The sequence below is a fragment of the Vitis riparia genome, chromosome 17 (assembly GCF_004353265.1).
Source record: "Vitis riparia cultivar Riparia Gloire de Montpellier isolate 1030 chromosome 17, EGFV_Vit.rip_1.0, whole genome shotgun sequence".
Taxonomy (NCBI): Eukaryota; Viridiplantae; Streptophyta; class Magnoliopsida; order Vitales; family Vitaceae; genus Vitis; species Vitis riparia.
In genome coordinates this window covers 17,851,669-17,995,108 of record NC_048447.1, presented here as the reverse complement: position 1 = coordinate 17,995,108, position 143,440 = coordinate 17,851,669, and the positions used below count along the sequence as shown (strand labels likewise).

At 35.6% G+C, this 143,440-nt stretch overlaps 10 protein-coding genes and 1 long non-coding RNA gene across 20 annotated transcripts; 9 read left to right on the top strand and 2 right to left on the bottom strand.

The window, feature by feature from the left end:
- Positions 1–2,091: 2,091 nt before the first annotated feature.
- Positions 2,092–4,146, bottom strand: LOC117904402 (WAT1-related protein At3g18200). The gene is made up of 7 exons (XM_034816989.1): positions 3,968–4,146; positions 3,823–3,885; positions 3,624–3,740; positions 3,288–3,531; positions 3,022–3,180; positions 2,740–2,891; positions 2,092–2,620 (listed from the first exon to the last, which is right to left on the bottom strand). Exons 1-7 carry the CDS (start codon positions 4,144–4,146, stop codon positions 2,455–2,457), a joined length of 1,080 nt encoding a protein of 359 aa, XP_034672880.1. The 3' UTR covers positions 2,092–2,454.
- A 3,682-nt stretch (positions 4,147–7,828) lies between these two features.
- On the bottom strand, positions 7,829–14,015 carry LOC117903934 (pentatricopeptide repeat-containing protein At5g40400-like). 3 transcript variants are annotated; one of them, XM_034816446.1, is made up of 3 exons: positions 11,507–14,015; positions 9,798–9,894; positions 7,829–8,089 (listed from the first exon to the last, which is right to left on the bottom strand). In XM_034816446.1, the coding sequence occupies exon 1, from the start codon at positions 13,927–13,929 to the stop codon at positions 12,034–12,036; it is 1,896 nt and encodes a 631-aa protein (XP_034672337.1). In that variant the 5' UTR covers positions 13,930–14,015; the 3' UTR covers positions 7,829–8,089; positions 9,798–9,894; positions 11,507–12,033. The 3 variants fall into 3 exon arrangements, with proteins under 3 accessions (XP_034672337.1, XP_034672335.1, XP_034672336.1); XM_034816444.1 differs by having other exon boundaries at positions 9,798–9,867; XM_034816445.1 differs by lacking the exons at positions 7,829–8,089; positions 9,798–9,894 and adding an exon at positions 9,901–10,747.
- A 2,879-nt stretch (positions 14,016–16,894) lies between these two features.
- Positions 16,895–18,608, top strand: LOC117904188 (disease resistance protein RGA2-like). The gene is made up of 2 exons (XM_034816700.1): positions 16,895–17,196; positions 17,333–18,608. Exons 1-2 carry the CDS (start codon positions 16,895–16,897, stop codon positions 18,606–18,608), a joined length of 1,578 nt encoding a protein of 525 aa, XP_034672591.1.
- A 3,577-nt stretch (positions 18,609–22,185) lies between these two features.
- On the top strand, positions 22,186–23,873 carry LOC117904187 (disease resistance protein RGA2-like). The gene has a single exon (XM_034816699.1). The coding sequence runs from the start codon at positions 22,260–22,262 to the stop codon at positions 23,871–23,873; it is 1,614 nt and encodes a 537-aa protein (XP_034672590.1). The 5' UTR covers positions 22,186–22,259.
- Positions 23,874–23,878: 5 nt separating this feature from the next.
- LOC117904584 lies at positions 23,879–25,903 on the top strand. The gene is made up of 2 exons (XR_004649603.1): positions 23,879–24,799; positions 25,546–25,903. It is a non-coding gene; the product is annotated as an uncharacterized LOC117904584 (long non-coding RNA).
- A 2,422-nt stretch (positions 25,904–28,325) lies between these two features.
- On the top strand, positions 28,326–32,094 carry LOC117904583 (putative disease resistance protein RGA4). 2 transcript variants are annotated; one of them, XM_034817267.1, is made up of 2 exons: positions 28,326–28,755; positions 31,747–32,094. In XM_034817267.1, exons 1-2 carry the CDS (start codon positions 28,454–28,456, stop codon positions 31,757–31,759), a joined length of 315 nt encoding a protein of 104 aa, XP_034673158.1. In that variant the 5' UTR covers positions 28,326–28,453; the 3' UTR covers positions 31,760–32,094. The 2 variants fall into 2 exon arrangements, with proteins under 2 accessions (XP_034673158.1, XP_034673157.1); XM_034817266.1 differs by lacking the exon at positions 28,326–28,755 and adding an exon at positions 29,794–31,015.
- A 1,722-nt stretch (positions 32,095–33,816) lies between these two features.
- LOC117904582 (putative disease resistance protein RGA3) lies at positions 33,817–37,574 on the top strand. Of its 4 annotated transcripts, none has more exons than XM_034817263.1 (2): positions 33,817–34,185; positions 37,215–37,574. In XM_034817263.1, exons 1-2 carry the CDS (start codon positions 33,884–33,886, stop codon positions 37,225–37,227), a joined length of 315 nt encoding a protein of 104 aa, XP_034673154.1. In that variant the 5' UTR covers positions 33,817–33,883; the 3' UTR covers positions 37,228–37,574. The 4 variants fall into 4 exon arrangements, with proteins under 4 accessions (XP_034673154.1, XP_034673151.1, XP_034673152.1 ...); XM_034817260.1 differs by having other exon boundaries at positions 33,817–36,433; XM_034817261.1 differs by having other exon boundaries at positions 33,817–36,433; positions 37,212–37,574.
- Positions 37,575–40,390: 2,816 nt separating this feature from the next.
- On the top strand, positions 40,391–75,187 carry LOC117904452 (probable protein phosphatase 2C 8). Its single transcript, XM_034817052.1, has 11 exons — positions 40,391–40,486; positions 40,950–41,364; positions 41,778–41,886; positions 46,129–46,165; positions 46,298–46,342; positions 47,136–47,188; positions 58,028–58,189; positions 68,056–68,139; positions 74,213–74,302; positions 74,391–74,438; positions 74,757–75,187. Exons 2-11 carry the CDS (start codon positions 40,967–40,969, stop codon positions 74,865–74,867), a joined length of 1,137 nt encoding a protein of 378 aa, XP_034672943.1. The 5' UTR covers positions 40,391–40,486; positions 40,950–40,966; the 3' UTR covers positions 74,868–75,187.
- A 1,679-nt stretch (positions 75,188–76,866) lies between these two features.
- On the top strand, positions 76,867–110,687 carry LOC117904683 (2-oxoglutarate and iron-dependent oxygenase domain-containing protein CP2). 3 transcript variants are annotated; one of them, XM_034817417.1, is made up of 9 exons: positions 76,868–77,339; positions 86,389–86,436; positions 89,006–89,182; positions 89,281–89,431; positions 89,843–89,933; positions 95,285–95,423; positions 103,503–103,621; positions 108,225–108,336; positions 110,322–110,687. In XM_034817417.1, exons 1-9 carry the CDS (start codon positions 77,010–77,012, stop codon positions 110,355–110,357), a joined length of 1,203 nt encoding a protein of 400 aa, XP_034673308.1. In that variant the 5' UTR covers positions 76,868–77,009; the 3' UTR covers positions 110,358–110,687. The 3 variants fall into 3 exon arrangements, with proteins under 3 accessions (XP_034673310.1, XP_034673308.1, XP_034673309.1); XM_034817418.1 differs by having other exon boundaries at positions 76,870–77,339; positions 89,843–89,929; positions 95,299–95,423; XM_034817419.1 differs by lacking the exon at positions 89,006–89,182 and having other exon boundaries at positions 76,867–77,339.
- Positions 110,688–115,707: 5,020 nt separating this feature from the next.
- On the top strand, positions 115,708–128,682 carry LOC117904538 (nuclear poly(A) polymerase 1-like). Its single transcript, XM_034817199.1, has 12 exons — positions 115,708–116,469; positions 116,549–116,626; positions 116,994–117,101; positions 122,443–122,505; positions 122,607–122,768; positions 124,644–124,757; positions 124,859–124,921; positions 125,017–125,346; positions 126,305–126,469; positions 126,567–127,517; positions 128,108–128,181; positions 128,314–128,682. The coding sequence occupies exons 1-12, from the start codon at positions 116,350–116,352 to the stop codon at positions 128,357–128,359; spliced, it is 2,274 nt and encodes a 757-aa protein (XP_034673090.1). The 5' UTR covers positions 115,708–116,349; the 3' UTR covers positions 128,360–128,682.
- Positions 128,683–130,200: 1,518 nt separating this feature from the next.
- LOC117934402 lies at positions 130,201–143,210 on the top strand. Of its 2 annotated transcripts, none has more exons than XM_034856060.1 (3): positions 130,201–130,480; positions 141,467–142,041; positions 142,788–143,210. In XM_034856060.1, exons 1-3 carry the CDS (start codon positions 130,319–130,321, stop codon positions 142,858–142,860), a joined length of 810 nt encoding a protein of 269 aa, XP_034711951.1. In that variant the 5' UTR covers positions 130,201–130,318; the 3' UTR covers positions 142,861–143,210. The 2 variants fall into 2 exon arrangements, with proteins under 2 accessions (XP_034711951.1, XP_034711952.1); XM_034856061.1 differs by lacking the exon at positions 142,788–143,210 and adding an exon at positions 142,503–142,689 and having other exon boundaries at positions 130,202–130,480.
- The last annotated feature ends 230 nt before the right edge of the window (positions 143,211–143,440 follow it).

Below are 143,440 nucleotides of genomic sequence, written 5' to 3'. Positions count from 1 at the left end.
CCTTTTTGTCTCCATTTTTACCCCCGGGAAATAAATTCCTATATCTTAACCCTTTTCAACTTGATGCTTTTGCTAGGCCCACTTAGTATACTGATTTTGTCTATTAGAAAGCTTCCTTTTGGATTACCATGGCCCAAAGTTGGATTCTTCCCTCCATTGGTAGAATAATAACTTCGATAGGTGCTCATTGGAAGCCCTGATTGGGTATCTGAATGAAAATTCAGTGTCCATTGTGGAAACAGTACTGATGTATTTTCTATGCTGCATGGTTTGGTTGGGGATGGGTGGGGTGATCAAGGCTGTTAGTTTCAGTTAGTGCCCTTTAGTTGCTCTTAGATGTGCAAGAGAACTAGGTTTTCCTATTTTCATTGAATGGCTGTGCTGTGTTTTTTTTTGGACTAAAAATAATAATCAAATGCAATCAGATCTGCTGGCATAGTAAGACATTGATTTTTCGGCTTAGCTATTCTTATTGGGAATTTAGGCCATAACCTCAGTAACAAAGCCTCCAATATGATAAGCACATGATGTTTAGCAACCTTATGGCTGCTTGAAGATCAATCATGAAATGAACTCATTGGTTTCTTTATTTGTCAGACAGTACATGGAAACATGCCAAGCGGAGAATATTTGAGCAGTGTTCCAAATCTCTAATCCCTTTCAAGAAAAAGGAACACTGCTAGTTCATCTTTGTAAGTGGGATGGCCTTTTCAGAGGAATTGCTTGTTCTATGCTAGTGCATGCTCTGTATGTTGTTTACTTTTCCTAGTGGTTGTCTGGGCTCGGTTTGACTTCTGGACTGTTAGCAGGCTATTCTGCTCTAAATTATCTCAAGTTAATTTCTGCAGTTCAATTGCAGATGATTAGAATTAAATAATGGTTAGGGTTAATACACTGAAAGTAAATTGAAGCAGAGATTAGCTGGTGAGAATCTTAAAGCATCATGTGGAGGTCTGCAACTTTCTTCCCCTTCTTTGGTTGGTTTTGAGTTTGTGATGATAACTTGTATTGAGAGTTTCAGTTTTAAACGTCTTTCATGATGTCTTGAAAAGAAACTTTTAATTCTGGTTGCTTGTATTTTCGCCTTTCATGATGATTTTCGAGTGAGACAAGGTCTTAGGGAGTCATATCGGGTCCCATATTTGGTTGCCAATGCCTAATAATGGCGAAGAGGTCTGCATCGTTAGAACTGTCCACTGCTTTTCGAGTTTACATTGAATTTGGGATAAATTACTTGCTTTTTTAAAAAAAAAAAAAAAAAAAAAAACAGAAACTCCTACATAAAATGCTTTGAGACTAATTTTTTTTTTAAATAAGGATTTTTAAAAACTATTTTAAAAGAATTGAAACATACTTATGCATTTCCTTTATATATACATAGAAATTAGTGGTACAATTTATATGATAATTCTTGTATAAAGAGTATGGAATTTTCTTGTATATTTAAAAATTGTTTTTAAAACTTTTCAAACCCGAGGTATTAAAATTTATTTAATATCTTAATTTGTTAAATACTTTTTAAAAAATACCATCTCTAGAAAGTAAGTTTTGAAGAGGTTTATTATCATTTTTTTGTTTTTAAAAATAAAAAATAAGAAATATATTATAGTGGCATTTTCGTTTTTCAAATTTTGTTTTTATTTTTAAAAATTGAAACATATTTAATATTTATAAAAATTATATATATAATTAAAAAATTATTCAGGCTTTCTATTTCTAGAAATAGGTAGAAAAGTGTGAAGCAGTACTAGTTGTTTTGGCATTTCATGAGGCACTTGCATTTGGAAAGAGAGTTGAGAGTGTTCCGAATGGGTGGTAAGTTTTTTAGAATGGGAGGGTTGAGAGATGACTCTTTCCCAGTTTCCCATGTCAAAGCCTCTTTTAGATGATTCAGTAAAAAATTTCCATGTAAATTTGTTCCCATATTGGGACTTGTATCTCTCTAGGGAGAGGTGAATTCCTGAAGTGGCAGATGCATATGATTAGCCACGGCTGCAACTCAGCAACAATCATCTCTATTAATCAATTTTCAGAGTCATCTTGGAATTGAGTGTCTCCAATTATTAGTCTTGAGAGGGAGGTTTAGTTGTCTTGTTCCAATATTCAAATACATAAATCTTGCTGCTTCTATATAATATTTAGATCCAAATCAGTACTAGTGTACAATCATTCAGCCTCACTTCCAATGACTCCAGCCTCAGTTTGTCTCATGGGTGATGATGACTTGCCATAACTCACCATACCAGACCTTCAAATCTATACTCCATTGAAATGGGCTTCTCTCTTTGATTCACTTGCAAGCCACTCCCAGCTTAGTTTGACAATAGAACTAAGAAAAAAAAATGAAAAAAGAAAAGACCCCTTAGATTTACATGTTGAAGGGCTAGGATTATCAAGCTCGATGAGCTTCTTCTTATCTGGAGATAAGCTATCTTGATATGTGAGGAGTAGTAGTCATGGAATGTCTGATGCAGGAGCATCATCTTTATCTCTATTTTCAGTATCAAGAAGATGCTTTGTCAATGTCTGTTCCTGATCTTGGCTTCCCACTCTCTTTTCTTCTGTTTTACCCCATAGAACCGAGTAAAGACCAAGCATAATGAGAGCTGCACCGATAATCCTGCAGGTGACCAGGATTTCCAAAAATGTCAGTAGGATGAACTTTATAAGCTTGATGAATCTTGAAATTTCTATCACTTGTAGATTTCTTTTAGTAATTTTATTTGAATTTCTACATACCCTCCAAGGTATAACTGATCGCCAAGAATTAGAGATGCCATGACAGCGACTAAAAGCGTCTGCATAGGCTGGAAGACAGCAACAAAAACAGGACCTCCTTTTTGAATACACCATGTTTGAAGGGAGAAGACAATCCCAGCTGCCACAACTCCCTGCAAAGAAGTGGTAAGTAGACTAAATAAATAACATTTTATGAGGAGAAGCTAATCTGAATCCCCGATATAATATACAGAGCATGTGATATCATCATAAGATTCAAATAATTGAGTTCGAATGTATTACAGCATATAGAATTGTGAAAAGCTCTTCTCCTGATTGAATTTTCCAGAGCTCAGGGTTGGTTTCTACAAAGGCTGCTATGATCAAGAACTGGATCAATCCAAAGAAGCATGTAAATGAAGTGAGACTGAGTTTAGCTGGATAGTTCCTCAACACAGGTGCCTGCAAATCGAAATTCAAAAGTTCAGTAAATGCAGGAGGTAAGCTAGTGGTCTTAGAAGTAGTTTTAGTATTAATAATTTATGGGGTTAAGATGAACAAAAGCTGACCTGAAGGACCATCCAACCAGCCCATGATAGGCAGTGTCCAACCAGGTATACACAGCCCCATGTCCAGTTCTGCATTTTCCTGGAATACATGTCTTCCTCCAAGGAATTTCCCAGTTGGGGATGTGTCTGGTGCAGAAGAGGAGGGCCCTTGTAGATAGTGATGATTGTGGCACCTCCTATACTTGCAATGGTTCCCAGCACCTTTGCCAGTCCATATCTCCTTGAGATATCAACCTTCTCAAGCCTGCAAAATCAAGGCGGAAAGAAACAGATCAGAGGAAAAGCTAATCCACAATAGAACTGATTCTGAAGAGCAAGGAGCTAGCCCTCAGTCACCTCAGAGCAGAAGCCATGACAAAATTGATTGCTGGAACTGAGTTCTGCATTGCAGATGCAAAAGTTGGAGAGGCATAATACAACCCCAAGAGATAAAAGCCTTGGTTTGCAGTGATTCTGAGTTTAGAAACACAAGATTGTGACAAACAGAAGAGAAAACAAAATCTTCATCAAAATCCAAGCTCATGTTTCTGCTTACCCCAGTGATGCTAGAAGGAAGAACTGAACCAGCAAAGAGAAAGTAAGAGGTGGTCTCTCCTTCCTGAAAATGCACAATACAACATTAAACCAAATACAATGAAGAAAACAAGCAATTAGCAAAGAAACTGAAAAAAGGGACTCACTTCTCTAAGAAATAAGCAAAAGGGCCCAACAGAAGCAGGGCAATGAGGTTCCTATAAACTGGGTATACAACCTTGCTGACACCAATGTTTAGTGCAACCCTGGAGACAATGTGAGTCCCTGCATAACAGAGCTGCAGAACAAGCAATGTTACAAGAAGTTTTGTTTTCACAGAGACCATACTCTCACTTCCCGTATTGGGTAATCTCCTTCTACTACCTTTGGCTCCTTGGCTTTGGATGAAGTATGATTCAGCAAAGAGAAAGTGCTTATATAGACATAAAAGGAGAAAAGTTTAAAAGTGGTGCTGAATTATTTGTTGCATGAGGGCAGCAAACTGCCTCACAAGCATATGGTAAGGTAATCATATGAGTTGATTATGAACTATTCATGTGTAGTATCATTTTTTGAAGTTTTGCCTTTGTAATTGCATGTAGTCTCTCCAATGAGTGAAGGGGTTATCTCAATGGGAATTGATTAATTGAATTTTGTTGGAGGAGACAAGGAGGAAGTAGACCATGTTGGACAGGTAGTTAGAGAGAGGCCAACCTTACACTTGAATTTTAGTAATTAAAATGTTTGGTATGACCATTGTCTCCACCATTATCTTTGGCAGTTGGAAATAATTGGCCAACATATCCATAAATTGTTGGATCTTTAGTTCTTCACTGAAAAATCTTGGAAAATCAAGGGATATTTGAAGGAGGTATTATCTATCTTTACTATTAGCAAATCAAATGTTCCATTCTTGATGTACAGAGTAAGAAAGAGAAATAGATTTGAATAATTATGTAAAGAAAATTTATCAAATTTAAATTTATATTTATTTTTCATTATTTTTAATCCTTTTTCCTTATTATCTTTTTCATTTTAGTTTCCATTATCCAAATATAGTCTTGATATCTTTTTTATGATATAGAATGAAGTTATATTCCAAAGAGATACTTACACTAAAACACCCTGTTAAAAAGTTGATTTGAAAGCCATCCAAAACTAAAACTAAGATTGTTGGATGCAAATTTTTAACTATATAGAACTTCTTTTGAACTTCCAAAATGACTTACTTTATGTGATTATATAATTGAGTACTTTAAAACAAAAGAGGTTTAAATTGTGAATTTTTTTATTTTTTATTTTTGAAGGGGAATATGTTTTTGTAAGAAGATTTGTAAGATGTGTTTTAAAGGGTTAATTTCATTGACCTCCTCCAAGTTCAAGGTTTTGGCTAAATACACCTAGTCCCTGTCAATTTGAAATTTCATTACATGATTCCCCTATCATTCTCATATGATATTTTTATTTACCTCCCATCTGATTCAAAATAAGGGAGATATTTGATGAATTAGTTGTATTTAACTAAAACATTAAGGGACGTGAGTGAAATTAACCCTTATTTTAAATTTAAAAGAGACTTGAGTCATAATCATGTTAATTGCAAATTCAAAGCTTTGACATTAAATAATAAATATAAGATTTTAATTTTTCAATGATAGACCAATAATATATATGAAAATAATTAAGGCTCTTTTTAATTTTTTTACTTGAATTTTTAATACATTTAAGATGTTGTAATACTATTTGTTTTTTTTAATTATTATTTTAAGATATTTCATTTGAATAACAAAATTAAGAAAAATTTAAAATTTTACATGATGTACAAAGTCTTTTGCATGAATTTCTATTCAATTTTTATATTTTTATCAAATGTGAAAAGACATGCTAATTCAAATTAACATGTACGACTATGATGCATGATTCATTTCAAGATTCTCGAATTTTGTTTGTTTGTTCTTCTAATCAAGAAGAAGACTAGAAGACCATTATTATTTTCTTATTATTTTTACTATTATTGAATAGATTAAGGATTTTTTGAGGAGATACCAAGAAAAATGTCTTCATTAGCACAATAGTTTTTAGATTACTATCCAAAATCAATCAAACTTAAGAAATTGTTTTCATTTGAAAATGTTGAGGTTCATGCATATAGTAACAAAAATTTCAAGATGCTTGTATGTGAGTTTTTCATAGTATACTCTATTGTCTTCTTCAAGACATTCCATCTACTCTTTTCCTTTTTAAAAATCATCTACTACTAAAAAAATGATGATTGAACCACTAACCCTATTATCTCTCTCTCCACAATCATTCACTAACCAATCATCAATTGAGGCCATGAGAGAAAGCCCCATAAAATATAACTTTGTATAAGCTTGTGTCTCTCACAAAATATAGTGATTCTCAAAGATAATCTTCATTGTATGCATGCCTTTTGAGGACAAACATCTCAATTCAATACAAGTTTTACACTGAGAATTAGATTTAGGAGAGCTGGAGAGGAACAAACATCTCACTAGATATCATTTTTAACATAGAAAAACTGATTAATTAACCACAATGAAATCAGAGATCAGCAACTTAACAAGAAATGAATGGAGATTTTTCTTTATGGGAACCTCCTCATTCATGAACCTCCTTCAATCAACTTGGTGCATGAAGGTTTCAACAAAGGGGCAATTTGGAAACAGTAAGAATATTCCATCTTGGGTCTTATGTATTGTGCCATAAAAAAAGAGGGGAAGGCTTGTTTAATTGGAATATAGATTTCAATCATTTTGGACAACATGGGGTTGTCTCAAATCTCATTATTTGCTTTGGCAGAACCCTAATTAATTTTTTTGAAGCTTTCAAAGACTTCATTTCAAATCATTATTTATGTCAAAAGAATCCCAACAGAGTCAATACTAACATGCAGTCATGGTGACATATGAAAATCACATGTTTGTGTAAAGCAGCCACCTCTGCTCCAAGTCTATAACACCTTTGCATCACTTGAATTGCATATAGGTACAATAATAGAGAGATTTTCATGAGAAAGAGTTATGCTATTCTGAATTACTTTTTCACACATAATGCAGAAAATGCTTTATCATAGGACTTCCTCTCATTCTCACCGAAAAGTTTTTCAGGTCCAAACTAAGGGTTTATTCAAGATTTTAACAAGTAGATGCACCCTGACAAATATTCTGTTGCAGTAGCTAAAAGGTACAAGGAAAAATATGCTTCATCCTAAAAAATTATAGGAAAAATGGGAAAGGAAGGATAAAGAGAAAGAAAGGGAAAACAAAGAAAAGGGTTTGGGACAAAAGGTTTTTCCTTCATTCTGTATTCAACATGATTTATCTTTTAAACAGAGAAAGAAGAATGAAATAGTAGTGAATTTTAAGGATTGTTTATTTTATTTATTTCCTTGTTTTCTATTCTCGTACAAGTTTGGTGTTGGGAGAAGAATCAAAATAAAGGGTAGAGAAAGTATGGACCACAAATGGGGATGATGATGGTGAAGGAGTGCTGAATTCAAATTCTCTGTTTCTATAGCAAGGTTAAACCAGAGCATAAAAAGGGCAAGAGCATCCATATAATAGAACTTCTAGGCTATGTTTGGTTCTCAGAAAATGCAAGGGAAAATGCAAGGAAAAGAAAATACAAAGGAAAAATAAAAGGAAAGAAAAAGTGAAGAAAAATAAAAAATGGATTAAAAGTTGATAAGATATTTTTATTTTTTACTTCAAACTCGTTTTATTTATTTTAACTCATTAATATAAAGATTAAATAATTTTAAAATACATAAGTTTTTAATTAGTTTTAATTATATTTGATTTTCTTTTATATTTTTCATAGGACAACCAAACATGAAAAAATCATTTTTCTTTGCATTTTTTTTCTTTCCTTAGTATTTTCTGGGAACCAAACATAACCCTAAGAAAATCATTTTTCCATTCAACATTTTCAAATTTCACCAAACAGATACTAACTACTACTCTACATGCTTTGATTGCTTTGATAGAGGATGGTCAAAGCACACATACAAATGCAAAATACAGGCTTTGATTGCTGAAATAGAAGAGGTTGGTCCAAGAACATCAACAAGGGCAATGTATGCCTCCATGCACTGACCCAACAAGACAATGATATCAGCAAAGAAGGATACAACTCCATCTCACATCAAGTTCGTAAAAAATAACACTAGGGACTCTTCTATCATGGGAATTTGTTTTGGCTTGTTGCATGTCAACACCATGGTCAAGTTGATAATGGAGAAGTCTTGAGGATCAAGGCATATGTTCCTACAAATTAAAAGAAAAAAAAAAAGGATTACTTGTGAATCAGTTAAAGCCATAAACTTGAACATATGATCCTAAGAAAAGCATAAAAAATTTACAGCAATCAAATACAGCCACTATTTCACTGATTAGTAATAAAGAACCATGTAGCTGTAAGAGTAAATATGAATCAAATTTGGAATTCCGTTACATCTCAATAGAGCTTAAATAAAACTGTTTTATGTGGAAGGTGAAGAGTGCTAACAAAAGGAAGCATAATCGAATAACTAATCATCAAGGGAAAAGGAGAAAAATAAAGGACTAAATCATTGCAGTCAAAATGAAATCAGTTATGTTAAAATACAATATACCCAAATTCCCTCACAGGTTGAACAGCATCTTGCTCAGCACCCTTTTTCTAAATTATTACACATTTCAATTATTTATTAGAGTAAAACAGCAAATAAGAGCAGTCACAGATTGACTGCTAGCCTAGCACCCAAATGCATGCAGCTGTTGCACTTATCATGCCAAACCCCTGACGAGAATTCACAAAAGACAAACAGGGAAAGTGATATCTTAAGCAACACTTGAGAAAACTCCAAGCAATTTTACAAGTTCTCTAGGACTTTTAATCAAGTCAAATGAGAAAGGACAGAGCAAGCTTCTACAAGTACAACCAAGCTAATCATGATATACACACAATCTAAAAAAAAAAAAATCACCTTTCGGAGACTTCAAATAACAATAAAAGCAAAACAACGTACAAAATGAGTGCATTCAAAATGGATCGGTAAGAAAATGAAACGGATTTAAGTTTACTTAGGGCCTACTTGGCACAGGGTTAATTTCTAGTGAAGAGCTTTGCTAAAAAGATATGTGTAAAGAAGAGCTTTTATTTAACCTGAAGAAATTTTAAATTTTAAAATCTCTTCCTATATAAGCTCTTTTATAAAAGCATATCCCCCATAACTTTTGAAAAGAGCTTTTAGACCTCAATATTCTTCTACTGAATGTGCTTCATTGCATAATCACAAATCCAGTAAAGCTCTTTAGCAATTATGAAGAGCTTTTAGGGACTTAAAAAGTTAGTACTAAATGGGGGCTTTATATTGGTCTTCAAGCATTATGTCATTGCATTTGTCTCAATTATTGAAATTACTCAAGGTTCCAGTGTTCTCATTTGGAAAGAAGAAGACCTTAATATTGGTCTTAAAGACCTTCCACTTCTTTCCAAAATGAGAACACTGGAACCTTGAGTAAGAACACTGGAATCTTGCATGATTTCAATAATTGAGCCAAACGCAATGTCATAGTGCTTTAAAACCAATATTAATCCTTTTCCTCTTTCCAGATGAGAACGCTGGAATTGCAGGACCAAATTACTCTAATTCAAGGAGCTCTACAGGCAATCCCATATTTTATTAATTCCAGAACCGAAATGGAACCAATGGCATATCAAAAACACCACACATGCCCCTTAACCCTTCAATTAATCATTCAACACTTGAGTATATAGTTGTTAGGATAAGTAGCTGTGGTTTCTGATCTACAACAGTTTAAGTATTTAAACAATTTAATCTCACATGAAGATCTTTTCATATTCCATCCTTAATTATCCAGAACGAAAAGATTTAGGAATTAAACTACAGAAGCAAAAATTTATTGCTTTAATGGATTAAACATTTGCACAATGTTGAAATGATTTAAAAAAGGCATTTAAGAAAAGTACCTGGAACTAAAGTTTTCCCAGCAGTACCTGAAGGGCATTTTCCTCAAGAGACTCATAATCCCCCAAAGACCTAAATTAGAAAAATTCAAATGAAAACCTTCACAAGAGAACAATGTCAAACAAAGTAACAAAATTTTAGTTAGCAGTGAATATGAATTGGAGTCAAAAGAATTACTAGATGTATTCATGCCATCAAATATGGCCATGTTGGCAGCTTTAACATCTACGTGCAGTTGTCATAAAACAAAACAAATGAGGCATGAATCAGGGGAAATCAAGTCCAAACAGGAAAAAATGTACTGCAGCAAGTAATACCAAAAAGAAGTAATATTGTCACGAAACTTAGTGTATGAAAAGTATGAGAGATTGTAGAAAATAATATGCAACGGTTAGTTCCCTGAGAACCCATGGAAGCAAAAGTTAACAAATAGGAAAGCAAGTATGTGAGTGTGTGTCTATATATACATATGTCCACAAATGAAGTAAATAGAATAATGGAATAGATCTCACTCTGCAGGTAAGGATGGCAAAGGGGCTGTCTAATCAGTTAACCTTCAACAGGTCACCTTATTGGTACACGTTGGCCCATACACAAGCTAGGGGCAGAGATGAAATGGTAAGTTCCAACTTCAATTGAGACAGGCAAGGGTTCTAGCAGGCCAGCCAAATATCAATTTCCTTTACTCACATTTTTTTTGATACTGTTAAGGCATCGTATTAATAAGTAACTTTGGGCAAATTTCTAAACCATGTAGGAGGATGGATATCAAACAAACATACTTCTGATGTCAGGAAGCAAAAAGCAAAGGGACTTTCAGCTCTAAATTACAGCTGCAAGCATGTAAAACATCATATGTTACTGAAGAAAACTAAATAATTTATTTTTGATGGAGAATTTGAGCCTTGTTTAGGATAGGAGATCCCATCCCAAACCCACCATAATACCATCCCTACATATGAAAAAGAAGTGTTTATCTATGTCAATGTTTGAAAGTTGATGTGTGCAAACTCTTGAGGAAAAAGAAATTAAAACTTGAAAGAGATTAAACAACAATGGAGGCAATGAATGCAGTATAATTTTTCAATCTTGTAAAAATAAAAGCCATTGTTTTAGCATGACAGAGCTCCATGCCCACAACACCATCTTATTAGAAAAAAAAGCCACTAGTCAAGAAAATACAAAATCAGACATTTGAACTACCAAATCCACACTCTCAATACTTTTGCAAAGCTCAAAAACAAACCAGTGGCGTTTAATCCAAAGAAGGGAACATTGTCCACACAGGGGAACCTGATCTCCCCAGCTGGCAGCACACAGAAGCAGATAAACTGAAGAATTCTCCTAGAAATACTGAAAAGAAGGTGCAGTTGCCACACATCCCACTGATTTAAGATCCCCAACTTTAAATGAAAACATGATTTTGACATGCAAGAATAACTGAGGAACATCAGTCTTAGAAGTACAACTGAGTCTTGGCAACTCAACACGATATCAGACAAGATGCCATAAACAGGTAAACGGTGCATACAGGTAGATAAATCATTGGAAAGTGAAAAATAAAACAAAAATTCAAGCACTAAAATGATTAAAACAAATAGCCTTGTCCAAGTGATTAAATTATCTTTTATACAATTATCAAACTAGGAGGAGTATTCATGCTAAATTGGAAGATGGAGATAGGCCATCCCAAGTGGAATTTGAAAATTACCTTTGTAGATTTCCAGTTTCTGCCTTGTCTGAATGCCACATTTTTCATTGAAATCTTGAGGGACAACCATGTTGGTGAGCCTAACCTGCTTTTCAAGAGGCAAGAAGTCTTTCCAAGAGACACAGAGATGATGCGTTGGCATGCCAGAGATGCAGCCATGTTGTTCTTGCTTTTGTCAATAGACAGCAGGTAAGATGGATAATCACCATATCCTACTCATGTAGCCCAATTGTAAATGTGATCATCATGCCCACAGATACAAAACTACATATTGTGGGTAAGGCTAACTTCTAGGTTACTTAACACAGTAAATTAATGTTGAAGACAGATTAGGACACCAGCCTTTTAACATCATGTTTGAATTGTTCTAGCATTTAAATTTATAATTTGCAGTCACCACCCTGAAGCTATACCACATCCATGCAGTTAGTCACATGGCATCCTGGATTAAGAGCACTTTGCAAAACCTCCCAACTATCTAGAAGAAGGGCGGACACTGTTTCTCCTTAAACACCTCCTATCATATTTCATTTTATCAAGCTTGCAGAGTCCACCCTCCTGGCTTTCCATAATCCATCAATCACATACTTGCATGTCAGTGGATTTGGCAAAAGCCCCACTTTCAGCATCATATCCTGGATCTCCAATGACCTAGCGATGTCACCCTTTGCACTGGTAATTCTGATAAGTGCATTAAAACTTTCTGTGTCATGAATTTGGAATTCCTTGGCAAAGAAGCTCAATAGTGATTCTGCTTTATCAATATCATTTTCCCTGCAGTACCCATAAAATAAAGCCCTGCAAATTTCCAAATCAGGTAGCATGCCAGATGCAACCATTTCACCCACTAATGATTCACCCTCCATACTTCTACTTAATCTACTCAAGCAGCCTATAACAGCTCTATAAGTAGCTAAATTGGGCTTTATTTCCTTATCAACCATCTCCATTTTCAGTAGTAAAGCCTCTGCTATACAATCACATTGGCAGAATGATTTGATTAACTCATTATAAATCTCCAACTCAGGCTTGTGACCATCTTGAGACATTCTCTCCACAAGGTTCTTGGCTGCAAAAGGCCGATTCTCCCGACACAAAGCCACTATCAGGTAAGAATAAATATCCTGTGATATTGAAACTCCAAATCTCTGAAGCTCCACAACCAAATTCAAAGCTGAAAGAAATTTACCCTCTTTCCCATATCCTTCCACAAGTACCCAACAAGTGAAACTGTCCGGAGAGATCCCATTCCATATCATGTCATGCAACAATGACCTTGATTCTTGCATCTTTCCCTCCTTGCAATAACCATGAATAAGGGTGTTGTATGTTACAATATCTGGACTCAGCCCTCTATGAACCATCCTATGGAAGAGCTGATGAGCTTCTCTCACCCTCCCTTCTTTACAAAGACCATTCATCAAGGCAGTGTATGAAACCAAATCTGGCACCACACCCCTCCTATACATGATCTTATACAGATAAAATGCATCATCCAGCCTTCCTTTCCTACAATAGCTATTTATCAGTGTATTATAAGTCACAATATCAGGGTCGAACCCTTCTTCTTCCATCTTCTCTAAGAACTTGTTCACCTTACCTGTATCCCCATCCTTGCATAGAACGTGAGTCAAAATATTAAATGTATACAAATTTGGAGCTATCCCAAATCTTTCCATTTCTTCATAAACTTCCCAACACCGATCAGTATAATTCAGCTTCAACAATCCATTCAAAAGATAATTTGAGGTAATCACAGTGGGAACAAAACCAACCCTTAACATCCTCCTAAAACTTCTTAAACCCTCTCGAACCCGCCCCATTCTCAGATAGGCCTTAACAAGCATATCGAAGACAACAGGGTCCCAATTACAATCTTCAGTACACAAAATCAAATTTTTGAAAACGTCTTCACTGGGCAAATCATCCTTAACCAACTCCACCAATTCACATAAAAATTTCATTGCTTGGGAAAAATTCCTAGACCATGCCAACGTATGAACGACAATACAATAGTTCTGGGTACTGGGTCTCAGACCCAGATCATTTTTTACCCAATTGAAGAAAGAGAGAGCCGTGAAGGAATCAGATTGGCATCTCAACAGAACCCTAGAAATTTCCTGGGTGCCCAGATGAGGGAGAAGCGCATTCACTTCTGTGTGAAGAAGGGCAAGATTGGAATTGTGTTGCTTGAGATTAGAGCAGATGAGATTGACAATGTTGTTGGGGTTTTGGGTTTGGGGGAGAAGGTGATAGAGTGAGTTTGAGATTGAATTGGTTTGAGATTGGTTAAGGGTTTGCAGAGATGAAGAAGAAGAAGAAGAATAGGGAAATTTTGGTATAAAGATGAAGCCCAAAATGGGTAATGAGAGTGGGTATTTGTAGAGATTAAGCTTAATAGCATAGATTGAAGTAGGATTCATAATGGAACTAGCGTACCTAGGCTCCAGATACGGGGGACAAAGCTGTGGAATCCGCAGTTCAGGGGTTTGGAACCGACTCTGTATGAAATAACTGTCAAAACAAATCATTCAGAATCCCCCCCAACACTAACCCTAAACATAGAAACGGGTCAAGCCAGCTTGCGACCGGGGATGGGCCGGATGACAATCAGATGAAGTTTTTTGGAAGGGAAAATTATTAATCCCTAAAAGGAATTTTCAAAAATTGATCATCATAAAATTTCAATCATCTATGATTTGATTAAGTTTAATTATTTTTTTATTATTATTGAAATATTTAAAATAGGGAATGTTTTGTTATAAAATTATGATATAGTACATAAAAATGCTATTCAACTTAAAGTTATTGTTTTTTATTTTCTTAATTTTATAATTTCATGAATGATAAAATGTTCTAAAAATTAGATTAATTAAATGTAAACAAAAAAAATCAATTAAATGACTTTTGATTTAATATTAAAATAAACTTTGAATAGATGTAACATTTGGTTTTCAAATATATAACTTTGAAATTATTATTAATATAATATAAAAAATCTTATGCAACTTATAAGAAAAAAAAAATATAGGGATAATTCTCTATCTCCTAATACTCTTTTTCTTTTTTTTTCTTTTTTTTTTTTAAGTATTAAAAAAATGAAAGAGCAATCATATTATAGAAAGTGTTAGAAAAAGTGAGAATGTTGTTTTCCAAAAAAAAAAAAAAACACAAATTTAAGGTTATTAAATTTTTTAACATTATACATTCTTACCAGAAATTTTCAACTTTTTTGGAGGGTACTTAAAAAAAGAAAGAGCAACCATTTTATAATAAGTGTTGAAAAGAGAATGTTGTGAAATTAGTTTGATTAAAGTATGTTACACCTTTTTTTTTTTTTTTCTTTTTTTAAGACAAAAAAAGAAAGATAATTTAAGGTTATTTAATATTTTGCTTTACACATTCTTATTAAGAATTTTCAAAATTTATTTCCCTTAGGGTCTTCATATATTTAAAAAACCCAAGACATAACTAAGGTATTGGTACATAATCAACAGTGTTCTTCTCCGGCTAACTTCTTCCAAGCAAGCAGCAAATGTTTCTGCAATAAGGTGTGTTCGGATGGTTTTTTCAAATACGCCCCTCTGAAGCTTAAGTCAGTTTTCTGGAAGAAGCGGGCAATTGCCTAGAAAGCTTTTTTCATCCCTGAATTCCAATGTATGATGGTTTTTTATATTAACAAAGTTGAAACATTTCATGTGCTTCTTTACTATTTTAAATGTTAATAATTAGTCTTATAAACAACGATTTTCAAGCTTAAAATCAGACATTTATACTTGTAATTTACTATTTGTATAATGATTCGAAACATTTATTACTTATGCAATGAGTATGGATATTGCGTGGATAACCCTTTGCATGACTAACACCTAGACAGACAAGGAACTTATGCCTTGGTGGTTGCAGGGTCCCACATAAGGAGTAAAATTTTTCTACAATTTAGGCATAATGTGCAACACAAGACACATGCTTGAATGAAGTGAAGTGTGACCTGATTTGCATGTTAATTTTATGCTAATTCAATTAATTAAAAATTTAAAACTTTAAACATTTACAAGAAGCATTTAATAAAAAAGTGTTAGAAAAATTAAGTTAATCAAACTTAAGGTAATCACCTTAGAGGGAGGGAGGTGAATAAGGTAATGATTTTTTTTGTAAATTTAAATTATGTGAATGCAAAAGAAATTTATATACAAATATATAATAAAACAATATAAAAACAATTACATATACAATAAAAGAGTAAGGAAGAAATAATGCAAACACAAGTTTTTTATAATGGTTCGACGCAACCCGACCTACGTTCACTCTCCTCTAACTTCAATCTTAAGCTTGAGGTTCCACTAATAAAAAATGATTACAAGTTGTAATATTTAGTAACTATTTTGTCATTTTAGATTAACCAATTGTTTCTCTTCGATGATGCCGAGGAGGTGTGACAGTGAACGACAAGAAATAGAAATACATTATTAATAATAAAAGATTTATACAATAAAAATGTGTTTGATAGTAATTTTAGAAAGTATTTTTAGTCTTTTTAACACTTGAAAATTTTTATCTTTCAAGTATTAAATAGGTTAGAAACACTTCTTAAAATCACTGTCAAATGCACACTAAGAGTGTGTTTGACAATGATTCTAGAAAATGTTTTTAGTCTTTTTAACACTTGAATGATAAAAATTTTCAAATATTAAAAATGTTAGAAATGTTACCTAGAATTACTATCAAACATATTCTAAATCAAATTTATAAGAATATTTAAGTAAATGATAACCTGATTTTAAGATAATAAAATTCTTATTTGATGGAACTTATTTTTTGAAGTGATTATTTGGGAGTGTTTTTAAGGGAGTGAAAAGTGTTTTTTAATATTTAAAAGTATTTTTATTATATAAAAAAAAACATGTATTTATTAAGTTTTAAAAATTAAAGAATTATTTGAAATGATTTTTGGACTAATATTTTATAAGACATCACTAAAATATTATTAAAATTATATTTTTATTGTAAATTCAAACATTAACAACCTTTATTGTCTCCTCCGTGTAGGTTGAACGGAAATGGACACATATAGAAAGCTGGTATCTGTGAAATCAAGGGCCTTCTTTTTGGGCAAGTTAACAAATATTTTTAAAATGAATTCTTACTTTTTATTTTAAGTTGGAAGCCGGCAGCTCTGTCGTTTGCTGAATACAACCGGCGGGATGATTCATGATCATATATTTATATTAAAACTCATTAATTTAATTAGATTGCCAAAGCTGAGCACCTCCGCTTATCAATGGTTCCGCCTGGATCATTCTTCGCTAGATTCAACACATAAACACCTTTCCGCACAGCAATTTCTGATCTTGTGGTTTCAATTATTATTCCCTGCTTCTCTGCAACATGGCTGAATCGTTTGCTTTTGCCATAGCTGACGGAGTTTTGGGGAAGTTGGGCTCTGCTCTCATCCAAGGAGTCGGCCTTGCTTGGGGTGTTCAAACCGAGCTGGAAGAGCTCAGAGATACTTTATCCACCATCCACGCCCTGCTCTTAGACGCTGAGGAGAAGCAAGCAACCAATCGTCAGATTAACGATTGGCTTGGAAAGCTCAAACTCGTCCTTTATGATGCAGAGGATGTGCTCGATGAATTTGACTATGAAGCTTTGCAGCAGCAGGTGGTGGCCAGCGGAAGCATTACAAAAAGGTACGCAGTGTCATTTCCAGTCCAAAATCGCTTGCGTTCCGTCTTAAGATGGGCCGTAGAGTGAAGAACATTAGAGAGAGATTAGACAAAATTGCAGCTGATAAGTCTAAATTCAATCTCAACGAGGGTGTTGCAGACAGGCGTGTAGTGCCAAGCAAACGGGAGATGACCCACTCCTTTGTTCGTTCTTCCGATGTTATCGGAGAGACCATGATAAGGAAAATATTGTTGGACTTTTAAAGCAATCTAGTGATACTGAGAATGTTTCTATTATTCCCATAGTTGGGATTGGGGGGCTAGGCAAGACAACTCTGGCTAAACTTGTGTATAACGATGAGAGGGTGGCGGGCCATTTCCCAATTAAGATGTGGGTTTGTGTGTCAGATGAGTTTGATATTGAAAATCTGGTAAAGAAAATCCTTAAGGAGATGAAAGGTGATGAAAAGTACAGTGACTTCTCCATGGAGCAGTTGCAGAGTCGTCTTAGAAATGCATTAGATGGTGAAAAGTTCTTGCTGGTTTTGGATGATGTGTGGAATACAGATCGTGAGAAGTGGCTTAAGCTGAAGGACTTGCTCATGGACGGTGCCAATGGAAGCAAAATTCTTGTAACTACACGCAAGAAATCAGTTGCTTCAATCATGGGCACTTTTCCCATGCAAGAATTAAAGGATCTTTCCCATGAGGATTGTTTGTCTTTATTTGTGAAATGTGCATTTAAGGACGGAGAAGATAATCAATATCCAAACCTTCTAAAAATTGGGGACCAGATTGTTGAGAAATGTGCAAGGGTTCCTCTTGCTGTGAGAAGTTTAGGGCGTATACTTTATTTGAAAAGGGATGAACATGATTGGGTATCCATTAGAGATAGCGAAATTTGGAAATTAGAACAAGGTGAAAATGGTATTATGGCTGCATTAAGGCTGAGCTATTATGATTTGCCTCATCACTTGAAACAATGTTTTGCCCTTTGTTCGATATTTCCCAAAGATTTCAAATTTTCTAATAAGTTCTTTATCCCATTTTGGATGGCGCAAGGCCTCATTCAATTATCCGGACAAAATGCAAGAATGGAGGACATTGGCGAGAGATATATTAATGAACTATTATCGAGATCTTTCTTTCAAGATGTTGAGCAGCTGGTACCAGGAGTACTATATGTATTCAAAATGCATGATCTTGTACATGATCTTGCCATGTTTGTTGCACAACCTGAGTACTTCACACTAAGTTTTCATAATAAAGATATCCCCAAAAGGATTCAACATGTTGCATTTTCTGATACCGATTGGCCAAAAGAAGAGTATGAAGCTTTAAGATTTTTGGAGAAGCTAAACAATGTCCGTACTCTTTATTTCCAAATGAAAAATGCAACACCTAGAAGCAAATCATTTGTTAGTGTTGCATCTTGAGATTCAAATGTATACGGGTGTTACAGTTAACTAACTCTAGTTTTGAAAAGCTGCCTAATTCGATCCGTAGTTTAAAGCATCTAAGATACTTGAGCCTAGATGGGAATAAGAGCATCAAGAAACTCCCTAATTCCATTTGCAAGTTGTACCATTTGCAAACTTTGATGCTAGGTGAATGTTCAAAACTTGAAGAATTCCCAAGAGGCATATGGAGTATGATCAGTTTGAGGATGTTGACGATAACAATGAAAGAAAAGGATTTATCGAGAAAGGAAAAAAGGTTAAGATGCTTGAATTCTCTTCAAATTTTACAATTTGTTGATTGTCTCAATTTGGAATTTTTGTTTGAAGGAATGAAAAGCCTTATTGCACTTCGAATATTAAGTATTAGCAATTGTCCAAGTTTGGTTTCTTTGTCACATAGTATAAAACTCCTAACTGCATTAGAGGTTTCGGCAATTAGAGATTGTGAAAAAATTGAATTCATGAATGGAGAAGCAGAAGGGCAAGAAGAAGACATTCAAAGCTTTGGAAGCCTAAAACTTTTGAGGTTTATAAATTTGCCAAAGTTTGAGGCTTTACCCAAGTGGCTTCTTCATGGACCAACTTCGAACACTCTATACCATTTGCAAATTTGGAACTGCTCAAACTTTAAAGGATTGCCAAACAATGGTCTGCAAAAGCTCACATGCCTGAAATATATCTTGAAAAATTGGAGATTAAAGATTGTCTTGAATTAATTGGAAGATGGAAACTTGAAATAGGGGAGGATTGGCAAAAAATGGCTCATATGCCTGAAATATATCTTGATGGACAAAAAATTGTATCATCAACCAATAATTAGGTAAGAGAGAATTTTCATTTCAGTCTATTTTCTTATTTATTCATTTGACATTTTATGAGCCTCATTTATCTAGTTCTTGCTCTTACTTTTATTCTTGTGAGTTCAATGCTTGTGTCAAGTTATTTAATTATTTTTTCAAATTGAGTTTCTCTTATAATTCTTTTATGATATGTATAAATCAAAGTTCATACTTTCTTTGGAATATATAACCTTAATGTTCTGTTGGTTCCAAGAAAGTATTAAATAAATAAAAATATATTTTTTTTTCATATTTGGTTTCATCATGAAAAATATGAAAAAAAAAAAAATCGAACCTAATTAAAGTTAGTTAGAAACTTATATAGTTTTAAATTATTTAATCTTTATATAAAAGATGTAAAATGAGTTAAATAAGTTAGAAGCAATATATAAAAATAATTTATTAACTTTAAATCCATTTTTTTTATTCACTTTTTCCCCGATTTGAATCAATTTTTATATTGAGATATCAACTTCAAATGAAGGCTAGTAAATGTCAAAGATAATTATTTATGCTAAAGATGACCTTACACTGGATACCAAACAACTCTCTCTGTGGATTCTTATCAGTGATAGTAGACATTCTCTTTCTCTAATTTTTATTTTTTAATTTATTTTCATAATTTTTAATGATATTAATCTTTCTATTTTGTTCTTGGAAAAATAAAATAAAAAATAAAAAAACAGGTGGTGTAGGTGAGAAATGTGGTTCTACTGAGATTGGATGAGAGTTGAGCTAGACCTGGAAAACTGATCAAAGCTACTATTTTTCTCTTCGTTGCTTGGGCCCTGCTTGCTTGCTTGCTTTTTTCTTCTTAATCAAACTCCTTGATTTGTTTTCATCAGTGGATGCTGGCTTCTTGATTCCCATTTGTGTTCAGTTTGGAATAGTATGAATACTTATTGGCGGAGGAGATATCATCTTTCTTATCTCCTTTCACCTTGACTTGGGGGATATTTCTTTCTTGCCTTTTTCTTGACTAATTTGGTGTCATCTACTTGATTCTTCATCTTTTGAATTCAAGACTTTTATTTGTCTTATTTTCCATGATATTATATTTGAACCCGTTGTTATTGAGATATTGATGATTAATCATAAATGTCTATGCTCTGAAATAATCTTTTAGTGTGTACCAAAATGTTTATTGGGATAATTGTTTTTAAAAATAATTTTCTACTATTTGAAACCATATTGGGAATTTTATTATAAAAAAAAATTATTAATGTTACATTTCTTTAAACTTATTTCACTTATTTTTCCTCCTTTGTATAACGATTAAATAATTTTAAAATATATAAATTTCTAATTAATTTTAATTATATTTTATTTTTTTTTATATTTTTCACGGTGAAACCAAACATAAGAAATTCATTTTACATACCATTTCTTTTTTCATTTTCTTAATAATTTTTGAAAATCAAACATAACTCATAGATTTAGAGTCTAGCCTAAAACTTTTTTTGAATGGGTCATATCATTTTAATTAAATAGTTAAATACTCTAGCTATATTTCTTCTTGTTTTTCAACCTTTCCTAGACAATTTCTTATTCATATTGAAAGTAAAAAAAAAAAAATATTTTATAAAAAAATGTATAGGGTTGAGGAGAAGTATTATTAATATATACTTTTTTTTTAACATAACACTTTCGAATAAGACTTTTTTTTTCAATATAAAATATTAAATCCATTGAAAAAACAAAATTTTGATGATCCTCAATCTTTTCAAGAGGAGGCCTTTGGCAATTGCAGTAGTAGCTTGAGATTTTGGGTTGCCCTTTCCGTAACCAAATGATAAGCCACAGACAAGATTGCTAGTAGTTTGGGATTGATTATGACCTAATTGTATAAATTAATAAAATTTACAATTTTACCCATAACTTTCTTGTCCTACAAAATTTAAAAATATACTTGCATGGATCCAATTACATTCTTAACCTTGCATTTATACAAAAATCAATAAAACTCAATCTTTAGCATCAAAAGCTTAGCCCTCAACTACACTTGTTGGTGCAAGTATCATATATTTCCTAGGGACTTCAAATATTCAAACATTTGACTAAAGGAACCAAACCCCTCTTCTACTCAAAATGTGCCATGTTCAAGAAAAGAATGTGGGAATATTTTGGTTGCTCACTTGTCAAGCATTGAATCCAATTCTAACCATGGCCATGGGTTTCTCACTTGTGAAGTATGGAATCCCATCAAAAGAATGTGACCATAGACTTCTCACTTGGGAGGTATTGAATCTTTGGAGGAGAGCTGTCCAAATTAAGCTAAGATCGATCTAGAAAAATAATATTAATGAAGAAGCCTTGGTTTAAAGCTTTGGATCTTTTATTTCTAATATTGTCTACATTGATTGAAAACATAAAATTTGTTGAAGATTAATTACAAGCATTAATTTACCATGTTCTAAGTTTTGGATCACATGCTAATTGTGTTAATTTTATATAGTCTAAAAGATTGTGATTAATAATAATGAAATCCAAGAGAGCCAAGTTGACTGCCCTGCATATTTTTCTCGACAAACAATCGAAATTAACCTCTTCTTGATTTTCTTTTAAAAAGAAAATTTCTACCACTCAACACACGTACATTTAATATTGGGTAAAGGGTGGGCAACCAAATTGCTTTTCCAAGTGCCTTTGGATAAAGGATATCGTCCAGAACCAAACAAGACTTTGTGATCTAACTCTCAAAATTTTACAAAAATCATTCGTCGTCCTAATCGTTTTTCCGCACACCCATTTCTCTTGTGGTTTCAATTATTCCTTGTGTCTCTGCAACATGGCTGAATCATTTGCCTTTGCCATAGCTGACAGAGTTTTGGGGAAGTTGGGCTCTGCCCTCATCCAAGAAGTTGGCCTTGCCTGGGGTGTTAAAACCGAGCTGGAAGAGCTCAACGATACTTTATCCACCATCCGAGCGGTGCTCTTAGATGCTGAGGAGAAGCAAGCCACCAGCCATCAGCTGAGAGATTGGCTGGGAAAGCTCAAAGTTGGCTTTTATGATGCTGAAGATATTGTCGATGAATTTGAATATGAGGCCTTACGCCAGAAAGTGGTGGCTAGTGGGAGCTTTAAAACCAAGGTATGCAGTTTCTTTTCAAGTCCAAAGTCACTTGCATTCAATCTTAAGATGGGTCATAGGGTGAAGAAGATAAGAGGGAGATTAGATAAAATTGCAGCTGATAAGTCAAAATTTAATCTCATCGAGGCTGTTGCAAACACGCCTGTTGTGCTAAGCAAGAAGGAGATGACCCACTCCTTTGTCCGAGCTTCCGATGTTATCGGGAGAGACGATGATAAAGAAAATATTGTTGGGCTTTTGATGCAACCTAGCGATACTGAGAATGTTTCTGTAATTCCCATAGTCGGGATTGGGGGGCTAGGCAAGACAACTCTGGCTAAACTTGTGTATAATGATGAGAGAGTAGTGGGGCAATTCTCCACTAAAATGTGGGTTTGTGTGTCAGATGAGTTTGATATTGAAAAGCTTATAAAGAAAATCCTTAAGGAGATCAGGAATGGTGATGAAAGTTACAGTGACTCCTCCATGGAGCAGTTGCAGAGTCATCTTAGAAATGCATTAGATGGTGAAAAATTCTTGCTGGTTTTGGATGATGTGTGGAATACGGATCGTGAGAAGTGGCTTAAGCTGAAAGACTTGCTCGTGGACGGTGCCAATGGAAGCAAAATTCTTGTAACTACACGCAAGAAGTCAACTGCTTCAATCATGGGCACTTTTCCCATGCAAGAAATAAAGGGTCTTTGTCATGACGATTGTTTGTCTTTATTTGTGAAATGCGCATTTAGGGACGGAGAAGATGAGTATCCAAACCTTTTAAAAATTGGGGATCAGATTGTTGAGAAATGTGCAGGGGTTCCCCTTGCTGTGAGAAGTTTAGGGAGTTTACTGTATTCGAAAAGGGATGAATGGGATTGGGTATCCATTAGAGATAGCGAAATATGGGCATTAGAACAAAATGAAGATGGTATTATGGCTGCATTAAGACTGAGCTATTATGATTTGCCTTATCACTTGAAGCAATGCTTTGCTCTTTGTTCCTTATTTCCCAAAGATTATGAATTTAGTAATGTTGTTTTGATCTCAATTTGGATGGCAGAAGGCCTCATTCATTCATCGGGACAAAATGCCAAAATGGAGGATATTGGTGAGAGATATATTAATGAGCTATTATCGAGATCTTTCTTTCAAGATGTTGAGCAGTTGATACTAGGAGTACTATATAAATTTGAAATGCATGATCTTGTACATGATCTTGCGATGTTTTTTGCACAACCTGAATGTTTAACACTAAATTTTCACAGTAAATATATTCCTAAAAGGGTTCAACATGTCGCATTTTCTGATACCGATTGGCCGAAAGAAGAGCTTTAAGATTCTTGGAAAAGCTTAATAATGTTCATACCATTTATTTTCAAATGGAAAATGTGGCCCCTAGAAGCGAATCATTTGTTAAGGCATGCATCTTGAGATTCAAATGTATACACATATTGGATTTACAAGACTCTAACTTTGAAGCATTGCCTAATTCTATTGGAAGTCTGAAGCATTTAAGATTTTTGAACTTAACTGGAAATAAGAGAATCAAGAAACTCCCTAATTCCATTTGTAAGTTATACCATTTGCAAACTTTGTCACTCTCACAATGTTTAGAACTTGAAGAATTTCCAAAAGGCATAGGAAGTATGATAAGTTTGAGGGTGTTAACTATAACAATGAAACAAAAGGATTTATTTGACAAGGAAAAATGGTTGAGATGCTTGAATTCTCTTCAAATCTTACAAATTATTGATTGTCTCAATTTGGAATTTTTGTCTAAAGGAATGGAAAGCCTTATTAATCTTCGGAAATTAGTTATTGGCAATTGTCCAAGTTTGGTTTCTTTGTCACATAGTATAAAACTCCTGAGTGCATTAGAGGTTTTGGCAATTGGCAATTGTCAAAAACTTGAATCCGTGGATGGGGAAGCAGAAGGGCAAGAAGACATTCAAAGCTTCGGGAGTCTACAAATTTTGTTCTTTGATGATTTACCACAATTGGAGGCTTTACCGAGGTGGCTTCTTCATGGGCCAACTTCTAACACTTTACATCAATTACATATTTCAAATTGCCCAAGCTTGAGAGCATTGCCAGAAAGTGGGTTGCAAAAGCTCGTATACCTTCAAAAACTTGAGATTGAAGATTGTCCTGAATTGATTGGAAGATGCAAACCTGAAACGGGGGAAGATTGGCAAAAAATCGCTCATATACCTAAAATATATCTTGATGGAGAAAAGATTGCATCGTTAACCAATAATTAGGTAAGGGAGAACTCTTAAATTCTAGTTCATTTTATTATTAATTTCACACGGCACTTTGTTACCCTCATATATCTAGTTCTGATTTTTAATTTTATTCTTTTAGTATAAAGTGTAATCCTCAATGCGTCATTTGGTTTAATTGGTTTTTTAGACTAAATTTGTATTATGATTTTTTATAACATTTATAAATCAAAGTTTATTATTTCTTTAGTATATATAATCTTAAGAAAGAAGGGAAAAAAAAAATGAAGCACAGGCAACCAAATAAACTTTGATGGGTATTTCCATATAGAGAGAGAGATATATAAATGTTGGAAATATTGTTACCAGAGTTTGTCATTTCTTGTATCTAATCTAATGAAATGTGGCTCTTCTGCTTTGATTGGATGATGCGGTTGGAAGTTGGAAGTTGGAAATATTGTTACTAGAGTCAGACTAGTCATTTCTTTTTAAGTATCTATTCATCTCCTTGCCTTTTCTATTGAGAATGTTTAATTTGTCGATTTTCCATGATATTATGTTTGAATCTGTTGTTGATATTGAGATATTGGCAATTAATGAAAGGTAGCATATGGTAAGGAATAAGGATAATAATTTATGCTCTGAAGATGACCTCTCCCGGTTGCCCATTCTTTAATAGTAACAGAGGGCATGCATTCTCTTCTTCTAGTTGTCAATTTCTTTCCATAAAATTTTAATGATATTGGTCTTTCTATCTTGTTGTTGGAAAATAAAAATACAAACAGGCGGACTGGGTGAGAAATGGAGAGTTGACCTGGAAATGGAGGACTGATCAAATATGGTTCTTCTGCTATGATTGGATGATGCGGTTGGAAGTTGGAAGTTGGAAGTTGGAAGAGAGTTGATGGAGCTGGAAATGGATGACTGATCAAAGCTAGTGTTTGGGTCCTTGCTTGCTTACCCGTCTTTTTCTTGATTCTTGACTTGTTGCCTCAGTGCTGAATTCTGGAGTGGTGTGCTTGTTTATTATTTGTCTTATTTTCACATAGACTCATGTGTAAGGTTGTTTTGGTTGTTTGGAGTTTGGAGTGTGAACTTTGATTTAGTTTGCAATAAAAGGCTGATGGATTCATTTATCAATCATCAAATATATGAATGATAATACACAATTCTAATTTAGTTTACACGTTATTGGCAAAATATAAATGACAATACATGATTTTGATTTGCCCATATTCATAATTTCCTCCTCCAACATTCTCTATATATATCATGCATGGACGCACCTATATATGAATACGAGATTCTCCGCATGTATTCCGTGTCCTAAAATCAAGGACTTTTTTGGCCAACATAGGAGAGAATTGAACTGGAACTGGAGTGACTAATCAAGGCTACCGTTTGGAATCAAAGCCACGACCTTGGTTTGGGAACACAGAGACTGAATTATCTATCCTACTATACTTTGATGCCCTGCTTGGTTGCAAAAATTTGCCTCTTTGACCTGGAGGATGTTTCTTACATACATTTGATTTTTTTTCCTTTTTCTTTTTCTCTGCTCTAACCAATAAATTGGAACTTAGGAAAAAAAATATATCTTCCTTCAATCCAAGTCTCGATTTCTGGCCATGTTAAGATTTTTTTGTCGAGCAACATCCAATCTTTGAAAGCATGGTCTTCTTTTGATTCTAAGCCCCTCATAATATAATTTTTTTTTTCTAATTAATGTGTTTAAAAATGTTAAAGAGAATGATTTGTAAGATAATCTTATTCATTTTGGTAGCTATTTTGAAAAACATGTAAAATATTTTTTTCAAAAATAATTTTATAAAATTAGAGATCAATAAAATAAATTAAATTAAAAAAATAAATATTTTTTTAAATAATTGGTTAAAAAAGATGAAATACTCTTCATATTTGTGAATTTATCATTTTCTATGTTTTTATTTGAAGAGTAACTTATTTTTTACATAAATGTCCATTGTTATTTCAAGTATTTATAATATATTTTAAAAGAAATAATTATTTTTACACGAAAATAATAAAGGTATTTTTATCAAAATTAGGCCAAAAAATTATTAAGGGTTATTGTAGACCCCCATTTTGGGGAGACATCTCTACAGGCCGATTATGACAAGTGTCATCATCTGAGATGGCCACATGTCACTCCAGGACTGGTTGATAAGGTATCAAGCTAATGGCTTTGTTAACCAATGAAAGCTGGACACGTGGAGATTTCTTTCAGCAGAAAAAAGCTGAAAACCGTTGAGGATGGCAGCTGCAAGGTAGTGGAGTGAGGCAGCTGTGCGAGGCTGGTCTGGGAGCAGGCCGTTGGAGATATTTTTTTGGGGGGGACATTTTTTGAGGTGAGAGGCTGCAGTGAGAGAGGGAGAGGATATTTAGAGAACAGAGGATATTTTTTAGAGGAGGCTACTAAAGGGCAGCAGAGAGCTTTGAGAGGTGAGAGAAAAGGAAAGGAGCAGAGAGCTTTAAGGGAGAGTCTCCGAGGGAATGAGAGAGAGGGCTTGAGAGATAGCTGTTTTAGAGAGAGAGTTTGAGAGAGAACCAGAGAGAGCAGGGTTTTTGAGAGCAGCATTGGGAGCAAGGGAAAAAGGGAATAGAGGCAAGAAAGGAGACAGCGCGTTGCCGTTTGCTGATCAGGTATGCATCCACTTCCACTTCAGTTATCCTCTATTGCATATTCGGATACTCATATGTGCATGATTTGATTTGGGTATTCATTGATTTTCTCATTGATTGTCATGTTAGTTTCATTTTATTAGTAGAGACCCGACTTTAAGGACTTAGAGGGGTGCTACGGTCTTTACCGTACCTTCTCGATAAGTAACCTGACCCCCGAATCCGATCTGGTTTTTCGTGGACCACCTTTTCCAAAATAAGGAGTCACACTTAGGGTTTTTCTTTCTTATTTTGTTTACCCTTTAAAAATAAAACAAAAATAAGTGGCGACTCTAAGTCATTTTTCAAACAATGAATAAAAATCAATTTTTCAAATAAAAATCGAGCTCGCCATCGAGTGGAAAACGCATGAGCCGAAATGCGAGGTCCACAATATCAAAAAAGTATATTTCTATAGTATAACCGAACCCATATGAGAAACAATCTATAAAAAAAAATTGTTATGTGTTACAAACTAATTATTATAGATGAACATAGAATCATATGATAGGCAAATGAAAACTAATTCCTTAATTTAATTTCATTTCGTGGTAAACAAACAAACTAATCAATTCTAAAAAAGGCCTAACTCAATAAGTCAAATAAAATCTCAATAAAACTAAATCAAATAATGTTTTTTTTTAGTTTATATACCTTTTTGGGAAAATTGCATCTATGAGAATTTTTTTTTGGTTTGTTTAAGGGTTAATTTAAGAGCATCAATGAAAATTTAAGAGCACCGCTCACTGATGCTCATAAGATAATCAATGAGCGGTCCACAAGTGACTTCCTTGGACAATAAAAAAGTTTCCAATCCTTTACACACGTCCCTTTATAGGATGAATTGATTATAGGGACAGAAGCGTCATTACAATGTGTTAACATTGACCCGAGCATCGACTTTGCCAAGAATCATTTCAGATCTCGGATCTCTGATTCTCAATTGACCTTTCCCATTCCCAAACAACCACCATCGCCCATCGCTAGCTCTTCAATTCCCTGCTTCTCTGCAACATGGCTGAATCATTTGCCTTTGCCATAGCTGACAGAGTTTTGGGGAAGTTGGGCTCTGCCCTCATCCAAGAAGTTGGCCTTGCCTGGGGTGTTAAAACCGAGCTGGAAGAGCTCAACGATACTTTATCCACCATCCGAGCGGTGCTCTTAGATGCTGAGGAGAAGCAAGCCACCAGCCATCAGCTGAGAGATTGGCTGGGAAAGCTCAAAGATGCTTTTATGATGCTGAAGATATTGTCGATGAATTTGAATATGAGGCCTTACGCCAGAAAGTGGTGGCTAGTGGGAGCTTTAAAACCAAGGTATGCAGTTTCTTTTCAAGTCCAAAGTCACGTGCATTCAATCTTAAGATGGGTCATAGGGTGAAGAATATAAGTGGGAGATTAGATAAAATTGCAGCTGATAAGTCAAAATTTAATCTCATCGAGGCTGTTGCAAACACGCCTGTCGTGCTAAGCAAGAGGGAGATGACCCACTCCTTTGTCCGAGCTTCCGATGTTATCGGGAGAAACGATGATAAAGAAAATATTGTTGGGCTTTTGATGCAACCTAGCGATACTGAAAGTTTCTGTAATTCCCATAGTCGGGATTGGGGGGCTAGGCAAGACAACTCTGGCTAAACTTGTGTATAATGATGAGAGAGTAGTGGGGGCAATTCTCCACTAAAATGTGGGTTTGTGTGTCAGATGAGTTTGATATTGAAAAGCTTATAAAGAAAATCCTTAAGGAGACCAGGAAAGGTGATGAAAGTTACAGTGACTCCTCCATGGAGCAGTTGCAGAGTCATCTTAGAAATGCATTAGATGGTGAAAAATTCTTGCTGGTTTTGGATGATGTGTGGAATGCGGATCGTGAGAAGTGGCTTAAGCTGAAAGACTTGCTCGTGGACGGTGCCAATGGAAGCAAAATTCTTGTAACTACACGCAAGAAGTCAACTGCTTCAATCATGCGCACTTTTCCCATGCAAGAAATAAAGGGTCTTTGTCATGACGATTGTTTGTCTTTATTTGTGAAATGCGCATTTATGGAAGGCGAAGATAAACAATATCCAACCCTTTTAAAAATTGGGGACCAAATTGTTCAGAAATGTGCAGGGGTTCCTCTTGCTGTGAGAAGTTTAGGGAGTTTACTGTATCTGAAAAGGGGTGAACGGGATTGGGTATCCATTAGAGATAGCGAAATATGGGAATTAGAACGAAATGAAGATGGTATTATGGCTGAAGATGGTATTATGGCTGCGTTAAAACTGAGCTATTATGATTTGCCTTATCACTTGAAACAATGCTTTGCTCTTTGTTCCCTATTTCCCAAAGATCGTGAAATGTGTAATTTTGATTGATCTCAATTTGGATGGCGAAGGCCTCATTCATCATCGGACAAAATGCAAGAATGGAGGCTATTGGTGAGAGATATTTTAATGAGCTATTATCGAGATCTTTCTTTCAAGATGTTGAGTCGCTGATACCAGGAGTATTTTATGCCTTCAAAATGCATGATCTTGTACATGATCTTGCAATATTTTTTGCACAACCTGAGTGTTTAACACTAAATTTTCACACAAGAGATATTCCTAAAAGGGTTCAACACGCCATATTTTCTGATACCGAGTGGCCCAAAGAAGAGTCTGAAGCTTTAAGATTCTTGGAGAAGCTGAATAATGTTCATACCATTTATTTTCAAATGGAAAATGTGGCCCTTAGAAGCGAATCATTTGTTAAGGCATGCATCTTGAGATTCAAATGTATATGGATGTTGAATTTACAAGACTCCAACTTTGAAGCATTGCCTAATTCTATTGGTAGTCTGAAGCATCTAAGATACTTGAACCTAAGTGGGAATAAGAGAATCAAGAAACTCCCTAATTCCATTTGCAATCTATACCATTTGCAAACTTTGTTACTCTTACATTGTTCAGAACTTGAAGAATTACCAAGAGGCATAGGGAGTATGATCAGTTTGAGGACGGTATCCATAACAATGAAACAAAGGGATTTATTTGGAAAGGAAAAAGGGTTGAGAAGCTTGAATTCTCTTCAACAATTACAGATTGTTGATTGTCTCAATTTGGAATTTTTATCTAAAGGAATGGAAAGCCTTATTGAACTTCGAATATTAATCATTAACGATTGTCCAAGTTTGGTTTCTTTGTCACATGGTATAAAACTCCTGACTGCATTAGAGGTTTTGGTAATTGGCAATTGTCAAAAACTTGAATCCATGGATGGGGAAGCAGAAGGACAAGAAGACATTCAAAGCTTTGGGAGCCTACAAATTTTGTTCTTTGAGAATTTACCACAATTGGAGGCTTTACCGAGGTGGCTTCTTCATGGGCCAACATCTAACACTTTACATCAATTACATATTTTAGATTGCCCAAGCTTGAGAGCACTGCCAGAAAGTGGGCTACAAAAGCTCGTATACCTTCAAAAACTTAAGATTGAAGATTGTCCTGAATTGATTGGAAGATGCAAACCTGAAACGGGGGAAGATTGGCAAAAAATCGCTCATATACCTAAAATATATCTTGATGGAGAAAAGATTGCATCGTTAACCAATAATTAGGTAAGGGAGAACTCTTAAATTCTAGTTTATTTTCTTATTAATTTCACTCGGCACTTTGTTACCCTCATTTATCTAGTTCTGATTTTTAATTTTATTCTTTTAGTATAAGGTGTAATCCTCAATGCGTCATTTGGTTTAATTGGTTTTTGAGACTAAATTTGTATTATAGTTTTTTATAACATTTATAAATCAAAGTTTATGATTTCTTTAGCATATATAATCTTAAGAAAGAAGGGGAAAAAAAATGAAGCACAAGCAACAAATAAACTTTGATGGGTATTTCCATATAGAGAGAGAGATATATAAATGTTGGAAATATTGTTACCAGATTAGTCATTTCTTGTATCTAATCAAATGTGGCTCTTCTGCTTTGGTTGGATGATGTGGTTGGAAGTTGGAAGTTGGAAATATTGTTACTAGAGTCAGACCAGTCATTTCTTTTTAAGTATCTATTCATCTCATTGCCTTTTCTATTGAGAATGTTTAATTTGTCGATTTTCCATGATATTATGTTTGAATCTGTTGTTGATATTGAGATATTGGCAATTAATGAAAGGTAGCATATGTTAAGGATAATAATTTATGCTCTGAAGATGACCTCTCCCTGTTGCCCATTCTTTAATAGTGACAGAGGGCATGCATTCTCTTCTTCTAGTTGTCAATTTCTTTCCATAAAATTTTAATGATATTGGTCTTTCTATCTTGTTGTTGGAAAATAAAAATACGAACAGGCGGACTGGGTGAGAAATGGAGAGTTGACCCGGAAATGGAGGACTAATCAAATATGGTTCTTCTGCTATGATTGGATGATGCGGTTGGAATTTGGAAGTTGGAAGAGAGTTGATGGAGCTGGAAATGGAGGACTGATCAAAGCTAGTGTTTGGGTCCTTGCTTGCTTACCCGTCTTTTTCTTGATTTGTTGCCTCAGTGCTGAATTCTGGAGTGGTGTGCTTGTTTATTATTTGTCTTATTTTCACATAGACTCGTGTGTAAGGTTGTTTTGGTTGTTTGGAGTTTGGAGTGTGAACTTTGATTTCCTTTACAATAAAAGGTTGATGGATTCATTTATCAATCAAATATATGAATGATGGTATAGGATTCTAATTTAGTTTACATGTTATTGGTAAATATAAATGACAATACACGATTTTGATTTGCCCGTCTTCATAATTTCCTTATCCAACATTCTTTATATATATCATGCATGGACGCACATATATATGATTATGAGATTCTCTGTATGTATTCCATGTCCTAAAATGTGTTTAAAAATGTTAAAGATAATGATTTGTAAGATAATCTTATTCATTTTGATAGCTATTTTGAAAAGCATGTAGAATATTTTTTTGAAAAAATAATTTTATAAAATTAGATATCAATAAAATAAAAGAAATTAAAATAAATAAATATTTTTTAAAATAATTGATTAAAAGATGAAATACTCTCCATATTTGTAAATTTATCATTTTCTATGTTTTTATTTGAAGAGTAACTTATTTTTTACATAAATGTCATTTGTTATTTCAAATATTTATAATATATTTTAAAAGAAATAATTATTTTTACACGAAAACAATAAAGGTATTTTTATCAAAATTAGGCCAAAAAAATTATTAAGGGTTATATTTTCAAAATTAGGTTTCCAATAACCAATAACCTTTTAATTAAATAATCCATAATTTCCCGAGATGGTATATGACTTTATTAGAGATAGAATTTCTTATATTAAAAAGAAAATTTGAAAGTTTAAAATTACATTCCGGTGAGTATCTGCAATTAAGATATAAAATGCAAATTTCTAAAATGGTGTAATGAGATCCATTATATAATATCATAGCTTTTCTATTTTTACCCCTTAAATTGTAAGAAAAAATTATTTATTTTGAGAAGTTGATTTATAAAACAATTTCAGGTCTCATGATAAAAGTTTATTCTTTCACTTTCTGTTTTACAAAGGCAAGTCCCAAATAAAATCAATAAAATATAAATTATAAAAATATGATGTTGGGGTCAATTGGAATTTCAAATAAATGACAATTTTAGTACAATTTGGAAAAAAAAAATGTTTTATTCTATAAAAGGAATTGAAAAAAAATTCAAACTTCTCATAAGTGAACGGATTTAATTTTATGTTTTAAGAAAGAAAAATCATAAATTGAAACTTAATTATTAATGTTCCCCTTGTTTAATGATTGAAAAAGTAACTTATAATCTCTAGAAGAATTATAATAAATTTAGTAATAATTTATTAAATAATATTTATAAAAATTATATTTATTTATAATTAAATTAAGACCCCTTAAGATTTAGTGTAAATACACTAAAATATCAAAAGTATTAAATTTTATCATTTAGTATTTCTATAAATGTATTTCATATATAAATTTTATATTTTAAATAATAAAATTTAATTTTTAGAGAATCGTTAAATACTACTTTCCAAAATATTTTTACTTAAAATCTCTCTAAAAAAGGTAAATTTGGTAAATAAAATAAATTTATTAAAGTATTAATTGATGAAATTTAAAACCGATCATGATTGAGACAAAACCTTAGGCTTGAGTGAAATTAACCCTTAAACAAACCAAAAAAAAAAGTCTCTCCTCTTGTGAGCATCAATGAGTATGGTCCAAGTGACTTCCTTGGACAATAAAAAAGTTTCCAATCCTTTACACACGTCCCTTTATTACTGGATGAATTGATTATAGGGACAGAAGCGTCATTACAATGTGTTAACATTGACCCGAGCATCGACTTTGCTAAGAATCATTTCAGATCTCGGATCTCTGATTCTTAATTGACCTTTCCCATTCCCAAACAACCACCATCGCCCATCGCTAGCTCTTCAATTCCCTGCTTCTCTGCAACATGGCTGAATCATTTGCCTTTGCCATAGCTGACAGAGTTTTGGGGAAGCTGGGCTCTGCCCTCATCCAAGAAGTTGGCCTTGCCTGGGGTGTTAAAACCGAGCTGGAAGAGCTCAACGATACTTTATCCACCATCCGAGCGGTGCTCTTAGATGCTGAGGAGAAGCAAGCCACCAGCCATCAGCTGAGAGATTGGCTGGAAAGCTCAAAGATGGCTTTTATGATGCTGAAGATATTGTCGATGAATTTGAATATGAGGCCTTACGCCAGAAAGTGGTGGCTAGTGGGAGCTTTAAAACCAAGGTATGCAGTTTCTTTTCAAGTCCAAAGTCACTTGCATTCAATCTTAAGATGGGCCATAGGGTGAAGAAGATAAGAGGGAGATTAGATAAAATTGCAGCTGATAAGTCAAAATTTAATCTCATCGAGGCTGTTGCAAACACGCCTGTTGTGCTAAGCAAGAGGGAGACGACCCACTCCTTTGTCCGAGCTTCCGATGTTATCGGGAGAGACGATGATAAAGAAAATATTGTTGGGATTTTGATGCAACCTAGCGATACTGAGAATGTTTCTGTAATTCCCATAGTTGGGATTGGGGGGCTAGGCAAGACAACTCTGGCTGGACTTGTGTATAATGATGAGAGAGTAGTGGGGCAATTCTCCACTAAAATTTGGGTTTGTGTGTCAGATGAGTTTGATATTGAAAAGCTTATAAAGAAAATCCTTAAGGAGATCAGGAAAGGTGATGAAAGTTACAGTGACTCCTCCATGGAGCAGTTGCAGAATCATCTTAGAAATGCATTAGATGGTGAAAAATTCTTGCTGGTTTTGGATGATGTGTGGAATACGGATCGTGAGAAGTGGCTTAAGCTGAAAGACTTGCTCGTGGACGGTGCCAATGGAAGCAAAATTCTTGTAACTACACGCAAGAAATCCGTTGCTTCCATCATGGGCACTTTTCCCATGCAAGAATTAAAGGATCTTTCCCATGAGGATTGTTTGTCTTTATTTGTGAAATGCGCATTTAAGGATGGAGAAGATAAACAATATCCAACCCTTTTAAAAATTGGGGACCAGATTGTTGAGAAATGTGCAGGGGTTCCTCTGGCTGTGAGAAGTTTAGGGAGTTTACTGTATCCGAAAAGGGGCGAACGGGATTGGGTATCCATTAGAGATAGCGAAATATGGGAATTAGAACAAAATGAAGATGGTATTATGGCTGCGTTAAGATTGAGCTATTATGATTTGCCTTATCACTTGAAACAATGCTTTGCTCTTTGTTCCCTATTTCCCAAAGATTGTAAAATTAATAATGTTTTTTTGATCTCAACTTGGATGGCAGAAGGCCTCATTCATTCATCGGGACAAAATGCCAAAATGGAGGATATTGGTGAGAGATATATTAATGAGCTATCATCGAGATCTTTCTTTCAAGATGTTGAGCAGCTGATACCAGGAGTAGAATATACATTCAAAATGCATGATCTTGTACATGATCTTGCGATGTCTTTTGCACGACCTGAGTGTTTAACACTAAATTTTCACAGTAAAGATATTCCTAAAAGGGTTCAACACGCCGCATTTGCTGATACCGAGTGGCCCAAAGAAGAGTCTGAAGCTTTAAGATTCCTGGAGAAACTGAATAATGTTCATACCATTTATTTTCAAATGGAAAATGTGGCCCCTAGAAGCGAATCATTTGTTAAGGCATGCATCTTGATATTCAAATGTATACGGATATTGGATTTACAAGACTCCAAGTTTGAAGCATTGCCTAATTCTATTGGTAGTCTGAAGCATCTAAGATTCTTGGACCTAAGTGGAAATAAGAGAATCAAGAAACTCCCTAATTCCATTTGTAAGTTATACCATTTGCAAACTTTGGCATTCGCTAAATGTTCAAAACTTGAAGAATTACCAAGAGACATAGGGAGTATGATCAGTTTGAGGATGTTATTTATAACAACGAAACAAAGAGATTTATTCGGAAAGGAAAAAGGGTTGAGATGCTTGAATTCTCTTCAACATTTACAGATTACGCATTGTCTCAATTTGGAATTTTTGTCTAAAGGAATGAGAAGCTTTGTTAAACTTCGAAAATTAGTTATTGCCTATTGTCCAAGTTTGATTTCTTTGTCACATAGTATAAAACTCTTTACTGCATTAGAGGTTTTGGGAATTAAAGGTTGTGAAAAACTTGAATCCATAGATGGAGAAGCGGAAGGGCAAGAAGACATTCAAAGCTTTGGGAGCCTACAAACTTTGCTTGTTGGTGATTTACCACAATTGGAGGCTTTACCAAGGTGGCTTCTTCATGGGCCAACTTCTAACACTCTACACCATTTAAAGATTTCACCGTGCTCAAACTTGAAAGCATTGCCAACGAATGGTCTACAAAAGCTCACATCCCTTAAAAAATTGGAGATCAATGATTGTCCTGAATTGATTAAAAGATGCAAACCTAAAACCGGGGAGGATTGGCAAAAAATCGCTCATATACCTGAAATATATTTTGATGGACGAGAAATTGCATCATCGACCAAATAATTAGGTATGAGAGAATATCTATTTTAGTCTATTTTCTTATTGATTATTTGTCATTTTATGAGCCTCATTTATCTAGCTTTTGCTCTTACTTTTATTCTTTTAGTTCAAAGTTCAATGCTTGTGTCAAGTGATTTAATTATTTTTTTTTCAAATTGAATTTCTTTGATAATTTTTTTATGATATGTATAAATCAAAGTTCATACTTTCTTTGGAATATATACCTTAACGTTATGTTGGTTCCAATAAAGTATTAAAAAATGGAAAAAATTATTAAGAAAAAATAATTTTTTTTCATATTTGGTTTTATTATAAAAAATATGAAAAATAAATAAATGTAATTAAAATTAGTTAGAAACTTATATACTTTTAAATTATTTAATCATTATATAAAAAAACTAAAATAGCTTAAATAAGTTTGAAGTAATATATAAAAATAGTTTATTAATTTTAAATCTACTTTTTATTTTTATTAATTTTTTTTTATGTTTTCTTTCTTCTGTAATTTCCCTCGAGCCTTCCACAATATTATCTTTGAATAAATTGTTATATTGAGATATCAACTTCAAATGAAGGTTAGTACATGTCAAGGATAATTATTTATGCATTCAAGATGACCTTAGTACCAAATAGCTTCATTTGTTGATTCTTATGGTGATAGTGGATATTCTCTTTCTCTAATTTTTATTTTTTAGTTTCTTTCCATAATTTTTAATGATATTAATCTTTCTATGTTTTTCTTTGAAAAATAAAATTTTAAATTTTAAAAATAAAAAAATAAAAAGCAGGTGGTGTAGGTGATAAAGGTGGTGCTGCTGCGATTGGATTGAGAATTGAGCTGGACCTGGAAGACCGATCAAAGCTACTGTTTAGCTCTTCGTTGCTTGGGCCATTGCTTGCTTTTTTCTGCTTAATCAAACTCCTTGGATTTGTTTTCATCAGTTGGTGTTGGCTTCTTCATTCCTGTTTGAGTGTTCAATTTGGATTAACAGTATGTATCTTTATTATTGGCGGAGGAGATACCATCTTTCTTATCTCCTTTCGCCTCTTTGACTTGTGGGATATTTCTTGCTTGCCTTTTTTCAGATTGATTTGGTTTCATCTTCTTGATTCTCGATCAGTTGAACTCATGACTTTTATTTGTCTCATTTCCCATGATATTGAGATATTGGCAACTAATGATAATTGTTTATTATGCTCTTAAATAATCTTTTAGTAGGTATCAAAAAGTCTATTTTGATAACTATTTTTAAAAATAGTTTTCTCCTACTCGAAAACATGATTGAGAATTTCATTACTAAAAAAAAATAAAAAATTATTAGTACTAGTTTTGAAAACATGATGTTTTTTAGTAATATATTTTATTTGTTTTTTTAAATCTGTTTTAAAAAATAGTCATATAATATAGTGAATGGTTGAAAATAATTTGTTTACAACCATAAAAAATTACCTTGAGAAAATTTCAAATTTTTGTTCTAAAATATACCATATTTTTTTTTAACTAATCTTTTCAGTTTTTTGTTTTATACCATAATTTTTGTTTTAAATTATATTTTTTATTTTTCTAAATAATTTAATTTTTTGATAAAACCTTTTTTATATCTGAAATTAATAATTGATTATCCAAGATCATAATTAACATCCGATCATTTAAGAAATAATGTTACCATAAACTTAACAAATACATAATTTTGAATATCAATTAAAATTGGTTATTGGTCATATGTAATATTTATATAAATTATTTTTTAAATTAACAATACTTTTGCAACTATGTTTCCCAAACACTCAACTAAATTCTAGCACAATTGATTTTTCTTTTAATAAGGTTAAAAGCGATTTTTATAAAAAAAAAAAAATGGTCATGCCAAATTATTCCGAAACTTTGTGTGAGGTACAAGTAAATTAAAATCTATTTCTTTTAAGAGTTTTTTTTTTTCAATTTTTTATTTTAAAGCTTGAATTTGAAAGAAAAAATATTTATTTTGAGGATTTAATTGATTTGTAAAATAATCTCTATTCTCTATACGGTGAATTCTTTTGCATTTTATTTTTTTATTATTTTTTTTTAAATCTCATTTCTTCCATTTAGCTTATTAGAATTTCTAAATGAAATGTCTTTGGCAGATAAAATTAATAAAATATAAACTTTAAAATTATGACTTTTGGGCAATTGAAAAGTTGAAATAAGTATAAAAAAAATAATTTATCAACTTAAAATTTATTTCTTATTTTCATTTATTTTTTTATTTGTATTTTTTTTCTTTCCTCCATTGTTTCCCTCGAGTTTTTTTAGAAATATACATAACCTATATATATATATATATATATATATATATATATATATATATATATATATATATATATATATATTAATTCCTTTCACTTATTTTTCTTCTAATTTTTCTTTCTTTTTTTTTTTAACATTTTTCTCAAATTTCCTAGAATCAAACATGAAAAGAAAAAAAAGGACAAAGTAACCAAATAAACTTTAATACACATCCTTGTAGAAATCCAAAAAATAATCTAAGAGAAAAAAATAAATAAAATAAAGTGTATTCGAATGATGAATTTGCCTCAATTGTATTTGAACTTTCTTATAATTTAAGGTTTTGTTGCAAAAATATAAATAAGAGTGTGGTCGTAATTGAAAAGAGAATGAAAGTCTCACCGTTATATCCATTCTCTTCTATTTGATTAGTAGAATTTTTTTTACTATTTGTGCACTCCCCGATCATATTGATTTTTGAACCACGTTAAAAATTTTTTATTATTCTTTATTTTTGTACTTGTGTGTGTGGTTTGGTTCACCATGCCCATCAATAAGCCATGTAATTAATTTGATGTTGTCTCCTCATGTCTAATTACTCATAATGTGGAAATGAAAGTTATAACATAATATTTTCAACATTTCCTTAAAATTGTGATAAACACTTTACTTTAAAATTGTAAAAGATTTGGTTTGTCGTAATAACTTCATCCCGTCTTCTTATGTTGTCAATAATCAAATGATTATTCATGGTTTTGGACATAACTTTGTATATGATACAAACTTTAAAATATTGTAGGTACTTTAAAATTAAAGTTATTGTGTTATCTGTTGTCAATAGAAATGTATTGATATAATTGATGACATACATATAAACACATCAATTCCTATTAAAAAAACAAGTTAGTTATATAATTATTATTTTGCTTTTGCTATGTTATATTAATAGGTGAATACAATGTTGATTTTTTATATCAACATACTATGAGTTGTCCTTCTATCATAGTTGAGGTTAAAGGTTTTATTTTCAAGATAATAGTGGTAGAAGTCGTGAATTATGAACTTATAAAGAATTATTCAATTATAACAATTTTGCATCTAGAAATATGATTAAGCATTATTTTGGTATGCTAAAAACACATATCGTTTTCCAAATTTTTAATTAATGATATTAGACAACTAAATAGGCAATCATTAATAGTGGTAACTTGTTATTTTTTTTTTATAATCTTATTTGTAAGTGAACCAAATCGATATTATATTTAGTCCATAAGAATTATTCACATTTAATTCACACATAATTTCATTTTTTTTAATTTTAATAAGAGTTAATTTATATTCAATTTCATATTTATATAAATTTAATTTATAAAATTTTTAGAAATAAACAAAAATTAACTTTAAAAACAACATCAAAAATTTTATTTAAATAAGTTTTTTTATTTTTTGTTTTTAAAAATAACTTATCCATCACCTTTGTTTTCATAAAACAGCCTAGAATTAATTTTATTCATCTATCTTGAAAACAACTTTTAAAAATAAGTTTTAGAAAAACAAATAAGAATTTCATCAATGTTTTTTCTTAAACCCATGATGAAGTGAGAACCGTCGGATTGGATTGCTTACCATCCATAAACACGAGGAAATCATGAGTTGATCATTATATAGCCTATGTTGTGCTCCAGACTATTCCACCCCTTCAGCACCTTCTCAGCTTTGCCCCAAACAGTTCCAGTGCTACAATCCAAAGCTAAAGCTAGGGTTTTAGGATTCATCCAAAAGAAATTACAGGTTTGTGTTTTCATTTCGTTTGGTTGCCGAGAAATTGAAGGAAAAGCAACGAAAGACAGGAGAATTAGAATTTTGGTTTCCAAATCATTAGTTGACTCGCTTCCTCAGTTAATAATGCTACTCATAGTTTTAATTTCTCTTCCTACATTTTACCGGCAACCAAACAGAGCATGTCGGTTTCGACTTTTGTTTTAGAATATTTTGATTCCTTTGTATTAGTCTCTTTTTTTTTTTTTTTTTTTTCTTTTGTCGAGAAAAATGGCCAAAGAGAGAATTTTGGAGCTTTATTCTTTTTATGGTCTCTGGTTTGGGAATAACCCAAAAACAATGAAAACTTCTACGCTTGAAGTCTTTATATTTATTTTCATTTCGCACATTTTCCCTGCAACCAGACGTATGTTTAATTGAATGTGCTCTTCGCTCAATCAAGCATTGATAAAAACTTTTCACGTTCTTCGAGCAGAAGTTTTCCAGGATAGCATGGCTGATGAACCCAGATCGACCTCATTGAATGAGAACACAAATGTTGTATCTGAGAGTTGCAAGCGGGGAGGTGATTTTGAGGATGCGGACTCCGTATTGGTTGTCAAGAAGTTAAAAACTGAGGCATTGAGTGTGGAAAATGCGAAGGAAGTAGGGAAAAGCCATTTAGACGTGGCAAGTTGTCAAGAAGACTGCAAACCAGAAGTTTCTAATCAAGGAAACAATGACAGTCAGGTGTGTGAGCAGAATGGTTGTTCGCAGGAGAAGCAAAGTGCGAGGAAAGAGCATTTTGAGATTGAAGCGGATGCTGCAGAAGATAAGGGTTCTAGGCACAGCATGGAGGATGCATGGGTTGTGCTTCCTGATGCAAGCTTGGAATTTCCAGGGAAATTGAGGTTATCTCTTGTTTGTTTGGTTTAATTTTGTGTCATGCATTCAGTGATGGTGGATACCCTTCTAAGGTAATCCGCCATATTATTGCATTGATTTAAATTTGGAGTCTTTAATGATCAAGTTTACAGTTTCAATTGGTTGAGAAGATCAAATTCAGGCCAATTAATTTTGAAAAATCAATTTAGTTGAACAATTGGCTATGGAATTTGTCTGAACATGGTTATGGTTTTACTACTGCAATTTAAAATTCGTTATTATAGTGTTGTTCTTGCTTGAGTTATAGTCAATGTCAGTATTTTATGTGTTCTAATGTAACTTAAATTACTGTTTCACTGTTTTAAATCTTTAATGGCGTGTTTTTCTGGTCTCGGAAAAGCAAAATTTCAGTTTGTTCTGTATGGCTTCTTCTTGACAGATGCGCACATTTTGCAATCTATGATGGACATGGTGGTAGGTTAGCTGCTCAGTATGCCCAGAAGCATTTACATGCAAATGTTCTTTCGGCAGGCTTACCACGTGAGTTGGTGTGTTTGCCTGGTCTTATTTCATGCACATATTTGTTTTAGTGAGATATTAAGTGTTAATTGGTTGACATATAATTCCTGAATAAATTCAGTTTTTATTTTTAATTGCATTTGCTTGTGCATGTGATGTTTAATAGTCTTAGATTCCAATTCATAAAACCATGTTTAAGAGGCATGGAAAATCTTCTCTCTCCTTGCTGGATTGACATATTCTTGAAAAATGGAATTTGTACATCAATTAGTAAAAGCAATATTGGCTTTGGAAGTTGCACTAGAGATACATTTTACAAGCCGCAAGCTATGCCCTAAAGGACAAATGAAGGTCCCATATCTCACAGAATGAACATCACCAAGACCCCAAATTCCTCTGTCACCATTGAAGCTAAATCCAAGGAGGAGGCTCTTCTTAGACCATCAGGAAAGCCTCAAAATTTCTGCCTTGTTACCATCATTGAAGGCTTGCTGCCAAGAGAAGGCAAAACTGTATCCTGAAGGTGATTTCTATGTGAACTCTTATGATACCAAATCCTCCAAATTCACCCACCATATCCAAGTCCATATGATACAACATTGGTGTGGGAATGGGGTCGTTATTGGATGCTCCTTCTATATGATTTTGATTTTTGATTGAATTTTCTTTTCCAACTTTCTTAACAGATGATTACATTGGGAAAAGAAAAGAGAGTTTTCCGGAATTGAACTTATGTAAAAATATTTACGGATAAGAAAGAAAAACAGAGATAAAATAGAAAAGAAAGAGAGTTTCTTTCAAAGTTATCTTTTGTTTTTTTTATTGATTTTTTTTTCTTTCTTTCTTTCTTTTGTTATGTTGTTGAGCCAAATCTCCATAACCTAATATTTGCGAGTAACACATACCTCTAATTGACACTTCCATCCAAACCCATGACACCCCATCTAAACCTATGCAACATAGTTAGACTCTTATGTTCAACTTACTTGGTGCATTTTGAAGGGGAATCCACTTGGAAGAATCCTGGAAGGCTAGAAGGAAGCAAGCAAATCATCTTATCCAAATATATCTGCTTGATTATTTCTTAACCCAAGTCTCCCCTAAAGATGTGCAGGAGGAAAGCACCTTAAGTCTTACATCCTACTGAAACTGTTAAACATCAATCTGTCATGGAGGATCTCTTTGGAAGGAACCTGGCAGACTCTTCTTCTATGAAAGAGCTTCTGCCATAGCATAAAGACTTACAGCTCCTCTGAGAAATGCTATTAGTGGTTGACAGTTTCTTTGCCCTTCTGACCTGAAGTAGATAATTGTAATCAAAGGTTCACCGGGTATCTCCTATTCTTCCTCATATCTTTATTGATTTCGTATAGTTTTTATAAACTTATTTTTGTTTTATAGCATGGTTTGGCCAATCACATCTATATTTACAAACGAGAGAAAACCAATCCATCATACCATAAAGAATATTACATAAGACAAAAACTATATATAAGTTCCCAAAATTTACACTACGAATCACGAGTCATTTGCTCAACTAGGTATCTCTTGTTCTTCTTCATTTCTTTATCTATCTTGTATAATCATTATAAGCCGATCTCCATCTTATAATTTTTTTCCCTCATATCATAAAATATTATAGAAATATTAGAAAACCTAAAAGATTCAATAACCTATAGCAAAAAACCTAATCGATATGACAACTTATTTTGACTCTTAATTCTTTCTTGAAACTCTTGAACTTCAAATAGTGGAACTAAAAGAAAATAATTTTTTTTATAAAATGCAAACTTTTTAGAAACTAGAAGTTTAAAAAAAATTATTCTTTCTTGAAACTCTTGAACTTCCTATAGTTGAACCAAAAGAAAATAGAATTGTTTTCCCAAGGAGAGTCCTAAGGGCTTAGCCATGGAAGGTTCTTCGGTTACCAAATATATATGTATAACTATTTGGTACAAGGAAGAGAATGACGAAGAATGATTAATGATATGAATTTTTCCATGCTTTGCCACCTTTAATGGTGAGACTTCACTGTTTCCTTATCTAAATGACATCTTTAGAAGGCCTTAGTAAAACTAAGATTTTCCCATCTCTTTTTCTCACTCTTAGTTCTTTCCTCCCATTGCCATAACCTTACTCCTTAGATCCCAAAAGAGTAAAGTCTTAGCCCACTTTGTTTGATTGCAAACAAGCAACTTAGGGTTGTTCTACATCAGGAAAGGTCCATAGGTGCTCTTTCTCTTCATTTTCTTATCCTTCTCCTTTTTATTTTCCATACACATTACATGCTCGTGAATGGTTGGATTTTCACACCCATGTAAATTGGAATCATACTCATGGCAGTATTTGGTCCTTGCTTCCTTGTGTTGTCTAACATTAATATTTTTTAGTAGTTGAAACTACAAACTTGTGATTGTAGGGTCTAGAAGAAGGCAAGAAAAGAGAAGATAGAAAAGATGGAAGAGGTTTAAGTCTTTGTCTTGTTAACTTTCCTAAACCTTTCCTCTTATTTATGTTATTAAGTCTAGAAAAGACAAGAATACAATAATACCCCTAATGTAATATAGCAATAGTAAACTCTAGCATAGCAATAATTAAATTCTAACAGTCTCCCTCATGGTGGAGCTTATGACATGCTCAGCTTGTTGCACAATTGCTGCAAGGCACTATGAATATCTCCCAAGTGGTCATTAGGTAATGGAATGTAAAAACCTCTACATGCTTGGTGTGCTGATGAAGGACAGGATTGCTATATCTTTTTATCTATTTATATTATTGAGTCTAAAAAATGAAGATTGCAATCACTAATATGATATATCAATAATAAGCTCTAAAAAAAGTTTCTCTTTCTTCTTCTTCTTCTTTTTTTTTTTTTTTTGGGGGGTGGGGGGTGTGTTGATACCTAGCACTTATGGCATCCTCTCCTCTATTGTTATTCTCATTCTTTTCTTTTACATGCCCATGAATGGTTGGGTTCATGTACCATGTGAAACCATGTTCTACTGATGGTTACTTGTGGAAAAAAAAAGGGAAAAATAATTTTAAATAAAGAAAAATCTTATGAATTTTTTACCAATTCTTATTGAAATATAGCTAAAGTTATCAGTTTATGTGATGCCTGTGCTACCTCTCTACTATCAGCTTTACTTCTATGGCTAACATTCCTCTGTTATTGTAGCTTGTCAAACATGTGTTTGTTTCAAATTTGTTATTTTAAATCCATAGGATGTATGTGTTTGTGCAACACCTTAACCACCCTCCACAATCCCAAACTTTCTTTGGGACTTTTTTCTTCCTGCATTTCCAGCAGCTTTCCTCATCGCCTTGGCTTCTGTATCTTTGTCAGTCAGGGACCATGTGGATCATGCACTCGTCTTTTTACTAAAATTGGTCAAATTATTGTTTCACTTTTAACACCTTCAATAGATGTTTTCATTGTCTTCAACTGTTAAAAGTACAGCATGGCAGCTTTCAGAGTGTTTCAACTGATTTCATACCATATTTTCTATGATAATCTTGGCTTTTCTCACAGGCAAAAAATAAAATAAAAAAAGAAAAAACAATGCCAGTATTGTGATGTTTGTATCTTTTGACTGGTGGGTTTTTTTCTTGGTCTTCCTTTTTTGTTTTGGTTTTTATTTGTTAAATAGCGGCTAATTTGTGGTTTCTTGACTCAACTTGCCAAAGGTTTCAGTGGAGTCCATTACATAGTTATAGATTTTATTGAAGAGAAACTTTCTTGTTAGAGAATTCCTTAATCCCATAAACTGCAAGTCAAAGAAATAGAAATTTGGGTGCGCCAGCAAAAAGATAGACTGTCTTGAACCTGATGGAGGTTGCTAATTGTTGTTTCATCTCTGCCCCTGTACTGGTTTTGTAGATACTCTGTCCCAATAGATGTGGGTTCCATGATTAATGGGCCCATTTCCTTTCTTATATGTATGTTCAAGTCTTATTCTATTATTTATATGCTACATTTGTTGCTTAATTTCTTTTTTTCCTTCTTGTGTACTCTTTCTTGTTTATATGAATCAAGTATATTTCTTTTCCACGAGATATAAGTGTAACTATTATTTTCTGCAATTTTGGGTACTTGTTTATTACTGTTATTTTTCATGGTTATTTTTTTAGTGTGCGTAACTGACCTCATTATACAATCGGGTCTCCAGATCATAATGCTTTTTATCTGAGTTACTACTATAATATTTTAATTTGTGGATTTTTGTGTTCTATGGTTCATTGCTCATTTATTTGTTCTATGAAAACTGCAGTTGGATGTTAAAGCTGCCAAAAAGGCCATACTAGATGGTATGGATACATCTTGTACTTCACCTGACTTCAATTCGTTTTCATTGCTAAGAGCTATTTTCTTGATATGTCATTCCACAATGTTTTCTTTTTCCTCGACATTTTTATCTCATCATTGTTTTTCCAATTTAGGTTTTCGAAGAACTGATGAGAGTCTTCTTCAAGAAAGTTTGGCAGGTACTATCAGGAACACTTTATTTCCAGTCCGTCCCTTAAATGCATTTCTTTCCTATTTTTTTCAACAGCATGCAACTGTTAAACTGGAGAAAAGAATATCATTCATGTTAGTATTGTTTAATTTCAGAAACCTTTATTGTTCAGGATAATTAAGGACAGAATAGAATGTTCAGCATGTGAAATCAAAATGTTTCAATATCAATGTCTAGTTATGGATCAGAAACCACTTTAATCAAACCTAAGAATTGTATATGGTAGTGATAAGCAAAGTTGATGGACTAAGGGAGTGTGAAGTGTTCGTTCTGTGTAATTGGTGACATAAAATATCTCAAATTGATTAACATGAATATTTGTAGTGTTTTGAATTGGTGTTAATACAAAAACAAATATGTACTCTATATTGGATAAAAACATTGAAATTTTCTGTGATTTCAATAACTAAGCCTTGAATCCGTATGTACACTAACTTAAGTCTTTATCTTGTAAAAGATTATTTTTTTCTTTTTTCTTTTTTCGTTTTTGGTTAACCTGATACAGAAATCCTATATTGGATAAGAACGGTGAAAGCTTCAGTGATTTCAATAACTAAGCCAATTGAATGAGGTTGCATGTGCACTTGTTTATTTTTTTTTTCATGTCTTATCTTAAAAAAAAACCTTTTTTTTTTCCACATTTTTCTTTTTTACTTGCCTGATTTGAAATCCTAAAGAAGAAGTAAAAAATGTTATGAGTTTTCTCAAGCTTCACTTTAGGTGGTACTTTACCTGTTATTTCATTTTCAAATTTTTATCAGGGGGATGGCAGGATGGTTCAACAGCTGTATGTGTTTGGATATTAGGACAAAAGGTAAGTATGCAACTGGTCTTTTTTGCTATCATACTTGAATAAATAATTCAACTTTGTTTAAACAACTTTCTTCGAAAGGTGCTTGAAGATTTTGCTCAGCCTGTAGATTAAGGGTATGTATATCCTGATATTACTGAATTTTAACAGTGGAGAACATGATTTGAGGTGGCTTGGTGAAGGATATTCATGGTTTTTGTGCTGCATGTTTCTTTTTACTTATTTACTCAATGATTAGTCATTGGGTTATGCCTCTCTATATTATCATTATTGAGCTTTCTTTGGAAATTGCTGTTTGTTTGATTAGATTGTATTGGTTTGTAATGGAATTTGAAATATTCTATTTTTTGGCTGTGCCAGCAACCGCTAGGTTCTTGATTCATAAGTTATCTCAGCAAACACACAACAAAAGAAGAAAAATGGACAAAAATGATCTTTCCTTGACTTTCTTGTAGCCAAACTTGTAATGGGCACATGCAGGTCCAACCTATATTTGAAATATGAACATTTTCCAAGCAATGATTTAGGTGCACTAACTATATGCACTATTTTTGCATTATGGACAATTGTGGGTTTACGATTTCATTAATTTGAACAAAGGAGTAAAATCTTTAGAATATCCTCTAATTCTCTGTTTAGTCTTTTCAACAAAGGGCTTGAAGAAGCTTGATCTTGGATGGAAAAGCTTGTTGGAGATTTGATGTCATAGACTTGAGCTTAACTTAGCCTTGATTTAGTTTGAGTCTTGACTTAAGTTTTGGAGCCGAAATTTGATCTTGGCTCGACTTATCTTGAGTCTTGCTCTTTGGCTTGACTTGAGCCTTGGCCTAAGTTATGTCTTGGCTTGATTTGGGCCTTGACTTAAGTTAGACCTTGGTTTGGCTTGGCTTAAGTAACGTCGACTGAGAGCTTGAGCAACTTGATCTCAGACTGATATATATATTGGCAATTTTGGATCTTAAATTTTGAAATTTGAAGATCATGATAATGCAAAGAAGCTTTGAACAAGTTGAAGACAATTTAATTTTTTTTGTTTTTTTTTTGAAAATTCAGAGACGCTTTGAAGTTTCTTATGAAGATTTAAAGAACCTTTGAAGCCTTTTGAACAAGTCTTAAATCTCCCTTGACATAATCTTGAATACCATAGAGGAGCTTTGAAGATCTTTAGAAAAATTTAAAGACCTTCAAAGAAGCTTTGAACCCTGACTAAAGCTTCCCTCTTCCTTTTGTCTTTGGAAGTGTGCCTTAAAGGCTTGGGGTCCTCTCATATTTATAGACATTGGAAAGATCATATTTGGATAGTTCCACAACCCTTAAAAAGATTTTTTTTTTGATAGGTAAAGAAAATTTCATATATAAAAAGAGACGCCCAAAAGGCGACTCAAGGTATACAATACCTATACACCCACATCCAATAAGGCCAAAAAGAACCTAGATGGCCCAGAAAACAACCTTAATTAGAGCCCAACCAATCAATAAAATTAGCAATAGTTATAGGGCATTTAACTATAAACAACTTAGCCTCAGACCAAAAAGAAAGAACAAAAAAATATTTCAGTCTCTGTATTGACAACACATCATCCTTGAATGCCAATTTATTTCTCGCATTCCAAACAGTCCAAAAAATGTGAAGAGGAGCAGCTCTTCATGCCTTCTTGCGCTTTTTGCCCACAAAAGAACCATGCCAGCTTAGGAGAGTCACTCTAACTGAAGAAGGCAACACCCAAGACACCCCAAATAGAGTAAAGAGTAACTCCCATAAAACCCTTGTTTTTGAACAATGTAGGAGAAGATGGTTAAAAGATTATTCTTTAATTGGAATTAATAGTCAAAGAGAGTTGGAGTCCATATTCAGATGGTCTTTAATCCTGTAAATTTTATTCCTTAATGAAAATTGGTAATTCCATTTTCTATTATCAAATACATCATTTTTATTTATTCTAATAATTAATTTTCAATTGTCAAAATCTATATTTTCTTTCTTTAATCGGGAGACATGTGGGGTAGGAACCTTATACATCCAAATGAATCTAGCCTATGGAAATGCATCTAAAGAATTGCTCATAGGAAGGGATGATAGAAAGACACTGAAAAATGACCACAAGGAACCAAAATCTAAACCCTCTTATGAGATGAGAAGAAAGAGAGGCAACCATTAGCAAGGAGAGCAAATGTGAAGATGAATCATCAATTTCTTATTAGAACGAAAATCAAAATCTCAGGAAGGAAAAGACTGAAATATGAGATATGAGAAATAAATAATCCCTAGCCCTGAAAATGTGGTAAAGGTTAGTGTATTGAACACAACACAAATAGGCTGACTCCCCCACCAAAGATCCTCCCAAATGCTAATTTTCAAACTAGCGACTGAGAAATGAACAAAGAAGCATGTGAAATCAGAGGAAATTGCAGAGATAGCTTGCTGAGAACATCAATATAATCACCTAAAAATAATGTTTTTTTTTTTTTTGATCGGTAAAAAGAGTTTCTATTAAAAAAAGAGACACCAAGAAGGCGACTCAAGAGATACAAACCTATACACCCTCCTTTAAGAAAATGCTAGAAGAACAAAAGGCCCCAAAAGACAACCCTAATTGGAGCCCATCCAAACTATGAAATTAGCTATAGTTAGAGGGCTATCTACTATGAACAATTTTGTTTCAGCCCAAAGAGAGAGAATAAAAGAGTATTTCAATCTTTGAATTGACAATATATCATCCTTGAAAGCCAAGCAATTCCTCGCCTTCCAAACCGTCCAAAAAATGTGCAGAGGAGCCGCTCTCCATACCTTCTTACGCTTTTTGCCCACAAAAGAACCATGCCAGCTTAGAAGTGTTTCTTTAACAGAAGAAGGCAACACCCAAGAAACTCCAAAAACTGTGAAAAGAAGATCCCATAACACCTTTGTTCTTGAACAATGAAGAAGGAGATGGTCTATGGTCTCCTCATTCTCAAGACACAAAAAACATCTATTTGCCAAAGCCCATCCTCTTTTCTGCACCTTGTCCAAGGTTAGTGCTTTGCCCCACGTAGCCTCCCATGCAAAAAAATTAATCTTGGGCTGCACATTCGCATTCCAAATAAGGCTTGAAGGAAACCGAGCCGAACCCCCCGCTTCAAGGGCCAAGTATAGAGAGTTGACCGAGAATTTACCACTCTTAGTTTCAGTCCAAGATACCCTGTCCTCCACCTCCTCAATAATTCTGTGCCGATGTAATCGCTCCATAAAACTTGACGCTTCCTCTACCTCCCAATCATTAAAAGCTCTTAAAAAGCATGGATTCCAACCCCCCCTTCCCCCCTCCGCCAAGGAATCCCAAACATCTACCACACTTTCTTCCTTATCAACAGTCAAAGCAAATAGAGACGGGAAGGACGAACACAAAGGAGAATCCCCACACCACTTATCCCTCCAAAACCTCACCCTCCTTCCATTACCAACAATGAAGACCAACCTATTGCTCACTAACTCCCAATCCATCCTTATCCCTTTCCACAACCCCAAGCCATGAGCCTCTCTCACTTCCCGAGTGGACCAACCCCCTCTCTCTTCTCCATATTTCCCTCTAATCACTTGATTCCATAAAGCTTCTCTCTCATTCGCAAACCGCCAATTCCATTTAGCAAGAAGAGCCTTGTTGAGAATATATAGGTTTTTTACCCCTAAGCCCCCTTTCTTCTTACTCAAGCACACCACCTCCCATCTCACTAGATGAGGCTTTCGCTCCAAATTACCCCCACCCCAAAGGAAGTCCCTTTGAATCTTTTCTAGTCTCCGTCTGACTACACTTGGTAAGCACAACAAAGACATAAGATAGATTGGTAAATTCGATAACGTGCTTCGAATTAAAGTCGTCCTCCCTCCTTTGGATAAGTATTGTCTCTTCCACATTCCTAGCCTTTTACGGAAGCGATCTTCCACTCCATCCCAAACTGATATTGATTTGAAAGGAGCCCCCAAGGGCATCCCCAAATATGTGGACGGCAAACTACCCACTTTGCACCCAAACTCCCAAGCCAGGTCGTCCATATTCTCTATCCTTCCTACAGGAATGAGTTCACTTTTTTCCAAATTTATTCTCAATCCCGAAGCGGCCTCGAACCACATAAGCACCCAACTAAGATAAGTCAAATGGTCTTGAGACGGCTTACAAAACACCAAAGTATCATCGGCGAACAACAAATGGGATATAAGGACCCCTTCTTCATTTCTCCCCTTGACTCTACACCCCGATAAGAAGCCTCCCTCTACAGCCCTTTTGAGAAAAGCGCTGAAAACCTCCATTGCTATAACAAAGAGATAGGGTGAGAGGGGATCACCCTGCCTCAATCCCTTTGAACTTTGGAAGAAACCTGTAGGGGTTCCATTAACCAACACAGAAAAACTTGCAGTCGAAATGCACCATTTAATCCATCTGATCCATTTCTCCCCAAAACCCATTTTCTGCATAACTCTGAGAATAAAAGTCCAGTCCACATTGTCATAGGCCTTCTCTATGTCCAATTTGCCTAAGATGGCACTCTCATTATTTTTCAGAGTCGAATCAATGGCTTCATTGGCAATCAGTACTGCGTCTAGTATTTGTCTTCCTTCCACAAACGCCCCTTGGGCCTTGGAAATCACCTTTCCAACCACCTTTTTTAGCCTATTGGCTAAAACCTTGGCCAGCCACTTATACAAGCTTCCCACCAAGCTTATAGGCCTAAAATCCCCCAAATCTTCAGCTCCCGCTTTTTTTGGAATTAAGACCAAAAAAGTTGCATTTAGGCTTTTAACAAATTTTCCATTTTCAAAGAATTCCTTGAAAAAACACAACACATCCGCCTTCACAAAATCCCAAGCAAATTGCCAGAAAGCCATAGAGAGTCCATCTGGTCCTGGAGCTTTATCCCCATTGCAACTCATCAATGCGTTGAACACCTCCTCTTCCGTGAACGGGCTCTCCAACGTACTAGCATCCAACTGATCCAGAGTCTCTAACTGCAGCCCGGATATAGAAGGACGCCAGTCCCCCGAACTGGACAGCAGTAACTTAAAAGCGTTGAGGATCCCTTCCCTAATTCCATTCTCCTCTGTGCACCAAACTCCATTAATCTTGATTCTGTCCACATTATTCCTCCTCCTGTGAGCATTAGCCATCTTGTGGAAATAACCCGTATTTCTGTCCCCCTCTTTCAGCCACACTTCCCTAGATTTTTGCCTCCAGCTGATTTCTTCAATTAAAACCCATTTTTTATAATTCTCCCTCGCTTCTTTCCTAGCTTCCAGCTCTTCCAGATTCAGTCTGCTAATTTTCTCCTTTGCATCCCACAACTGCACCTGCTCCAATGCCGCATTTTTTCTGAGCTCAATCCTGCCAAATGAGTCTCTATTCCACACCTTCAGCTTAGCCTTCAGCACTTTAATTTTTTCAGCCAAAATAAAACTTGCTGATCCATTGAATCTGACCCCCTCCCACCAAGACTTCATAAGCTCTTTCACACCTTCCACTTTCAACCACATGTTTTCAAATCTAAAAGGAGAGGGTCCTCTTCTTACACCCCCTACATCCATCAGAATCGGGAAATGATCGGAAACTGGTCTTGGAAGGACACACTGCCTCACGTCACCAAAGTGGATATCCCAACCCTCATTAATCAAGAACCTATCCAGCCTTGAGAAGGTCTGATTATTCACCCCTCCGTTCCAAGTAAAAGGGCCCCCTACCAAAGGCATATCCTTTAACTCTAAGTCTTCTATGATTTCTAAGAACCTTCTCATATTCGAATTCAGGCTCCCCCCTCTGTTGCGCTCTTCAGGACTTAGGACGGCATTAAAATCCCCTGCCACACACCATGGCCCATTCCAGAGCCCCTTAATAGCCCCCAACTCCTCCCAAAAGCTCTCCCTTTTCTCCTCAATATCGGGCCATATACCCCTGTAAACATCCACATGAAGCCGTCCTCACTGTTCTTGAAGATACAGGAAATGGAAAACAATCCTTTTTGAATATCAACCAATTCCAAAACTCTGTTATCCCAAAACACAACTATACCACCAGCTGCCCCTCTTGAGTCCACTGCCCCCCATTTAAGAAATCTTCCCACCCCTAGGCTGCGAATAATGCCCTCTGACATGTCTTGGATCTTAGTTTCCTGGAGGCAAACCAGATCCACCTTATACTTCTTTATCAAAGCTTTTATAACCTTCCTCTTGTCACAATTGTTGGCCCCTCTTACATTCCAAGTGAGCACACGGAATTTCATTTAGACCTGCACGTGTTTACCCCTTCTTCTCCTCCTCCTTCTCCAATATAGTTCACTGTCCATTCCAATTTCCTCAATTCTCTTTCAAATTTTGACGACTTCAGTTTTTTCCTTTTTCCGCCGTCCAAATTTCCTTGCTGAATCTTCCTTTCTTTCATTCTTTTCATTAATAACAAAATTTCTCTTTCGAATCCCTCCGTCGGCATTCCAATATAGCGGCTAAACTTAGCCAAACTACTAGATTGCCACCCAGGTTCCTCCTCTTCTTCCCTCTCCTCCATAACCTCATGGAGGATCCTATCCGTACCCCCCTCTGGTTTCTCTCCAAAAACCCCTGCTTCCCTACCCGTAATTTCCAAAACCTCGGCCTCCCTCCCATCTGCCCATATCATCCTTAAGGGACCCATAACTGCTCCCCCAATTACAGCCGAGCTACTGCAATGACTGAAGCCCCTAGCCATGGCTGCACTTTCCCCATCTCGACCAGAAGGAGTAGAAGAAAGAGATATTTCCCGCTTCCCCAAAAAAGACAAAGACCGAGAAGATTGATGTGAGTACCTGGACGCCTCCTCCAACAAAGCTTCGTTGGTGAACTCTGTGATATTGACGGCCATTGAACGCGATCCCATCTGAGAGCCTATCATCTCCCCCTCAAGCTCTCCGCTGTCGCCCAGTCCTCTGTCGGGAGCCCTAGCCTTAATGGATCGATCCATCACTACCTCAGGGCTTTTATAGGGAGAAGACTTGGGCCGGCCCAATTCCTTTAATTCATTTTGGTCTTCAGTCACCTGGCCCTTCTCCGTGGGCCTTCGCCCCAAGTCCACCACCATTTGCCGGCCCAACGGACAGGATTTCCCAGGCCCGCAACGACTTTTCTTCTCCCACGCTGGTTGCTGGTTAAGCGAGGACCCGACACCATCTGCTGCTTTTTCCGACAACGCTTCAGAGGACGCAGCTGCCTTTCTGCATCCCCCTTCACCATTTCCACACGGCACGTCCACTTTTGCAGGTTCTCCATGCGTCCGTACATCCGCCATCTGGAAACCAGCGCGTGAGTCTCCTTCTCCTTCGTCCCTAACCTCGCGCTCGTTGCCCATCTTGTTTCTGGTCACCGGAACCACCTCCGCCACCCCTGGTTTCACCTCCCACCATAGCTGTATTGAATAACAGACAGTCCCGACTGCCACTTGCAGTGAGCTCGGCCACTCTAAGCCTTCCGATCTCACTAATAGTCTGGCCCATTTTAACTCCTTAAAATTTGCGGTGTCTTCATCCACTGCGAGGAACCCCCCGCAACCATCGCCGATTTTTCTGAGTATCTCCTGGTTCCAAAAATGCAACGGCATTCCCACAACTCTCACCCATACACTCTTATCCCTCTCGCCATTATTCGAGCACCCCACCTTTGGGTTCCACCTTTCCAAGTTCAGGAGTGATTCCTTGAACCACCGGTGTCCTCTTAATAACACCTTTTCTGCCTCTTCTGTACTCTCAAATTCGATTAACAACAGAGGGCCTCCCAACCTCGAAAACTTCACCCCTCCTTTAGTATTCCACACAGATCTCCCCCAACTTTCAAGAGCTTGCATATTTGGGTCCACCATTAAGGGTTGTCCCCATCTTCCCACCAAACACCGTCCCAGGACTTTCCTATCATTTGCCACTTCTTCCTCCCCTAGTTGTAGCCACACTGCCTCCCCTAACTTTTTCCCTCTTGTCTTTGTCGCTTCAACATAAGATTTTTTGGCTTTCCTCACAAATTCTCCATCTGAACACCCTGTCCCATAAAATGCAGCAGTTCCCTTGGACTCCTCCCGAGGCCTAACTCCAAGAAAGCGAAGTTTTTCGGCCAGCAAAACCCACCCTCCCAACACACCTTTTCCTTCTGGAAACACTAAACAAAATCTCTTTGATTCCGAGTCAACCACAGAACATAAAATATACCTACCAGCCTCATTTGAACGAATCTCCAACTTATACCTTCTTCCTCCATCTTCCCATCTTTTAACGAGGCCTTGCATAAACACTCCCCTGCAGCAAGCCTCCACTCCTTCCAGTAAACAACACAAACTGAGGCTACCAAATCTAATCCATGAGGTAAACCCTCTGCTTCTTTCCACAATGATACCCTTAAGTCTCTCCCCATCCACCTCCGTCGTGATTTCATAAGACTTTGATTCTACTGCAAACCAACATCTGCCTCCTTTCTTAGCAGACATTCTATTTTCTTTCATTTTCCTTCACTTTCTCACTTCCCTACTCATTAGTCAAGGTGCCTCACTTGTATCACCTAAAAATAATGTTGGCATTCCATTGCTTGAATATAACCTTTAACAACATTGTGCCACCACACTGTCAATTTCCTCGGGATATGGTCAAAGATATTTACCCAAGAGTCTTTATTCCTAATAGAAACAAACCACCCCCTACATCCTTGCTTTTCTATCAATCTCTAATTCTAGTCTTCCTCCACAATCTGAGACTTTGGTGCTGATATAGACCAAAATTCTCTCATGATCCAATTTTGACTGGTAATAAATGTCACACCTTTGCAATATTCGATTAAGCACAAATTCTGTATAGTTCATTTACTAAAATTCCCATGAAATTCATTTAGAGGAATGCTTCCAATAAATCTCTTGGAATATAGACCCAATTCATGAGAGACCCATTACTTGATCTGTAAAAGTCATACTGAATTTTGTCAATTCTAGAAGCAACACCAAGTTAGATCCTAAAATTGAGAGGTAATAAGTGGGGATTGGGGCTAAAACAAACTAAAGTGATTGTACCCCAGAGGATAGAAAGGATTTGATTGACTTTTTGAACCGTCTAGTGATTCCATCTATCATAGGATCCCAAAGAGAAGGGAGCTCATTGTGCAATCTGTGAAGGATGTTGGATAACTCATGTTATCAGACTTATATTGTCACAAAAGAGGATACTTTTTCTCCATGTTGATGCCCAGCACAAAACTGACCACTAAGAGAATTTTGAATATGTCATCAATATTGACTGTTGAGAAAAACATCATGTCATTGGAAAACAGGAATAATACACCGGAATTCTGTTTCCACCCATTTCAAAAAACCCTTGATGTGTCTTCTGCTCTTGTCATCATTCCACTCTAAAACAATTCCTAATAACCTTTGTCTAGAGCCAAAGTCCTTGAAAAGAAAATATTTCGACAAATCTGAATCACCATGGTTATATGTTTTTTCAAATTAGATTGTACTCCCACCTCTCCTGAATGAACAGCTTCATCCACCAATTCATCATCTATCAGAACAGCATCTGGTATCGTACCTACCTCTAAAAAGCTCCATGAGAGTGGAAAATGGTCTGATGAAGTACCTTCCAGAAACACTTAGGGATGACCTTAGAGGCTGGCCACTAGTCAGATGGACCTAAACTCTTTGGTACTAAGAACAAAATTTTTTTGTAAGGACAAAAGTAATACAATTGGAATTGGTACTTTTTTCAATAATCCTACTGTTGAAATCTTTGCAACAAACTCTGTTTACTTGGAGGAATTAGTTGTAGATGTGATGTGATAAAGATAGTAACAAAAGTGGCAATGCCAACATGGTAACCAAGGAAGGCACATACAAATGTTACATGCAGCTCATCTAGATGTCACATAAAGTGTGTTGACATTTGACAGATCTGAGTATCATTTCTAAACAAACACCATGGTTAGTCGCAAATTGATGAGTTTGCAAGGTTTTGCTATGAGTGTGCCATGGTAGACAATCAAAACCATGTGTGTGACATAACAATGTTGTTGCAAGTTGTGCCATTTTTTATTTATTTATTTATTTTTTTCTGATGGGTAAACACAGAAGAGAATATATTATTTAGAAAAAGGAAGCCCAAGGGCAACCCAAGGCATATAGGAAGCATACAACAAGTGCCAAAAGGCTAAAAAGAGCAAAACAGGAGGGAAAACAAAAACCTCACCCACCCTCACCTAGAGCCCAACCAATCAAGAAAGTCGATTAAAGATAAAAGGCCAACATCTATATACAACTTTGTCCAAGACCATAAACTACACACAAAAGAATACTTCAACCTATGTACTGAAAACTCTTCATTGTCGAATGCCATCCTATTTCTTTCTTTCCACACCGCCTAAAAAAGGCATAAAGGAGTCAGCTTTCAAGCTTTTTTGCGCTTTTTGCCCACAAAGGACCCAAACCAACCAAGGAGTCTCCCTTACTGAGCAAAGGAGAACCCAAGTCACCCCAAAGAGAGCGAATAATAACTCCCACAAAACTCTAGTCTTCGTGCAGTGAATAAAGATGTGAATTAGTAGACTCCTCTTCGGCTAGACAAAAGAAACATCTATTAGCAAGGATCCAGCCCCTCCTTTTAAGTTGATCCAAAGTTAAAGCTTTCCCCCACGAGGCTTCCCATGCAAAAAAACCCACTCCGGGAGGAACATAAGGACTCCGAATTATTTTTCTTGGAAACCAGACTGTACTTCCCAGCTCCCCAGCACTGTAGAAACTGTGCCAATTTTTATCATGTTTTCCTTTTTCCAATTCTCCATTTTATGTATTAAACTACTCAGAATTACTCCTGCATGCTATCCAGGTTTTTGTTGCCAACATTGGAGATGCAAAAGCAGTTGTAGCACGATCATCTACCACCGATGGATCAGAGAATCAGTCAGATGGAGTAAGTCAATTAAAGGCCATTGTTTTGACAAGGGAACACAAAGCCATCTATCCACAAGAACGTGCTCGCATTCAGAAGGTAGGCTAATGTGTATGTGAGATATCTTGCATTGTTTTATTTTCCCCCTATTCTCTTTTACAGAATGCTACATATATGGTCAAATAATTATAGAATTGTAATTTACATATGGACAGCTCAATTTGTTTGTTGGTACCATTAGAAGCTAAAATGACATTGATCTAAATGTCATATTTCATATGTCAAAAAATTAGTGGAAAGGGTTATCTTTTGAATAATATTTAAGCCTTAATAACTATTAAAAAAAACAAACTGAACTCCTGAATAGCTTGTGCTTGGCTTAGGAAGCTCACTCAACCCTATTGATTGGTGAAAGATCCATGTTCAAGTGCAAATTCCAAGCTTGAGTTCTTTACCAGCCATGCTTGAGAGTGACACACCAAGCTTCATTAGGCTTGTGAGTGGTTGAAATAGTTTATGCACTAGTGATATGAAAAAACCTCTTAGAGTATGAATTCATATGGAAGAAAAGATGCCAAATAATCTAAAGCAAGTATGATAATTGTAAAATTATAGGAAGATTTAATTTAATGATTTGTCAGCAATGTTAAGGGCTAAGATTAAGGATATCTACAGCTAACAAATCATCCTTTCTTATTCCATGATTTTATGGGATTTGGTAATCTGTTACCAAATCCATTTTTGGTTTAGGTAGTTTTGACTTTTTTTTTTTTGATAAGTTGTAAATATCCCTAAAATAGATGAGTATTATCATCTATATGTAAAGGGGAATGTAATCAGTATAATGCATGGTGGAATGTTGAGTTTTTCCTTCCACATCGATATGGTATTAGAGCATTCTCTGAACCCTAATTCCCTCATATGACCAAATACGGCAAACATAATTCAACTGCTACTGTTTCCCAAATCACCTCCAATCAGGAAGCCATGGCTTCCAGCAATAGTAGTGCAGATAGTAACCTCATGCCCATTACAGGACACAAACTGAATGGGAACAACTATCTCCAATGGTCCCATTCTGTAATGATGTTCATATGCGGAAAGGGCAAAGACGATTATCTCAATGGAGTTGCTGCCAAACCAAACAAGACAGATGAAAAGTTCAAAGTCTGGAATGCTGAAAATAATATGGTCATGTCATGGCTCATTAATTCCATGACAAATGACATTGGAGAAAATTTTCTTCTCTATGGAACAGCAAAGGAGATTTGGGACGCTGCCAAGGAAACATATTCCAACAATGAGAATACATTGGAATTGTTCGAGGTGGAGAGTGTTCTCCATAACTTCCGCTAAGGAGAGTTAACGGTGACTCAGTATTTCAACACACTCAATCGCTACTGGCAGCAGCTGGACCTGTTCGAGGAGCACAATTGGAGCTGTCCGGGTGATGGAATCAGGTATAAACAGATTATTGAACGGAAAAGAATATACAAATTTCTGATTGGATTAAATAAGAATCTCGATGAAGTACGAGGAAGAATCTTAGGATCCAAACCACTACTAAATATCCGGGAAGCATTTTCAGAAGTTCGGAGAGAGGAAAGTCGAAAGAAGATCATGATGGGCTCTCAAGATTCTGTGACAAATCCTGAGAGCTCAGCCCTTGCAGTTAGAGGCAATCCATTTAACAACAATGATCACAAACCGAAGAAAGGGCGACCATGGTGTGATCATTGCCGACGTCCTGGTCACACCAAGGACACCTGCTGGAAGATTCATGGCAAACCTACAGATTGGAAGCCTTCCCGGTTTGCCAATGACAAAGAAGGACGGGGCAACCTCGTCTCCATGGATGAAAAACCATCACCCGAACCCACTCCCTTCAGCAAGGAACAAATAGAAGTCCTACAGAAATTGTTCAGCCAATCCTTGCCTGCAGCTGTCCCCACTGTGGTTGGTACTGGTTCCTTGGCACAAAAAGGTAATTTTTTGAGTGCTCTAAATGTTAAAAAGGAGAAGTTAAGTCCATGGATTATAGACTCGGGAGCATCTGATCATATGACTGGAGATGAGAAGCTTTTTTCTACTTACAATCCATGCTATAAAAATTTAACTGTGAGAATAGCCCATGGTTCACTCTCAAAGGTGGCTGGTACAGGTTCTGTTAGAGTTTCAAAGAACATCACCCTTGATTCAGTTCTCCTTGTGCCAAAATTAAATTGCAATTTACTGTCCATTAGTAAACTCACTCGGGATCTCAACTGTGTTACTAAGTTTGGCTCAAATCTGTGTGAATTTCAGGTCTTGGACTCGGGGAAGACGATTGGTAGTGCTAAGATGTGTTTGGGGCTCTATCTTCTAGAGGTTAATGATCCTCCTCAAGGATCAACTCATCATTCTGATTGTTCAGTGTCCAGTAGTCCTATTTCTTTGTCTGTGAGTCAGTCTAATAATGATAGTGCAGTTATGTTGTGGCACTATAGGTTAGGTCATCCAAATTTCTTGTATCTTGAGAAGTTGTTTCCTTCATTATTCCATAATAAAAATCCAAATGAGTTTCAATGTGAGATCTGTCAATTTTCTAAACATATTCGTAATTCTTATCCTAACCGATCCTACAAAGCATCTCAACCTTTTTCCATGATTCATAGTGATGTATGGGGTCCTTCTAGGATAAAAAATGTTACTGGTTCTCGCTGGTTCATTTCATTTATTGATGATCACACTAGACTCACATGGGTATTCCTCATGAAAGAAAAATCAGAGGCAAACCAGATTTTCAAAACCTTCAACACCATGATCCAAACACAATTCCAAGCAAAAATCCAAATTCTGAAAACTGACAATGCCAAAGAGTATTTCAACTCCATTCTTAATGATTATCTCTTGAGTCAGGGTATAGTTCACCAAAGTTCCTGTGTCAACACTCCTCAACAAAATGGTATTGCCGAAAGAAAAAACCGACATCTTCTTGATGTTGCTCGTTCCCTAATGTTCTCTACCCATGTACCAAAATTTTTCTGGGGTGAAGCCATCCTCACTGCTGCCTATCTCATAAATAGGATGCCATCTCGTATTCTCGACTTCCAGACTCCTTGTCAAATTCTTCTTCAGTCCTTTCCCAATACTCGTCTAATCTCAACAATCCCATTCAAAGTTTTCGGGTGCTCAGCTTTTGTCCATGTCCATCAACAACATAGGGACAAACTTGATCCTAGAGCTCTTAAATGTGTTTTCCTTGGGTACTCTCCAACTCAAAAAGGATATAAGTGCTACTCACCTGTCACTAAACAGTTCTATCACTCCATGGATGTCACCTTCTTTGAGCAACAATCTTATTTCTCCAAATCTGATATTCAGGGGGAGGCCAACTTTATCCAGGAATACCAGCTTTGGGATATTGAAGAATCATCTCATTTCTCTCCTAATTCTGACCAACCCTACCCATCACTAAATCATGAATCCATTCCTCCTCAAAATCTCTTCCTTGAGTCTCCTTACTTCCTAGAATCTCCTTCTCAAGATCAAACCAACAATCCGCCTACTAATCCACCTCCTCAAAATCTGGACACTATTCAATCAACAAAGAATGACTACTCAAGAAGGAGACAGAACCAAAAGGAGATGGAACAACAAGCATCTCTTGAGCCAACCCAAGAGTCTGACCCAAGTTCTAGATCAAGTGAAGATCCATCAGGTAACTATAATCCCGAAACTAATGATGATAGTGACTTTCCTATTGCTGTGAGAAAAGGTGTAAGATCATGCACAAAACACCCTATATACACATTTGTGTCATATGAAGGACTATCACCGAAGTTCAAAACATTTGTTGCCAACCTCGACAACATCCAGGTTCCTAATAATGTACAAGAAGCTCTTGGCTCACCTGAGTGGAAATCAGCTGTGTATGAAGAAATTCATGCACTTGAAAAAAATGGAACCTGGGAAATCTCAGAATTACCAGCTGGAAAACGCCCAGTGGGCTGCAAATGGATCTTCACAGTCAAATATAATGAAGATGGGAGTGTTAATCGATTCAAGGCACGGCTGGTTGCAAAGGGATTCACCCAATCATACGGAATCGACTATGAGGAGACATTTGCCCCTGTCGCCAAGTTAAACACAGTTCGGGTTCTACTATCTTTGGCTGCAAACCTTGACTGGCCTCTCCACCAACTAGATGTCAAGAATGCATTCCTAAATGGGGACCTAGCTGAAGAAGTTTACATGGAAATTCCTCCAGGATTTGAGACACAAACTACACGCAACAAAGTTTGTAAACTTCGGAGATCTCTATATGGGCTCAAGCAATCTCCAAGAGCCTGGTTTGAAAGATTCACAAAGGTAGTTAAGAAACATGGCTACTCCTAATGTCAGACGGACCATACTTTATTTGTTAAACACTCTCCTGCAGGAAAGCTTGCTGTCCTCATTGTATATGTGGATGACATAATTCTAACGGGAGATTATGAAGAGGAAATCCGCACCACCAAAAGTTTTCTAGCTGCAGAATTTGAGATCAAGGACCTTGGGAATCTCAAATACTTCCTAGGTATGGAGATTGCAAGGTCAAGAAAGGGAATCTCTGTCTCACAAAGAAAATATGTCCTGGATCTCTTAAAAGAGACTGGAATGCTTGGGTGTAAGCCAGCAGATACTCCTATGGATCCAACAACCAAACTAGGAGCTAAGGAAAATTGTGCAACCGTGGATAAAGGGAGATACCAAAGATTAGTAGGTAAACTAATATACCTATCTCACACACGACCAGATATTGGTTTTTCTGTCAGCATGGTAAGTCAATTCATGAATAATCCAAATGAAGAACACATGGAGGCTGTGTATAGAATCTTGAGATACCTGAAACTAACACCAGGTAAAGGATTATTTTTTGAGAAGAACCAAAGAAGAGATATTGAAGTGTTCAGCGATGCAAATTGGGCAGGATCAGTACAAGACCGAAGATCAACTTCAGGGTACTGCACATATGTGTGGGGTAATCTGGTCACATGGAGAAGTAAGAAGCAATCAGTGGTGTCAAGGAGCAGTGCGGAAGCTGAATTCCGGGCAATGGCACACGACATTTGTGAGGGAATATGGTTAAGAAGGGTGCTACAGGAATTAAAGATTTCAGATGAAGAACCTATGAAAATGTTCTGTGATAATCAGTCAGCAATCAGCATTGCAAAAAAATCCTGTACATCATGATAGAACAAAACATGTGGAAATTGATCGACATTTCATAAAGGAGAAGATAGAGGAAGGAATAATCAAGATGTTGTACGTGCCTACAAGCCTTCAAACAGCTGACATTCTTACCAAGGCTCTACCGAGAAAGGTGTTTGATGATCTGAGTTCCAAGCTGGGATTAATAAATATTTACCGCCCAGCTTGAGGGGGAGTGTAAAATTATAGGAAGATTTAATTTAATGATTTGTCAGCAATGTTAAGGGCTAAGATTGAGGATATCTACAGCTAACAAATCATCCTTTCTTATTCCATGATTTTATGGGATTTGGTAATCTGTTACCAAATCCATTTCTGGTTTAGGTAGTTTTGACTTTTTTTTTTTTGATAAGTTGTAAATATCCCTAAAATAGATGAGTATTATCATCTATATGTAAAGGGGAATGTAATCAGTATAATGCATGGTGGAATGTTGAGTTTTTCCTTCCACATCGATAATAATTAATCAATTAAGCTTCTGGAGTATGCTATAGTCATTAATTTGCTCTAATAAAAGTAGGAGTGTTGGGCTTTGACTCTGTAATTAATATGTGGTTAGCTTAATGGACAAAGCTTAGTTGGGTGGATTAACATGATTGAGCTGGTCCAAATCTGCATGAAAAAAGTTGGAAAAGGGTAGTTGAACTTGGATGAGATTGACTCTAGCTTGGTTCAGGTCAAACCAATTGGAATATGTTCAAATTCTCATTTTTGCTTTTGGCTGATTGCTCCCCTATTATACTTTGATCCTGAACTACAATGAATTGCTTCTGGCATACTTCTCTCTCACAAGTCACATCTCATACTGTCTGCTGCTTCTTTTCTCTTTTTCTTCCTCCCTTTTTTGTCTTCTTAAGACTAGCAATTGTGCTTCCATATTTTATGTTGTGCTTAATTTGGACAATTTTTTTTTTCCTTCATTTTTTTTTTGATCAGCAACTAGGCTAATTGAATCAAATAATGCCAAGGGGGTGTACCCCAAGTACAGTGACAAGCTACACCTAAAGTTAAAAAAAAAAAAAAGTTAACATGAAAACAACCCATGGTACCAAAAAAAGAGAGAAAATTTTCATCTACTATAGATTCTATGTCTGCCCATCAATGTTAGCAGGATATTTCATCTTCATCACTCTACCTATTAAAAAGAAAATTCATCTTCATCACCACAAGTTCAACCACCCTAAAAATTCTATATGCTTCTTCCTGTTACGCTAGGCCACACAGAGGGGCATATCCTCCTGGCCTTTCTCATGTTTATGCAAGCAACCTTGCATGCCAACTTGATAAGATCTCCCCTCACTGTTTTCTGGACCCTAGCTATGTGAAATGGTGGGAAGAAAATCATAGACTAGAGATCTTAGGACACTGGATAATGGACAACTAATGCCTTTTGCCCCTACAACTTCAAATTTTAAGAATCGTCTTATAAGCGAATCAATGGTTGAGATCCTTCCCTAAACTGCTGCTGAAATAAAGAAACACCTTTGTAGGGGCCAATGACCCCAAAATCTTTTCCCCTCAGAACGTATCATCTTTTCCATGAGATATGGCCTTGAATGATTTTTTACTAGAAATCGTATGTACTAGGTTCTTTTTCTGATCAATTCTGTCCATCCTCTGGTTGACCGCCAACCTATAAATATGATCCCAAAAGGAATCAACCATCTCCAGCTTTCCAGTGTCCTGGTGCCTTTGTCCAACACTTATAAACCCTATTTGGGAGAGCTCCTTAAATGCTAAAATTTGTATCTGACCCTGTATATGTAACTTTTAAGTATGTTTTCATAGAACTCTCAAATATTGATTTCACAGTTCCATAATATGATTTATCTACATTTTAGAAAAGCAGTGAGACCCCTATTTTTTCTCAAACACAATGTAAGAAACAGAATTTTATTTAATTAAAATCTTAAAATATCAAAATTATCCATATTTTTAATAGAAGCTTTTTTAAAATATAGTTTACAGATGCAAAATCAATTGCACAGTAAAAGTAGTTACTTTTTCTAAGAAGTAGAAGTTAAAAAGCTATCCCAACAGAATGTAGTCTAGTAATTGGGGTTGCGTCAATTTATTCTCTAAGTTTGTATTCTGCTAATGTGGGGTGGCCTCTCTACTTATTCTCGAAGGATCCCAAAACCCCACCTTCAATGGATGATTCCCACACTAAATTTCACACCAGATTTCACACTTTTGCTCTTCCCCACTATATTATGAATGGACTTCAGAAAACCTTCCTACCTTGTTCCTAGTATTCATCAACAACTCCACCAGCAAATGTCACTGTCACTTTTTCTCCTCGTATTTCCTCACCACTTCTTTCCTTCACAAGCGATCCTTTTTCCATTAGAAACCTTCAATGCCATTTTCATAACAGCTCACTCACTCCATCCCTTTCAATTTTTTCGATCTTTTCCTCACTGTGGCCTCATCAAAGTCTGCATGCTAAAGGCAAACAAAAATGTCATAAACTTGGTAAGATTCTTTTAATAAGGGTTAGGCCCTATTTGGTATCTATTTTCAAAAACAGTTTTTAAAAATGTTTTATAATGTTTTGTAGATCAAAAGTTTATTTGAAAACCTGAAATATTTTTAATCAGTTTTTAATATTTTTAAATATATTCTAAAAATAATTTTCTTATCTAGTGTTTTATTTTTAATCATTCTACATGTTTGTATAATTATTTTTTAAAATAATCATCAAAAAACAAGTGAAAACAATTAAAAGATATTTTTTGAAAACACCCTATTTTCTAATTGTCAAACATACTTTCCCCCCCCCCCCCTTTTTTTTTTTTTTTCTCTGGAGAATAGAAGATTGTTCTTGAAAACAATTACCAAACATGCTGTTAATCTCTCTTTTGAAAGATTCTACCTTCCCTGACTGACCAAACACCATGCCCCAAAAGGAAGGGCCAAGATTGTAGAAGGCAAAGTTCTTATTTTGCATTGCAAAGCTGCTGCTAATCTTTAAAATTGTCCATGAGCTCCATGAGAATGAGGTTGCCCCTATCCAGGTTGACCTTCAAATCCAAAACTTCCACAGCACTCCCTAGCTCTTTGAAGAACCCCTTCTATCAGAGATAGAGTGGCAGACCTAGAAGTGTAGTCCATGTTGATACTCTCCCTAAATGCTGAACTAAAGGCATGTGGGGAATATATCATTGAAGTGTCTGTTTCTTTGTCCAAGGAATTTATCCAATGACCAAAATGCGAAGAGGAATAGAACCCGTTCATATTCATCACCTTCAAAACCGCACCCAGTTTCCATTGGCTACAACCCGATGCTGCAAAGTTCCACTATCTAGTTCTGGTTATAAAAACCATTTCTTTCAACCAAACACTTTTTTCATGAAGTTGTCTTTGGTCAAGCAAGGATCCATGAATGTTGCACCTCACCTCTTCTTTCCCAACATAAGCTTGGACTCTCCACAAGGCAGCTTTCCATCTTTGCCATGTCCAAGAGGCTTCTCAGACATTCCTATGAAGTAATGCTTGTCCCCATCTCGCTCATCTCCTGTGGCTTCTCCAAATACTAAGCACTACCTTTATCTTCATACACCCCCCAAAAAAAAAGTAAAAAAGAAAAAATGGTTTCTGAATTTTTAGGTCAATAGATAACCAGTCCAATAATTCCTTCCCATTATCAATGCACTTTTTTCCTATCATCTGCAAAAACTAATCATTGGACTTATCTACCTCCCTGGTTTTGCCATCTTCAAACGATACAGCCAACCTCACCCTGGTTAGACAACTATAGATGCTCCAATTTCCATCTACCCTCTGTCTAAGACAATCCACTATTCAGCTGGAGCTTTCCCTCCCTAAACTTCCTCCATTGTGAATGCCCCTTGTCCTTTCCACAATCCTTGGATAATTATAGATTTCACCATGAGCTTAGGCATGTCAGGTTTCTTGAATGTTTTCAAATCAATCTCTATGAGGCCCCTCTGCATCACAAAACGCAAACCCTTTTGCTTTTCCCTTCAGATAATCCTCAAATGATTTAGCTTGATGAGCTTAGGTATATCGGCCTCTTAATTGTTTTCAAATTGACCTCTATTATTTTCCTCTGCCCCAAAAAGCCCCAACACTTTGTATTTTCCTGGGTATCCTGTGGAATGACCTTTCCTTTTATTTCTCTCTATCTCTATCTCTATCTCTCTCTCTCTCTCTCACACACACACACACACTGAGGATTTCATGAAAAATCCTATAAGCCAGACTCTGACTGGTGGGTGCTGAACCCACATATTTCTGATATTACTAGTGCACTACCCTGTGTTTTCCATGTAGCATTTACCAACTAAACACCCTTCATTGATATGACTTGATAAATAAGAGCTAATATATTGCCTTGTTTTGCAGTTTAAAACAAATTCTTTTCTTGCCCCATTTTTTTCCCTATTTCTGCTATACTTAAGATGAACTCCCATTCCTTTCCTACTAATTGGGGAAAAACAACCCTTCAAATTAAAGGATAATAACAAACAGGTTAGAAATCAACATAAGGATGATCTACAGGTTGAGCAGTCCAGATAAAAATATGGAATTTCTATACCATACATAGGCTGCAGTCATTTCCAGACCAGACATAGGGATATAGTCACTATATTGGATCTCTTGTCCATCAAAGTATTTTTTTTGACCTTATAGATTTTAACTTAGTACTATCTGGATTTGCTTCTTTTCAATTTATATGCTTCTATTAATAAGCATACTTTGCTTTCTAGGCTGGTGGGTCTGTGAGTTCAAATGGACGATTGCAGGGACGCCTTGAAGTTTCTAGGGCCTTTGGAGATCGCCAGTTCAAAAAGGTACTTTAGTTCTCCTTTACTGCATAATTTAACCGACAACTTCAGCTTTCCTTCCTTTGTAACTTCATAGTGATTAGCTTTATTTGAAATAATGTATATAGTTGTTGATGCCCAATTTCACGCACTACATGTGGGCCTATACATCCCCTTGACATGTTCCAATACGAAATGTTGGATTTCTAGTAATCCACTGCAATGTGTATTAAATGATTCTCTGCTCACAAGATCACACGTCTTGTGTTGTTGCACATGCCTTGTGTTATGCTGGAAGGCATGCTTGGCACAAGTGTTAACGCCCACCTTAATGGATGCCCACTAGTTGTGGATGTTGAGGGAATATATCATTTCCAATTGGGAAGATACTTGCTAAGTGAAATATCACTCTTTTGCCTGCATGAGGAGGGGAGCGTTGACCCCTTTAAGCTTGTGCTGGTGGTGTCATAAGATGGTGTCAGCTCAATCCCTGATGCAAGGTTGGTTTCGACTTGCTCCCCCACATGGTGGTGTCAACTTCACCCTTCATATGGGTAGTGTCAAAACAGGAGGTGCCTTCTTCAAATCTGTATCACCTCATGGCCTAACTACTTGGTCTCTACACTTCCTCAAAAACTTCCCACTTAGGATGTGACATCCTCATGCCATTACACCTACTCAAGTTGGGAGTAGGACTTGGGAGATCTTACATGGACCTAGTGCACCGAGATGGTGGGCTTGGCCCTCCCACTATTGAGTTCTTGGGACATGATGAGGGCCTTAATTTGGTAGATGGAGTAAGAGACTTATCAAGGTGGAATAGATTGTGCATGCATCAAATCCGTTTTGATTGGATTGAGAGGAGGTGGGCATGACGCCACTAAGGGACCCATCGCCATCCAATGCCACATGATACTGCAAGCATAAGAATATTAGTATAAGAGTTGGTTGATACAAATATGCGGAGTTCTCTTATTGGTTGGGCCTCACCAACTAATGAGGTTCGACCTTAGGTTTTTATATAAAAGGTCCAATGATTCGTTTATAAATAACAAAAGGAGAAGAACAAAGACCTCTCTAACCTTGCAATCTCACTGTTCTTGTGGCACACTTCCTATCCTCTACTTAGAACCCACCATTAACAATGTCTTTTACAAGTTAGAATAAAGCAAAAACTCCCCTTTAAATGGCACAAAACCTGGCCAAAGGGATCACAATCCAAGTACACAAGAAGAATGCAATGAAATCCTCTCAAAAACAACACAGGAGTCAAAACAGAAACAGGAAAAGATGACCACAAACTCAAAAGATCATCAAGAGCTGAGTCCATAAGAAACTCAAGGACCTACATTTTTAGGGAGAGATTTGATGGTTCAAATATGTACAGATTGAAGAATAATTCTTCCAGCTTTCTCTCTGTCAATTCAACCTCTTCAAAAGTTCTATTTTGCCCTTTCCAGGTGACCTTGCATCATCTGCACCTGCCCCAAATCCCAATTAACAAATTTCCTGTGCCTGGTATAGAGATTTCCCTTTCTGAATGTATCACCCACTACCAAACAGGGGGAACAAAAATCACAGTCCACAAGATGGGGCAATGGATCAGTTATTTATTAACCAAATATTTCACTAATTTGTGCTTGAAACACTGATTTACCATTATTCTCCATCTCGGCATCAACTGATCAACGGTGAGAATCCTTTCCCACAATCCTCTGCCCAAATGTAAGGTCACTTTTGAAGGACCCAATGATCCTCAAATCTCTTTTGCTGAAGTGTTGCTACAACTAATAAAGTAATGAAAAAGTATCAAGAAGAAGATGGAGAACGAGAGGGTCTTCGAGTTCCTAGCGGGGCTAAACCGCGAGCTTGATGATGTCAGGAGTAGGGTTCTCAGTCGTCGGCCGTTGCCCTTCATCCGAGAAGTCTTCTCCGAGGTGCGGCGAGAGGAAAGCAGCAGGAGAGTGATGCTGGATCTCTCATTTGGGCTTGAGGGCTCAGCCCTTTTAACTCATAGGCCTCATGGGCCTCATGCTGGACGTGGGCCTCATGCTACTATTAGTGGGCCTCATGCTGCTGGATCTAGTGGGCCAAGCCCAAGACAGTCCAAGAGGACTTATTGTGAGCATTGTAAGAAGTTGGGCCACACTAAAGACACTTGTTGGGCCTTACATGGCAAGCCCGCAGATTAGAAGCCCAGACAGCCCAATAAAACCCATAGTCATTAGGCCTCCACCGAAACCCAATCAGACAAAACTCCCATAGAAATTTGTCGGTCAACTTCTAGTGTGGGGTTTAATTCTGACCAACTTGCGAAATTATATGAGCTTTTTTCTAATTTCCAAGCCTCTGGTCAGTCTTCTGCCACTTTATCCTCTAGTTCTTTGGCAAAAAAAGGTACCTCTTTGATAGTACTTAGCACCATGTCTCAGACTACTCCCTGGATTACTGACTCTGGTGCATTTGATCATATGATTGATGCTCATCATTTATTTTCTATATATTCTCCCTGTGCCGGTAATTTAAAAGTAAAAATTGCACGTGGTACTTTATCAGCAGTTGCTGGCAAAGGGAATATTCGTATTTCTGAGTCGATTACTCTCAACCCTGTCCTACATGTACCTAATTTGTCTTGCAATTTGCTGTCTATTAGCCAGTTAACCAAAAGGTCTAATTGTTCAGCTAAATTCCTACCATCTCACTGTGTTTTTCAGGACCTATCATCGGGGAAGACGATTGGCAGTGCTAAGGAACGTGAGGGTCTATATTACTTCGGCGAAACCGATGTGCTTGGACAAAGTTCTCCTACTGTTTGTAATTCTACATCTTATCCTAAGGACAGTGAACTTTTGTTATGGCACAAAAGGATGGGTCATCCTAGTTTTCAGTACTTAAAACATTTATTTCCCTCACTATGTTCAAATAAAGCTTTATTAGATTTTTAGTGTGAAGTGTGTGAACTTGCCAAACATCATCGGGCGTCTTTTCCTAAATCTAAGTATAAACCATCCATACCATTTACTCTGATTCACAGTGATCTATGGGGTCCCTCATGTACCCCTAATAGGACCCATAGAAAATAGTTTGTTACTTTTATTGATGATCATACTCGCCTGTGTTGGGTATATTTGTTGACTGATAAAACTGAGGTTCGATCAGTCTTCATGAACTTTCACTCTATGATACAAACACAGTTTCACACTAAAATTCAAATTCTTCGTACTGATAATGGTATTGAGTATTTCAATCACTCCTTGAGCACTTACCTACAAGAAAATGGTATTATACATCAAAGTTCTTGTGTTGACACCCCTCAACAAAACGGGGTTGCAAAACGGAAAAATAGACATATTCTTGAAGTTGCTCATGCTTTGCTGTTTACATCTCACATGCCCTCACAATTTTGGGGTGACTCCATTTTGACAACTACATATCTTATTAACCGAATGCCTAGTCGGGTCCTATCCTTTGTCACACCCCTCCAGAAATTCCAAGAGTTTTTTCCTCATTTGAGACTTGATGCACATCTTCCACTTCGTGTCTTTGGGTCCACTGTGTTTGTCCACACTCACGGACCTAAGCGGAATAAATTTGATCCCAAAGCGCTTAAATGTGTCTTTCTTGGCTACTCTTCCACACAAAAAGGCTACAAATGCTATGACCCAATTTCATAGAAGCTATATGTTAGCCTAGATGTCACATTTTTTGAGCATACTCCCTACTACTCGCTTCAGGGGGAGTCCATGAGTGAAACTAGACCTTCATTAACCTTTGACTATCTTGATGTTGCTATGTTTGAATCCACTCCGTGCCTTATATCTACCCCTTCGCCTAATATAGAAGGACACTTAAACTCAGGGGGAGATACAGAATTACAGACAAATAAGGAAACACTTGTCTACTCAAGGAGGCCAAAATCGAAGTTCAATGAGATACTGATCTCCGAAGGACTAAAAGAGTCAGAACTGGTAATAGTTCCAATCCCTTGGGAGTATGGCTCCAATTCTGATCAGGTAACTGATGACTTACCCATTGCTCTTAGGAAACAACCTCGTTCATGTACTCTCCATCCTATCTCGAAATTTGTGTCATAATTCTCTTTCTGCAAAATGCCGTGCTTTTACAACTAACCTTGATAGAATCCAGATTCCTAAAAACATTTAAGAAGCCTTCGAAATTTCAAAATGAAAAGAGGCTATGATGGAAGAAATAAGGGCATTGGAAAAAAATGAGACTTGGGAAGTGATGAATTTGCCAAGGGGGAAGAAACCAGTGGGCTGTAAATGGATATTCATAGTGAAATATAAGGCGGATGACACAGTAGAACGATACAAAGCCCGCCTAGTTGCAAAGGGGTTCACTCAGATTTATGGCATTGACTATACCGAGACATTTGCACCAGTAACAAAGTTGAACACTATTCGAGTTCTTTTATCCTTGGCAGCAAACCTCGATTGGCCACTCCATCAGTTTGATATCAAGAATGCCTTTCTGAATGGTGAACTAGAAGAAGAAGTGTTTATGATGTTACCACTAGGGTTCTGTAAGGAAGAAGAAGAAACTAGGGTATGCAAATTGAAGAAATCTCTTTATGGTCTCAAACAATCACCTAGAGCATGGTTTGATAGATTTGCAAAGGTGATTAAGAACCAAGGATACCAACAGGGACAGTCGGATCACACTATGTTCTTCAAACAGTCCAATGATGGAAGGATGACCATTCTAATCATGTATGTTGATGACATCATTCTCACTGGAGATGACACAAGAGAAGTGGAAAGGTTGAAGAAGGTCTTAGCCATAGAATTTGAGGTGAAAGATCTGGGTCAAATGCAGTATTTCCTAGGAATGGAAGTCGCTAGATCAAGGAAAGGAATTAGTATTTCCCAAAGAAAGTATGTACTTGACTTGTTGACTGAGACTGACATGCTGGGATGCAAGCCAAACGATACCCCTATCATGGCAAGAAACAAAATGGAAAGTGACGGAAAGCCTGTTGATAGAGAGAAATATTAGTGACTAGTAGGTAGACTGATCTACCTTTCTCACACTAGACCTGACATTGCTTTCGTCGAAGCGTGGTTAGCCAGTACATGCACTCATCAATGGAAAGTCATCTAGAAGCAGTGTATAAAATCCTCAGATACCTAAAGGGTTCTCTAGGGAGAGGACTATTCTTTAAGAAGAGTGATAGTAAGAAAATAGAGATCTATACAAATGCAGATTGGGCGGGATCGACAAATGACAAAAAGTCTACTACAGGTTACTGTACCTATGTCTGGGGGAATTTAGTAACATGGAGAAGTAAGAAGCAGAGTGTAGTAGCCAGAAGCAGTGTCGAAGCTAAATTCAGAGCAGTTGCACAAGGTATGTGTGAAGGACTATGGTTGCAGAAACTGTTGGAAGAACTACGCATTACAATAGAGCTCCTCATTAAACCCTATTGTGACAACAAAGCTGCCATTAGTATTTCTCATCATCCTGTTCAGCACGACAAAACCAAACATATAGAAGTGGACAGACACTTTATAAAGGAAAAAATTGAGAAAGGGATTATTTGCATGACTTATATCCCTACAAGGGAACAATTGGCCGATATTTTCACCAAGGGGTTACAGAAATCAAGCTTTGAAGACTTTATTGGCAAGTTGGACATGATTTAATATCTATGATCCAACTTGAGGGGGAGTGTGGAAATCCGTTATAATTTTGAATGATGATTGGTAGGATAATAGGGAAAGATTGAGGCCTCAATTGTGGATAATTTGTGTTCTTCCATATTTGTATTTTTTTCCTTTTTAATTGCTCTCTGTGTATTTGTTAAATAGGGATACATTTATGTAAAAAATATAGCTTTGAATGAATTTTAAAAATCATTCTCAGTTTCTTCAACATGTTTTCTTTTCTTTTCTTTCTTTTTCTTTTTTTTCATGTATAGTATGAAGTCATCTTTCCTGGGTATTCTCTCTCTTGGTTCTTGCATTTCCTGGCTATTTGTTCCTTGGTTCATTTATTCTATTGCATGAGATCCGTGCTTTAACCATAAATGCATAGATGAGGTTCAATGTATTGCCATCTCAAAAAAGTATGTGACTTGCAGGTGGGTGTTGTTGCTACTCCAGATGTTCATTCCTTTGACCTCACAGAAAGAGAACACTTCATTATTCTTGGCTGCGATGGCCTGTGGGGGGTATGTTTTCTATTATTAGCTGTTTTGGTTTTGAATATATATCAAAGCTTTACCATTACTATAAAATTACATCATGGGACTGTTTCAGGTTTTTGGACCTAGTGATGCTGTTGATTTTGTTCATAAAATGTTGAAGGTAAGATCACTTCTCTACATCATGGGGTTATGGATATCTTGTTTTGTTTGCCCATGGAACTTACTCCAGTGTTTTTGGTTTGCATTGGAATGAGCTTATTTGTGTTTTTATAATTTGTCTAAGCTAAGAAAATTTTTAAGGCTCCCTTTTTCTGCTTTTAATACGTTTAAGTCATACTACAAGAGCTCTGCATTATAGAACCAGTTTTTGTCCATCAGTAATAAAAGTATCTCCTGACTTCAATTGTTCAAGTTGCTCAACCTTAGATTATGAAAGAGCTTTAAAGTGCAGTTTTCTATCCTTGTCATTCTTTGGCAGGAGGGCCTACCTGTTGCAACTGTGAGTCGCCGTCTTGTAAGGGAAGCTGTCCGTGAGCGGCGCTGCAAAGATAACTGTACTGCAATTGTCATTGTTTTCAGGCCCAAGTAGTTACAAAATGCAACTGACTTCATGCTAAAATGAAAATTTTTGTTGCTGGATGTCATGCAAAGTGAGGCTCTGCTCTTTGGTTTTGTGTACCACAAATGTTGCTCTTGTCCTGTTTATTTCTGCCTAATGTTATGGCAGGTCAGGAACCCCAACTCCCTACAGTTGAAGCAGTTCAATTTGTATTCTCGGTGTCAAAAAACTGCTAGGTGTTTCCGGTATGGGCATGGTGATCTACTTCTTGTTTTCTGCTGTAGTTCTCATATATAGAAATTATCTGGAAAGGTAGTCCAACTACAGTTCATGGTATGATTTTTTTTTTACTCAGATCTTAATAGGGATAACATAATTCCATCAAAATATAGGAGGGAGGTGAGAATTCATGTGGGAAATATTTATGTTTTTGTATTTTAATAAAAAAAGTATAATATAGTTAAAAATAAACAAATAAATAATACATGGGTTTTATTTTGGTGGGTTGCTTAAACCTTTGACCCATACTAATCATAATATTTTTGGGTTGATATTTTTCTAACCTAAGTCTGACTCTAATCTATTCAAACGATGTCTACGACAACTTGAATATCGAGTTGTTCATCGATTATACCAATATGATCTTTGTACTATATTTAACAAACAAATTGAATTGAGTTGGATTGAAGTACATTAAATTCACACAAAATTTATACAAACAATCTATTTAAATCATGACTCACCAAGCATCATCATAATTCGTTTAACCCGAAATTTTAAATTTATATGAATTACAATGATTTAAAAAAAATATAAAAATATATATAATAAAATTATTGTAACTTGTTAATAATAGCATTATTTTTTCAAATAAAAATGTTAAAATTTAAGATTATATGAATGAAGTGGGTAATGTATGAATGCATAAAAATTTGATAGAATAAATTACTACTAAATTCATTATCAAAATTGTGAGTCTTGAGTTTAAAAAAATCTGAGTTTAACAAGTGATGAGTAGCATCTTTTGAACACTTGATATGCCTTTTTAAAAGTGATATGTGGCAAATTATTTAAATTAAATAATTAAATTTTAGGATTCCAAAATTTATCTTTAATTTTACCTATAAATAGTGATGACTTTTGACTTCCTTCTATTGAAAGGATCGGGAAACAACTTCATGACGAAAAAAATGTTTCTTAAGACATTATTTCAAGTTCGAAAAATACATATAAATTACTACATACATGCTAATCACTCGTGAACAAGTATACTAGGCTCCTCACTTGACCTTTTAACTTCAAAAACTATTGACTTCACTTTTTTTTTTTGTGATCAAATTTATTAACATTTTATAAAGAATATTACTACAAAAACTTACACATCACAAATTTTCTATTTAAATAATTTTGTTTGCATATTTTTCTTATTTATAGTTTTGTCTATTTTTGTTACGATTTTTTAAATTTGTGCATAGATAAATTATAATTATGTCAATACAACATAATAATTTAAACGCGCATAAAAATTGATCATGAGAATGATAAGTTAACCATGCACAAATTATGATTATGTCAATATTAGATAAAAACTTAAACATATAAAAACCGATTCTAAGATAATAAATTATGCTAATTGGCACAAATATGATTAACTTTAACTCAAACTCATTAATTTTATATTAAGTAAAAATTTGTTTGACAGTGATTCTAAAAAGTGTTTTTAATATTTTGGACATTTAAAATTTTTTATATTTCAAGCATTAAAACGAGTAAAAATGGTTCTTAAAATCATTACTAAATAAACTTTAAAACATATACACCTAGAGTAAATTTAATAAGAACACAAAAGACTATTCAAATAATTTCAAAATAAAATATATGGAATTGAATGAATTAAATTAATGGAAAGGCCTATCGTTTACATTTGGTTTTTTTTTTAATATCACAGCGAGTGAGTGACACTATTTTTTAAGCGATTTGTATAATCACAATCACTTCTCAAACATAAAAACAAATATTAGAATATACAAAAATCACGCCTAAAAAATTCTTCAGTTCGCCAAACCCTAACGGCAACAGAGACCATTCACCTTGTACCCCGCTCTCAAAACCCTAATTCCAGACAGTAATGCACTGCACAACAGCCATTGCCGGATATCAATCTCATTGACCATGTCCACCGACGGCTCCGCCGACCGCCGGGAAGATCCTCCTCCTCAGAATAACGGCTCCGGTGCCATCGCCAGCATCGGAGGCGGGAATGGAGTAGTGTCCGGCGACTCCAGCCGGCCTTTTGTGCCCAGCCAGAGGCTCCGGCTGAACCCGAACAAGGATCACAAGCCGGACAACTATGATGACCTGCAATTGGACTTCAATCCCTCAATTTTCAGCTCTCTGGAGCGGTACTTACCCCCGAGCATGCTGTCGGTGTCGCGAGAAGCGAAGGTGCAGTTCATGAGGGAGATTTTGTTGCGGTACTTGCCCCAGGGAGAGCAAACCAGAGTACGTGTTTGGAGAATTGGTTCTTTTCCTATGTACGGTTGTTTTCGTATCTGTTAGGTTGCCGAGTAAAGGGACGAAAGTGGAAAGAAACGTCTTGGTTGAGTTGGTCATTGGTTCTGAAATGAAAGAAAAATTGGGTTTTGTTATCCATTTTCTTACCTTTTCAATTCCAAATTTAATTAGTTATATAAAAATTAGCAAAAATGATCGGGACAAATGGTGAATCGGATGTATGGATGTGCTCGACCATCATCTCTTGGGACATTCATGGCACTTCAAATGTGCATTATGCGACAGTGATTTTGATGCTTGACCATTACCTTCTTGGTGCCTAAGCTCCTTTGAATCAATGAGCTGATGAGCTTTGAAGTGAATTTGAAATTGATGTAGGTTAGGGTTTCCTTGAATTTCAGCTCTACGGTAAAACAATATCTCTCAATTTATGTGTTTCATTGAATCATTCAGCACAATTTTGTGGGCTTTTAATGTGGTGTAATGGTAGTCCATGTTGCTTGACCTTCCAGAAATATCTGAGATACACCTGGATTCAGTTTCCGTGTTTCATTCTTAAAGAAGTTTCCAGCAGTCATGCTGAATAGGACTAAGTTATTGTGTGTCACTTACTTGATGTCTCGGATAATGGAGAAATTAGATTATAGACACATGCAATTTGAGATACTTGATTTTTTCAAGTGCAATAACTGGGCTGTAACTGAGCTCCTTGTGATAATTTTCATATTGAAGATCCTATCAAAAAAAAAAAAAAGAAAAAGAAAAAAAAAAAGAAGTCATATTGAAGATGTTGCTAAGGAACTTTATCATGTTTGGAGGAGAAACCTCAATAGTTTATTGCATCTCAAGCCTACTTTAAGCAGGAGGCCACTGTTTTTTTTTTTTTTTTTTTTTTAATTTATGACTAAATTGTGGATTAATTTTAGGCTTGACTAGTCTTATATTCTACTCACTGCTACAAATTTCCTTATTTTCGGTTTCCTTAAAAGGTGCTGGTTTCCTTTTTCCGTTTGCTTGAAAACTGCAAATTGTCCTGCACTTGGAGATTTGATCCTCTCAAACAGAAAAAATTCCATCTTCTCCTCTTCTCCGTTTTACGGTGACTTGTGTCATGCAGTTATTATGTTTGTGATTAACTTGCTGATTTAGGGCTTTCTAATTTTATCCTCATGATCTTAGTTGGCTGTTAAGTTTTTTTTTTTGATAGGTAAAAACAAAAGTGTAATATATAAAGAAAGGGGGCCCAAAAGGCATCCCAAAGCATGCGGGAAGTATACACTACCGAATGCCTAAAGGCAAAACCAAAAGCAAAGGGGGCTGACAAAAAACAACACCCGTCCTCACCTAGAGCCCAACCAATCAAGAAAATTGATTAAAGATAAATGCCCATCATCTAAAAACAGCATTGTCCAAGACCAGAAATTACAATCAAAATAGTTTTTTAGGCTTTGGTTTGAAAGCTCCTCATTCTCAAAAGCAAGTCTGTTTCTTTCCTTCCAAATTGTTCAAAAGATGCATAAAGGAGGGTATGGAGTTGGGCTTTGGAAATCTATAAGGAAGGAGTGGACCAATTTCATATGCAGTTCCTCCTTTGTGGTGGGTAATGGAAGGAGGATGAAGTTTTGGAAGGACAAATGGTGTGGGGAGGAGCCATTGTGTGTTTCCTACCCTTCTTTATTTGTCTTAGCAATTTCAAAGAAGGCATGGGTGGTAGATATTGGTTTTAAAGGGAGAGAATTGAATCTTTGTTTCTCTAGACCTTTAAATGATTGAGAAGTGAATGATGTAGAGGACTTATTTTCAAGGTTGCAAGGAAAGGTGGTTGATAGTGCGGGGTAAGACAAGGTGGTGTGGACGAACTTGACCAACAACAAGTTCTTGGTTAAGCTTTTATATGCCTCTTTGGAACTAGGGGTGGTGTTTTCCTTTCCAAAAAGTGTAATTTGGAACTCTTGGGTGCCTTCTAAAGTTAATTTTTTTTTGCTTGGGAGGCTAGTTTGGGAAAAGTTGTGACCATAGATCAGCTTCAAAAAAGAAGGTGGTCTTTGACCAATAGATGTTTTCGTTGCAAAGTAAAGAAAGAATCAACATACCACTTACTCTTCCATTTTTCTAAGGTCAGGGTCCTTTGGCAGTTGCTATTTGATTTTTTCGGTGTCCAATGAATGCAAATTGCTACCGTTCAAGAGGCTCTCTTAGAGTGGCACAAGTCCTTTGTGGGTAAAAGACGCAAGAAGATTTGACGAGCAACTCCTTGGTGTATTTTTTTTGACTGTTTGAAAGGAAAGGAATCATAGAGTGTTTGATAATGAGTAGCATTCAGATCTTTATTTGAAGAATTCATTTCTTAGTAATTTGTTTTCTTAGGTAAAATTATACATAGAGATAGATTCTATGTCTTTATTTGATTTTGTTGAGTGGCTGGGTTCTTGTTAAGAGAGGGTGCTTTTTTCTGTGCTTCTCTCTTGTTCATTGTGCTTTTAGGTGCTTTTTGTATATGTCCTGTGTACTTTGATGCGTTCTTTTGGCACTTTTTATATTATATTCACTCCTTATAAAAAAAAAAAAAAAGAAATGCATAAATGAGCTATCTTCCAAGCCTCTTTTGCTTCTTGCCCACAAATGAGCCATGCCATTGAAGCAACACACCGAAGAGAGCCAAAAGCAACTACTAAAGAACCCTAGCCTTTACACAGTGAACTAGAATGTGGTCAATGGATTCTTAAAATTGGAGGTTCTTGCTTTCTTTTTGTGTACTTTTTGGAGGATCTCTCATCCTTCTTTGTACTTTTTTTTTGCTTCAATATACTATATTGTTGTTTCTCATAAAAAAGAATGTGGTGAATGGATTCTTCTTCGATGTGGTAAAGAGAAAACATTTGTTTGCTAAGAGCCAACCCCTCCTCTTAACCTGATCCAAAATTAAGGCCTTCCCTCATGACATCTCCCAAGCAAAAAAACTAATCTTAGGAGGCACATAGGATCTCCAAATACTACTCATTGGAAAGGAGGTTGAACCTTTTGGCTCTAAGGCTACATAGAAGGACTTGACAAAAAACTTTCTACTCTTTGACTCTGCCCAAAGCACCCTATCTTCCACCTCTCTAGACACCCTCTTCCCTTGAATTCTCAAAAGGAATCGCTCCACAGTTTCCACCTCACAATCATTGAAGGGCCTAGAGAAACAAGGATTCTAGCCGCCTTCTCCAATTGACAAGTCCCAAACATTTGCCACCTAAGCCTCCTTTGCAACAGCTAAGTCAAACAACGAAGGAACCTTAGTGTCAATAGTGAACCTTATTTTATGCTCTTTGTCCCCTTAGTGTCAATAGTGAACCTTTTCTTTCTCACTTTGTTGCCTTTTCTTTGTTTTAACTTTATCACTGTTGTACTGCTGGTTCTAATTTCAATTGGAAATATTTTATGCTTTTTGTCCCCTTCGTGTCAACAGTGAGCCATTTCTTTCTCAGTTTGTTTTCTTTTCTTTGTTTTAACTTTATCACTGTGGTTGTAGTGCTGGTTCTAATTTCAATTGGAAATATTAAGTTCTGCCTTGGATGGATTGATACAAGTTCATGAGGTGTACATGACTAAATGATTGTTTTTCTGTGATGCTTTTATATGTAAGCTTATTATTATTGACTGTAATGAGGTTATTGATTAGGAAACTAAAGTTTTTTAGTATATTTGGTGTAGCTGGGCAGTTCTTAGTTAAATATGTGGTGCACAATAAATTATTGTTGTTGTTGTTACTATTATTCTATCATTATTATTAGGGATTTGCTGGCTGTATTCAGGATTTTGCTCTAATGGTAGGCAACCATTATTGCGATTTTATTGTGAGAAGAGTGGTTCCTATTTCTAAATGATGGAAAGGTAGGGAGAACATATTTCAGTTTCTCTGTGCCAACCTCAACTGTTCCTTTATGAAGCAAATTAGATGATTTTTATAGAGTGGAATCTTAGGAAGGTCTGGTTTGGGCGATTGTTGGTTTACATGGTAAATAAGAAGCAAAAAGGTAAAGGAGCTCCATAGAGGGACCTTTTGTTGTAATAAGGAAATTTGGGAGATTGCATTTTAATGTGGTAACAGTTTACTAGCATGAATTGTACCATTTTTTTTTATTGATTAGAACCTATATGGATTTGATTAGGTTAGAATTTGGTAGTACAATACTTTGGGTCTTATTTTATAGATTTATTATTCTTTTAGGTAATATATTTGATACCTTTAATGTTTTTTCTCTTTCTTGGTAATTATCAATGCAATTCAGTCAATTCTAGCCTTTTATTTCTTTTTTCCCAACTTGGTATTTGTGGAGGTCTTGGGTTCAGCCCTCTTTGTTTGTTTATACCTTAATTGGTTGATTCCTACATATGAAAGGAGGCTACATTTGCAGGGTGTTAGGTGTTCATCAACTTGATGTACATTACTAGTTCATCCTCTTGTAGCTTAAGCTCTTAGGCGGGCAGTAGTTTTAACAATTTCGCAGGACAATTGTAAGAGGCTGGAATTCATTATTTATTTATTTATTTTTTTATCAGGAAAATGAATCCATTTAATATGGTTTACTGAAGGTTGAAATTCAATTAAATTTTTATGATCATAGTTTGTCCGCCTTTTTGTTTTCTTTCTTTTTTATTTTTATTTTTTTATCAAATTAAATTTCTTATCTCTTTTTATAGAACTTTTTTGATGGATATTAGACCTCAATAAAGATGGGAGTGATGGTATTGACATCCCTTGTGTAAAGTCATGTTAGCTGCTTGTCTTGCGTAATTTCTTGGCATCTATCTTTTGGAATTCACCAACTTCTGTTGGCCTTTACCTTCTATTGTTTGTAACATAACGTGTGGTGCTTGTCATGGAGAATCAAAGCCTCTATGGTGTGGGATGGAAGCAGTGCTGCACTTCATTAGTAGTTTTATGGTTTTTTTTTCCCCTGATAGAAAGTAGTTTTCTGGTATGTAGGCCTGCATATTCTTGAGGATTGCTACTGACTTTAGAGATTAAGTAGGAATGGATTTGTATTTTGTTCATTCTTATATTTGAACCTTTCCATGATAATTCGAGGGTAGTTATTTTCTGAAAATCTGAGTTGTGCTTTTCTACTAAATTTTTTTGATATGCCCATTGACATGGCTTGTCTGGTTTGAATGCTTTTTTCCAATTGACAGGGGAAATCAAGGTGGCATGTATAGACTTTTTGTGATTTTTGACATTGTTAAATTCTGAACTTTGGTGACCATGTTCAGTTATTGCAGTTGAATTTTTATAATTATCTCTATCATGACCTTTCCTGTATGTCCAGCAATGTCGAATAGGATTATTATTATTATTTTTTTTTTTTTGTTTTTTTCTGATAAGAAACAGAACATATTGTATCAATAGTAGTAAAGATACAAGAGAAGGATGAGAGGTCCTTCCCTCAAAATACAGAATCCAATCAAAGTAAGAATACACCCCACTATAGAGAACTATATACAAAGATAATCTTCAAGTATCTCAAACTTTTGAAGCACAAACCATAGTCCAGTTGAGTTGTAAAACACTAAGAGGAACTCTTCTAAAAACAACGGTACAAGAGGCCTATAGAGAAGAATAGAAATGAAGTAAATCCCATAACATCCTTTCCGATCTTCTCTTATCCTAAAAAATCCTAACGTTTCTCTCTTGCCACACAATCCACAACAAAGTGAGGCAAGTGATTTGCCAAAGTGTCTTCCCTCTAATTGAATTCTCCAATCCTCTAAATGCAATAATCATCATGTCCTCAATACTCCTTGGTGGAACCCAATCCAACCTTGCTAGATTGAAGAGCTTGTGCCAAAGCCCAATAGTTAAAGGGCAATGTAGAAAAAGGTGGTCAATCGATTCTCTATTTCCTTTGCGTAGAATGTACCACTAAGGACAAAGGGATTTGTAATTGCAGCTTGTTATTGATGTTTACCTTCCCATGTACTAATAACCAAGCAAGGGCCTTAACCTTTGAAGGGGCTTTTGATCTCCACAAAAACTTGGTTGGAAGGAACAAGACAAGATTTGAGAAATTTGACAAGACTAAGAAAAAAAGATTTAACAGTAAACAAGTTTGATGAGGACAAAAACCAAGCTCTTGAATCTGTCATAGAAGAAGAAACATGCACTGAACTAAGGGAGGACATGAGTCTCTAAAGGAGTTCAATTTTTCTGTATCAGTGAGGTTACGACGAAAATTAAAATTCCAAGAGAGTAGATAGGAATTGCCAAGAACAACTGAGACGGTGGGGTTTTTTACAGAAATAACTTTATAAAGACGAGGGAATTGAGAGCACAAAGGTTAGTTACCCCACCATAGATCTTCCAAAAAATGGATTCTCTCCCCATTTCCCACCACTGGGCGGATATATGGGGGGAAATCCTAGAAAACTTGTGCAATAGCCTTCCAAGGACATTTGTGTGACCATCTAACCACCATGTTGGCGTCCCATCTATTAGGATGTGTCCCATAAATACTCGCAATAACCCGATGCCAAAGACCACTCCTTTCCTTAGGGAACCTCCAAAGTCATTTCCTTAAGAGAGCATTATTTCTCAAGGAATATGTTTGGTGGACCAATCAGATTAAAGAGGCCTCTTTTGCCTCTTATTTAAGGTTTAAAATATAAGTAAATACGGATATATCGATACTTGGATTTTACGGATATATTGGAAATATCGAAGAAATATTGGTGGATATTTTGACAAAAATATCAATGAGGCAAAAATTATTCAAAATTCACGAGAATGCTTGAAAAACTCTAAAAAACGATAAAATAAGTAAGAATATAAATATATATTAAAGTTATTTTGTAAGTGTAATTGATATAAGTACAATTAAAGATAATATTTATCAAATTTTTATAAAAAAATTAGCTTAAATTCCTTTAATATATTTATATTCATTTATTTTAAAAATTAAAAATACTTTTATTAAAACATGTTTTATTACATTTTAAATAAAAAATTAAATTGATTTATATAAAATATTTTATTTAAGATTTGATTTCTAAAAATTTATTACAAATATATGGTGACAATTTTTCTATTAACATTAATTTATTTAAATAATTAAAATTATTAATACTTTATCTTATCAAATTAATTTTAATTTATAAAATATTAGGACTTCATTAATTTTTTTTATATTGTAGCAATTTTTGAGTAAAATTGTATTTTTAATATTTTAAAATAAAAACATTTAAAATTAAATAAAATAAACTGATAAATAAAAAAAATTAAGAATGAAGTGATAGTAATTTTTTAAAATAGCATTAATGAGATAAATATAAAAAGTAGTTGAAAATAAAAAGATAATATAAAATAAAATGATAATGTAGATTTAAAATAAAAAAAATAAAAAAATAATAAAAAAAGGATAAATGTTGTTTTAAAAAAACTTTCAAAAAAATCTCCGATTTTTCTCAAATATTGCCGATAAATCATCGATATATCGCCAATATATCTCCGATTTTTTTACAGGCTTTCTCTGCTACTCTGTGCGTTGCTCCACGCTCAATTTTTTCGCCGATTTTCGCTTCCTAATCGATATATCACCGATATTACCGATATTTTGCCGAAATTCCCACTGATCGATAATCGATGCCCAATATTGTGTCGGGCACCACCAATATTTGATATATCGTCGATATTTCGCCAAAAAAATCAGAAATTTTAATCCTTGCTCCTATTAGATTGTTGTCTGGTGTATGAATATGTTTGTGTCTTTGCGTTTTTTTTGTCTTTCTTTCTTTGTATACAACGTGTATACTTTCTTTCTTTTAATACAATTCTTATTTACCTATCAAAAAAATAAATAATAATAATATGTTTGTGTTCAGATGAATAATTGGGCCACCTCCTCATTTGGTGTCAGTTTGGAAGTACTCTATGGTTCTTTGTTTTTAATTGGTATTGAGTATCTTGGGTCTTTCTACGTCTTTGGAGAATTGGATTTAAGCTTGTATTAAGGTTTTGTGTCTATGGGCAAAATCATTTTGATATAGGAAAATACTAAGGTATCCAATTGGTACCCACCAAACTCCCCATCTTGATCATTGAATATATGGTGAAATCTAAACCACTGGATGATGATACAAACAAATGTGACGAAGTTACAACAATACAAACAAATGAGATTTAGGTACAAAGCCATGATACTCAAAGGTGTACACGTAGCAGCACCTGATTGGTGATGCCTTTTCAATACCTACTGAAAAGTATCTTTTAGTATTGTAGTAGGATCCTGGAATATAATGCCTTTTCCTGTTGCTTGGGTTATTTGAGAAGAGAGAAATGGTGGAATTTTTTATAGCTGATATGTTTGTTAGTGAAGTTTGAGCTTAGATCTTTTATCAGGTTGTGGCATTGGATGACTATAAGCAGCTGATGGTTATCGAAAATGATGGGGGAATTGTATTTTGGTTTTAATAGCATAAGGTTTTCTATTCTGACATGTGAATTATGTTCAATGTGTTGTCTCTTGGTTTGTATGCTTTGTTTATTTGTTTATTTTATCTTTTTAGTTTTGTTTTGTGGTTCTTTTTTTTTGGGGGGGAGGTTTGTGTTGGTTTTTTTTTTTTAAACTTGCACCTTCACACTCCTTTTTTTTTTGGATAGGTAAATAACATGAGTATACTAGATTAAAAGTGCCAGAAAAAGTGCTTTAAAGTATACTAGATGTATACAATGGTCGTCAAAAGGAAGATCCAAAAATAAGAGGGTCCTACAAAAAACTATCCCCTCCCTTAGAGAGAACCCTACCAATCAACAAAATCAATTAAGGCCATTGGACATACACTATTTTATTTCTAATAAAGTTATCATTTATTGGAAGAAATACTAGTTTGTTCGGTCTTTAGTAAGTTATCACTGATTTAGCCTCCTTAAGCTGCTGTTGGATCGTGATTTTGTTATGTATAAAGAAAATGAAATAAATTATTGTTTGCCTTAGATTTGATCAATCTTCCTAAAATACTTTATGACTACTGATATTCCTTGTATTGTGCTATGCATCAGGCTCAGAGGCACAGGGAGTACAGGCAGAAGATTATATCAAATTATCAGGTATGATGCATAGCAGCTCCTGATTGGCTTATTTATAGAATTATCAGGATTTATTTTTATTTTTCTATAATTGAAGCTGGGAGTTAGTTGGTGTCTGGGAAAAAAACTGTTATGAACTTGTCATCATAAATATGCTTTGCATGCTCAATTGTGCTGTGCGACCTAACTAGTACCTAGCATGCTGCCTGTTACTGTACAATTAACAAAAAAAATGTTTTTGCCTTCTGAATGGTGAAATTAACATATGGTTACAAATTTATGACAAATTGCTAATAAGTTTTTGAAATGGATTGACCTTTGAAAGTGTACCAAAAAGAACAAAAGAAAAAAATTATCAGCAATTTTAGAGAAGATTTAAGCTACTGTTATTTGTGCCCTGTGTTTTCAAAGGCATTTTGGACCTGCCTCACCTCAAGGCGCGCTCTGACAACGCTTTTGAAAACACAGTCTGTGCCCAACAAAGGTGATGAGCTACCTAGATCTTTGTATTGTTATCTGAGTCCAACGAAGCCAAAGTCCATATTTGGCTTTTCTTAGAAATAAGGTAATTACTGCATTGGTAGTTAACCCATAAAGTAGTTAGTTCTTAAAAGGAAATTGGTTATTTCATCTTATACCTAATGCTAGGAGCAGGGCAGATCATATAAATCAAATTAGAGTTAGCACAAAATGCTGGAAGATTAGGAATTGTTAGACCTTCAGTGGTGTTCTCTTCTTTTAAATTTTTATTTTTGAATTTACTCTACCCAGTTTCTTGTTTTTTTTTTTTTTTCCTTTCTTTTTTGATAGGCAAATAAGAAATATGTTAAAGAGTGCCTAACAAAAAGAGGTTACAGACAAGTAAGCAGTAAGTACACATTGGTTGGAGGGGTTTTACGAGGGGAGTTGCAAGTGGCATTAAACACTTCATTTGGTTTGCAGAATGCAAGGAATGAGAATAGAACAATTGGGACATTTTTTAGTAGTGGGTATCTCAATCAGTGGTTCCCATTCCATGTCTGGAAGCACTAGGAAATAATTGGGATATTGCCTTTTCCATATTGATAACTTTTTATTGAACTTTCTTCCACTCCATCCTTAACTGACATCGACTTAAAGGGAGCACCCAAGGGAAGACCCAAGCATGCAGACAGAAGATCTCTTACCCTATAACCTAACCTAGGAGCTAACTTATTCACATTTGCAATCATCCCTATTGGGACCAACTCACTCTTTTCTAGGTTAATTTTTAGCTTGAAGATGTTTTCAAATCACATGGGTAGCCAACCTAAATGAACCATTTGATTTTTATTTATTTTTTGATAGGTTTAAATGAACCGTTTGATATTAAGAAGCTTCACAAAAACAAGAGTTTTGTCAGTAAACAAATGAGACACCTCCATCCCCTTGCCACCCTTCCCTCTTACCCTGAAGTCTTAATAGAAAATCCCTCCCTAGTTCTCTTCATGAGACAACTGAGGCCTATTCTCCAAACCTTCTTATGTTTTCTCCTCCACAAAAGAGTTATGCCAACTTAAGATAGTTGCCCTCATTGTAGAAGAAAGGATTCATGCAATGCTGAACAAAGAGAATTGAGGATGCCATAAGGCCCTTACTTTGGCACGATAATGGAGGATGTGATTTATTGATTCCTCTTTGCTTTTGTTAAGAACATTTTCTTTTTCACCAAAGACCACTCTCTCTTTTGAAGTTGATCCATGGTCAACACTTCGCTCTAATTAGTTTCCCATGCAAAAAAAAAAAAAAAAACTTGCTTTTGATGGGACCCTTGAATTCCAAATGATGGTCTTAGGGAAAGGAATTGCATGCCCACTCTAGAATGGCATTTAATGATTTGATGAGGAAGACACCATTCCTAGAATCCATCCATACCACTCTATCCTTCTCTTCCCTGTTCGTGGACCTCCCTTGTAGCCTTGAGAAAAAATCTCTACATCATTTAGCTCTCAATCATTTAGTTGTCTACCAAAACAAGGAATCTAGTGGCCCCCTTCACCCAGATCATCCCAAACATCTACCACCCAAATCTGTTTTGACGAAGCTAAGGCATACAAGGAAGGGAAAGCCATACATAAGGGTTCGTCCCTACACCGCCTATCTTTCCAAAACTTCAACCTTCTTTCATTTCACACCTCTAGGGATACTCTATCATCAACTAGATCCCAACACCACCTGATGTTTTTCCAAATACAAACCTATACCCTTCCCAACACTACCTGATTTGCTTTAACCCAATTAATAGTGTTTGTGAAGTCTACATCAATTGCCTTGGTTTCTCTTGGATGCTTATCTGTTGACAAAAAATGGTTATGCTTAGTGGTTTTTTTTTTCTTTTTCTATATGTCACATTACAATCTGTTTACCATTTTGTACTTTGAAAGGAATGGACAAACCTATTAATTAATTATTTATTATTTTATTTTTATTGCTGAATGTAGTTGTTGTTATTATTACTGTTTTTTTTTGTTTACTTATTTTGTGGTAATAAATTGTTTGCTTCTGTTAAAAAAAGTTATTATTATTGTTTTTATCATTTCTGTCTTGGTGATTTGCACACTTCTATTTGCAGCCTTTACATAGAGAGTTATATGCCATGCACCCTGCAACCTTCTTTGTCCCCCAGTTTCTTAAAGCAATCAATGATAATACAGAGGAAAGCTTTAGAAGCATAATGTCCGAACCCTCTCCAGGTGTCTATACATTTGAAATGTTTCAGCCACATTTCTGTGAATTATTGTTACATGAGGTACCATATGCCACTCTATTCATCCATTGCATGGCAGGCTTATCATCCTTTTTCTCTAATTTTATTTGTGTTCTCTTATAATGTCTTTGATAACTTAGGTGGAAAATTTTGAAAACTGGGTCAATGAAGCGAAATTCAGAATCATGCGTCCGAATACGATGAATAAATTTGGTGCTGTTCTTGATGATTTTGGTCTTGAAACCATGCTTGACAAGCTCATGGAGGGGTTTATTCGTCCTATATCAAAAGGTGGTGCATGTTTACTCATAGTGAATATGGAAACTCACTGATTACAAGAAGATATCACCAGTAAATTATGGCTAAAAGCTTGTCCGATAACCACGTTAAGTGCTGAGAAAAAAAATTTATTGTTGGATCTGTCCATTCAATGCGCTTGATAACACATAATTGGTTAGCAATCTAAAAGTAATTTTAGCATGTAGAATGGTTTGTTGCAGTTGTAACCATCTGAATGAAGACTGAATGTGAAGCAGTTGCAGTTAGCGAGCCTTTAAATTTTATACTAGATGCCAACTTTGTCCGCCATTTTTTTTATTCTGGCAATCAGAAGCTTAGATTGTTGTGGACTAGTAATTCACTGCCAAATACTGCCTCAGTTTTTCCTAACCTTTGTGTTTTGCTGCTCTGTTTCCTGTGCAGTGTTCTTTTCTGAAGTTGGTGGCTCAACCTTGGATTCACATCATGGGTTTGTTGTCGAATACGGAAAAGACAGGGATGTTGACCTGGGTAGGTAATTCTTCAGCTTTTGCTTTGGCACGAGTACTTCTTTAGAGTTACATCACATGTTTAATTTATAGAGTTTTTTGGAACATCTTGGAGGCTTTTTGAATAGAATGCATTTTAAGCATGGTTACTTCTCCTTTTCCCAAAGAAAGGTTCATTTGTTTGTAATTAAGGTTTGTTGAGAAGCTCGTTTGCGATTTTGTATTTTTCTTTCTTTCTTTACAACAGTTGTGGAGAAGCTCCAATTGATCAAAACTGAAACAAAAAAAATTTGAGAGATATCCTATGGTCCAATTTCAATGAGGTTTGGAGACACCACCTAGTCCAATGGCAGTGTGTTTTATGTCTAATTCTAAGAAGAGTTTTAGTTTAGAGGGAATCTTTGTGAGGCTTGGAGCATATATATTGGAAAATAGTTGTGAGAGTTCTCTAGAAAGAATCCTATAGCATTGAATGATTAAGAACTCTACAATTTGCACCATAATTTTTAAGCTGCCAACATTTTGGTAAGAAATAACTCCTTTTTTTGTCCTCTCCACTCCTTTCTTTTTTCGCTCGACTCCCTTTGTACCAACCTTTTTATTGCTATATATATCTATTCTGGTTGCTTATCAGAAAAAAAAAAAAGGTTATCCTTTGTTTCACCAGACCCATTGGAAACTTGGGCTTTTTTGCCTTTACAAGCTCAACAGGAGCCCACCATTGACCAAGCATCTCATTGTGGTCATCACAATGTTTGGAAGGTTATTCTCCATTCCTTGGGAAAATGGTGTATGATCTGCAGGAGTAACTTACGAATGAGGGAAAATGGAGGAAAGTGCTGGTTTGGGGTTGAACTTTGCTGTGAGAATTTTAACAGAAGGCCTTTTAGGTTTGAGTAGAAGGAAGGAGGGAGAGTTTTTAAGTTGGAGCTTTGTAATAATAATGCGGGTAGTTTTTTGCACTTCAGTTTTGTCAACAGAGGGGAAGAGGTTTTCCTTAATCTTGCCAGAAAGAAGGGGTAGTGTAGGGGGTTGGAAGATTTTGGCAAGCAAGTTGAGGAACATTGGTGTTGTTCCTGCTCACAGTCCTTTAAAGTTGCCTCAGGGGGATGTCTACCGTAGGAGGGAGTGTGCAGCACATTTTCCTCATAAAGGAGCTTCTTTTGCAAATGCAATTTTCAGAGGCAAGGGGTAAGAGGGAGAGGCTTTTTGGATCCAGTGTGGGCAGGAGGAATTAGAGGAAAATTTGAAGCGCTTAAAGCATTGTCTTGTGGGTAGGTGGGGAGACTTTGCAGGCGAGGCCTTGAAGTTGGGTTCTCTGAAATCTTGGGCTAGCAAAAACTAGAGTCTGGTTGGGAGCCTCCATTTACAGTTTTTAGGTGGTGCTTTGATTTTGAGAGTGCTAAGGATGCCGAAAGGGTATGGCATATGGGATGTTGTTCTTTCAAAGGAAAGAGTTTGAAGCTAGATTGGTCGAGCCCTGAGGCGTGTTGTCTCAAGGAAGGGGCTTCTGCTAAATAAATCTGGGTAAGAGTGATTGGGTTGCCTGTGTGCTTGTGGGGAAAGGATTTCTTCAAGAAAGTGGGTGACACTTGTGGAGGTTTTGTGGCTGTGGATGTGGATACAATGTAGAGATATTATTTACAGTGGGCTAGAATTCTAGTCAACTCTAGTCGGAAGGAGGGTGCTTGGGCTTATGCTGTTTAGTTATGGTGGGAGACTCCACCATGGTTGTCGTTGGTTTCCATGATTGAGATTTGCAGGGTGCTAGAGGTCAGGGAAGATAGCAAGGAGGCCACCCGCAGCTAATTGCTTGGGGGTAGAGTTGGGGAAGCGTGCAAAGAGTCAGATGACGTCCTCAATGCCTTTGCGTGTTGACTAAGTTGTGGTGGGCCCAATGTCTTTTCATTGCGATTGTAAGATGACGACATTAGGGTTAGATGAGGCGTTGGCTTTTGAGCCTTCTGTTTTAGCCTCTGTTGGGTTAGTGGGCAAAGCAGTTTTTCTCGTTGTCCGCTTCTTGTAAGGGTGACCCCCATAGTAGTTGGTTTGTTTGTTTTTCAATGGGTAGTGAGCAACGACCCCAAGTGGAGGCTTGGGGATGTGGTCCTTGGAGAAACAAGTAGGTATTGCTGGTTTGTTTTCCCAAGTGAACTAGCTGTTCGTGGTCTAGGCTAAGTAGTTTGGAGCCCTCTACTTCTTTCACAGGGAGTTGTCTTTGTTTTGGGGTGTGGTTTGCTGTTTTTTTCCTTTCTATTGCTTTTTGGTGTTCTTTGTATACTCCGTGTGTACCTCATGCACTTTTTCTTGCGCTTTTAATATATTTGCTTTTTACCTATCAAAAAAACTGTTGACCAAGCATCTTCATAACAAGGGCCACATACCTTTCATGGGACTCCCTTGGGGAGGTACAAAAAACTTTAGATTAAAGTTGACGGCAAGATGGGTCCTATCCTCCTACAATGCCTTTGCAAAGTCTGTTGAGTCCTTATCGACCTTCCCATCCTTGTCCTCCTGGCACACTATGGTTTCATTCTTTCCCCCTTAGGCCTCTACTAACACACAAGGGGGTGTTTGGAATGGCTCCTCGACCAACCCTGCTTTGTGATTGATTAGTCTCCACAATTGTCATTGTCCTCGCTGGCATGAATGACATTGAACTTCTCCACCATAATGGAATGTAGAGGGAAGCAAACCCCAACACAATCCACTTACATGGCACCTATGTTACATGGGTTTGGGTATGGGTGTTGGGTGTAAGTACATGTATAGGTGTTGGATCCTTTGCATCCAAAATCTTAGAACATAGGAATTTGGCTAATAAGGATCTTAACTATGGGTGTGGGTACTTGGATACGATATTAATGAAAATAAATTAACACTAAATATAAGCTTTGATAAAAAAAATTAATACTAAAAATAAGCACATTAAGAATAGAAAAGTATAGGTTGTCTACATGGTTTAATTGTAGGTGGAGAATACATTTATTATATCCTTTCTATTTTAATTATTTTACTTTGATGTTAGTACTAATTGTATGAAGAACCTATTTATTATATATATATTTTTATTTTAATAAGATGCTGAGAAAATATTTTTAACACTATTATACCACATTATTAGTAAACTTTTTGATAGGAAACAACCATTATTAGTAAACTTTGAATAGTGTAAAATTTTAAAAATTTATATTGATTTTGTAATAATAATTTTCTAATACACTAGATATTGATAAAATATAGTTCATTTTTAATATGATTACTATTTAATTTCTTATTATGCACAAGTTTTGAATATCTATATTAATTATTATTATACTTTATCTAATTATTTTATTTACCTTCAAATGTTATCTATTATAACTTCAAAAAATTAAGAAAGTGATAAAGCTAAAGCAACTATTAATTATTATATTTAACTTTAAATTTTATATGATGTGAATTATTATATATATATATTTTTTTCTTTTCTTTTTGATAGGAAACAACAAAGAGATATATTATATTCATCTTTAAATTTTATCTATTATAATTTTTAAAAAAAATTAAGAAAGAGTTAAAATACTTCTTTGGTCATTGGAGTTAGAAATTAATTTAAAAAATTTTATTTTATCATAATTTACCTTATATGTTATCTATTATAACTTTAAAAAATTAAGAAAGTGATAAGGCTAAAGCAACTATTAATTATTATATTTAATTTTAAAATTTATATGATGTTAATTATTATATTCATCTTTAAATTTTATCTATTATAATTTAAAAAAAAATTAAGAAAGAGTTAAAACACTTCTTTGGTCATTGGAGTTAGAAATTAATTTAAAAATTTTTATTTTATCATAATTTATTTTATATTATTATCTAGTATAATTTTTTAAAAATTAAGAAAAAGATAAAGAGTGAAATAAAGATATTTGATCAAATATGTGTGATTTAAATAAAAAAAAAGAAAAAGAAAGAGATAATGCATCTAAATAACTGTATCTGATACAATATAGGCATATTCGACATGGATCTCACATCTGTACCAGTGTCATATCATGTTGACACGGGTATTTTACCTGAAATTAAAGAGTCAGTGTATCATAACACAGCATCTACTTGCAGCTATTTTTCGTTAGAATTCTCGCCACCTCAAACTTTGGTGCAATGCCATGTCTTCCACCCACCAATATAAGGCCCCCACAAACATTTATTGTTTTTTTAAAACCTCTCTCCCACCATAAGTGCTCAGGCATCCCAGATTCCCAGCAGCTGAACCCAAGACTCACTGTGCTGAAAGTCCAAATCGGAGTATCCTGTGATCGGAACTCACGCGTCCCAATAAAAAGGCTTTGCCTTAAAAGGAATTTTCCCATTCTTTAGTACTCTTTGTATAATCCAAGACAATGAAAAGTCACTGAAATCCACCACCTTCACAGCACTGCAAGACTTCCAATGGCTAGTTGCCCAAAGTTCCACTTCCACATGCTCTGGAACAGGTCATCTTATATATCTCCCACATCCCACCAAGCATTGTTAAGGTCTACCATTTTAGATAGAGTCAACACTTGCCATGTGCACCCACATCGAATCCCCACCCTTTTCAGTGGGCTCTTACCTACCTCTGAAAGTTTAACATCTTCTGAAACCATTGATCCCCCACCACACAACTTAGGAGCAGACTTAGAGCTGCCCAGCCATGACCTCTCGCCATCTTCACCCGATCCAAGACTCCCAAATACCTGATTTTGAGAGCAATACTTGCCTACCCTAGCAGTCAAAGACTCAAAGCCTGCCAGAAAAATCAGAAATATCTTCTAGTATCCTCTGAAAGAACAGAAGTGATCAGATATCTGCTCACTTGAGTTTGCCACATCTTGGCCCTGAAACACCTCCCATTTTGCTGCAGATCACCACATGACAGCTCTTTTCTTCCATTCTTAATACTGGTCTAAGGAATGCAAAAGCCAGTTCAGTCTCCCTTACTCAACTTGATCAATGGAGAATACTGTTTCCCTCTCTCCACTATCCCGAGTTCAAATCTTCCCTTTACATCCCCTAAGATGAACATGAAGGATTTTGAGTCCACTTTGATGATTTTATGCTCATCCTTGAACAGGGTCATCTCAGCTTGCAAGACTTACCTTTTCTCAAAGGGTAAGGTTTATTTATTAATATTGTATGGCTTCTGTTGATTTCAAAATAGGCTGGTAGATATATACTTCAAGTGCACTTGATTTGCTTAAATGAGCATGTTCCTGTAGCTTATTAAATGTTTTTCAAATGCATTTTTTTCAAATAATAACATAAAAATGCTAGAATCATATCCAACTGCAAAGATGCTGTCTCTTCCCTTGATTTCATACCTGCCAAAGTGGGGTCTAAATTTAAACAGTTCTACATTTGTAGGTTTCCATGTGGATGACTCAGAAGTAACTTTGAATGTGTGCTTGGGTAAAGAATTTTCTGGTGGAGAATTGTTTTTCCGTGGAACTCGATGTGATAAACATGTAAATACAGGTAGTCAATCTGAGGTATGTCAGTATTTAAGATGTCATTGTTTAAGCTGATTCTACAATCAATTTCAAATTTTCATTTCAGTATATTTGGTTTATCATTTTGAGGCTAAGTTTTGTCTGGTGTGCACTTATAATTAAAACCATAGTTTTAAAGATGGTATGAGATGGTGGTATCAGATGATGCTGAAAAAAAATTGTACAGGGTTGATCCATATTGGGCATAAGCTAGTTTTGGACCTGATTTTTATTCCTCATTTTCACTTTGAGGTTGTGTGAGAAATATCCCATATTAAGTTAACTGGCGAACAACCATCTATGATGTATGTTTCACTCTGATAACCCAACTCTTCCAGTCCTAATGACTCAACTCTATCTTTCCTTTCGTATTTCCCTTGGGGCATGAACTAGGATCATTTTATTGAAACAGCCATCTTATTACTCCCATTTATATTTTGTACAACTCACGTACAATCAATGACAAAGCATGCGTAAGAGGGGGCCTGTACAACATTTGTCCTATTCATTCCACTAAATCTAATCTCTAAAACAGTGGAAATACAAATTCAATTCTGAAAACATTTTACTTGTTCAAAAACTCCACTGATATCAACAATAAACGATCCAGAGCCACAAAAATGTTCTATATGAATATATAAGAAAGATTACAGGTCTACTGAAAAATCACAGATGCCTTAAGAAGCTAGAACATCATGCTAGAGTTCCACCACACTCCAAAGGTGTGAAGGGCTGTACAAAATTCAGAAATATATGAGATCTTCATTCCCAAAATAAATGAAAGACCAAAGCCTAGATCTTCAAATCCTTCTTCCATGGGCCAAAGTACATCCAAGTCAGACTGGCCTTGCTTGACTAGAAAAATGCCTTTCTTCCTTTACCACATCTTCGGGAACCTCTAGATTGACATAAAGATCCATTCATTCATAAAGCCCGAAAGATAAAAAGTGCAGTCTCCATACAAGTCAAGCTTGATCGAACCTAGGGTCGAGGGCCCTCTATCGGGGAAGCTACTACGTTCTGTACCCTTGCGCCCCTTGGAAGGTTTGTGAGAGAAATACTTTTAACTAAAGTTACCATGGAAGAATTGTAAGAAAGCTATGAAAGAAAGGTACCCTTGAGAAACTCCTGGATCAACCTTTAACCACCTGTACGGGAAGTCACCTCATGGGTTGGACTTTATCCCCTTACTAGACGGAACTATAAGGTATTACCCCCAAGGTAGTCAAGACCACCAGACTTTGGCACACCCACTTCTAATTTTCTAGTTTCATCACCGGTTCCAAGAAAGAGTGCTAATCTTGTAAGCTGAGGTGGAGAGATTTAATATGTTAAGGGTTAAATCAGAGCAATGCTTGCATCAACTCATGGCATGCAAGTGTTTGAGAAGGTAGTCAGAGCACTCAAGGCTCCTATATTTTTTTCTCCTAGTTTAGATATTAGTGACTTAGCCTCACTTCTCTCATATGCCTTAGCTGAAGCAAAGTAGATCCTTTCTGGGCATGAACTCCCAGCTATAAATAAAAAAGTGAACCTTGTAGGAAAAAGTATAAATATGTTCCCCAAGCTTCTAATATGTCTGCCTCAGTCAAGAGTCCTGAATAGATCTGCCCTGGGGTAAGAAGCCACAACAAGACCGAGTTCAAGACCGAATGCTTTTTCGGATAGCTCAAAGGGTTCTAGACTCCAAGGCTAAAATCTATTAGTCTTGCTTGGATGGCTTTCTTGTTGAAAAGAGTTTGACTAGCTTCTTCTTCTAAGTGAATTGGTAGCACCAAAACTTCAAGGATTCCAGGAAAAGAGTCAGCCCCAAGTTATAAAATTAGTGACTTGAGCTCAGTGGTTGACACACCAGAACTCTTACCAGGACCTGTGCCAATAAGCCTTAGAGATTGTGTAACCCTTCCCTTCAACTATTCGTACTTCGAACGTGTAAAGCTCAAATCTTTGTTAGTACATGAGTGAAGCGAGACCGTAGGACCCCCTTTCTACTCTTTTTCCTAGTAAATCCTTTAGAGAAAAGTTTGACTATCCCTTAGTGCCTCAAAGGGAAGAAAAATTACAGGTTTGCTGAAAAATTACATATGCCTTAAGAAGCTACAACATCATGCTTAAGTTCCACCGCAATCCAAAGGTGTGAAGGGCTCGATAAAATCCAGACATATGTGAGATCTTCATTCCCAAAATTACAAAGAAATGCTATAGAAAAAAATGCTAATAAGTCTTGCTTTATTGATCTTTTGGTGGAAAATAGCTAATAAACCCCTTTGCTTTTGAGTTTTTAACACAGTAAACTCTAATTTATGTATATAAATCACTGAAATTCAAAATACTTGTTTGATGATTAATTTGAAATAACTTGATCCACAAAAATATGAAGAAATTTCATTTATGGGAGTCAAATTTTAAATTGGGAAAAAATTGAATATTGTAGAATGTTAATAAATGTTTCCAAATTTTCAAATTAGCAATCATTTTATTAGCCTAAATTCTTGAATATTCGAATATATCCTGAAATGTTTTGCTAAGATAAATTGAATGGTATTAGTACCCACTCTTAAAAATACTTATTCAATGTTTAGTTGAGTTGCAAACTTGAATTGAAGGCTGAGAAATATTTTTCATGGCTAATTGTATCAATTAATGCTATTGTAAGGACACCTTTTGTCCTAAGAAATTGCCTTTTTTCCTTCATAAAACATGAGAACATCAATGTTATGTTTAGGAATTCTAAAGGGTAGAAGGATAGGAATTATGTAGAATTGAACTTGAGTTGAAAAATTATTGAAAGGTGAATTTATAAGTTTCATATAGAAGTTGATAGAAAGTGTGTCCTTCACATGGGAAAAGGGTGACTTGATCATACTTTCCTGAATAATATAGACAAATGGTAGCTAGAGTTACCCATAAATGTTAAATTAAAATAATGGACAATTCTATACCCATAAAAAATAATGGACAACTCTATTTTCATATTTCTACAATTTGAATTTCTTCCTCTCCTTTAGAGCTTGGCACCACTTTATTGGGAATTTATAGCACTTGTCAAAGATTTAAACCTTAAGTATCATACCACTGTATTTACTTTATAGAAAACTAGAAAAATTTTACAAAAAAAAAAAAAAAAATCACTTTTATCTCTTTTTAGCCCTTAAAATTTTTAAGCAATGTCAACTCTAAACCATGCCTAATTGTTAGATAGGTTCTTAAGTTAAGATTTCTGTCAAAAATGGATGATGTAACCTTTATGATACCCATATACTCTCACTTTTGTCTCCATTTAGCCCCTAAGATTTTGTAGCAATGTCAAACCCTAAACTATGCCTAGTTGTTAGATAGGTTCTCCAGTTAAGATTTTTGTCAAAAATAGATGATGAAACCTCTATGATAAGCATGTGGAGAACTACAAATATTCAAACATACAACATAAAAATCCTTGCCAATGGCTATGTGCTTGTCACATAGGTTCATCCATTTTTTTGACAAAAAATCTAATAGAGTGGTTTATTTGACATATGAACATAGTTTAAGGTTGACATTACTTAATAATAGTGAGGAGCTAAATTGAGACACGAGTGAAAATATAACATTGATTTTGTAATTTACCCTAAATATAAAGAAGATTTTCATGGAATAGAGCATTGAAACCCTCATTTTTCAAGGTATCTGAATGATTGGGAGATGGAAAGGGTTGAGGCTTCAGGGTAAGAAAATGAGAAAGAAGGAAGATGGAATGGATGGATGCAAGGAAGGGTAGATTTTCATTAAATCCTTTACACTTTTCTAGGGCAGGAAAAAGCAGAAGCATTCCCTATGAGGGTTATTTGGAATTCAATGGTTACAATTAAAGTGATTTTTTTTTTTTTTTTGCATAGGAAACTTCTTGAGGAACATGTAATTACATATATTGTTTTTGGACCTAACATCTAGTTATCTTTCTAAGATAGAATATAAAAAGTAAAAACCTATCGAAGGAGTGTGATGCAATCTTTTTAACAACCATATAGGGTTTCATTTGGGAATCATCACGAGTATCTTAAATTTGGGGCAAAAGGAATCCTTGTATGAGAGCCAGGGAGGGTGAGGTTGGATGGACCTACAAGGACAAAGAGAAGAAGAGGGAGGGAGAGAGGGAGAGAGGCATGAGTGATTGAGATTGAGAGGCTTGTGATAGATATGGATTTGCAAGTGATTAAGGAAGAGACCTTGAATACATTGTGTGCTCTATGTTTTGAATAAAAGTTTATATGATTTTTTATATTTTTATGGACAAAATGTGGTATTCTTTTTATAGCAATCTACATTTTTTATTAACAAGCAGTTTTCCAACTCTTTTCTTTTTTGGTATAATATATCAAATTTATTGAAGGAAGAAAGGGACATATGTGCAGTATGTGCAAAGTATATACAAGACACATCCTAAAGAAATGTGAAACTTTTGTCAAAAATCAAAGGAAGATCTAGTTGTTGGAGATTGATGAGAATTCCCAATAGAAGGAGCTTCAAGAAACCACTTTTGAGCATGAAATGGGGTATTTTCTCACTATTAAAAATCCTCTTGGTTTTTGCCTTAAAAAAACCAAAAAGTGAGCAATTTTTGATATTTTATTTGATGCTTTTTTGGGATTTCACTGATGATCCTAGATATCTCGTGACTCTTTTTTTATAAGTAAATAAATATAATATTAAATAAAAGTGTCAAAATAGCGCACCAAAGTACACATGACATATACACCACAAAGCTTCAGAAAAAGGGGAAAAAGACAATAGAAAACTACTTCCTCCCTCTAAAAGAACCTAGCTAATCAATGAAGTCAAATAAGGATATTGAGCCTTCGACTATATACACCTTGGTCCAAGATAACAAGTTACAAAGAAACAAACTTTTCAATGTATTACAACAACTATCTAGTAACTTGATTACAATGCATCACAATAGGAAAAAATTGTAAGGGCACAACTTAGGTTTACCATTTTCCAAAATAAAATTTGTTGCTAATGGAAAGGTATGGGCAAAGCTTTTGGAGACCCTTTTTCTTCCCCCCCCCCCCCCCCCCCCTTTTTTTTATTGGTAAAAAATCATTTGTAGGCGCAAAAAAGTATATACAATGTGTACAAAGAGACCAAAAAATCCAAAAGACAAGGTGAGGGAAACACAAAAAACAATAACCATGCCTTACTTTTTTTTTTTTGATAGATAAAGAGAATGTGAATTAATAAAAGAAACATCAGAAAAACGCCCCAAAGTACACAGGAAGTATACGATGGGCACCTAAGATGCCACCAAAAATACAAATACGGACAACAAAAAAACGATACCCCTCAACAAGACCTTAACCAATCCACAAAATTTACAATAGAAGAAGGGCCAAGAGTTATAAACAAATTGGACTACACCCAAAGATTACACAGGAAATTAAGTTTAATCCTATGAACAAAATGCTCCTTGTTTTGAATGCCCTACTATTCCTTTCATTCCAAATTGTCCAAAAAAAGGCATAAGAGAGCAACTTGTCACACCTTTTTTCTTTTCCTAACCACAAAAGACCCGTGTCAACCTATGAATGTCTCTATCATTGAAGAGGGAAGAACCTAAGACACACCAAACAGGGAAAATAGGAGATGCCATACAACCAATGGTTGAGAATGTGATCAACTAATTCTTCTTCTTTGCAACAAAGGAAACATATGTTTGCCACAACCTATCCTCTCCTCTGAATGTGATCCAAAGTTAAAACCTTATTCCATTTGACCTCCCATACAAAGACGCCCGCCTTGGACGAGACCAAAGAGTTCCAAGTAACACTTGTTGGGAAATCCATTTGTTGTCCCGACTCGAACTTCTTGTACAAGGCTTTAATAGAAAACTTTCAATTCTTCACCCATGTCCACACCAACGTATCCTCCTCATCCATGCACATCCTCCACTCTTGCAACCTCAAGAAGAATCACTCCACAATATCCACCTCCCAATCATTGAGTTGCCTCAACAACCCCCATCAGAAGAAGAGAACCAAACCTCTTCCACCCAAGCCTCCTTGAGGTTGGCAAAAGCAAATAAAGAGGGAAAATATATCCTTAGCGGTTTGTCTCTGCACCACTTGTCCATCCAAAATCTCACTCTCCTCCCATTACCAACTGAATAAGCAACTCTACTACTCAAAATGTCCTAATCCTTCCAAATGGTTTTCCATAATCCTACCTGATACCCATCCTACCCCATTAGCGACCTTGCCTTACTTAGAGCCTTACCACTCCACAAGGTTAAAGATGGACAAGGAGCGGTCTTCTATAGGCACTCTGGCCTTATCTAACAAAAAGTACATGAAAGATTGTTTAATAGATTAGTTGCCTCCCTCATTATTCTCGAACGCTCTTCAATTTCTTTGTAGTGTTGAAAATAAACATAAAGGAGCAATCAAAACCCTTTTTCTCATCTTTTTTATGAAAGACCCATGCCAGCTTAAAATGGCATCTCTTGTCCAAGAATGTATCATCCACTAGACACCAACAAGGGTGCAGTTTAGTTGCCATATTATAGTTGCTTTCCAGCAATGGAGGAGGATGTGGTTAGTTGTTTCTTCTTTTTCTTTGCAGATGTAACATCTTTTTGGGATCCTTTGACCTTTCTTTTTGAGCTGGTACAAAGTAAGAATCCTATCCCACATTGCTTCCCATGCGAAAAAACTGATCATCGATGGTAACCAAGACTTCTAAAAACCGCCAAAAGGAAACACCTACCCTGTTCCATTTGAGAAATTGGAGTAGAAAGATTTAATTAAAGAAAGGCCACACTTCTAGTTCAGCTAAACTAATTTATCTCCCATGTCCCTCCTAATGGACTTTAACCTCCCAAAGAAGGCTTCCACCTCCTCTAACTCCTAATCATGAAACCTTATTAAAAACCTAGGATTCCAACTACCCTCCTCTCATACCTTAGCAACCCATACATCCTTAGAGGAGGCGATAGAGAAGAGTTCTAGGAATAACTCCTTCAAAGAAGCGTCACACCACCATCCTTACAAAATTTCACCCTATACCCACTACCCACCTTGAAACCAGCTCTACCCTTGAAAACTTCCCACCAACTCCTAATTGCCTTCCACATTCCCACTCATAACCTTCTTTCACTCTAGAGCACCAACACTCCTCTTCCTCCCCATACTTCCCAACTATCACTTGTTTCCATAGAGAATCTCTTTCAATCATAAATCTCCAGCACTACTTACTAAGAAGAGCCTTGTTTAAAGTAGACAGGTTTCTAATACCTAGACCTTCACTCCTCTTGTCTATGCAAACTTTTGACGAATTCATCAAATGCAACTCTCTTTTGGAGACCTTATGCAGTGTCCCAACAACTTGAAGTGCAATCTATCTAAACATCCCAGCACAGGTGCAGAGGAATCTTTGATAAAATAACATTTAAGCCCTTCTGCTGATTGTTTGTCTGGAGCCCTGGCCTTAGAGTGACGAAGCAGAGACTTGTTGATGGCCAAACCACAAATCTTGGCCAAGAACCAGGATGTATAAGAGTGTATTGGCCAAAATGGGCATAGGAGGAGGTAAAAAATGCTGAATAACTTGCTGTTGAGGCCTGGCTCAAGTGAAAAAGGGTTGAGGAGGGTTTGTGGGAATTTCCAGGTTGAAGTCCCAATGGGGACAAAAATTTACTTATCAGAAAAAAAAATAATAATAATGATGTTGAATAACTTGCGTTGGAGTTATACTGTACTTGCAGGGCATAAAGAAGCAGTTTAGACTCCACTAGCTACCTTTTATTGGCTGTAGTTGTGATTTGCTTTATAATTGTACCATTGTTTTTTCTTGTACAAATGTAAGTTTAAAAGAGCCACATTTGTTTTGTTGTGGCCTTGTGGGGCTGCTTGAGTCTGCTCCTTGGATGATTGATCACATGAGGCATGAGGATTCTAATGGATCATAATTTGTATTTTTTGTTCATTCATTTAATGAAGTTGGATTTGTGTAGCTTATCCATTTGATAAGAGTTCCCTTCCCTGTTAATTCTGACATTAATTGGTTGAACCGCTTTTTGGTTGAAATCTTGTCCTGCATAAACAGGAAATCTTTGACTATTCTCATGTCCCGGGGAAAGCGGTGCTTCACCGTGGTCGCCATAGGCATGGTGCCAGAGCTACAACAGCTGGTCACAGAATCAACCTACTCCTATGGTGTAGAAGGTATTTTTATGTTTCTTGCAGTGTTTTTATAATGCACCTATTTAAATGGAAAATTAACTAATGCTTGTATCATATGGTTAATAATGAATCCATTTGGTTTCATGTCGATTATCACCAGTTCTATGACAAATACTACCAGATATCTGGTAGAAAAATCTTTTTATAAAGTTATACATTTGATTTTTCTCTTTCTTTTGGTTGGATGCTGTATCTTCCAATAGGAGATCTGATCCTGACATTCTAATACATTTCAATCAAATATTTGTTTTTGATTAAAAGATCAAAAAAATTATCACCCATAATTGGATTCAATAAGCCGGTAATATGTCCTTCGGAGACGCATAATCTTATCATTCAACATAGTTGCTATCATATTTGTTAATTATCACCCATAATTGGATTGAAAAAACTGGTAATATATCCTTCGGATACACATAATCTTATCATTCAAAATGGTTGCTATCATATTTGTTTCTCAACTGTAACTTTTTGGGACATAATCTGTTATCTCCTCCTTCAAGAGTTTCAGAGGATTCTGATATCTCCATTCCTACGCAGCATTGTAATGGAGGCCTTAGCAGATTGATTCAGTAAGCAGAGGCTATGGATGGTTTCTGAGTTGGTTTGAGAGCAGGGCCAGGGTTATTGATCTCACACTTTTTGGCAGTGGACGATGGGATAGTGTTCTGTAGGGGTGCTTGGACTAGTTGAGGTGCCTCTGATGTGTCCTAATATGCTTTGAAACGATAATGAGTTTCAGGGTGAATCTGCACTAGTGCAAGCTCATCATGGTGCTTTTGGTGGAGGATCCACAGTTTTTAGTTCTTGCACTGTGAAGTAGAGTGGGGAATCTCCCTTTCTCTTACTTTATTATGTCTCTTGTGGCTTCCCGTGAGACTAAGCAGGTGTCTGATAGATTTGAGAGGAGATTTGGAAGGGTGGAAGAAACAGTATCTCTCTACAGAGGACCCAGTGACCCTAAGCAAAAGTACCTGTCATCCTTGCCTGTCTCTCTTATGTCAACTTTCATGATCCCTTTCTTTGTTAGGAAAAGATTGGAGATATAGAAGGATTTTCTGTTTTACTGATAAAATGACCAACATAGGATTCATTCTTTGGGGTAGGAAGTGCTCTTTTTCTCTCAAAAGTAGTGAAGGGCTGGGGATTATTAGGGTGGAGTCAATGGACAGTCTTGACAAATCACTGTAGGAAAGTGGTTATAGCAGTTTGGGATGGATAAAAATGGTCTTTGTAGGAAGCTAGCAAGATATATGCAGAGGAAGAGGGGAACTGAAGGTCTAAGGTAAGTGATGGTCATTTTGGGAGGGGTTTGTGGAAATTCATTAGTATGGATTGGGAGGAATTCTAAGTATATATAAGGCCTGTCTGTGTTAGCTGTTTTCAAAAATGGTTTTCTGTTTTTGAGAACAAACAAATAGAAAAATATATTTGACAACTAGAAAACAGAAAATATGGTGTTTTCTAAGAACATATTTTTGTTGTTTTCACTTGTTTCTTGAGGATTATTTAAAAAAATAATGGGAAAAATATGAAAAATAATTGAAACTAAAGCACTAGATATAAAATTTATGCTTAAAAAATATTTGGAAACATAGAAAACATTACAAAACAGTTTTTGAAAACGTTCCCAGGGTTCTTTGTGGTGTGATTTAGGGTGAGAGGATAGACTGCTTAAGGTGATCTTTGCAGACCTATTCAGGCTTCCAGTAAATGATGCCATGGGGGTGCTGTTTATAGGGACCACTTGGTCATTGAGCTTTTAGGTTCAGAAGGAGCCTTCAGGATTGGGAGCTGGGTGATGTGGGGTATTTCCTGCAGCTTGTTCACCCTGTGCTTTTCAGTACTTTTGTGAGCATAATTTGATTTGGATCACTAAGAAGGGCTCTTCTTTTCTTTTCCCTGTTTGTTCCTAATCAGAAACAACCATTCCATAAGAAGTGTCTTTTCTTTGTGATCTTTTAACCTATTCCTGTCTTCGTACACTGCCACCTTGCTCCCTTTGAAGGAGATTGGAATTCAGCTGCTCTTTCCATGGTTTATTTCTTTGCTTAGCAAGCAGCATGGGGAAAGATACCATAAACTATCTTATGACTTGGGGTTGGTCTTTTAGAAACTGATGCTGTTGTGCAAAAAAGAGAGAAATCACCCAACCACCTTCTAATTCTCTACGATTGGGCTAAAAGTTTATGAGCTTTGTTATTCTCTATTTTTGGAGTTTGTTAGGTTCTTCCAAGAGCAGTGAAAGGGCTTTTGTTTGGTTGGCAAGGTAATTTTGTTGGAAAGAAGCATGAATACGGTGGCAAGGTATTGTAGAAAGAATGGAATACAAGGACTTTTAAGGCATAGAGCAGCCGAAGCTGGCACTTACAGATCACTACCTCAAAACTTTTGTTGTTCTAGGGGAATGGGAGGGTAACCTAATGTGGTTGTAGATTTCCTTGATATTTTGGGTCTTGGGTTAGGCCATTTTGTGCCTCTTGTTCTTTCTTTCCTTTGTTTATTCTGTAGTTTACCTTTATATACTTCCCATATATTCAGGTGCACCATTTTTCTTTCTTATGTGCTTCTTAATTTTTCTCTTTGTTTGCCCATCCAAAGAAAAGAAAGAAAGAAAGAAAATAAGAAGGAGTGGAGAATGACTCCTTTGTGTTGGTATTGGTGCATGTGAAAAGAGCATAATTGTCAGGCTTTTGAAAGCTTGGAGTCCGAATTAGTCTTGAAAGGTTCCTCAAATTATGTTAGCTTGGTTGAGGAGCAGTTTGGGGGCTGCTAATGTTACTTAGATTCCATTGACTGCTTAGGTAGGTGGTAGGTTTGAATTGTGCTATTATTACTGCACCCGTATTGTTCCTTCTTGTTAATGTATATCTCTACACACACATATAAATTTCCTGTGAGAATTTATTTTAATATTTTTACATTCAAATAATTATATCTGATGGACAGTTTGTACTGGCCTCCAAATAATAATTGATTACCCCCTTATGAACTGGAGCTGCTTTCAGCTTGGATGGCTATTTCCCCTTACCATTATTTGGATTGATAGAATTATGTAATGGGTCTCACCCTGTTCTATTGTGTGTTGCACGTTTGCATATTAAGTTATCTTTTTGGGAATTCAGAATCATAGGACTTGTGCATAAAGTGTACCATAGTTTGAATGAAATCATGGGAGTGATGCAATCTTGTCAGAGAAATAAGTAGTGTTTGAAAATGGGTTTGGTCTCATGAAATATATTTGAGATTGTAACTGGTAGAGATTGACTGCCATTCACTCAAAATGGAGAATATGGTGTCCACCTTTTTATATGCAAATATGAATAATATAAAAGTGTGTGTATGTGTGTGAATGGCAGTCAGCCAAAGGTTGTGCAACCTTGGTAAGCAGGAGGTATATGGGTTTGGTCTCATGAAATGTATTTGAGGTTGTAACTGATAGAATTTGAGCTCCATTTACTCACCCATTTTGGAGACTGTAAATTTAATTTTGTGTCAATTCTTTTACATGCAATTAAGAAAGACAGGAATATGTGTGTGTGAACAGTGCCTAGCCACAGGTAGTGCAACCTTGGCCGGTAGGTATGCAAGGAACCCTGAAACAAAAAGAGAAGGAACCACAAGCACTGTGAATGTTTTAATCTGTATGAAGTCTAAGAATGACAAGTCCTATGCTCTCATAAGGAATCCATTGACCAAAAACAGAGATGGCCTATTAAATATGTGCTTGTGTGTGGCATCTAGTCAGTGGTCAACCTTTATACAAGGAACCCTGAAACAAAAAGAGAAAAGGAACCACTAGCATTGGGACGGTTTTAATCCATCCCCAGTCTGTATATAATCTAAGAATGATAAGTCCTATGTCCTTGGAAAGAATACACTAACCAAAAACAGATATTTGAGGAGATTGTCTTTGAGAATCAGCCCTAAATGTTCTACTGCAAGATTTTTTATTTTTTTTATTTTTTTTATTTTGATCCTTTTGGAGGCTCCAAAACAAACATGAAAGGGTCATTCTCCAAACCTTCTTTCTACTTGCAACAGTCTAGGGTGTTCTTAACTAACTGAGGCAGAGCCCATGTTACACAAAAAGTGGAAAACAATGGAGGTCATGAGCTATTTTCTCAATAAATGAGGATATGCTTAGCAGACTCCTTTTGTTTACAGAAGCAGCATCATTTAACTAGAGTCCTACCCTTCTTATGATCTGGTTGATGGGTAGAATCTTCTCGTGCACTAGCCAAATTCAACAGCAGCTTGTTCTATTTTCTTAATAACCAATTTTTATGTTTGAGCATCAGTAATTAACAATCATAAAATAGTTCACTTTTCAAGTCTAGGAAGATGTTTATGTTTTGAGAAAATAACTTTCTTGTAGATATTTTAAGGACTCCACTAGATTCCTAAATTTACTCTAGGAAGTAATTCAACAATGTTGTGACTCCATATGTTTCCTACCTTTACTTAAGGATGATAATTATCAGTATCCTGCATATATTATTTTTCACTGTGCTCATTTTGGTTTAAGGGGAATGCTACTGATTCTCTTTGCACTTATTTGCTGAAAATGTGTTTGTTTGTATAGTTCCGTCTTTAGAGAGATGAAGAAGTATCAAAAAGATTTCTCTAGCTGGTGTGGAGAGTGCAATCGTGAAAAGAATGAAAGGCAACGCATGTCAATTGCCGCTACCAAATTGGTAAAGTTCTTTCACACACCCATGCATACCCAGGCTAAAGTTTGCCAGTGCATCACGTGACCCTTTAATTATAAATGTTCATCTATTTCAAATACAAGCATTTAGGCATGCAATATCATGATGTGTAATTTTAAGATTTTACAGTTTTTTTTTTTTTATAAAAAAATCCTCTAAAATCTGGAATGTGATTGGAATGAAAAGGAAAAAGGTCAGCAGTATTAAGAGTTTTGAGAGAGACAAAGGTAGACAAACAGGCAACTGGCCAAATACTGGCCTTCATCCAAGTTGAATTGCTCACTATGGAACTAGCAGGCCAACACAGGTTTTAGATACTACTTGTGGGGTGAGGCTGAAAGAAAACACCATGCAACCTCAATGCTTAATCTAAGACTCAGAACCCTAGACAAGAGCATGTCATTAGGCATTCCTCTTACCCCTTAAAAATCATTGTTAACATGTGTCTCATACTCAAGCCAGATGTGAATTGTCTGATGAATGGAAGTATCCTTGTGGCCTGTTGCTTTGGAAATCTTAAAAATTGAGATTGGTAATATCTCAGTCAAAATTAAGCTTGATGCCTGAGATTTCTCTAGTGCTTAAAAACAATAAATAATTTTATCTACTGTTTTTCTTTTTCTTTTTTTGTTTTCCTACACCATCTAGTTTTATACTATAAATAATTAAATAAATTATGATTCTGGCACACTACATTTTTGGGGTTTACACCCTGCACAGGGGTGGACTAGAAAAGTTGGTCTCTGCCTATCATCTGTTAAAACTGTGTTAGTAAAATTGATCTTCTTGGCTACAATCACTAGGCCTCTGCATTATTCCCATTTTATGTATGCCTCCTGAGTGATGACTATGATAGTAAGGCCTATGCCCCTGAAATCTCTGCAACGGCCTGTCTCCAGACATTGCTATGCATTTCACCGACTTTAGGGAGCTATTTCTATGCTCCTTACTAACCAGTGAAGCCATTTTCCCCTCCCAGTCTTAGTGATAGTTGACAGGCCAGGTGTCCATGTTCCACCCTCCATTTACTATTAAAAAAAGGCCAGGGAAGGGAGAAAATAGGTGAAAACTTATGGGATTTGAATCATGACGCAAGTCTCCTTCACCTTTCAACCACGGTATCTCACACACAAAATTCTTTGTTCCAAAGCAGCTCAAGGAGAACCCATGTTGCAATTCAAATTTGGTGTGACACCTAAATATTCAACACTATAATAACACCCAAGAAATCACTCTTCTCAATCTGGTATGATGGTGCACTGCAGTTTCAGAGCATAGTAAATACATCTTATAATCCATAATACTTACATATTATCGGAGTGTTATAGAATTTGATGTCATTGTTCAAATTGAAAATGGAAAATGGAAAATGAGAAATGGGGAGATGGAGAGATATCCCCATCAGACATTGAGGATCCTGCACCAAAACTCCTGCCTGGACCTTGTGATCAACCTTCTCAACTCCTTACAATTTACATCAACAGAAGAGAAATAGGAAAATTGAATTGGAAAGAAGAATTTTCAGAAGTCTTAGTGGCAATTCTTTGAATATATTCTTTAGCTCTAGGGAGAATTAGCATGCACCGGAAAGACGTGAGGTTGTTGTCTTCCTGCAACAAAAAGATTAGGGGTGAAATTAAGGATTAGGCATATCCTTAGGAAGGGTAAAGACATAATTGAACTCAAACATATGCTAAGCCTTCTACTGCTGGGCCTTTTTCGGCTAGGCTTATTCGAAGAACTTTTCTCACTTCCCAAAAAACATGGGGCGTCACTTTTGCCCTGAGAAATGTGGAAATAATTTTCAAAATTCTACTCGAGCATTATTTTCATGATCATATAAGAAGCAACCTTCCTCGCAGCAGAAACTACTTTGCAGTAATTTGATGTGTTTGTGTATAATGTTGAACAGCTGAAATGTTTGATCCTATTTATTATGATGGGTATTCATGGGAGTTTATATGCTGCAGGAATTACTTAGGAGGGAGGGGGAATCCACAACATGAGCAGTTTAGATTTTGTAATTTCCATGTTTTGATGTACATTAGCATGGCCCAAGTCCTGATCAAGGCACCAAAGTATTGATGTTTGTATTCCTTGACTTCATCTTAATAGGTACCCGTTTTATGTACACTACTTTAAGTGATAGTACTTTTTTTTTTTTTTTAATCATATCATCAGAAAGTTGAAATTCATGTAAATTAAAATCATCAATTGCCAATCTGGTCAATTTCCAGTCAAAATGGTAATTTATTGGAATTTTGGTAGATTTGATTGTTCTAAACCGTACTTACAGAGCCAATAGTTTCTTTGACAATAGCTCTACTATGTACGTACATAAGTGTCTGTATATACGTATACATGCCTCCTCCTAGAATGTCTTCCATGTCTTTAGATTGGACAACATTCTTTTGTGAGAAGCTTGACTATTGAAGATTGCTTCTTTCAGATTTTCCCATTTGTTCTGTTTGACTTTAAGGTCTTAAATTTTTTTTTATTGATGTTCTTCTCTATAGGCAAAAAAAGAAAAAAAAAAAAAAAGTGAACTCTAATTTCTTTAAATTAAAACGAAATTTAAAACAAAAAAAATTGTTTTTTGCCCTAAAATTTAGCTTTGGTCATTTATCTAGTGATTTGAGGATTCTTCTTAACACGAAAAATGTGAAACATTGAGAAATAAATAATTCACTGCATTTCTTTGGATACACTTTCTCTATTTTATGTAAGATTAAAAAAACTTTTACAACTCATATTGAGAAATAATCATTTTTAAAAATGGTTTAGAATAATTGAGACATAAAAATTCAAGTTTTAAAATTTTTTTGAAGTGGTTTTTACAGATAGAAGATAAATTTATTATTATTATTATTGTTTTGTTTAAAATGTTTTATTTTTATTAGAAATTTATATTTTTAAAAACAATATAAAGTGTATCCACGGATCCCTTTTTTGTTAGTGCCCCTCATCAGCGTTTGGTGGTTGCAAATTCCTCAATTATTAGACACAGCTCATCAGTGCTGTAGCACTCACAGCAATAGGCAAAAACATAGGGAGCTAGGGCACCCATCCTTGAATGTACGTGGGAAGAAGACAAAAGTTCAACTTGCTATGGATCTATGGTTCAGACTATGGCAAGAAGTGCTGTCGAAGGTAAAAGGGAATGTTTTTTCTTGTGTATTTTCCTTCAGATTTCCGGAGACCAAACAGTGGAAGGGAATCTAACAAAACTGCAGCCAACTCCCATTGGCAGGAAGTTGGGTTGTCCCATCTTTCTTGCCTGGACCAAGTGTAACAGTGTAAGCACATGCAGGATTGACCTTTAGAATCTTGAATAAGATATTTTCCATAGTGAGTGGGCGTGGAAATTGATAACAGCCAATGTGATGGGGGCAATGATCGAGTACTACATGCCACATAATTTCAAAATTTCCCACCTCCTAAACCAACTAAATGTGTTAGGTCAGATCCTTGCTTAGAAAAGGGGGGGCACTGAAGGGGCAGGGCGCATCTAAGCAATATATCTCGTTATTAATACTAAAATCCTACAAGAAAAAGAAGCCTCAAGGAGTCCACATGTACCAAGAATTGCTAAACAATCCTCCGGACATACCTCAAAAAGTGTTCAAAATGCAAGTGATGAATAAGATAGGACTTACAATACACATTTTCTCTGCAAGCCAATGGCAATTATGACCAACATTTGTATGACTTCATTCCATTATGTGACATTTTTAAGGGGAAGAACCTTGGATATGTATATGAATCCAAAAATAATTTATGTGATAATAAGTTAATGCATAAAAATTGAAGAGAATTTAAAAAAAAAAAGATAATTATCAATTATAAAAATAAAAAATAAAATCTTAAAAGAAAGAGATGTGATGTGATGTCAAAATTATTAGCCTTCAAATATGAAAAATAATATACCAAAAGTCCTACATGCAGCCGAGGTCGAGTTCAATTTAAATATAAAGAAAAGAAGAAAACTTTAAATATGTATTTTGAGAAAGAATTGAATTGAGTTTACTATTTTTTTCATGTATTTTATTTATTATTAATTTATATTTCCTTTGACCCTTAAAAATTTCTAAAAAATTATTATTTTATCCATTTAATGAGCTTATTAATTTAGTACACTAACTCAAGTTGGGACCAAAAAAAAATATTTAAGCATGGTTATTTATTTATCAAAGATTTATTGTAGTTGTCGAATTTGGCTTCTCACCTCATTAACTCTCAGTGTGAAGTGTAAGAATGGTTATACTACATTACTTCCCATATCATTGTGGACTTCAAGGCAGCCATATATAGGGACAACTCTTCTCCAACCTTTGAGAATGACAAACTTAGGGGAGAATTTGGGTATTTCTTCAAACAATTGAAAGCTTCCTCATACTCTTCTATTCATTTAATGCTGCATACCTTCTTGTTTTGGGAGTTTTTAAAATGGTAAGCAACGATTTAAGCACTTAGATATGAACCTTCGTAAGGCCACTATTCGACTAGTTAAACATTGTATATCTTTAATTGAGGATGGTAAAAACATTTTCTCTATTGCTTTAACAAAGTTAGCGTCTTCCCATGTTGGCTCCCTATGTACCTTAGAAACTTACTACTCTCTACTCCAAAAACACATTTATTAAGGTTTAACTTCATTAAATACGTCACCATTATGTCAAGGCTAGAACAATGGGCATGATAATGTGATATTATTCTAGTTTTAACTAACTTGTCATCGATATTTGTCTGCATTATTTGACCTAACAAAGTCAAGAACATAGTGGAAACCATCCTCTAATAAGTTGCTCTCGTTTTTTTTTTTTTTTTGCTTAAATGATTCCATCACATACCAATAATTTTTTTTTTTTAATAAATGTTGTTTTCTCAACATTAAAGGGTTCTTTTGAATTTGATTATATTTAGAATATTCATCCAAGAAAGACAATCTTGTACATCCCACCTTCATATCTACTAATTGGTTAATCCATGGAGTGGAAAACAGTCTTTTGGACAAGCCCTATTTAATTTTGTATAGTTTATGCACACTTTCCATTTTTCTATTCTTTTTTGGTACAACCACCCTTTTTGATAGTCAACTGGGATGTTGCATTTTTTATCTGCAAAAGTTTGTTCACTTCTTGATTCTCTATTCATTTGCACTCAAGGAGGATTTCCTAATTTATTTTTTTTATACACTATGAGTTAACATTTAGTTAATGAACAACTAGAGCTAGTCAATTCCAACCATGTCCTTTATGTCCTAAGCAAAAACAAAAATATATGACTTCAAGGCAACTATGATCTCTTATTTGCTTTGGTGATTTAGTTCTCAAACTTACCTCCCTCTATCTCTATTTCTTCTATGGTTGACTTTCTCTATCTCTTCTATGGTTTAAAAAGAGTTGTTGTGCTTTCTTGCCGGAGTCTATAATTGTTATAATTCTTTGAAGCCAAATATTTAACTTTTTAAAAGATACTTTCGTCATCTTGCAATTACATTTCCTTGCTAAGCAATGGTTCACCCATTATCTCCATCACTCCATAAGGGGTAGGAAGGGGGGTGGGGGTAGGAAAAGTATCTTTTAATGATGAGCTATTGGTACAACCCACATTTAGTGGATCCAAATTCTACCTAAGATCACGTTATAAGGTGAAGAGACATTAACAACTAAAACCTTAACTATGACCATTATAAAGCTAGCACATACTAGCAAAGTCACATCTACCTTAACCAAGATTGAATCTTTATTAAACTTGACTAAGGAGATACTAGTAGACATAATCTATGAAGTATGTATACTCGTCCTCCATATTGTCGAGAAGAACAAGATATCATTCGAGCTTTCGATCCAAATTCTTTATACTTCGTAGTTGGCCCTTAAGAGAGTTACCACAAAAATGTCATTATGAGGATGATATGCTCATTCTAAGAAGTTTGTGCAAACACCAAGTTGTCAAATTGCTATAGGTCATATTTTGACACCAACTTAGTTCACCACCTCCATGTTTGTCATCCTTATCCCTTGATTTTTCCCATGGATAACTACTATTATATTTCTTGTACTCCCATTCAATGTCTTACATGACAATTTAGGTGATGTCTGAGGGCCTTTCGATGCTTTTCAAAAGAAATTGGTATGACTTTTGCCCATTTAGATGCATTTCAACAATGTGCTTTAGACTTTTGTATTATTCTGTAGTGTGGGCCAAACAAGGTACTAATCAACCCTTGAATAATTCTATTGACCATTTATTAAGTAGTTCTCCCATTCATGTAATCTACACAACTTTCAATTCATCAAGTTGCAACTTAAAAGCACTATTTTCTTTCAAAGGATCACACTATCTCGTTTCTAATCAATGTCTTCCCCCCAAAAAGGGAGGTAAATCTTCCTATTGAAATTAGAAGTATGATGAAGGTGCAGCCATGGTATAATGATCATTAGGTGTCCAATACTCAAACAATTGTGTCCTCAACTCTTCATTGTCTCATATCAATGTCTCATTTTGTTGCATTATTTCCCTATTGCGCTAATCAAGTTTTTCTTATTGTCTCTCCCTATGTTCCTACCATTGTTGCAACACGAGTTCCTTCTCCTGAGGGGGCTTTTGCCTTTTCATCTTTTGGATTTTCGATACTCTCATAACAAATCATTTTTTAACTTTTCTCTAGATGATGCTAAAATGTAGAGGTCTCAAAACTGCCTCATTTGTTTCATTTTTCTCTTATTTATAATTTCAAATCAAAGCAGTTACGTTTGTTATGGAATAATGGCTTCATACTAGAGTCTAGGAGCATTGCATGTCCGTACACTTCTCAACTAATCGTTGCTCATTTCTCGCCCACTCTACATATACTTCTCCTTATCATCTAATTTTTTCTTTTTAAGTTTTTTATGAAATTTGTATCTTCACAAGGTTAACTTAACAAGAATTTGCCTTCATGTATTATCATAATTGCTAGACACAATATTTCGACTTCTAGCCTCATAAACTCTTAACAAAAATGTAAGAATGGATATACCACACCTATTTATCTCATATTCGCCTTCATGTATTATCATAGTGCTAGATACAGGCCTCATTAACTCTTAACAAAAATGTAAGGATGGATATACCACACTTATTTATCTCATATTCTCGTAATTAAAAATTAAATTTATAAAGGACAAAATAGGAAAGTTCATTTCATCAACTAAAACAAGTGATTGCACACTACCATGAATTTTACTAAATCAAGCAATTTCCTATTTTCACACGCCCATATAAATCACATATTTCAATAAAAAAAATAAAGCAAAAACAAGAAAAATAGAAATAATAGGATATCAAAGACAAGCAAAATCCAGCGTTTCGAGTGAGTTGTAGAAACAGAGCATACGTGTCTGCTGAACTTGGAAAAGCATAGATGTATATATATCATATAGAAACAATGATCGGCTCACAACACCATCGTCTCCGTCTCTCTCTCTCTCTCTCTGAACTAACTCTTAATCTCTGTTCATGGGTTTATCTCTCCGTATTTCTAGGGTTTGGTTCTTCTCATGATTCAAGGCTTCACTAATCAGAACAGCCAAGAACTGGTGCTCGGGCGGTGATAAATTTTGAATTTTGATGATCGCCTCATCAGTCAATCGATTTCTGTACCACCCCATTCACCCTTGTTCGGTGTCTAGGGTTAGGGTTTGGTCCCGTTCTCTTGTATTCAGTTCTTTGCTCATAATATCAATATTCAATTCTAGGGTTGTTCTTGTTTCTTTATTATTGCTTTCCGTTTTTGTGGTGTTCAGACTTTAGTGGAATTTTTTTTTTTCAACCAAGACTGTATAATTAGCGATTATTTTGATGTTATCTTCAATTTCCTTGGCTATGATTTGATTTTAGAGAGGGAAAATCTGTAAAATATTGTTAGTGAATTTTGCAAAGCAGACCCATATCAAAAGCATCATTGTCATTTTTATTGGTATTGTTAGAAAAAATTTATTGGTACTTGAATAAATGTCGAACCTTGGGTTGAACAATCGGAATAATAGCGGCCAGAGATTAGGCATCACAGAACCTATTTCACTGGGTGGACCAAATGAGTTGGATGTGACCAAGACTCAAGAGCTCGAAAAGGTTTTGGTTACCTTATTTATTTTCAGCAGTTTTAAATTGTGTTTGGACAATATACTGAATTTAGAATTTGGGTGTTTAGTTTTTGGCAGCTGCTGGGTTGTATGAAAGTCAAGAAGAAGCTGTGAGCAGGGAGGAAGTGCTTGGGAGATTAGACCAGGTTGAATCGCTCTTTCTGCTTTTAGAGTCATTCTGTTTGGTTGCTGAGAAAACTAAGGAAATTCAAAGAATGTAGTATTTGGGATGCCATATTTCCACTAATAGTTATCAGCAAAAGGTAATATGGGGTGGCCCCTTAATAATTCAACTAATCAGTGTGGCCCTTTAAGAATATAATGTGATCAATCAAACTATAATAGTAAACTAAGACAGTTAATTCTATTTTGCCTTAGCAGAACTGAGGTTTTGTTATACCCAATCATTCTTTTCTTTGCCTGCTTTTTTCTCAACAACCAAATGGATAACATTTGTTGGATTCTCTGATTACAACATTTAATGCGGTTGGGGAATGTTTCAAATTTAAACAGATTGTCAAGATTTGGGTGAAAGCCATTAGTCGCGCCAAGGGATTGAATGAACAACTGGTGCAAGAAGCAAATGCTAAGATTTTCACCTTTGGGTCTTATCGGCTGGGGGTATGAAAATGTTCTTACTCATTTCTCTTTTTGTTTTTGTTTTTGTTTTTCCCTCCAAGGAAATGATTTTTGTTTGCATTTTCCATTTTTTGGTTTATATGTGTTGTAAAACCCATTGGAAAATGCATAAAAAAATTGGTATTCCTAATTGTTAATGCACAAGTACTTGACTTATTTTTATGGAATTTCCAATGCTCTGTGGGAGTAAGGTGATTTATATAAGGATATTGGTTGTGGTTGGTGTTGTAATTTTTACTTTTCCTGCTTGAGGTATGAATGTGCACCGACTGATATATGTGGCACAGAGGTGCTGAGACTTTAAAAGAGTAGCCATGTTCATAAGGGATGCTTAACTTGTGACAGTAATTTGCTACATAACTCAGAAAAAAAAAGGTTACTAAAATAGCTTAAGTCACATTTTGCTAAATGTATGATCAGTAGCTCACTCCAATGGTGTGATAGTAATAATAAGTGTCGGAGTATAAACAAAGGGGCACTAAGTTTCAAATAAAGACTCATATACATTTGTCAAATAGGTACACCCTACATGGGTTAGGCACCTTCATTTTTTATTTTTTTCTTTTTTTATTTTTATTTTTTTATAAGCAAACAAAATATATTAAATAATGCCATCTAAAAAATGGGGTACTCTACGTGGCACCATCATGACAACATTGTGAAAGAAATTGAGCTCTAGGGCTGTTTTGGCCACCTCCACCCAAATGACTTATTTGAGTTGGTTACTCATGTGGTTTGAGGCCATTTCGGGTTTGAAAATCAATTTAGATAAGAGTAAGCTTATTTCGGTTGGGAGGGTGTCGAATGTAGAGGAGTTGACTGTTGTAATTGATTGCAAAGTGGGTGTGCTTCCAACCACTTATTTGGGGCTCCTTCTAGGAGCTGCCCATAACTCGGTGGTGGCTTGGGACAAGGTTGAAGAAAGGTTCGGAAAGGGATTAGCTTTGTGGAAAAGACAATATATTTCTAAAGGGGGATTTGCTAAGAAAAGGCAATATCTTTTCCCTTTTCGGTGTGCAGTGGGTTTTGTATTCTTCAGTTAGAAGGAATTTGCTAGGATGATATGACTCTTTTGTGGGTAAAAAAAGGGAGAAGGCCTTGAGGGTTGCCCCCTTGTGTTTAATGTGGACTTTATGGAAGTAAAGGAATGGAAGAGCTTTCAACAATGTCGAGTGGTCTGACCAAGCAATTAAGTCTCTTTTCTTGTATACTTTTGTGAATTGGGCTAGGGTGTATATGGAGGATCAGACTTTGTCCTTGATTGATTTCATAGATTGGTTGTTTGTTAAGTAAAAGGATGACTTTGTTTTGTCTTTTCACTGCTTAGGTTTTTTTGGGCATTGTTTGTATACTTCGTTTGTGCTTTTTTCACCATCTTTTGGCACTTTTAATGCAAGCCCTTTATTTACATATAAATATAAATACATATATATATGTAAAGGGGGAAGGCTAACACTGGTCAAGAGCATGCTAGCTAGCTTGCCAATCTACTTTATGTCACTATTCCAGATGTCGAGGAGTGTTCGCTTAAGGTTGGAGAAGATTCAAAGGGATTTTTTGTGGGGATATGGGGCTCTAGAAAGTAAGCCTCATGTAGTGAAGTGGGATATTGTTTGTTTAGACAAAAGAAAAGGAGGCCTTGGAGTTAGATGCCTTCACTCTCTAAATAAGACTCTCTTTTGCAAATGGATTTGATGCTTTGCTAAGAAAAGGGATGCCTTTTGGAGAGAAGTTATTTGTGGTAAATTTGAGGAATTGGAAAGGGGTTGGTGCACTAAGGAAGTGAGGTGCATCTATGGTGTTGGGCTTTGGAAGGCTATAAGAGTTAGTCTCTTCCAAAACTCTCTTCTTAGTGGGCAATGGGAGAAATGTCAAGTTTTAGAGAGACAAATGGTGCAGAGATGAGCCTTTAAGTGTGTCCTTTCCCTCCTTGTTCACTCTAGCTAGCTCAAAAGAGGCTTGGGTGGCGGATTTGTGGGTGCACTCTTCTAAGGGGAGTGGATGGAACCCAAGCTTCTCTAGACCTCTCAATGACTGGGAGATTGGGACGATGAAGTGCTTCTTGTCAAGGACTCAAGACAAGGTGGTGGTTGAGGAGAGGAAGGACGACGTGTTATGGGCGGATACAAAGAGTGGATCCCTTTTTGTTAAGTCCCTCTATTCTATCATTGAGGAAGTAAGGGTAGACCCTTTCCCAACTAGTGTTGTGTGAAATGCTTAGGTTCCTCCTAAGGTTGGTTTTTTTGCTTAGGAGGCAACATGGGGAGAAGTTTTGACTTTAGACCAATTGCAAAGGAGAGGGTGGTCTTTAGCCAATAGATGCTCCTTATGTTATGCTCACGAGGAGTCAATTGACCATATTCTCTTGCATTGTGGAAAGGGAAGGTTGTTATGGGAGCTCTTGTTCTCTTTGTTCAGGGTGTGTTGGGTGATTCATTCTTCAATTAGAGAGACCTTGTTAGGGTGACATGGATCGTTTATTGAAAGAAAAAGAAAGAAAGTGTGGAGAGTAACGCCTTTGTGCCTCTTTTGGACAATTTGGAAGGAGATGAATAGAAGATCTTTTGAGAATTTGGATCTTTCTATTCAAAGGCTAAAGTTTTTGTTTTTGGGCAGCTTATTATTTTAGATAAACTTGTTTATAGAATATACTTGTATGTCCTTAGTTGATTTTATTGATTGGTTGAGGTCGGATTGAGGGAAGGAGTATTTTTGTTTTCCTTATCCTTTTTGGCGCTTTTTGGCGGCCGTTGTATACATTGTGTGTACTTTGATGCGCCCTTTTTGGCGTTTTAATACAATTTGCTCTTACCTATATATACATACATACATACATACATACATATATATATATATATATATTATGACTTTGAGGCATTTTTTACCTCTTATTGTGGTTTATGATTTATATTTTATGGGTTTGAAATGGTTTTTTCATTTATTGAGAGACTCTATTTTGGGCTTTTCGTAGAAGGAGGAGAAGGAAGAAAATTAATTGGCAGAAGGGTTGACTATTAAGAAAACTAATAACCCATGGGAACACAGGTCACCCACGGCATTGCCATGGGTTGGGTGTGATAAAAGTTGGACAATTAATGAACAAGTTTGACTTGAGTTAGCCTTCTAACCCACCTAGCCTACCAAAGTTGTTGTTGAAGGAGTATTTCTTATTTATTTGTTTTGCATTTCTCCATTTTCTTTTGATCTAGTCATATTGAAACAATGGTTAGTTGGGATGTTTTTTATTTGAAATATAAGGTTAAAATTCATGTGGTAGAAAGGATGTGTATAAATGTTCATGTTGGAAAGGGTGCCATCAATTGAGAAAAATAGGTTATTGTAGCTAAAATTGATCATAATATGACAATTGGGATTCTAACTTGCATCAAGGTTATGAGGAGCTTAAATCTTGTACTTGAAGCATAGAATTGAATTGAGAAAATGGTAGACGTACAAAATTTTGGTGGGATAGATAGGTGAAGGAGTCTAAGTTGAAAGACGCATTCCCTATGCTTTTTAGAGTAGCCTCCTCCAAAAAATGCTATGGTTGCAGATTTTTAAGATGGAGGAGGAGGCTAAGGTGGCCATTGGGAGGTTCAATTTAGAAGACTCTTCCAAGATTAGGTGATAGAGGAGGTGACCTAATTTTTGGAGCTTATTTACCCATTGAGAGTGCAAAAAGAAGATGCCACTTTACTTTGGAAAGATGATAGGAGGGGAAATTTTAGTGTCAAGTTGTATTACAAATTCTCAAGTGCTGAGAATAATTTAGTATTCACAACCATATAAATTTGGGGATCCTGTGCTCCACTTAGAACTTGTTTCTTTGCATGGGATGCCATTTAGAGGAAGGCCTTAATTGTAGGTGTGTTAATAAAGAGGGAATTGCCCATGGTCAATAGATGCAACTTTTGTAAAGATAATGAAGAATCAATTGATCACATCTTCATTCATTGTGATTAGACGAGAGTGTTATGGATATTTTTGTTAGCAGTCTTTAGCTTGATTTGAGTGTTTCCGGTTTTAGTGAGAAATCTTCTCATTGAATGGAATTGAAGGGGTTAGATAAGAAGAGAAGAATAGTTTGACAGTTGGCTTCAATTTACTTATTTTGGTGTATTTAGAAAGAGTGCAACTGAAGGACTTTTGATGATGAAAAACTCTCAGATCAAAGATTGAAGGAGTTCTTTATTAAATTACTTTTAGAGTGGCCCCATGCTTTTTATTATATGCTAGCTACATGCACTAGAAATAGTTTTTCATATGATATGGTATGCAGCATGATGATGGGCACAAGCACGCACACATGTATATAGGAGCATGGCATGTGTATTATACAGTAAGTGCTATGATGTGCATATCATGCAAGATATAATGTTATACGATTCAGTATATGTAAAATTATATGCACAATTGACCGTTGTCTAAAGGTATGATAAAATTGTAGAAACTCTTTTTGTTTCCTTATGCCTCCATTATAAGGTTTTCCCCTTTGTGGCCTTGAATCCACCATCATTTTCTACCTTTTTTTCCTTCTTCTTCCTTGTTTATTTATTTAAATGCTTGTCTTGAAAAATTAGAAACTAAAAAACGTTCCAAATAGATATCATATGTTCATATATATAGAGCTATGCTTGTTGTAGTTTCTTTGTTGGTGTATCGGTTGGGACTATTGCAATAATAGTACTTATTAGCAAACTTATTTTATCTTATGTCCATATATATGGGGAACTATGCATGTCATAGTTTCTTTGTTGGTGTATTGGTTGGGACTATTGCAATAATAGTACTTATTAGCAAACTTATTTTATGGATCTTATGATGGATCTTGCATGAAAATCTCATATTTTGTTCAACTTAATTTTGCAAAACTCCAGTATTGCATTTTTCTTTTCATATATGTCATGTTGCAATTAGTTATATATTTATCCTCTTAGTACTTTTTACAGTGAGATGGGAGTTTCAGGTGCTTAGATACAAAAGTATATTTTTATATCCATACCTTGTGCTTGTGCCTGCAGTATTCATATTTTAATCCTTCAACAATATTATTGCAATGCTTTTCAGATTTAATGTCCTGTATTTCGTTATTATTATTGTTGTTATTTCCTATATTGAATGCTTTTTAGATCTGATTCCCTTCTTTTCCTTATAATTATTATTGTTATTTTGTAACTATACCTTGTGCTTGCATCATTCACATTTTAATCCTCCAAATACTTATTGTAATGCTTTCCATATTTGGTACCCTATATTCTGTTAGTACATTGTTTTTCTCTGAATCAGGTGCTTTACACTTTTCTTTTAAAATCTATTTGATTAGGTGCATGGCCCTGGTGCGGATATAGATACGCTTTGTGTTGGACCTAGACATGCAACCCGAGAAGTGCGATCTGTGTTTCTCTTATTATGCTTCGACATTTTTACTTCTGTTTCTAAGTGGTATTGCTCAATGGGCTTAAAAATGATTATATAAATCTCCCACAGGAAGATTTTTTTGGTGAGCTGCATAAAATGCTCTCAGAGATGCCTGAAGTAACGGAGTTGCACCCTGTGCCTGATGCACATGTTCCAGTGATGAGATTCAAGTTCAGTGGTGTTTCTATCGACCTTCTTTACGCAAAACTATCACTTTGGGTCATTCCTGAAGTAAGTTTTGGTTCTGTCCTGGACTCCTGGCAGCTTTTTTTCTAGTGTGCACTATACAGTTTTGTCCCCATTTTTGATAATTTATTAGCAGCAGAATCTGATGACTAGCTTTGGGGCCTGTGATGTATACCATTTTTAGATAAATTAATTGGAAGATCTATTCTTGATTTTAGCATACTAAAACAACACATTCAGATATCATACAGAAGGTACACATTTGTGCAGTCCGAACTTTTACATCTGGAGCTCACATAGATTAGATTCTTAGACAAAAGAGGCTATATGGCTGATTCTAACTTCCAATGTTTGTGTTTATGAATGACTCTGATTATGTCTTCCTTGCATATGGAGCTTCATCGTGCTTGGCTGCAGATTGCATTCTGGGGTTTCATGGCCAGAGGCCCAAATATTTTTGTTTAGTCTACATTAACCCTGTTACTTGCTAGATATGGATGAACAGCTAGCCATCAGAAGGCTGATTTTATTGCACTTTGTTCTCTTTCCGTCCATGGCATTATGGAATTAGGGTGATCCTTGGACTTGCACTAAATAACAGTGATGAGAACTTACACATAAGAACACATAGGAAAACACAATAGGAGTAAAGTTTATTGTCTGTCTTAATGTCAATATGTAGGACACAACTTTGGATCAGATGCTCAGGAATTTTCTATTAAATGATCATAGTTTGTTACCATCTTCACCCAAACAGGTCTTTGTTCCTAATTGTAGTTTTACCCTACATCTTAAAATAGCATAATTTCTATATTAGCATAGTTGGTGCTGCATAAAATAGCAATCGATATACCTACTGCTCCATGATATGAAATAAGTTTAAGTCCCATTATGATCTTTGAAAATGAGAATGACATGAAATATGGATGCTATGCCATAAGCAAAGACTGAGCCAGACTGATTGAGGGGATAAATTTGAACATAAAAAAAAATAGCAATTAGAGCCTTTCAGGAATAGGATTTTCTTTTGTGTATCAAAGTATGTTTTTTGAAACCCAAAAAGGGATAAGTTTGTGGAGTCCAGGTTTGTCTTTTGCAATTAGGTAACATTTAAAAAAAATGAAATGTAAGGCCAGGTATTTAACCTTATGTCAGTCAAGGTGCAAGTAAGAACCGTATAAAAAATAACAATAATTAAAATAATATCAAAGAAGTAGTGATAATGAATAACAAACCTATTAAAAAAAATGATAATGATTAACAAATCAATTTAAAAAATGAATGAACGCTTGTTAGACATTTAGGAGCATATTAGAGTGTAATTAACATAAAATATTGTGGGGCTTGATACTTGATTACTTTCTAACCATTTTTGTACATCTTTGTAATATTGCTCGTCCTTCCTGTATTTATCTTTAGAGATGAATGAAGATGTTTGTTTCTGTTTCTAAAGAAAAAAAAAAAAGTAACGGAATATGATTTGTGCGCATCCAATTCTACTATGAAGATTGTGTATACACACACACACACCAAAACATGGTGTATTAAGTTGATATAATATGTATGAAGGAAAAAAAAAACTAGGGATAAATTTGATTTGTATAACGAAATAACCAAAAAAAAAAAAGGTTTAGTCTCCCACAAAAATTTAAATTAGTGACATGAGGTGTATGCCTCATTCCAATGCGTGAAAGGGCACAAAAGGTGTGATTTTGAGTCTGCAGAGCTTAATTTTTGAAGCTTGCACCTGAAGACTTTCTTCACCAGCACACTCTGACACCTGTTATATAAGAACCTAAATTTTCCTTTTAAGTACATTTCTATATCATGATGCTATGGAGCTTATCAAACACTCATCTTGTAAATTTGCTTTTAAGGGATTTTAGGCTTTTCTGTTTCTGACAAATTATTTTGTCACAGGACTTGGATGTTTCACAAGACTCCATATTGCAGAATGCTGATGAGCAAACAGTTCGTAGTCTCAATGGTTGTAGAGTTACTGACCAAATCCTGCGTTTGGTACCAAATATTCAGGTCATAACCATGCTTGCTAAGTTATTTGAGCATGCAGATTCTCCAATGATTCTTTCTTAGTCATTCTTCTCTTTAATTGTGTATCTGTTTCTTTCACACAGAATTTTCGAACAACATTGAGATTCATGAGATTTTGGGCAAAGCGGCGTGGTGTTTATTCAAATGTATGGGGGAATATTTTCTGATTGGCAGGAGTTGCACTATATGCCTCATTATCTTCTCTCATTTATTAGGATGTTTTCCTCTTTGTCATGGACAGGTTGCAGGGTTTCTTGGCGGTATAAACTGGGCATTGCTTGTTGCTCGCATATGCCAGCTATATCCCAATGCATTGCCCAGTATGCTAGTCTCTCGGTTCTTCAGGGTCTATACTCAATGGCGTTGGCCGAATCCTGTCATGCTGTGTGCTATTGATGAAGGAACACTTGGACTTCAAGTTTGGGATCCTAGAAAATATCCAAAGGACAGGTTCCATTTGATGCCTATAATTACCCCAGCTTATCCCTGCATGAATTCTAGTTACAATGTGTCATCAAGTACTTTGCGGATTATGTCAGAAGAATTTAAGAGGGGAAATGAAATTTCTGAGGTATGATCCTATAATGCAAGTTGTTTTGTGTGTACTCTTCCTACAGTTCAGGGGGAACATGTAAGATTAGGAGATAGTGACTAAGTAGTTTGCATTAAATCATTCCTACTGGAAATTTTGTTGTCAGTTTTTTCTGGTACTCTTAAAATCATTGCCAAATGTATTTTCTCCACTGGCACATTTCCATCTGTAACACGGTACTGCTTGATCGTAGTGCTGTCATATTCTTTCTCACAACATTGTAGTCCTTACCATTTGTCATTTGTCTTGATCAGCTAATTGTTTATACCATGCTTGATAACAGTTTAATTCTGTCAGAAATATTTTCTTGTCTTCACTTTATTGGCTGTACCATGTTGTTGTAGATCTCACAGCTGGGTTCAGCCTCTTACTTGAGTTCAAATTATGTAATTGAGGCACCTAGGCAGTTAAGTTTGCTCTGATCACATATCAAGATGAGGTGAATGTTGATCTCAGTAGAATAACCAGGCAGCATAACTGGAATTTTTGGATAGAGGAGTTTTTTTTTTTTTCAGTAAAAGTCTCTTTATAGCTCAGTTTTGTGTTTGTCTTGGATGGACATTTTTTACCCTGGTACGTTTCTCAGTAATCGTGGCACTTAGGCAGTTGCTTTGGCTTTAGTCACACACTGATTGAGTTGAATGTCAATCTATGTTAAAATTTTTCCTGAGTATGATACAGGTAGCATAATGGTCTGAATGATACACTTTATATTAAACCTCTCTTCTCTTTCCTTTTTTTTTTTTTTTTGGTTTTTTTGTTTTTTTTGTCTTTTTTTGGTCTTATGGTCATGATCTCTCTCCCTACCAAACACCAACCACTTTCTCCTCTCCCCCCTTTCATGATTTACCTGGACTTCATAAACTGTTTGAACATCTAGAAACTTTTTGGTACTAACATTACTTTCCATGAATTTGATGTTTGTGAATGCGTGCAGGTTATGGAGGCAAACAAGACTGATTGGGCTGCCCTTTGTGAGCCTTATCCTTTCTTTGAAGCTTACAAGAATTACCTACAGATAGAAATTGCCGCAGACAATGCAGATGACTTAAGGAAATGGAAAGGCTGGGTTGAGTCTCGCCTCCGTCAGCTAACTCTGAAGGTGCTTTGGCTTTTCATTTTTTGTTTTCAACCATGTTGGTTTTCTTCAGGATAAAATTTTTTACATTGCCCTAATTTGAGCTGTTATCTTAATCTAGATTGAGAGGCACACTTATAACATGCTTCAATGCCATCCACACCCGGGTGATTTCTCAGACAAATCTAGACCTTTTCATTGTTGTTATTTCATGGGCCTGCAAAGAAAGCAGGGAGTTCCTGCAAACGAAGGGGAGCAATTTGACATAAGGTTGACTGTTGATGAATTTAAGCATTCTGTTGGCATGTACACATTGTGGAAACCTGGAATGGAGATTCATGTAATCCATGTAAGACGCAGAAACATACCCAATTTTGTGTTTCCTGGTGGGGTTCGACCTTCTCGCCCTACTAAAGTAGCCAGTGAGAGGAGGCGGGTTTTAGAACCTAATGTCTCTTCCCAAGCAGTTCTAGAGGGAGCAGAAGATAGCAAGAAAAGAAAGCGAGAGGATGAAAATGTAGAGACTAACTCAAGAAATGCCAAATGTTTGGTTGCTGCAGCTTCCTCCAGTCATGAAGTTCTTTCGAGTAGCCCTCTTGTCAGTACTGTCAATGCCTGTTCAATAAAAGTTGACAGTATGGATATAAATATGTTGGGAAAGACAAGGAAAGAAAAAGTTGAAAATAATATAGAGCATGGCTTGAAGAATTTGAATAATTCAGTTGAGGTTCCTCCTCAGAATGGTGAAGTTGATGGATCTGTGAGATGCTCTCACCCTATTAAAACTTTATCTTCTTCCGGGGGTTCATCAAGCTCTACAGAAGCAGAGAAAATTGCGATTGAGAAGATCATGTCTGGTCCATATGTTTCTCATCAAGCTTTCCCAGGGGAACTTGATGAGCTTGAAGATGACGTTGAATATAAAAATCAAGTCAAAGATTTCACAGGGAGCACAAAAGGCAGCTCTGCAGAATCTTCAAAAGCAAATGTAGCAGAGGAGCCTCTAACAACTACCAGTGGAACTGTTCCTTGCACCATTTTAAGCCCAAATGGGGGCTTGGAGGAGCTTGAGGTCTTATCCGTTAACTCAATAACCTACATTTGTGCTTACATTTTTTATTCTTTCTAGAATAATTTTGTTAGTTGTCTTATAACAACCCTTTTAGATTGTGCTTATTATTTGGTTAGAATTACTTGGGTGTGGGTTTAGGCAGTAGAACTACCCTACCTCCCAAGTATAGTAGAGGACTAATATTTCAATCATCATTTTTTCCCTCATAGAAGTATGATAATGTTATTTGCTTTTGGGAACTTAGTCAAATGAGTACACAAGCTTGTCATGTGATGTCGAATCATCACCAAAATTACAAATATGGATAGCAATGAGTCATTATTCTTGGGGAGAAATGTTAACTAATTTACACATCAGAAAAACATCAGAGAACACATTCCTTACTGGTAATAACATTGTGTTTTTCCCAATGTGTGGATCCTTACTGAAATTTGCCTCTCATATGCTGTTATTACTGTATACTTACTGGTAAATTTGCCAATATTTTATTCTCACTATTACTTGGAGATAAATTTTTGTATAGACTAGTTGAAACAGTTCTGATATTTTTTATCTTCTTTCTTTACTCTTCCTTTTTCCCTTCATTAAAGCCTGCTGAACTCATGCCACCATTGTCATACGGGAACCAGCCCTCATCGACAGAGCAGAAGAAGCCAATTATAAGGTAATTAATCAGTCAATTGAATATGGTTGCATCAACTTTCTTTACAATATTGTTTTGACATTTTTTTGGTCCCTTCGTCCCGTTGCAAATGTTGATTCCTGTCTTCTCTTCTTTCTTATATTTCACTTACAGGTTGAACTTCACTTCCCTAGCTAAAGCTACAGGCAAAAGCACCTGAAGGGGATATCTGGCACCAGATAAAGCGAAGCCAGTGGAAGAGAAATGATCAAATCCTTCAAATCTCATTTATATATATAAAATAAGAACAGAATTTTCCCCATCTTTTTTGTTTTTTTGATATCCATAAATCTTGAGTAAGCAAAGCCCCCTTTTCCGAATCAGGGTTCAAGAAAATGTGGATTACTTGCAGGAGAATTACTGATTTTTATAGCTGCTTCTGCATCCTAATATTATTCTGGGTACTTCCACTTCTCTGTTTGGGTATTGCCATGCCAAGCCTTGGTTACACACATCTATGAAATCTTGTTCTCCTTTAATTTCTTTCTACCTGATAAGGCTGGAAGGTTTTTCAATTACGGTCTCCAAACAGACCTGACTATCTTCATATTCAATTATAGTCTACTAAAACTAGTCTTTTTTGATTCGCTTCCATCTTCATCCTATTCTTATTCCAAGTTTTACAAACCAAACACGCCCTTATATAATTGGAAATTGGAAAATGACCACCCAGATAAATGGTGGAGGGTTTCCACAACTGTGGACAGCTAAGTTCAATAACTTTTTCTCCCAACCTGCAAAATATCGATGTGGAAAGTTGACATACTGTTTCTTTACTTTATCCGGATCTACAAGCCGATTCCTGGCGTAGTGAAGTGGGTTTTTTTAGACGGGTGGATCAAATTTAATATTAACATTAGATTTGAAATTGTCAGTTTCCACTTGTTGGGTGTCTGTTTTGGAGTTGCATTTTTGTTTGGGCTCTCTTAAATGATAAATAATGAGTGTGGGGTTTCTATCGTCGGTCTATTCAATAGGTCGGTCCACTCCAACAAACCTTATAGATAGTGACATTTGTTTCATGTTTACAACGAAAACGGGAATTGGAAATATTTTTGGTTTTAAATTAGAAATATTTTATGAAAATGATAAAATAATCTTCAAATTTAATATTACCTCTTTTTATATAAGTTTTTAAATAAAAAGAGGTAAAAAAAAGATAAATAATTAAATTTCAAAAAATAGGTTTTTACTCATCCTTTTAACCAAACCCATTAAATTATTGGGCATTAGAAAATGCTACCATAGCGATTTATTGTCTTAAAAAATATTTTTATTCTTTTACTTCCTATTTTCATTTTAATTCAATCAATTTTAGTTCATTATTATGTTTGATTAAAAGAGATAAAATAATTTCAGATATGTTTTTGTTTTCAATAAATGTAATATTTTCTTTTAAAATTTATATAAAAATAATTTATTTATTTTTATAATCACTTACTTTTAGGGTGAATTATCAAAGTTACTTTTATAAATTTGAGAATGTTGATTTGATGATAAAAATTTCTTAAGATTAATTTTCAATTATTTTGAATAACAAAATTTTGTTTGAGAATACTTGTGCCTAATGCAAAAAAATTCAAAACAATTTTTATATTTTTAATTATTTCTTAAAATATTTTCAAAAATTAATTACTAAAAGGTCTCTTTTTATAAGTAAAAAAACATTAAAAAAATATTTTTTTGTTTTAAAGAATAAAAAATTTGTTTTGAGAAGGGTTCCAAACGGGCGATGGAATCTAGGAGTCAACTATCGAGAAGAAAATCAGAATCCTTTTAAAATATTAATTTGTTTTTTTGGGGATTATAATGTGGCAATAAAACTAATTTAAGAAATGTAATATATAGAATTAAAAAAATAATAATTTTTTTTTTAAAAAAAAAACAGTCGATATGTATCCCGCCACTGAAGGAAATAAAGAAACAAAAATGAGAATAAAAAAAAAAAAAAAAAAAAAAGCTGTGGGCATTACTTTGCCCGGTTGTCTCTACCTCAGACTTGACTGTTGCTTTAATTATGGAGTGGAGTGGCTAATGCCTAAATCATTGACAGGAAGTGAAGCTGAAAGAAATCATTGAGAGAGAGGGAAGGTGAAACAGAGAGAGAGAGAGAGAGAGCATGAAGGAGGAGCATCTGGATTACGTGGTGGTGCCGCTGGGTCTGGCGGTGATGGGTGCTTACCACGTATGGCTTTTCATCACTATTCTCCGCTCTCCCAGCCGCACTGTCATCGGCATCAATGCTCAGTCTCGCCGACAATGGGTCTTTTCCTTGATGGCTGTAAGTTCTCTTCTCTCTCCCCGTTTTTTTTCAAATTCCAACTCATATTTGCTTCACAATTCCCCAAAAAAAGAAAAAGAAAAGCGTACGGTGCTGTTCGAAGCCTGGTTATCTCAATTGTTTTAGTTTAGTAAGCTGTGTGCAAAACATGGTGCTGTTTTTGTGAGTCTGTTTTCTGGTTTCTTGGTTTCCTTGATCTATGGAAGATGCAGAGAAAGTTGGAGAAAAATAAAGGGAACAAAGGTTGTTTATTGAAGACCTTATGTCCCTGTTTTATCTGATCTACTTGTTTGGGTTCACTAGCTGCTGATGCTACTCATTGTTGTGGAAATTCTGCTGCTTTAACTCCATCTTTTTTGTGGAAATTCGAATATTCTAGCTGATTCATTCTTGATTTCAGTAGTATATGAGATTTTCCAGGAAAGTTGGAGAGGAATTCAGAAACTACCCACAATACAATAGATTAGTTCTTGCTGTTTGATAACACTGGGCCTCCAATCATGGCAACCCAGAGAGAATTTTGTTTTATTTTTATTTTTAATTTTTTTAATGGAACTACAGAAGACTGCCAGATATAATGGGTAACAAGTTTTGCAATTGAATAACACCTTACCCCATTGCTTCGTTGCAACTTTGTGCTTTGCAGTTATACGGTCTCTTGGACACATCCGGGCCCTGTCACAGTACTGTTGAGTGATTTGTGAATCTTATGACTTAGGCTTGGGTTGCTATAATGGCAGGCAAGAGGGTGCTAGGGAGAAGGCCTCTGCCCTGAGTTTTTGGTGACTATTATACTCTGCTCCAAATTATTGTTAGGGGTTTTGTCTTTCTTAAGCAGTCTTTAAAAGTACATTGCCCCAAATTGTGACTAACTTTTTAGTTTATAATCTACAAACTTTTCCCTAAGTGTTCCTGCTTCCCCATTCCCCTTTCCCCTTTCCCCAGAGAAACCTAACAAGCCATCGAAGAAGAACATGATTTCATTAGAGATTTGATGACTTCTCTTTCTTGTAGGAAACAAATCTGAAATTATTCCAACTTCTAACAGCTGGGCTATTATGCGAAAAATTGGTTTATTGAAAGAAGATATGGTAAAACATAGATTAAATCGTACAAAGTGATAGAAAGCTAAATTGGTAGTTTAGGCCTTTCCACAGGCTAGGGCCATTGATTATTGAAAAACTTTGCTCCTACTGCTAGGATGAACTCGATTTAGGTCCAATCATCTCTGGTACTGAGCCTGGATTGCTTATATTTTCAGTTAGATGTAAAGGATGCTTTCTTGCATGGTGATCTTCAGTAAGAAGTGCATATCATGTTTACCTTAGGTTTTAAAGTGTTTAAAAGTGGGGAGAAAGTATGGTATGCTACTAGAAGAAGCCCATGAAGCAACCATGTTGATTTTTAATATGGTGCTGACTGGTAATGGTCCAATTGAAATTTCATCTTTGAAGGAGTAGTCAGGAAGAAAACTTAATTGGAGGACTTACAACCCTCATAATTCCTTGGCATTGAAATAACATGGTTTGCTGAGGTATTTTTGTTTTAGAGAAACTTGAGTTTAAGGGTGGCAACCTGCAGGCAGACTCCTTTTACTAATCAAGGGATGTAATTGATATTGATAGAAATGTTGAGATACACATCTCTTACTGGACCTGATAATTCTTATAATATGAGTGTGATTAGTCAGATATGCATTATTGTACTTCTTGTCATCTCAAGGCTGAGTATCTAGTGGTTTTTAAAGTCTGGTTCGGGTGAGGGAGTTATGCAACCAAAGCATGGCCATTGCCATATGCGAGTGGAAACTTATGCAGATGCAGGGTGGACTGATTTTTATTCTATGAGAGATCTGTCTTGGCATCACACCTCCATGTGTTGAAACCTTGTAACTTGGCCAACTGATGAACATTCAGTGATATGAAGATTAAGTGCAGAAAGTGAGTTTCAAGCAGTAATCCTTGGGTTTCATGAAATCCTATGGTTGAGAATTCTTTTGGAGTTAGGCATGGAAGTTTAGTTGCCTATGAATTTGTATTATGATATTTTTCTCAAGGAGATAAAGGTGGAAATTTAGTTGCCTTATAATTTATATTGTGATAGCATCATAATAGGAGTCAGCATACAACTGGAATTATTATTATTATTATTATTATTTTTTTCTTGATGGGAAAATAAAAAGGATTTTTTAAAAGCGTCTAACAGAAAGGGGGTACAACCTAAAAACACCGGTAATAAGCACACTAAGGGAAAAAGAAAAGCAGATCAAAGGTATCTTCTGCCTAACACGTCAACAAAATCTAAAAAGAACCAGCATTAAGATCTGATGAAGCTAATGGCTAAGAAACAAAGCTTGTAAAAAAGGTGTTCTTCACTGGCAGTTTTGGATTTTCCTTGGCTTTGAAATTTCTTCTGTCTCCTTCCAAATGGATCAAATTATGCCCGAAGGAGCAAGACTCAGCAGCCTTCTTGTCCTTATCCGAACAAAACTACCGTTCCACCCCAATGTTTTCATAAGCTGGTGTTTATATGAATTTTCTCTGTCACGCCTCTAGAGCAAAGAAATTAATTTTAGGAGGTACCAAAGGAATCGAAATTTCCCTAGCAAGAAAAAAGAAAAGACCTTATTAAGTCCAAAAGGCTATGGAATGAATTACACTTTGTTAACATTCAGACCATCTCTTACGATCTTTTCTCACAACAATGGATTGGAGAAATGTGTTCACCATCCCCAACTCTATATCATGGAAGCCTCTATGAAAATGAGGGGATTAGTGAGCAACCACCAAGATCACCTAGAGGGGATTAGTGAGTCAATCACCAAGATCACCCATCTTTTCAAAGATCCACCACCCTAGCATGTTTTTGCAAAAGCATTTTAAATGTATTCAAAAAGGGTCTTTCAATTGATGCTCCCCACACCACATGTCAAACTTAAAATTTGTGCAACAATCGTTTACTACTGTAACAAACTTATTCTAATGAAGAGCTTCACACCCTTTTCTAATTGCCTTTCATAGGCCAATCTCATACCCCTCCTTATTGTCCTTAGAGGTCTAACTATTCTCTTCCTCCCAAAACATATCTTGGGTGACTATGCCACACACGTGATTTTGCCCAATCACAAACCTCCAAAGTCACTTCCATATTAAAGCCTTTTTAGAAATAGAAAGAATTCTAATCCTGAGACTTTTCCTTCCTTTTTCAGAGCAAATAGTAGGCCACTTAACTAGGAGGATCTTTTTCTAAAAGTTACTGCCCCTCACAAGAATCTCAGTTAAATCTTCTCTAACCCGATCCTTACTACTCGTGGCATCAAAAACACCGAACTAAGGTAAATTGGTGAAGCAGATAGCTTTTAATGAAAGTAAACCTGCTCTCTTTGATAGATATCGTCTTTTCCAATTGAGTCTTTTTTGAGATTTTTTTTTTCTACTAAGCCCCAAGTCACTACTAATTTGAAAGAAGCACCCAAGAATAAGTCCAAGTAAATGGGAGACAACTTCCCCTACTTACAGCCATGGATTGAAACAAGTAAATCCACATTTGCTCTTCTCTAAATTAATTGTCAACTCTGTTATCACTTCAAAATAAAAGAGAACCTAGTTCTCATGAAACAATCGTGTATTAGTCACATCATAGAAAAACCAAGAATCATCATGGAGAACAAGTGAGAAGTATCCACTCTTCCTCTACTCTCCACCCTCACCCCGCTTTGAAACCTCTTATCTAGTCTCCTCTTCAAGACAAACAACTTAAGGCTTCCATGACTAACACAAGCAAAGCAGAGGAAAAACAATCCGTCTTTCTCAGACCCCATGAGCTTGGAAAAAGGCCTATCAAAGACCCATTAACCAACTTAGAGAAATAGACTATATAGATGCAGAATTTTATCCACCTAATGCATTTCTAATCAAAACTTATTTTCTCCATTATAGCTAGCATAAAGATCCCAATTAACATGGTTGAAAATTTTCATGATATTTAACTGTTAAGCAACCCTTACTCCCTAACTCTTCAACCTAGAATCAATGACTTTGTATATGATACGCACCACATTAAGAATCTTTCTCCCTTCTAAAAAATTCATTTTTAGCATCAAACATCACCCAAAACTTTCCTCAATCTATTTTTCAGCACTTGACTCTACAAGCCCTCGCCAAACTAATGAGATGGAAATTCTTAATGTTCTTCTCTTTTCTTTTGTTGGGAACAAAGACTTAAGGGTATGTTTGGTATAGGCGATGGAATGGAATAGCTATTCCACTATTTGGTATTCCTTATATTCTAAGGAATGGCTATTCCATTTCTACATAACCTTATTGGCTTTAGGTTTCTTAAGAATTCTAGCTAATGGGCCAATGGGCCAATTAAAAAAAAATAAAATTAAAAAATATCCTTAATATAACATTCAAGATCTTTTTTCAATATGCTTTCTCATGAAATTCAACAAAAAAATTTATCACTTCATGATGAATTGTTTCCAATTTCCTACTAGAAGGCCACGGAAAAACCATCAAGGCTTAGAGCTTTACACCCATCCGAGACAAGAAAGAGCACTTCCCAATTCACTTCATACACCAAATCAAACTCTTTAAAATAGATTCCATCATAACTAAGCCTTCTAACCCTTGAATCCAAATACAACCTCTTGAAAAAATCGGTGATCACTGCATTAATTTTTGAAGCCCCTTAAAGCCACACACCATTCACCCTTACTTTACTAATTAGGTTACTCCTCTTATGAGCATTAACAACTCTGTGAATGAATTTGGCATTTTCATGCCCCCTTTTAAGCCACAAAGTCTAAGTTTTCTATTGCCATAAGGCTCTTCCATATCAACTAGAATTTGAATTTTGTCAATTGAACTTCTTAAATTTTACCTTTTCCCTGTAAGATTCCTCCCCTCTACTCCCCCATTCCCTCCACTCCCACAACCACCCCCACCCCCCAACTCTCCTTGTTATCCTAGAAATGAATATAATCCAAAGCACAAGCCTTACTAACAATTACACTACCAATATCCGAGAATATGAAACTAGAGGAATCCTTAAACTGATAACTTTCCCTCAGTTCTTAACTAGCTTCCCAAATTGTCTACTTAAGCCACATAATTTCAAATATGATAGGATTTTTTCTCTCCCAATACTAGTGCAATCAAGAAGGATAGGATAATGCTTTGAGATCTATCTAGGTAGATCACATCGAGATACATCTAAAATCTCTCTTCACAATCTAGAAAGGAGAAAGTGGTCTGAACATGATTTAGAATTTTCATCTTAACTTGCGCACCAAGTACAATGATCTTTGACCAAATGGTTATCCTATAAACTATAAATGTCAATAAACTTAGAAAAATCCCTTACTTTTAAGGACATTGTAACACAATTGCTATGCTCATGAGGGGGTTGAATCACACTAAAGTCAGCAAGAACACACCCATAGACCCTTAATAGCCCCTAACTTCTCCCAATGTTCCCTTCTCTTTGCTCCCACCACATACCATACATTATAAAAAACATTTAAAGGAAACCATCCTCTTGGTCTTTGAACTTATAGGACAGGGGAAAGGTTCCCTCCTCCATCTCCAAGAAATCCAAAACCTTATTTCTAAAACATAACCAATATCTCATTGAGCTCCTGGCATTGAATGGCTCGCTCCCAAACTTCTTACTAACTATTAGAAAATCACCTCCAATTTAGTCTCTTATATAAAAACCAAATCAACCTTATGATTTTGTACCAAAGCTTTCACAACCACCATCCCATCCCCTACTCCCAAATCCACGTTAATTATACACCAACTAGCTGCCTGAGAGGAGCGTTAGAAAATACATTATGCTTTTAACTTGTATATAAGAATATTTTGTAGAGGGTTGATCGGTTAAGAGAAACTTCTATCCTTCATTCTTCTATTTTTTATTAATTTGCCAAACAAATTGTTGGAGTATAATATTTACATTGTGGGCCTAAATCCTAATAGATTAAGCTTTTAGGAAAGTTGCTTACTCAACATGGTATTAGAGCAGGTTCAGAAACGTTAATCACCATCCTTAACCCTTTTTCCATCATCCTGCGCTGGAAATCTAGAAATGCCATCTGCTGCTGCTGCCGCTAATATGGTGTTGCTGAAATCTCTGGTTTTCAATCCCCCGTGTTTCCTAAATCTGATATCTCTCTATCTATCGTGGCTTCTTCTGCACTGCCTGGAGCTAATACCTCTGTCACTAATGTTAAACTTAATGACTTAAACTACATTCTCTGGTCAAAAGCAGTTGAAATTCATTTGATAGCGCAGAGGGAAGTTAAAATTCTTGCATGATTTTTCTTCTCTAACATGCTCAAAAGGATTATGATTCATGGTGAAAGGAAGACACTATAGTCATGGAACAGTATGAAGCCTCATATTCCTTTTACCACAATGTCTTTAAGTATGACAAAGAAAATCTGGAATGCACTTAAACAAAGGTTTACATAGGATTAAAATATATCCTGAATTTATTATTTGTGTTCAACCATATTTTCATGTCAACAAGGTGATGATGCACTAAGTGAGTGTTATGGGAATTTCGAAGGATTATGGGAGGAACTCAATATCTATCATCCTCTAATAAATGGCATGGATGTACCTTGTTGACAAAGAAAAGTAAATTCCTATTTGGCTTAATTCTATTATGAAAGTTTCAAGTATAACATTTTAACAGATCAGCAACTGCCTACAGTCAACAATGCCTATTCCGACCTTTAGAGAGGGATTATAGTAAGCTTCTTCTTTTCAGCCCACAACACACATGAAGCTTGCCCTAATTTCTCCTGCTGGTCGCAGGAGATGAGTTATTTCTTAGTGTGGTTGTGGATGCCGTAGAGGTGGAAGAGATAGATATTGCACTCATTATGAACACGACAATCATGCATCTTAGAAGTGTTGGGTGAAGTTTGGAAACTAGCTTGGGCAAATCAAGTCCATTATGATCATGTGGATAAATTATATGCTTTAAAGGCTCCTGGCTCAAGTAGATGTTAGTGTTCTTTGTGTCCATTAATGTCCATTATGATATGCTGCTACTGCAGTTTCTGCCTCTCATGTGCAGATATGGAGCTGCATAGTAGGTTTGTTAGAGCATGATGTACATTGTAGGCCTAAATCCTAATAACTTAAGTTTTTAGAAAACCTTATTACTCTAGACAAATTGAACTTGATGATCTACCAATGTATTAAAAGCAACCCTTTCTTCAAATAGAACAAGAAGATTTTGTTGTTAGTTTCTCACCTTGACTGAACAACCGTGTCTTTTCTTCCACCTCTAGCTTTTCTTGACATGGTTTCATTTCTTACTTGGTTGTTCTTGGTATCGTATCAAAACTCATCCATTTGCACTACACTTAATTTTTATACATAAAAAATGGTTGGTCTTGGAGCTTTGTTATAAAAATTTCTTCGTTTTTGTAGGACTATATATCCAAACCATACTCTAGATGCAGGTCCTCACTTCATGCATTTTACATTGATTTTCTAGGCAATATCCTCTCCTACAGGGTAAGAGTCACCTTGTACCTTGTGGTGGTGGTGGGTGAATACGTTAGATGCAAGTCCTCACTTCATGCATTTTACTTCAATTTTCTAGGCAACTCTCCTATAGGGTAAGAGTCGCCTTGTGCCTTGTGGTGGCGGTGGGTGGGGGGCTAGTAGAGAAAAGAAAAATGAACCCTAACCCCTCACCCCCACTCTTGAATCATATTCCTCTTTCCTTCCTCCCAAAAATAAATGTCTAACTATGCCATTGCTTTACTATGTCAACTTTTTTTTATAAGTATGCATTCAATATTAAGTTTAAAGTCACTAGAAGGGTTAAGAAGAAAAGACTCTAAGAAAAACAAAGGACTATAGCAGTAAATAGCTAATAGTAGCACCTTGCACAAAAGATTCTATCGTAATAGATTCAAGAAAACCAAGTACGGAAGAATACTGTAGTCCTTACTGACCAAGTTACATGAGATTTGAAAGTGATTTCTTTTAGTTTCACCTCTGACAACTTGACCCTTTTAGGGGTTCTCTTTAAAGGTTCCTAAATCGTGCTCTATCCATTGCACATCCCCTCCTATGTCATGTTTCTTATGGATAATCTTTCTATGATGATGAAAATAATCATATTTGGGTTATCTCTTGGCTATACACATTTTTCCACTCATTTTAAAATATTGTTCTCTATGAACATCATTTATAATATTCTGGTACTTCTATCATATAATTTATTTTTCTCTTTAATTTATTTATTTTTCTTTCTTTCATTTGGGCTCTTCCTTCACAAATATGTAGCTCAATTGGTTCAAGCGTTGGATGTCAACTTGAGGCCATGTGTTTGAAACTTTGAGTGTAGCCAACCTGCCAATAACAATGTTTTGAAGAGAATTATACCCCTAGTGTTGGTGCTAATAACAAGAAATATTTAGGAGTTTATAACATCTTTCAGTTTCCAATTTTTGGTTTAGCAACAAATAATTATAAGGGATTCAAATGGTACTAACCAACTAGATTCAAGTTGTAGGTTTTTTTTTTTTTTTGCAACTTTATACAATTGCAACAAATAATAATGAGGATTATTTTATACAATTGCCACCAAAAGTTTGGTGGGTCATGAATATGCTTTATGAATGATTGGTTGTGCTTTATAACTTTACAAGGAAAGGGTGGTATTTTCTTTCTTAATCATGATATGTGGGTGCTCAATATTCATCTTTTATTCCATCTTACATATTCTTTCTTACAATACTGGCGTTGTTGCACATGTCATTGTGACCAAATTATGATGTTTTGTTATTTACTTAGAAAAATTTACAATACTAGTGTTCTTTATTTGATAGAAATGGAGAGGGCTTGGAGGTTTCTCATCTTTTGTTTGTCGATGATACTTTGGTGTTTTGTGGGGTCACTCCTAACTAAATGACTTACTTGAGTTGCTTGCTTATGTGGTTTGAGGCCATTTCGGGTTTGAAAATTAACTTAGCTAAGAGTGAGCTCATTTCGGTTGGAAGGGTGTTGAATGTGGAGGAGTTGGCTTCCTAAGTTGGTTGCAAAGTGGGTGTGCTCCCGACCACTTATTTGAGGCTCCCTCTAGGAGCTGTTTCATAATTCTGTGGTGGCTTGGGATGGGGTTGAAGAAAGGTTCCGAAAGAGATTGGGAATGTTGAAATGACAATATATTTCTAAAGGAAGGAGGTTAACGTTGGTAAAGAGTACATTAGCTAGCTTGCCAATCTATTTTATGTTTTTGCTTCGAATGCCGAGGAGAGTTTGTTGGAGGTTGGAGAAAATTCAAAGAGACTTTTTTTGGGGAGGTGAGTTTTTAGAGAGTAAGCCTCATTTAGTGAAGTGGGCTATCGTTTGCTTAGACAACTTGGAGTTGGACGCCTTCACTCTCTAAATAAGGCTCTCATTTGCAAGTGGAATTGATGCTTTGCTATAGAAAGGGATGTCTTATGAAGAGAAATTATTAATGGTAAATATGGGGAAATAAAAGGGGGTTGGTGCTCTAAGGAAGTGAGGGGTAGCTTTGGCGTTGGGTTATAGAAGGCCATAAGGAATTTGTGGGAGTTTTGGAAACATAAATTGTGTGATGATGAGCCTTTATGTGTCTTGTACCCTTCCTTATTTACCCTAACTAGCTCTAAAGAGGCTTGGGTGGTAGACTTATGATTGCATTCTAATGAGAAGGATGTTTGGATTCCTAACTTCTTTAGACCTCTCAATGATAGGGAGATCGAGACTATGGAGTGCTTTTTGTCAAGACTTTAAGATAAGGCAGTGGATGTGGATAGGGAGGGCAAGGTGTTTTGGGCGGCGACAAAGAGTGGATACTTCTCTGTTAAGCCCCCCCTATTAAGTCCCTCTATTCTACCCTTGAGGCGGTAAGTGTAGAACCATTCCCATCTAGTGTAGCATGGAATGTGTGGGTTCCTTTGAAGGCAAGCTTTTTTGCTTAGGAGGTGATGTGGGGGAAAGTTTTGACTTTAAACCAATTACGAAGGAGGGGTTGCTCTTTAGCCAATAGATGCTTCTTTTGTTATGCTCATGAGTAGTCAATTGATCATATCCTCTTGCATTGTGGAAAGACAAAGGTGTTGTGGGAACTCTTGTTCTTTGTGTTCAGGGCATATTGGGTGATCCATTCTATGGTTAGAGAGACCCTTTTAGGGTGGCATGACTCTTTTATTAGAAGAAAGCGTAAAAAAGTTTGGAGGGCAGCTCCTTTTTGTCTCTTCTAGACAATATGGAAAGAGAGAAATAAAACATCTTTCGAGAATGTGGAGCTCTCTATTCAAAGGCTGAAATTCTTGTTTTTGTGTAGCTTGTTATCTTGGACTAATTTGTTTATAGAAAATACAACTATGTCCTTAGTTGATTTTATTGATTGGTTGGGGTCGGATTAATGGAGGGAGTATTTTTGTTTTCCCTGTCCTTTTTGGCAGTGGTTATATACACAATGTGTACTTTGGTGTGCCCTTTTTGGCACTTTATACTATTGCGATTTACTTAATCCAAAAAAAAAAAAAGAAACAAAATTTGTGGATTTTGTTATTATCATTGAAGGGAAGTAATCATTGATTAACATTACCAGTCACATGTGACAATGATCCATGAAAACAGTAGGGTCTGTCTTTGACATGTTAGTTAATATGATCAAACTATGGTGGTGATGGTGATAATGGAAGTGGTATTACCTATTACCTAATATATGCTAAGGGTTTCATTAGTTACAGGTGCAACTTCTTTCTTGGATTGAGTTTTTTTGCCAACAGGATAATCCCTGTTTCTCTGACGCATTTCATACTTTAATTATTGAGTTACTGGCTATCTAGGCTTTCTATAGTTACTATCTAGGATAATTCATTTTCAAAGTGGTATACTTTTTCAAGAATTCTCCTTAACACTCAATTACAAGTAAAAATTTCAGTTTCTAGTGATAACTCCATTATGTTAATTTTAGGATCCCCTGAAGAATGGTGTTTTGGCAGTTCAAACTATACGCAACAACATCATGGCGGCTACACTTTTGGCAACAACTGCCATCACTCTTAGTTCACTGATCAGTGTTTTTGTGAGCAGCACCTCCAAGTCTAGCAGCACAGCATCAGTATTAGTTTATGGAAATAAGACTTCCCTTGTCTCTTCAATCAAATACTTTTCTATCTTGCTGTGCTTCCTTGTTGCCTTTCTTTGCAATGTGCAGTCTATCAGATACTATGCCCATGTCAGCTTCTTGGTTACTTTGCCTACATCAATGGGCAAAAGAGATTCTATTGAGTATGTTGCGAGAAACTTGGATCGAGGAAGCATTTTTTGGTCCCTTGGATTGAGAGCATTCTACTTGTCATTCCCTCTCTTCCTCTGGATTTTTGGGCCTATACCCATGTTTGTCTGCTGCTGCATAATGTCATTTATGCTCTATTTCCTGGACACAACTACCAGTTTCACAAGGCATCTTCATAGCCACTCAATCGAAGAGGAAGTGCAAGCCAAAGAAAATGGGTCAGAAGAAAATGGGTCAGTCAGTCGATCAGCGTAAGTGCTGTTGAAAACTAATGCATTCATCGTTTGGTGAACTTTAGTTAGAATCTAAATGGAAATTTTTGTGTATGAATTAGGTTTTGTAGGTTCCTTCCTGAACTCCTTCTAGCCTAAAAATTGTCTTTTGGCATTCATCCACTAGTGTGTGCGCTTTCCCTTTTTTTAAACCTTGTTTGTATTTAAATTGTAAGAAGACGTGAACATTTTAGAAATACTTTTCTTGCTTTTGAGGGCAAAGATCAAGGAATTGTTTATGCTTTTCAAAAGAAAGAAATGTTTTCCCGAATGCCCATGCAACAATGAGCTATTAGATTGGCAAGTCATCTAATTCTTGAATTCATATATTAGAGATTTGTATAATTATTAGTTCATGTTTTATGAGAACTGTATTGATTTCCCCTTTTCCAAATATTTATCATTCTAACATTTCCTTTATTTTATCTTGCATCCTACAGTTAATTGCTCCTTAATTTAGATATACAACCATAGTCCAGAGACTCCAGACTGTACTCTTGAAAATAGACTAGTAACTTTTCAATGAAGGATTTTCATGAAATAGAATGATTAGAGTCAATGGGTCACCATAGTTCAAGCTTGCTGCTGTATACAAGGCATTGTTATCTCAAGGTTCTAGTCATTCAGGTTTTAATATTTCTGGGGCTGCTTGCTTCATCTCAGTTTGTCCATTCAGTGGTTCCATATTACCTTGCTGTATCTTAGTCTTTGTTCTTCATTCTCAGGGAAAACATTTTTGAGGACTCTCAGCTCTTTTGCCCTCTACTTACAGGCAGCATCCCAATTTTCGTTGATTGATTGCTCTTGAATCAAATGTCCCAGTTTCTGTAAGCTTGGGCCCCGAGCCAAAATGTTGTCGCTTTCGCCCTCTGCAAGCATTCCGGGATCAGACAAGTCTGCAGAAAGCTGCCTTGTCTGTTTATGCTTGTCAGAGAATGCTGTCTTCAAGCTTTCAGCTCTGGGTTTTTTTTTGTTTTTTTCATCTCCCTTCAGCCACACAAGTCCATGGCTTCCATTTCTGAAAGATACCATTGTAAAAAATTCTGAAACTACTAATTTCTCCTCCATTCCCACCTGTTCTCTTCCAGTGGATGATATGTATGCCTAACATTGCCAATCATTTCCAAATCATTCATAGAACTCATAAACTATCTTGGTATTTCCTCTTTAACAACATTTAGTTCAACAAAACCCCAAACCGCAGAAGAAAAGATAAATAAAATAAGTAAAGAACTTGCAATTCATTATTCAATGTGACAAAATCTGCACTGCCCATAATGGGGAGGAAAAAAAAGGATAAGAAGAGGAGGAAAAGCAAATGGGGTGTGGGCTGATTTGAAGAAAAAGTTCCATTTACTCCGATTATGGGGACAGGGGT

Coding starts and splice junctions, on each gene's coding strand:
- LOC117904538 (XM_034817199.1), top strand. CDS start 116,350: ATGTCGAACCTTGGGTTGAACAATCGGAATAATAGCGGCCAGAGATTA. Junction 122,769..124,643: donor CACTTTGGGTCATTCCTGAA/GTAAGTTTTGGT, acceptor ATTTTGTCACAG/GACTTGGATGTTTCACAAGA. Junction 126,470..126,566: donor TCCGTCAGCTAACTCTGAAG/GTGCTTTGGCTT, acceptor ATCTTAATCTAG/ATTGAGAGGCACACTTATAA.
- LOC117904188 (XM_034816700.1), top strand. CDS start 16,895: ATGGCTGAATCGTTTGCTTTTGCCATAGCTGACGGAGTTTTGGGGAAG. Junction 17,197..17,332: donor AGCGGAAGCATTACAAAAAG/GTACGCAGTGTC, acceptor AGGGTGTTGCAG/ACAGGCGTGTAGTGCCAAGC.
- LOC117904583 (XM_034817266.1), top strand. CDS start 29,804: ATGGCGAAGGCCTCATTCATCATCGGACAAAATGCAAGAATGGAGGCT.
- LOC117903934 (XM_034816446.1), bottom strand. CDS start 13,929: ATGAATCCTACTTCAATCTATGCTATTAAGCTTAATCTCTACAAATAC.
- LOC117904582 (XM_034817260.1), top strand. CDS start 34,234: ATGGGCCATAGGGTGAAGAAGATAAGAGGGAGATTAGATAAAATTGCA.
- LOC117904683 (XM_034817417.1), top strand. CDS start 77,010: ATGTCCACCGACGGCTCCGCCGACCGCCGGGAAGATCCTCCTCCTCAG. Junction 89,432..89,842: donor TATTCGTCCTATATCAAAAG/GTGGTGCATGTT, acceptor TTTCCTGTGCAG/TGTTCTTTTCTGAAGTTGGT. Junction 95,424..103,502: donor ATACAGGTAGTCAATCTGAG/GTATGTCAGTAT, acceptor CTGCATAAACAG/GAAATCTTTGACTATTCTCA.
- LOC117904452 (XM_034817052.1), top strand. CDS start 40,967: ATGGCTGATGAACCCAGATCGACCTCATTGAATGAGAACACAAATGTT. Junction 47,189..58,027: donor TTTGGATATTAGGACAAAAG/GTAAGTATGCAA, acceptor CATGCTATCCAG/GTTTTTGTTGCCAACATTGG. Junction 58,190..68,055: donor AACGTGCTCGCATTCAGAAG/GTAGGCTAATGT, acceptor TTTGCTTTCTAG/GCTGGTGGGTCTGTGAGTTC.
- LOC117904402 (XM_034816989.1), bottom strand. CDS start 4,146: ATGGTCTCTGTGAAAACAAAACTTCTTGTAACATTGCTTGTTCTGCAG. Junction 3,886..3,967: donor TTTGCTTATTTCTTAGAGAA/GTGAGTCCCTTT, acceptor GTGCATTTTCAG/GAAGGAGAGACCACCTCTTA. Junction 2,621..2,739: donor GATCAGTTATACCTTGGAGG/GTATGTAGAAAT, acceptor GGTCACCTGCAG/GATTATCGGTGCAGCTCTCA.
- LOC117904187 (XM_034816699.1), top strand. CDS start 22,260: ATGGCTGAATCATTTGCCTTTGCCATAGCTGACAGAGTTTTGGGGAAG.
- LOC117934402 (XM_034856060.1), top strand. CDS start 130,319: ATGAAGGAGGAGCATCTGGATTACGTGGTGGTGCCGCTGGGTCTGGCG. Junction 130,481..141,466: donor GGGTCTTTTCCTTGATGGCT/GTAAGTTCTCTT, acceptor TGTTAATTTTAG/GATCCCCTGAAGAATGGTGT. Junction 142,042..142,787: donor GGGTCAGTCAGTCGATCAGC/GTAAGTGCTGTT, acceptor CTTCATTCTCAG/GGAAAACATTTTTGAGGACT.